Here is a 144,179-nt window from a genome sequence, read left to right as displayed (position 1 = left end):
GTAATGGAATGGAAGGGGGGAGGGAGAAGAGAAGGGAGAGAAAAAGAGAGGAGGGAGAGAGAGAGGGAAAAAACAGAAGGGGAAGGGGAGAAGTGGGGAGAATGGAGCAAGGCAGAAGCTGCCTCTTTCAGGGGGAGAGATGGAAAAGGAAGTATGACATCTTTTTTAATTGTCTCAGGCTTCACACGCTTAAAAACAAAATCCAGAAGAGTTCGCTAGTCTGATGATATCACCAAGACCTCTTTTCGCTTTCTTTTCTTTTCTTTTTTTTTTATTATTTCTATTCTTGAAACAAGGTCTCACTGTGTAGTTCAGGCTATCCTCAAACTGATGGTCCTTCCTCCCAGACGCCGGAATTATAGGCAGATACCAACTCTCCCTCTTTTTATCTACAGACTCAGACTTCGGAGTTACTTCTCTGAATGAGCTGACTCTCCTGCAGGTCTCTGAACGCCAGTCTGAGCTCTTTCCTGTGCTCCAGCCCCTAGTCTAGACTGCTCTTCCTCGTTCCCTGAATGCCCACCTCTATCCTGCCCCTTCCAAATCCGACCCAGAACAACCACCCCCACGAGATTTCCCGACCTTCCTTTCAGCTCCTGGGTCAGCGGCAGCTGGGGCCGCCCATCATCTGCTGACACTTACAGCGTTGTGACTTTCTCTTTTTCATTTCCTCCACCATCTCCTGGGAGGCCAGGGGCATCTCCAGTAGCAAATACAATGACAGCACAGAGCAACTGACCAATAAATGTCTCATTAGTCTAGGATTGAGATTTCATTATGGCGTCTGGCCTCTGGAAATGCCAGTCTCCCACAGGAATCCTAAAGAATACTCAGAACTCACGCTCCCTGGCACTAACTTTGCAGCTCGCCAGAACTCTCTTGGTTCCTCATGCTGGGCCCTTCTATTCTTGTCAGTTGGTTTGATTTTTAAGTGGTCTTGAAATCTTGTCATATTTGGAGGGGTTCTTCACCAGAGAGTGACTCCCAGCATCCACATCTGGCCATTCACAGCCACCTGTAACTCCAGCTCCATGGGGTGCAGGGACCTCTTCTGGACTCCTAAGGTCTCTGCATTCATGTGTACAGAGATATGCACATATACACATGGTTGAATTGAGAGTAAAAATCTTAAAGACAAAACCAAAGCTTTCAGAGCCTCATGCCCCACTCCCTGAGAGTCACTATCCAGGCAGTTCATTCAGTTCATCTTTTCTCTCTGCCAGGTGCTACCAAGAGCTCCTTTTCCATCCCTGGCTTCTAGATGTATGTCTGGCCTAGCTGTTCGTCTTTCTGTTTGTTTTACTGTGATGAAGGTAGAAAGAAGAGAAGAGTCTCTCTGGGAGTAAGGCGACCAGCTCATCTGTCACAGACTTCCTAAAGAGGTTCTCACCTACAGGTAAAGAAAAGCACTGACTGCTATTTCTGACCTTGCCTCGTAGTGATTGCAATATTTAGGCAGGAGAGTGTCAATTAAGAAAATACCCTTCTTCCCTTCTTAATCTAAGAGCTACTGAGAAAGACAGCTCGGGAGACAAACAGAGATTAAAAATGTCAACTCTATGATTATAGGCAATAAGGCTGATTGGAGAATTTGGCTGGAGAATCAAGCACAACCCCATCTTTTCAATAGTCTTTCCCCATTAGGCAGATTGACCCAACAACCTCAGGCATTGGTAGGATAATGCGAGACCCTCTCACCAGGCAATGGCGCTTCTGTGAGTCTCCAGCATGCCAGTATCCTGATGAGAGAGAAATCTAGAGAGAAGAGTTCTGAGTTAGTCTAGTTCTTTCTCCAATCAGAGAAGACCAAGATTGTGAAGAACACCACACCAAAGGAAGCCCACCATGGGTCTCTCCCCACAGAAGCTCAACCAATTCTTCCAAAGGTTTCACCAAGTGTCCTACCATGTCTGAGAGTCTGATAAGCTCAGGACTTGCTCTGCAATTCCAAGCTTACGCTTCCTTGATATGACAGAACAGTAATATCTGCAGGACAGAACTGTCTAACCTCATCTGGGGGCCAAGGCAGGATTCTCACTGACCACTCAACCTAAGCCGGAGAAGGGTTAGATTGTAAAGTAGGTACCCTGGTTACTCAGATTCCTGGTCCTCTTCCAGCCAGACTGAGCCGAGTCTCAGTAAAACACTCAGTGCCGCCGTGAACACGTTGTATGCTATTCCATCTTTGGGGGACCCATTTCATTGTCTTTCAAATTAGCTTTTACATTTGGCACTGGACGTGTGAAGACAGACAATACAAAGAACTGGACTAACTGGGCCCTAATGATGAGACACACGAGGGCTGACCAGGAAGCTCTCTGATGAGCTCAGACGAAGAGCACTTGTAAAGATGACTGAACTACATTAAAAGTGATGGCAAGAGCAGTGATAGTGGGCAGTATGGCTACGGTGAAGACCATGCGTGTGCCACATACTAAGGCCTTTATGTATAACGAACCATTTATGCTCTCAAGTCATAGAACATAAATATTTGCCCCTGCCTTACAGGTAAAGAACTCAGGTTCAGAGATGCTGATGAATTTGTCTATGGTCTTGCTGATACAGGAAGCGGGACAGCCAACATTGATCCAGCAAGACTTCAGAGCCCTCCCTTAAGACGTACTGTGGGTTGAATTGAACATACATGATAGGAGAGCTACTTTCCCCCAATAAACTGATGTGAAATGAGCTTGATTGTTCATCTCAGGGCTCAGAAACATATAAATACCCATTATCAGCTACAATCAAAGTAAAAAGATGAGACAAAAATACACAAGCTCATTGCTTGGGGCAGATGATAAAACATTAGCAAACAAGCAAGAGAAAGTCATGTATCTCCGCTGCTATTGTATTTCCATCTTCTTTATCAAGGAGAGAAATCTTTGGACTCGGGAGGGTTGAAGAAATGTAGTTTAGAAGAAATTGAAGCATAAGATAGGTAAGGCGATAACATGAGACCATCTTGCTGTTTCAAATGAGTTCGAGTCTCTAGGCCTAAACAAATTATATCCCAGAGTGCCGGAGACTTCATAGATGCAATCTAGGAGCCGCTGTCAGTAATCTTTGAGGAATCACAGCGCACAGAAAAAGGGCTGAGGAAACAAATCTAGAAAAATAGCATTCTGATTTTTAGACGTGGAAAAAAAATAAGTGCATCTATGATCTACTCCCTACAAGACTGATTTCGAAACGTGATAACATTCTAAAATGAAGATTTCAAATACGTGAGTATCTAGAAAAGGAGGTCACAGTCATTAGGAGTCAGAGTTGATCCACAGTAAAGGCAGGTGGAAACATATCAAAGCTCCTGTGTATATTTCTGTGTATATCAGGGCTGGTGAGAGTGAGGCTGTCAGGTATACAGTGAGGGACACAAGAGAAACCTTGTTGAATCTCTGTTATGTAATAATGCTGGATAATGGGGCCCCTTTTTTGATATACGCTCCACGATGTTAAGAACTTCCTCTGGGCCAGGTGAGGGTGGCACACACCTTTAATCCCAGCACTCGGGAGGCAGAGGCGGGCAGATCTCTATGAGTTCTTCTCTCCTTAAGCTGTGTCTGTTGCGTATTTTATCATGGAAATAAGAGCAAGTGATACAGAAGATTGTACTAGGGAGGAATGTTGCTATGAAAGCTTGATCATGTGCTCATATACTGTGGGAGAAATAACGAGGAATTTAGCACTGTGGACTATGGGTGCCCTAGCATACCATAATGAGAGTTAAACAGGGTCTTTTTGTTGGGAGTCTGGAAAGCCAGCATGCTGATTAAAAGTTTGTGAGGCTTCAGAGAGTAAAAAAACACTACTAAAGCTTAAATCACACATTAAACCCTACACACTAATAGTACACTACACATTCTTACCACTGGACAGGTCTGTCAGACAGAATGTTAACAAAAAAATAAGGGAACTAACAGAGACTATGACTCAAATAGACTTAACTGACATCTATAGTACATTCCATCCAAACATAAAAGAATTATACGTTCTTCTCAGCACCTCATGGATCCTTCTCAAAAACTGACCACATACTAGGTAACAAAGCAAACCTCAACAGATACAAAAAAAATGGAATAACCCCATGCATTTTATCAGATCACCATGAATTAAAACTAGAATTCAACGGCAACACTAATTCCAGAAAGCCCACAAACACATGGAAATTAAACAATGATCACCAGATTTATCAATGGGTCAAGGAAGAAATAAAGGAAAAAAATTAAAGACTTCCTAAAATTCAATGAAAATGACCACACAACATACCCAAATTTATGGGGCACAATGAAAGCAGTGAAAGTTCATATAGTACTAAATGCCTATATGAAGAAGCTGGGAAAATCCCACACTAGTGAGTTAACAGAACACCTGAAAACTCTAGAACAAAAAGAAGCAAACTCACCCAGGAGGACTAGATGGCAGGGAATAATCAAATTGAGAACTGAAATCAACAAAATAGAAACAAAGAAAACAATACAAAGAATCGATGAGACAAAGAGTTGGTTCTTCAAGAAAATCAACAAAATAGACAAACTTTTATCCAAACTAACCAGAAGACAGAGAGCATATTCAAATTAACAAAATCAGATGTGAAAAGGGGGCATAACAACAGACACGGAGGAAGACTAGAGAACCATCAAGTCATGTTTCAAAAACCTGTATTCCACAAAATTTGGAAAACTTAAAGGAAATGGACAACATTCTGGATAAATATCACTTACCAAAATTAAATCAAGATCAGATAAGAAAATTAAACAGGCCTATAACTGCTAAAGAAATAGAAATAGTCATCAAAAGTCTCCCAACCCAAAAAAGTCAAGGACCAGATGGTTTCAGCACAGAATTCAACAAGATTTTCTGTTGTCTGAGTTTTCTGTCCTGCCCAGTTCCTGCAATCATTGAGTGCCAAAGAAATCACACAGAGGTCTACATTAATTATAAACTGATTGGCCCATTAGCTCAGGCTTCTTATTAACTCTTATAACTTATATAGCCAATTATTAGCCCATTATTCTTATCTGTGTTAGCCATGTGACTAAGTACCTTATTCAGTGAGGCAGTCACATCTTGCTTCTTCTGTGGTCGGGTGAGAACTGCTGAAAGAGCTTCTCTTTCCCCAGAATTCTCCTGTTCCCATTGACCTGCCTCTACTTCCTGTCTGGTTGTCCCACCTATACTTCCTGCCTGGCTACTGACCAATCAGCATTTATTTAAAATATAATTGACAGAATACAGACCATTCTCCCATATCAACTTTCAAATAAGAGCTAATACCAATACTCCTCAAATTGTTCCACCCAATAGAAACAGAAGGAACATTGTCAAACTCTTTCTATGTGGCTACAATTACCCTAATACCCAAACCATTCAAAGACATTACTAAAAAAGAGAATTACAGACCAATCTCACTCATGAACATTGATGCAAAAATACTTAATAAAATACTGGCAAACAGAATTCATGAACACATCAGAAAAATCATCCACCATGATGAATTTAGCTTCATCCCAGAGTTGCAGGGATGGTTCAATATACAAAAATCTGTCACTGTAATCCACCATATAAACAGACTGAAAAATAAAAACCACATGATCATTTCATTAGATGCTGAAAAAGCCTTTAACAAAATGCAACATCCCCTCATGATAAAGGTCTTGGAGAGAGCAGGAATACAAGGAACATACCTAAACATAATAAAGGCAATATACAGCAAGCCAACAGTCAACATCAAACTAAGTAGAGAGAAACTCAATGCGATCCCACTGAAATCAGGAACAAGACAAGATTGCCCACTCTCATATCTACCCAACATAGTACTTGAGGTTCTAGCTAGAGCAATAAGACAACAAAAGGAGATTAGGGGGATACAAATCTGAAAAGAAGAAGTAAAACTCACACTGTTTGCAGATGATATGATAGTTTACATAAGTGACCCCAAAAATTCTACCAAGAAACTTCTACAACTCATAAACACCTTTAGTAATGCAGCGGAATGTAAGATTAACTAAAAAAAAAAAATCATTAGCCCTCCTTTACACAGATAATGAATGGGCTGAGAAAGAAATCAGAGAAACATCATCCTTCACAATAGCCACAAATAACATAAAATATCTCGAAGTAACTCTAACCAAACAAGTGGAAGACCTGTATGACAAGAACTTTACATCTTTGAAGAAAGATATTGAAAAAGACAACAGAAAATGTAAGGATTTCCCATGCTCCTAGGTAGGTAGAATTAACAGAGTAAAAATGACAATCTTACCAAAAGCAATCTACAGATTCAATGCAATGCCCATCAAAATCCCAGCAAAATTCTTCACAGACCTTAAAAAAACAATACTCAACTTCATATGGAAAAGCAAAAAACCCAGGATAGCCAAGACAATCCTGTACAACGAAAGAACTTCTGGAGGCAACACCATCTCTGATTTCAAACTCTACTATAGAGTTACAGTACTGAAAACAGTCTGGTATTGGCATAAAAACAGACAGAAGGACCAATGGAATCAAATCAAAGACCTGGATATCAATCCACACACCTAGGAAGACCTGATTTTTGACAAAGAAGCAAAAACTATCAAAAGGAAAAAAGAAAGCATATTTAACAAATGGTGATGGCATAACTAGATATCACATGTAGAGGTATGAAAATAGATCCATATCTATCACAATGCACAAAACTCAAGTCCAAACTGATTAAAGACCTCAACATAAAACCAACCACACTGAACTTCACAGAAGAGAAAGTGGGAAGTACACTTGAACACATTGGCACAGGAGACCACTTCCAAAATATAACCTCAGTAGTACAGACATTGAGAGAAACAATTAATAAATGGGACCTCCTGAAACTGAAAAGCTTTTGTAAAGCAAAGAAAACAGTCAAGACAAAACAGCAGTCTATAGAATGGGAAAAGATCTTCACCAACCACAAATCAGACAGAGGGCTGATCTCCAACATATACAAAGAACTCAGGAAACTAGTCATCAAAAGAACAAATAATACAGTAAAAAATGTGGTACAGACCTAAACAGAGAACTCTCAACAGAGGAATCTAAAATGGCTGGAAGACACTTAAGAAAATGTTCAACATCCTTAGCCATCAGAGAAATGCAAATCGAAACAACTCTGAGATTCTATCTTACACCTGTAAGAATGGCCAAGATTAAAAACACTGATAACAAGTTATGCTGGAGAGGTTGTGGGGGTAAAGGGAACACTCCTCCATTGCTGGTGGGAGTACAAACTGGTACAGCCCCTTTGGATATCAGTATGGCGATTTCTTAGAAAATTAGGAAACAATCTACGTCAAGACCCAGTAATACCACTTTTGGATATATACCTAAAGGATGTTCAATCATACCACAAGAACATGTGCTCAACTAAGTTCATAGCAGCATTATTTGTCATAGCCAGAACCTGGAAACAACCTAAATGTCCCTTGATAGAAGAATGGATAAGGAAAATGTGGTACATTTACACAATGGAGGACTACATAGCAGAAAAAAAATAATGACATCTTAAAAATTTGTGGGCAAATGGATGGAGCTAGAAAACGTCATATTGAGTGAGGTAACCCAGACCCAGAAAGACAAATATCATATGTACTCACTCGTAAGTGGCATTTAGACATAAAACAAAGAAAAACCAGCATTCACAATCCCAGAGAACCTGGCCAGCAATAAGGACCCTAAGAGAGACATACATGGATCTAATCTAAATGGTAAGTAGAAAAAGACAAGATCTCCTGAGTAAATTGCAGCATGGGGACCTTGGAAGAGGGCAGAAAGAGAGGGGAGAGAAAGGGATGGGAGTGGAGAAAATATTTAGCTCAATAAAAACAGCTTTAAAAAATTCTCAGAGCATAAAATTGTGTCTTAGTTATGGTTTATATCGCTGTGATGAAAGTCCATGATCAGAAGTGAGTCGGGGAGGAAAAGGCTTATTTGGCTTTCAGTTCCACATCATAGTCCATCACTGAAGGATGTGAAGACAGCGACTCAAAAGGACAGGAATCCGGAGGCAGGAGCTGATACAGAGGTCATAGAGGAGTGCTGCTTTCTGGCTTGCTCCCCATGGCTTGCTTAAACTCCTATCTTATAGAGCCCAGGAACACCATCCAAGGGAGGGATGGACCATCCACAATGGGCTGGGTCCTCCCCCATCAATCACTAATTAAGAAAATGCCCCACAGCTGGATCCTATACAGGCATTTTCTCGTTGAGAGTCCCTCTTTTCAGATAGCTACAGCTTGTGTCAAGTTGACATAAACTAGCCAGCGCAAATAGTATATTAAGGAAAGTAGAGTATTTGCCCCCACTGTACTCTTTTGCATATCTCTTGCTACTCTCTGATCTATATTTTATCTCTTATCACTATCTGAAGTTGTATGGTATTCAAAAGTTACACATTGTCATATGTGTGTCTACATAGCTATTACACACACACACACACACACACACACACACACACACACACACACAGGCTGCTGCCCTCTTCCTACAGATGTGACTGATGTTTTGTGGCCTCTTTGCCTTTTAGAATGTCAGTGCCATGAGGAAAAAGAACTTCCTTTATTTCTTACCACGTCTTCTTGGTCAATGAATTAGTATGGAACACAGGCTCCCTGCATATTAGTTACTCTGTAATATGTATCTAATTTAATGGCCGTCAGCCTGTAGGATGTTAAATAATGGTAATGGCTACATGCTTCTATCATTGACCCTACATAAAGTATTAACTCGGACCCAGGTAATAAGAAAGAAAATGAGAAAACTGAGTTCTTGCTCAAGAAAAGTAGCATCGCAATTATTTTTGCTATTCCCTAGCATGTGAGAGGCACTGTAGCAGGCTCTTCTATTACTGGGAATCCTTACAACAAACCTAAGGGGTAGAGATTATCATCATTTTCATTTTCAGATGAGCAAACTAAGCTCGGGGAATTGAAATAGCCTGTCCAGTATCAGACAGACAGCAGGCACAAAATGAGGCCGGGATTAAAACCCAAGATCTGTCTCACTGCAGAGTACATTCTTTTCTTCACAATACCATGATAACACCAAAACACAGGAGTCCTGCTTAATTCGCAACTGACAAGAAACCCGGAACACAGATGAAAAGTCAAGATTTTGTGAGCCTCTGACAGATTTGAATGGCAGGCCAGAATTTTTTTAAAAAAAAAATACATATGCTAGCTATAAAGGTAAGATCCAGTATAGCAATTTTAAAAAGCAAATACATGGGTACACAGAGGATAGGGAATAGTCATTTATTTTAAATAGACTAAGAGGCCTCAACTGGCCACATGCTCGCAATGAACTAACAATGAAAAAGGGCTGTCAAATGAACTGAAACAGTTTTATCTGTGTTGTCAAAGACTACAAAAAAAGAATTTCCAGCTGAGTTCTATAGTAGCTAGGCCAGGAAAACCAAAGTCAAAGGAGAATATCAGGCTATTGAATGGTAATTCATTGTGTGTGTGTGTGTGTGTGTGTGTGCGTGTGTGTGTGTGTGTGTGTGTGTATGTGTGTGTGTCATATACATATATATGACTGAAGAGTTTGTTGAACTTTGGTCTAAGCGAGAAGACTAAGAGGTAAGAGACCCACCTTCACTCAGAAGTGCTGTAGAAACAAAACAAGAAAATTAAAAGGCTGTAGGAAACAGGGGCTCAAAATACAAAGCCCATAGATAACAGTGCCTTCCAAGGCATAAGCCATGGATTTATCTAAGAGACATCTATTCAGAGGCTACATGACGACCTGGCCCTGATGTGTCCATTCTAAGCACACTGGGCAGTTAGGTTGACTCAGCAGAATGTTTCATTCCAACCTCCTGTTATATATGAAGAACCTATCTCCTGAACTTCAAGTCAACATCTGTGAACCTTTGCATGGTTTCTGGGTTTAAAAGACAGTCTAGTTAATAAAGCCACAAAAACTTTGGTTTCCAGGAGACATCAATTATTGAGTTCTTGGGGGGAAATAAATGAAATTGGGAAGATGTTAAAGCACCTAGGTCCCTCTCCTTTTCCCAACCCCCCACTGAAGACTCGCTTTTCAACCAAACGAATTGCAGAAGATTTCATCCATTTTTTCTTAGCTAGTAAGTTTCCTTAAAATTTTCTTCAATATAGAATTACTAACTGCAGTTTATTTGGATTTAGAAGCCAACCAGGTGGTGGTGGCATACGCCTTTAATTACAGCACTCAGGAGGCAAAGGCAGGCAGATCTCTGAGTTTGAGGCCAGTCTGATCTACAGAGTTCCAGGATAGCCAGGACTACACAGAAAAACAAACAAAAAAAACAAAAAAGGGAAAGAAGGAAGAAAGGAAGGAAGGAAGGAAGGAAGGAAGGAAGGAAGGAAGGAAGGAAGGAAGGAAGGATCAAGAAGCCCCTGAATAAAAACTTCTGGGGCATAATGAAGAGACCAGATCCTCCCTCAGGACCTGTGCCAACTCTCCCTTCTGGCATCCCTTTCACCTCTGGGCATATTGGAGAATGCGTACCAAGATCCCCAAAGTAGTCCTACTTCTCCCACCTGGGCTAGAGTGTTTCCCTACCACCTTCCCATCCCTGGGTTCCTCAACAGAGGTAGGTGGGGCCAAGAGTGCCTTGTGGCCAGATCTGTCCTGCGCTCTGTTTCCACGGGAAGCAATCAGAGTGATTAAGATGCTGTAATTCCTGATACCGTGCATCGAGCTGGTATCAGCTGTTCCCTATTAGACACAATGTTCTGTTCAATAGACTACTTTGTCTCACACTGACAGTCATTTTTCACCCGGCATGGCAGAATTTCAAAGCCAAGAATCATGTAATACACAGTAAACAAACAAAATTAGACTCAAAATTGCCTTCTTTGATTTTGATATATTAATCAACTCTTTGGGAGCGCTTCTAAACATTTTCAATTACATCAAAAAACAGGCTGGCAACATTTCTCAACTTCAAAAAAAATCAGGCTTAGTTAAAGGTTTGTTTTCTATTCCACAGATATTCCCCATTACATATTTGCGACTGTTTCTCTTTTAGGACAGATTGATTGATAGCATCAGTTCTAAAAATCTCAGCATGTCCACAGGGGGCTGGAAAGAGTATTTCCATCTGGGGTATTCATTAGCCAAGGCAGAACTATCTGTGTCTGTGTCTGCTTCTCCCTTTGGCTGCAGCTCTGGGTCTGTGCACATTCCCCAGAGTAAAGGCTCCCTGGCTGCCATTCAGGGTTCTCAAGAGCGGGTATCAGCTCTAGAGACAGAGGCCAAAGAATGGATCCAATGAGTCAGGGAAAGAGGAAGACAGAGACAGAGAGATACACAGAAAGAGGGGAAGAGAGAGAAAAAGAGAGAGAGACGGACAGACAGACAGAGACAGAGAGCTTGGTACCTCAAAGACCTAATTCTCCTCCTCGGGTTCATGACTTCCTGGAATGAGCTGAAAATCTCATAAACTGATAACAGAAACAGGATGGAGAACAAAACAGGAGGTAGCATGTGATCCAAAGATGTGTAGAAAGGAGAGTGTCCATGGACAATTTAATAGACAAAGTGGCTGTGTGTGACAGTTTGGCAGACTAGGTGATGGGAATAGCTGTGGTGCTTAAAGTATATCTGTGGTTTTTATCAAGGGGAAATCATAGGCGGGATTTGGGCAAGCCAACATCCTCCCCTAACCAAGCTTCCTTGGAGCTTAAGACCACTCCGATGTTCACTGTTCCTTTTTAAGAACTGTTTTATATACTAGTCAAAGCTGGATAGTTATGGCGTCGTATAGAACCCTTGCAGTCTGCAGTGAGTGTCTAAAGAATTGGAATACAGGGGGAGACTGTCTCCAGGTAACACCTCTTCCTGAGAAGCAACTGGCAGCTTAGGTAGGTGACAGTGTGACCACCGGTAGGTTTTTCCATGCTCCAGTGGATGTCCCAAAGACTCATACAACTATGGGCGGCACTAATTGAACTTAGTGGTTTACCAATGTTGGCATATGCCTTTAATCTCAGCGCTCAGGATGCAGAGTGGGGGTGGGGGTGAGTCTCTGCGAATTCAAGGCCAGCCTGGTCGACGTAGTGAATTTCAGGCCATGCAGGGCCACAGAGTGAAACCTTGTGTCAAGAAGGAAAAGAGCAGAAGTTAGGAGGGGAAGGTGCTGAGAGGGATGTGGGGGAAGCTGGCAGGAAGAATGGGGGTTGATTGTGATGCATGTTTCCCTGCATCCACATATGAAATTCTCAAAGAGCAAAAAGAGAGTAGAGTCTAGATGTGTTTGCTGAGCAGAGCCTTCATGTAACAACAGCAGAACATGTAACGTGTGCTCTAATGTCATCCATTACATATTAGATGGGGGTAACATGTCAGGTGAAATATGGAATTTCACCTTCCTCGTTGAAACAGAAAACATAAAACTGGAAGACCTTCACCACTTGAAGGATCTTCTTTGGAAAGACAAAAGGCGCTAAGGCTTGAAAATGGCTCAGCCATGTGCTCAGGATGAAGTCTGAGTGGGTAGTTCTTGGGAGTTTGATCCTCGCTGTCATGAGGCTCACTGGGAGAAGCTTGGCTGTTTAAGAGGTAGTTCCCAGTGGAAGGTCGTTAGGTCACCCGGAAGCTGTCCTCCAAAGGACTCTGGGTCAGGTCACTCACAGGAAATACTGCTCCTGAGCTGTGAGTTCCTGGTTGGCGATGTAATTAGTTCCTTCTTTTGTTGCCACCATCGACCATGAGGTCCTCGCCAAAGTAGATCTGATGTTGGTACCAGGCCCTTATTCAACAGAACTGTGAGCTGAACAATCCTCTTTCCATTGCACACTTAGCCTGGGAAGGGCTCCAGCAGGCCTGAGAAGGCAAACTCGTCACTGGAAGGTTTTTCCTTTTACCCTTCTCCTCCATTCCCTCTGCCTTGCTGAACCATTAGATTACGATCAAAGCATTGAAGTCCAGCAATCAAAACCTCCCTTTTGGCTACCCTAATTAACATTACCCAATCAAAGCTAATCAACCTGTCCTTACACAGGCTTTTCTCCCTTTATAGTCTGTCATGGGCCTATGGGCCATGTCTCACCTCTCTATCCAGAGGCAGTCCTCTGTCCTCCCCTCCAGGACAAATACCCCTGCCCCCTCTCCCTTGTTCCTTTCCCCTTCTCCCTCATCCTCTTTCTCCTGTCTTTGTCTCTTATTTTCTGTCCTTTGCCCCTATGGGGCAAATAAATCCCATTGTGCTAAGAACTTAGTTTTGGGTATCTTGTGCTGACTTCAAGGTCCTTTAAGCCTGTGTCTAGTATTTTATTATAGCAATTAAGTACACAGAAACACACATACACACATTTTTAGAGGTATTTCTAGTTTGTTTTTTTGTTTTTTTTCAAGACAGGATTTCTCTGTAGCTTTGGAGCCTGTCCTGGAACTAGCTCTTGTAGACTAGACTGGCCTCAAACTCACAGAGATCTGCCTGCCTCTGCCTCCCAAGTGCTGGGATTAAAGGCATATGCCACCACCGCCCGGCCCAGAGGCATTTCTTAACACATACAAATAAACACACAAGGCTTCCTTACTGAATCCTGGAAGAAAAAAAAGCAGCTAAAAGAGACCAAAATAACCACTAATAATCACTATACAAACTTCTTGCCTTTCCAGATATTCATGTTCTTATCCACCAAAGTCGTTAATGGTTCAAGCCTGACAGGGTATGGGCATCAGGAATGTAGGTAAAGACAGAGTGTTAAGGCCTGTTCTAGAATTCTCAGAAATATCTCTGTTCTCCAGCATTAACTATATCATGCTGAAGAAATTCCTGGATGTCAAAAGATATGGAGATTTACCAAAGAATTCATATGCAAATCCCCTAGCGAATGCAATGCCAAACACCATCTCCACATCACTCAGACTGTCTCCCGTGCCTTGCCTAAGGTGGGACTCTTAATGATCCAAGGCTGGTATTGCTCATGGCAGAGTGAAGCAGCATGGAGTGGAGCTTCACCCTCCAGGTGGGTTTCTATGGAGACCGTGCTGCAAGAGGGCTTCCCAGGAAACAGACCAAAACTCCTGAGGAAGGCTGTGCCTTTCTGTGGGTAGAACTGAAAACCCATGCTGACAGGCAGCCACCCCCTTTGTCCCGCCTTATGGACAGGAAAGAATGAGCTGCGCCCCAGTCCTTCCTCACAGACACACGGGGAAGAAGAGCCAGCAGGCCAGAGGCGCTCAGAGTGAGTAGGCTTTATGAAGACCTGGCTTAAGTTTTATGTAGCCATTTTCTGTTTCCTTCCTCAGTATTGGCATGCAACACTATGTCTACCAGAAGGGCAGAGACATTTTGTTCTTGGATTAAAAATTATCATCACAATCTAATTAGTGTGTCTGTTACATGGAAAAAAGAAATCTTTGGGGGCCAATGCCAAGGATTGAGGCCCCTCCTGGGGACCCCACTCTGCTCATCTCACCTCCAGTCTGCTTTACCTAGATGACCGATAGAAATCCAGGGGTGCACACTATTGCTCTTCAGTGGGATCTCAGCCCCTACCATCGTGGTTTGGTCTCATTAATTAATGTCTTTATAAAACCCCCAATATTCAAACAAATACAAAGTAAAGGAGGGCAGTGTTGTTGGGTCTAAGCTCTGTTGCCAGAAGAGGGGAGACTCTTGGAGAGCCAGGAGTTTGAAGAAATGTCAAGGAGTTGTAAAGACATAAGACATATTTTATTCACTCTGGAGGACGTCCACTACACAGACTGACAGGCAGACGTATGCCAGCAGGCACCCAGTCGCACGCTGGCATACAAAGGCCACACGGAGGTAGGCACAAACCCCTACAGACAAGACACACACATGTAGACTGGTGAAGGCAGTCTCAGGCCTCTGACCTCAAGGCCATATTTATACAAAACCTACACAAAAGCTGAATTCTGTGAAAAGTAGTACTGTGTGTGTGTGTGTGTGTGTGTGTGTGTGTGTGTGTGTGTGTGGTTTATAAACAGGATGCATCATTGTTTACTTTTGGGTTCCAGGACATCCGTGCCAGCCATGTCATGCCCACATTACCCATCTTGCCCATTGCCCATGTGGGCTATCCATATCGACACCATGTTGTCTAAATACAAGCTAGCCTGCGGAGAGCCTTCTGTCTCCAGCAGCTGCTCTCAGGAACTGTTCCAGTGTGGACCTTCAGAGCGGTGGCAGCCACAGAACAGTGGCTGACTCAGGAGAGAAGTAACTGGGGAAAATGTTCTAAAGACACTGAAACCTCCCTCTAGACTCGCTAATCAACCAATTGCATTTCCTTTAAAAGGCTCTTCTAAGCCATAACCCCGGTGATTCGCATGAATCCGCTAACATCTATGTCTCGTAATTATCCAGCAGAAAATTGAATATATGTTAAATATATGGCAAATTAATTTGGGTTCCATTTAACACAACAGTGATCTCAATTCACATATGCTCAGTCTTCTTAATCTACAGCTGCTGCTGCATGATCTGGGCCCAAGACTGTAAAGAAGTAGAAAGTTAATTTTCAGACGTCTAAATTAAGTGTGTCTGTAGGAAGACATCAACTCTAAGGAGATGGCTATGCTGATATTAATAAAAGATCTGTGCCATCCCTTCCAGTGACTGAAGTAATCCTCCATTCAGAGTGAGGCCCTTCAGTGTACTGGGCCTCGAAATGATGATGCCCAAAGTGCTTAGGAAGGAAGAGATGCTGCAGCAGAAAGAGATCCTGTGTGATTAATAGTCCTTTTATAATTTCTGTTCACAAGCTTGAATATAAAACACTAACTCAAGAGGAGAAAAATTACAGTTGGGCATAATGGTACCTGCCTTTAATCAGCTCCTGAGGCAGAAGGATCACGAGTTTGAGGGCTGTCTGGGATACAGCGAAGGACCTTGTCTTAAAAGAAAGGAAATGAGAAGAAAAGATAGAGGAGCCGAGGAGAGGAGAGGAGGGGAGGAGAGCAGAAAAGGGGATGAGAGAGGAAGGCAGGGGAGAGGGGAGGGGAGAGGAAGGCAGGGGAGAGGGGAGGGGAGAAGACGAGAGAGGAGAGGAGGAGAGGAGAGGGGAGAAGAGGAGAGGGGAGGAGAGGAGGGGAGGGGAGGAAACAGAGAAGAGAGGGAGGGAGGGAGAGAGGGAGGAGGGGGGGAGGAAAGAAAGGAAGGAGGGAGAGGGAGAAATGACAGTTACAAACACTGAGATAGTGGCCCTTGGTACCTGGAACCAGGAGAAAACAGGCTCTGCCTGGTCCTGCCGATTCAGCTAATTTGGGAACGAGGATCAATAAATCCAGGGAGAAACTGTGATCAAATGATTTCATGTCATTTCAGTTAGCCTGTTTTGTTACCACAAGGCCATCCAGGCTGGCTCACATGATTCTTACTATGTCACAAAGCAGCAAGACCCACAGCTCTCACTTGGTAATTTACCAGCATCAACAAGTACCCAGGTTCTGCCATCTGTCCACTCAGCCAACATAGCCTCCCTCTTAGGCTGGCTCCCCCCAACCAAGACTCAGCCAACATAGCCTCCCTCTTAGGCTGGCTTCTCCCCACCAAGACTCAGCCAACATAGCCTCCCTCTAAGGCTAACTCCCCCCCACCAAGACACAGCCCTCACAATTCTGCACATCACATGAAGAGGATCCAAGTGTCAAAAGTGTCCCTTTCAAAGTGCACATTTTACATGGAAGCATTACTTTTACTTCCAACCCCCGCCAAGAACCCTCCCTCTCATCTCCTTAGCCAAAACCCTGTCGCTGGCACTTGTCTAGATCGATACCTGAAAAGGAAGCCATAGGAATCAGAGTGTCTGGCTTAGATCATTCAAGGTTCACCATCTCTTGAAGCTGAAGAAAACCCCAGCTTCCCCCTGAGCATATAACCACAACGCTTGAGAGAAATCAGAGTTCCAATAAGAACCCAACTGGGGAGAAGGGCAGCAGAGTAGACCGCTTAGAGCATCTGTCACACAAACGATAAGACAGGAGAGCGAGCTTGACTCACCATGCCCTGTCTCAGTCCACGGAGCGGATGCTGTTGAACCGTGGGCTGTACCGTGTGCCTAGTATCAGCCATCGTGGGTACAACTGTGTCTTTAGAGAGACAGGGAAAGCTGTGAGTCCCTCTTTGCCAGGCAGTAAGTGATTATAATTGAAGCACAAATCATTGTTAAATCCTATCATCTACATGATCTCAGAATAGGCTTTTCCTTTTCGATTGAAAAATTAAGGATTTCCTTTACTGGAAATGTGGATTCCATTGAATTTCCAGTAACAGTTTCACATTCCAGATGTGAATTCTTAATAAGTTTATATTGGTTAATTGGACCAAATTTGTCTAACGAGCTACTAAAACGGTCCACTGTTTATGCAAATTAGTAACTGAATCATAGCTGTATTAAAAGGGACATATTATCTGACATCAGCTGAATATAGCCAGACATACATTGTCTCAGTTTTTCATTTGATTCTCAATTCCTCATTTATTACATTTCCTTCATTAAAAAAATGGCTAAAATAATACATTGTAAAGTGTGTTCTAAACTATTTAATCAATTCTAATGAGAAATGGAAGTAATATGATCATTCACTACGTCAAGAAAGACAAAAGTCGTACAACTGTACAGTGATCAGGGAAGAGACATGAACTCCAAAGCCACAGACTGGGAATTCAATAACGTAGTATGTAATGGAGATGGTATGTTCAGTAATGTAGTGTGTAATGAAGATGGTATGTCCAGTACCTCAGTGTGTGCTGGAGATTGTGTATTCAGTAACACAGTGTGTCCTAGAGATGGCGTGTTCGATAATGCCGTGTGTTCTGGAGATTGTGTATTCAGTAACGCAGTGTGTGCTGGAGATGGTATGTTCAGTAACACAGTGTGTCCTAGAGATGGCGTGTTCGATAATGCCATGTGTGCTGGAGATGGTATGTTCAGTAACACAGTGTGTCCTGGAGATTGTGTATTCAGTAACGCAGTGTGTGCTGGAGATGGTATGTTCAGTAACACGGTGTGTCCTGGAGATTGTGTTGTTTCGCCCCTTTCACTTCTTGTCCCTGTAATAAGCCTTAATCTGTGCTGTATGATGATTTTTTTTTTTTTTTAGGCATGGAAGCCGAAGTACAGAGAGGTTCTGCAACTCGCTTTAGGTCCCAGTTGATAGTGGTGGGGACAAGTTTCAAGCCAGGTACATTCAGACCGAAACCAGTATGCAGTACCTGTTGAGCCCGGGAGCTGCCACTGGTCCCTTAAACTTCCTGGACCTTCCGTTTCCTGATGAGTTCAAGTAGGAATAGAAGAGGCATTTAAGAATATTTCTAACCTTAATTCTTAAAATTTCATAAAAGTTGTGACCCTCATAGAAATTCTTTTCAGTCCAATGGCTTATATTACAATCATGACACAACTAAAAGCTACATCTAAACTTTCTAGAAATTTCTTCAAGGTGAATCAGAAGATAAAACAGCAACAACCACCAGAGTAGCATCTAAGTCACAGGAAAAATACATCCTTAGAGGAATAAGGTCATCATTGATCAGACCTAAATCCACCAGGCCCCAGACAGTGGAGGTCTATTTTGGAGGCGGGCTGCAGAACTGGGTTCCCCACCTGGCTCCTGGCCTAGGAGCTTCCTGAGAATGCTGCAGTGCTACCCAACATTAGGCTGTGGGAAACGTCCCTCTCGAGTAAATCTCTTCTCTCTCCGGCCTCCTAAAGGAGTCAGAATTGCTTTTATTTATTTAAAAAAAAAAAAAAAACAAGTTCAATGAGCATAGTTACAAGAGTTCTCAAAATACCCTCCTCGCAGTATCCAAGCACAGAGACACAAAGAAGGCAGACCCATGCATTTGCAGGAGAACTAATATTAAACACTTTCTCCGAACATTGTGAACTGCCCACCCACTGGCATAGCCTGCCACAGCACCCGGCTGAGGGCAGGAATTTGAAGTCTGAAAGATGGAAGTCTCCAATCCTACTTGAAGACTCCCGGCATCACTTGGCAGTAGGCTCTCCCTGGGATCTGAGGGGCCCTTCCTCCTTGCTGTGTCTGTTCACTGTGTGTATTGAGGGACATCATGGGGTCTAAGCTCTGGCAATGCCACGCTGACGGGCATGTTCTCCAGTCAGCTGCCAATCACCAGCAAAATAGCTGGGGCAATGGATTGTAAAGAGCAGAAGCATCTTCAGCCATGACTAGGATGCTTGCTGTAAATCCCTGACGAAGATCCATTTGCTCCAGGCGATGGACAGTTGATTTGGGGGCGCATCTCATTATTGCAGTCATCTCCACGAGATAAGAAAAATCAGTGATGCAAATGCAAAAAAAAAAAACCTTGTGGGCTATGGTGAGTGCATGTGAGTATGCTGCTTTATAGATTAATTTGATTTCCTAATCTCATTCTTCTTGTATTAGATAATAGCTAATTTGTTATTCCTGAAGGAAAAAAAAAACAAAAACAAAAAAACGTGACCCTAAAAGGCCAAAGCAATATGGAGGTAGAGTTGAACTGTTAAAAAGAAATGAGTCACACTTGCAAAGGCTAATCCACTTTTTAAAGATAGAGCTACTTGTTTGCGTATTTGATTAGGAAAGTAGGACAAACAAAAGTGCTGGGTCCTTCTAGTCACAGTTTCTTTGTGCTGTATTCCATGAATAGATGAATTAAGAAGAGTGCTATCGTATGTTCTATGAAGCAAAGGTTAGGCAGCTGGAGAACAATGCAGAAAAGCCACCAACGACACACACCATCTGCCTGGCGTCTAACTGTTTCCTAAATCAGAAAAGATGTGACGTTGTCCCCGTTTGCGGCTCTGTCCCTGTGACTGAACACTCCAGCCAAAAAACAGGCAGGAGAGGAGAGAATTAATACGTAATTTCCATACGACAGCCCGACATGCTGGAAGGCAGGGCAGGAGCTCAGGCAGAAACCTGGAGATAAGAACCAACGCCGAGGCCACGTAGGAACACTGCTCACTACGTGGCTCGCTCAACTAGGCTCTTATACAGCCTAGACTTATCTGCCTAAGGATATCACCGCCCACAGTGGGCTGGGCCCTTCTACGTCAATCAGTAATCAAGAAATAGCCCCCACAGACATGCTCACAGACCCATCTAAAGGAGGCAGTTTCTCAGCTGGGGTTCCCTCTTCCCAGGTCACTTTAGTTTTGTCGGGTTAACAAGGACTATACAGCACCAAGTTCCCTTAACGTTGTTTCCCTCTTTATGCCCTCAGGCAACTCTGGTTTCTAGGGGCAGGAAACAAAACAGGGGCTGCCACTCTGTCTTGCCGGAGCTCCAGAGTTCATAGTAAAACCCAACAGTTGACGCTAACATGGAAAGCCAGCAAAGAAGAGAAGCACAGCCACGATCTTAAGAACTTACTCCTGCACCAGCCGGATCTTCAGAGCCGGAAGTAGAATGATGAGCGTGGTGCTGAGAGCTCGGAGTGAGGTTCCCTCCAGCTCAGGACCAAGCCAGACTCAGCCTCTCCCAAACCCCTAGTTCCTTTGGATCTTTTCTCAGTCGGGAAACTATGAACACTACCTGCCCGCAAAGGGTTACAGTGAGCGATGAATCATGGGAGAAAAAGCACTTTTCAAAGCCCCTGGCACCCAGCAGCTCCGTGTTACCTGCTGCCCTGACTACCCCAGGAAGGGAACCAGCCAATGGGCGGGCAGCAATTGGTCACGATAGTCTGATCTGAAAAGTTTCCCATTTCACATTCTAATAGCTGACTTGAGTTCTTCCTTTTCTGAATCTCTTTGAAAATTTAATTCCAACCATGTGTTTTAAGATTTAAAAAAAAAAACTTTAATGGGTTAAATGTGAGAGGCCTATCCTCACCTTGGATATCAAAGGTATTCATTCTTCTAAAAAAAAAAAAAACGTGTGGGTTCAAGTATGTGTGTGTACGTCCGTGCGTGCATGCGTGCATGCGTGCTTGGTGCGCACGCACCCATACCGTAACGTGTGGGTGAGCTGGGCGATGGTGGCGCACGCCTTTAATCCCAGCACTCAGGAGGCAGAGGCAGGTGGATTTCTGTGATTTCGAGGCCAGTCTGGTCTACAAAAACTAGTTGCAGGACAGGCTCCAAAGCTACACAGAGAGATGCTGTCTCGAAAAACCACCACCACCACCACCACCAACAAAATGTGTGGAGGTCAGAGGTCAACTGAAACTCAGGTGTCCAGGCTTGCACAGTAGCACTTTGACCTGCTTAGCCGTCTCTCCTGCCCTCACGCTTTTAAACCAGTTGCTGTTCTCCCCTGGAAGTACACGCCTCCACCCTCTTCCCATTTAAACACAGGTGCAGCTTTTTTTTTTTTTTTTTTTTTTTTGGTAGGGGTGGCAGAGATGGGAGAGAGAAAGTCTGACTATTCCCAGCTGGCCTTGAACTCACTACGTTGCTTAGGCTGGCCTCAAATTTGAAACTTAAACTTACGGTTATCCTCCTGCCTCAGCCTTACAAGTAAGTACTTGGATTATAAACATGGCCACCACCACACCCGGCTTTAGTAATCTTTGAAGTGGAAAGTAACCCATTTTCGAAGCAAGCATTACTCTATGCATTGCTCTCCCTCATCAATGCGCTCCGGTAGGATAAAGGAGCAGAGCATGCATAAATTAAGGCTGCTGCCGGGAATGTTGCACTAAACTTAAATAAGCAGATTTAAGGAAATTAAATTTAATTTATTTAAGCAAACTGATGAAAATATTAATGCTCATCATTGTTTAACTTCTAAGTGTGGTAATAGCATTATCATTACGCTTTCGGTTCTAATCTTTGAAAGAGATGCCCTGACATGTTTACACACAAATTCGAAATTCTCTTTGGAAAACTAAGTTCCAACAATAATGCTTTTTAAAGCTAAGTGTAGGTTTAAGTTGAAGAGGGGTGGAGAAAAGGGAGTGGGGTACAAATAAGATTTCCTAAGTTGATAGTTAATATGACTGTTCTCTCCTCTGTAGTTGTGGCTGCTATTAAAATTGTAAGCTGAGATGGCTCAGTGATTAAGAACACTGACTGCTTTTCCAAAGGACCCAGGTTCAAATCCCAGCACCCACATGGCAGCTCACAACTGTCTGTAACTCCAACATCTGACACCCTCACACAGACATACATGCAGGCAAAACACCAAGGCACACAAAATAAATAAATTTTAAAAAAAAATTGTAAGCTGAGGCTGGCGGCACACACTCAAAATCCCAGCACTCTGGAGACTGGGGCAGAAGGACTATGAGTTTGAGGCCAGCTTAGACTAGGTAGTCAGACACTGTCTCAAAAATGGAAAGAAATAAAGACGATAGAGAAAGGGAGGGAGGAAGGGGAAGATGGGGGGAAGGAGAAGAGAGAGAGGGGTTTTTCTACGATAAAAAAAATTAAACATTCTCTCTCATAATTTATCTGCTAAATGCCACGCCACCGTACCTTTAAATCACAGCTGTTAATTCCTGACTGATTCGATGATAATTTAATCAAGACTAATCATTCCTAACACCCAGCCCCTAAAGCAACACAAACAAATGAGAGGCAAGGCGGCGTCCCTGGTTTAAGCGATGCTATAAAAATCCCAGCACAATAACTGGCCCAGAGAAGCAGTGCTCAGTAATGTAATGGGAGCTCTTTATTGACGTGTGTAAATAATACACTATGATAATTATTGCTCACAGAGCTATCAAAGAAGCATCTCCCTTTTTCTCTTCTATTAGAATGTCATTAGAGGAGAACGGGAAAAAGGTTCCTTAGTCTGTCTACAACCAGGACTTCAGAAAGATAATGGTGAGTATTCTCTTTACCCGGGTGGGCACATATAACTGGTAGTGTGCTCACCAAAATTCTGCCATGCTAAAGCAGAGCGTGTGTGAAGCCAGTGGAACCAGTATTTAATTTGTGTGTTGCTCTCCAGGAAGGTGACAAGGCTTTTAATAGTTTACTGCTGGCGCTAGGAACGAAGCTGTGCTGGCTGGCTTTTGTCAACTTGACACAAATTGGACACCTCAGAGGAAGGACCCTCAGCGGAGGAAATTTCCCCTCCAGGAACATCCTGCAAATGCCTGTTGGGCTATTTTCTATGGCAAGTGATGAGTGAGGTCCCAATCAACTCTGGGTGTGATACACTCGGTCCTGGGTAAGACAGGAGAGTAAGCTGAGCAAGCCATGGGGAGCAAGCTAGTAAACAGAATTCCTCCATGGTTTCTGCTGCAGTTCCTGTTTGGCTGCCTGGATGTTGGACTGTAAGCAATAAGCAGAAATAAACTCTTTTCTCCCCAAGTCTGAGTTTTGATTGGTGTTTGTATTTTTGATTCTAATTTAATGACAATGTTTCTCCCTTCCATTTCTGCCCTTCATACCCTCCCATATGCCCTTCTCCCACCACCTGGGGGGACTCTCTTTTCACTGTCATTGCATGCATGTATGTATATGTGTGTGTGCGCATGCATGTGTGTATGTGCACACATGCACATGTGTTCCTAATAACCTGTTGGGTTCATATAGTGTTACTGGCATGTATATTCTCAGAGATGATTATTCAGCACTGAAAAACCAATTGTACGTTTCCCTGGAGAACACCCCGTCTCCTGCTCCCAGTTTCACTCCGTTCTTTGTGTTAATGGAATATACAACCAATAATTTACTAAACCAGCATAGTCCCTAAAACAGTTTATAATCTTTGTCATTGTACCCAGAGAAAGGTGTGGTCTTCCCTCCACATCGAGGAAACTTCTCTTTGCAATGGACAGAGACCACCACGGGATACTACAATCCATCACATCTACAAAACACTCCCACACCTAAGACTCAGGGAACATTGCAGAAGGTGGGACAGGAAGACGGCAGGAGCCAGAAGATCAGGGAGTTTGCTGTAAGATTGTATCTCCGACTAACATCAGAAGCTATGCCTGGAAAGTCTCACCAGTGTAACTGCACAAATGTTAGGTGAACAAGGGTGATACTAATGAATAGGCCACACTGGACGGGGAAAGTCCTAGTCTGTTTGGCTCAGGGTGCTCATCACAGCAATAGAAACCTAACAAGGGCAGAGCCTATGTGGCAAAGAGGGAAAACTGCCAAACGTTTATAGCTCTGGTGTTCTTGTTTGGTTTTGTTGTTGTTATTGTTGTTCTAAACCTATACTCGTTGAAGAAGACGGTGTTCACAGCCCAGAGACGATGGGAGAGACTACTGCTTCCTAGACAGCAAGAGGGAATAGGATCCCTATAGTGCGGAGAGGTCAGTGTTCAGAAAGTCCAAGGAGGCACGATCTGGCAAAACCAGGGGGGGTTTGGAAATGGTACTCAAGAGACACTGAATGTTAGTGCTTTCCTGAATCCAAACATAGACTAGAAGCAGAATCCAAATAGGCAAGATGGACAGATAATGGTGTCCCTGTGATCGGTGATCACCTGCACTTCATCCACACCTCTGTAGATTTTCGCTTCCGGACCATGATGGGGACAGCAGAGTACTAACGAATGTTTACACTTAATTCCTGCCAGCCCACAGCATAAGAAGATCTCAGATTTGGGACTGAGTGGATTTAAGGAGAACGAAGATGTGCCAGGTTTTCCAACGCGGCATCTGGGGTAGTTAGTTCATGCAGATTCCATTTAAAATCAACGTGACAATGAAAATGGCCATAAAGCAACCCCCTTCCCGTGTTGTAATAATCACACTCCACATCTGCACAGTTGTGTGATTCAGGGATGTTTTTTCATGGACGCTGTTGCTTCATTGGATCTTCACAGAGGGACGAGAGTTCAGTGGCTCTCAGGATGTTGAGTAGATGGGCAAGGAGTGAGATGGCTTAATAGAAATGAGAATTTTCTCCCAGACAGCTGGTCACTAGGCAGCCCCCCAAACACACACACACACACACACACACACACACACACACACACCTTAAAACGTCTATTCAAAGCTATAATTTTTAAGATAGATTTTGCCGAGCCCATTGTTAAGGACGAATTCACTTCTTAAATGATTCCACTTAGGTTGCCACCCGATGGTCATACTCTGTCATAACCAAACTTTACCACACACAAAAGCAACGACGTTTTTACAAGCACATGTGCGGAAACAAGGTCACAGCACTTTCCAGAACCTTACAAGACACAGGTATTTTTCTGAAATCGACGCATTAGAAAATATGCATTTTTAGAGAATTCTTTGAATACAAACTTTGAAAATCAAGGGACTTAATGAAAGCTGCCTCAGGAATAGGAGTTAAGGCAGTGAAGGGGGCAAGGCTCCCACGGTTGTGCTTTGTTCTGTCCGACATTTCTATTCCTTTTGTACAGATCACAGGAATACAGAACTTTCGTAACGTTACAATTTAGAAAACTTACCTTTTCTTAATCAGAGGAAGCTAATACCTAATTAGTTCTTTTTCTCCTTGTCAAAAACACCACTACTAGCAAACAAAATCGTTAACTGCCTTTTAACGCTTCAAAGGGTTTCAAAGAGAGAAATACTATTTTTTTTTCTTCACTCACTTTTGTTAGAAAGCCTAAGCTCGCCCATGCCATGTCAGCCAGGAACTTCTACCTACCATACGAACTTCAGCGAGAGAAAACAGCTGGAGGGAGATTCAGAACCAGCAGCAGAATTAAGCATTCACTCCCCATCAACCTCCGCCATCTGGTGAGCAGGAGGTGCTGGCTGCACCGATAATCGAGTCCTCAGGCGGAATACCCTCAACAGACAGGTAGCAATCTAGGAAAGTGTGGTGGGCCATTTTCTTCTTCTTCTTCCGTTTTAAAGTTGTAATAGGAATTTTAAAAAAAAATCCATAAATTGCAAGAGTATCTTAAATAAAACTTACTATATATAACGGAATTCATAAGAGCGTTACAGACACACATATACCTGTACAAAAATATGAACTGTGAGTTCTTACAGGGGTGGTGTTTGTATTCTTTGAATGGCAAGATGACACAGTGAGCCGAAGGCCATTGCTCGTGGCAGGGCTTCTTCACTGAAGCCTCCTTTTTTGATCACCAGCCTGATTTCTTAACATGCCCCCCACCTCTCTCTCTAGCTTAAGGACTTGAAGGTAAACAGTGGTCTCTCTGGAACTCCGATTTGAGACCTTTCATTTGTTCTTTGTTAGCAAACACCCAAATTGCCCTCTGGGGCTAAAAACATCCAGCTCAGCTATAACCAAACCTTGTTCCCAGGGCTGAGGTTCGAGCCCAGCAGCTAAGTATTTGCTGTGTCAACCCTTGGACCTAAGCCTGATTGATCTTCAGCACCCACCTAAAACTGTGGGTGTGTAAGCACAAACCTGTAATCCCGGTGCTAGGGAGGCAGACACTGGAGCCCTGGGGCTCGCTCTCCAGCCAGCCTAGTGTAACCATGAGTGCTAAGTCCTAATGAGAGAGCCCATCTCAAAAGAACAAGGTGAACAACAGCTGGGAAATAATATCCAAGACTGACTTCTGTCACTATACACACACACACACACACACACACACACACACACAGTCACACACAGTCACATATAACCACACAACATAAAAACATGTTCCCCCAACAGTTCATCCACACAACATAAAAACATGTTCCGCCAACAGTTCCTCATTCGTTTTCTTTCTGAGGCAACCTCCTCCATGTTCTGCAAATGTCTTGTGGGTTTAGGCCTGTGGCTTCATTTGCATAAGTTGATGATTTTTTTTTAAAGTAAAAAAGATTCTTTTCATAATCCCTAAAGCAACTGGCTTCTTTAGAAACCCCCTCAGCAACTCCAAAGGTGCCATTTTAACTGAGGCGAGCATTCTAATAGAATTAGTAAAGGGGGAAATCTGGCTTTGTTTCACCCTCCGTCTTTCTTTTTCTTTCTTTTTGTAAAATGAAAGAAAAACCTGCAAGTTCAGTTGGACAGAATTTGCTACTCATCTTGGAAGTTAGCAGAGGATGCATATTACTCCAAAAGATGCTGCCTTGCCCATTTTCAAGAGCAGTTTTGGCCGTACTCCTTCGGCATTTATTAAGTAGATTACGAGGAGCGCGGCAAGCTCTGAAAGACACAGCTAAGCATGGAACTTAGAAACTGCCTTCCTGCGCTTGCTATCAGCGCAGACAAAAATAAAGAACCCTGTGCAATTAGACACTGAAACCAAAGCTGCTCAATCCCTTTCCTTTGATGCAAGAGAAAGATGAAACACGGCCCGACACTCAAGAGGTGGGCAGGGTCTGGAGGGTGAGGACAGAAAATACGACTCCGGGCATCCACCCAGCCGAAGGCAGCCTGAGTACCCATCTCCATGGGATGTAAATCTGGAGCATCTGGAGGGCTAGCAGGTGGGGCAGCTTGGCTACAGCAGACAAAATTGAGATCCAGAACACAGGGCTAAGAAGATGGAAGCTGAGGCCAGAAGCCAAGTCTAGAAAGCCTTGACTGTCAAATCCCAACCTGCGTTTGAATTTATCTCACAGGGAACCGGGCTAAAGGCAATGGCAGAGACTAATGCAAAACCGTGAACACATCCCTGCCTTCAGTCTCGCTTTCCCGTCCTCCCGTCGCTACTCTACTCTCAATCAGCACGGTCTTAAACATGGCACGGTTTTGTGTCACTTCAAAATGGAGTCGTTCTCTTGCTTCTAATAGTTCAACACTTCACAGTGACCTTGAGGTAAGAATCCTGCCAACCTGACCCACAGCCTTTAGGTTCTCTGGGCATAGCTTGCTCTACAGCCTCGTCACTCACACAACAGCGTCGTTCAGACCCTTTCTGCCAGACTCAAAGAGTCTGCCCTGCCCATACCTCTTGTTGGGTAGTCTCATAACTCCTCCTAAGGTCTCCTTTAGATGTCGTTTCTCCAAACAAGTCTTAAAGCCCCTCAAATCCAAATCGAGTTTTTCCCAGCACAACTCCGAACGAACGATTCTAAATCCACAGCATAGCCAAAATGTATTAGATACCAAAAAGCATTTGTCAAAGTAAAAAGATGGCAGAAAAATATGAAGATATGGAAGCCAGTCATAAAATAGTATCATGTAGGCCGGACTTTAAGATCAGGCAAAAACAATGACAGAGAACACAGTAAAAAGGATAAATAGAATGTGAATAAATCTAGCTCTGTGACCAAATTAATCCAATTTGGTAAGTCAGTGTCATGGTTTGGATAAGACTATCCCCATAGCTTCGTGTGTTTGAACCCTTGGTTCCCATCGACAGCAGTCTGAGGTTTGGGAGGAATGGCCTTGCTGAAGGATGTATATCAACTCGGGGGTGGGCTCCGGCAGTGTATGGCCTTTCTCCTCATGCCTCCCCATCATGGTGATGAAGGACTCTGGAACAGTAAGCCCAGATAAAGCACCCCTTCTATAAGCTTTCTTAGTACCAGCAACAGAGATCTGACTAATTCAATATAATTATGTATATACACTAAGTATACAATATAAGTGTATTTTATGTAAACATAAAATTTAGAAGTTCCATCTAGAGTAGTAGTTTCCAAATCTTAACTGGCCCTTGGGATCACCCGAGCAAGGGCCAGTGAAATCAGCCGTACAGTGCCTTCCCTGCACTAGGTCCCGCGCTCAGGCGCAAGGGCTGGTGATGGCGCAGCGGTGAATGCTTGCTGTACAAGCATGAGGAGTGGGTTCAGACTGGCAGTGGGATCAGACTGGCAGTACCAAAGGAAGAGACAGGCGTTTGCGGCACCAGTGCTGTGAGGAGGCAGGAACAGGAAGCTCTCTGGGGCTTTCTGGTCACAAGCTCAACCCCAGATCTGGTCCCACACCCTGTTTCAAAGGAGTAAGGTGAAAGAGATGGAACACCAGATGTAATCCTCCAGCCTCTAAGTAAGCACACAGACACACAAGCACACACACACACTACACAAACCACACACACATACATCATACACATATACCACACACAACCACACAAACAACATACCCAAACTCACACCACACAAATCACACACACACCGCACACACAACCACACAAACAACAGACCCAAACTCACACACCATACAAACCACACACACACCATACAAACCACACACACACACCACACAAACCACATACCCAAACTCACACACACACACACCACACAAACCACATATTCACATACCATACATACCCAAACTCTCTCTCACACACACACACCACAAACCACACACACAAACACACACTCACACTACCCATGTACAGCAGCCCGTTCCTAGAGACAAGAGGAACACCGGCTAGCTGCTCAGCTAGTCTGTCTGAAATGATGAACTCCAGGTTTATTGAGAAATTATCTTTAAAATTAAGGTGAAGAGTGATGGACACCTGACATCGACCTCTAGCCTCCACACGTTAGAACACCCAAGTACACACAAAAGAACTGTCCTAGTCTGGTTTCTGTGCTGTGATTTTTAAAAGAAAGAAAAAGGGGAAGGAAAGAAGGAAGGGAGGGAAGAAAGGAAAGGAAGGAATAAGGAAAGGAGGGAGGAAAGGAGGGCGGGAGGAAGGAAGCATGCTGATCAAAACCAACGTGAGGATGAAAGGGTTTATTCGCTCCCAAGTTTACAGTCTACCATTGGGAGAAACCAAGGCAAGAACCAAAGCAGAGCCCATGGGAGAATGTTGCTTACTGGCTTGCTTTCTGCGTCAGCTCAGCTAGCTTCCTTACTTACACAATCCAAGACCACCAGCCCAGGGGTGACACTGCCTACATCCAATCAGTTAACAATCAAGACAAGCCCCATAGGCATTTCCATAGGCCAATCTGATGATAATTCCTCAACTGAGGCTCTCTTCCCAGGTGTGCCAACAAGAATAGTTAGCACAAGAATCATACAGCAAAACATATTTTTTTTTCTTTTTAACACATTTCAATTTTCTTTGAATAATCTGGTCACTCAATTTCCATGGTCAAAACATGTTTAGAAATTACTCATCCATAGAACCTGCAAGGCCATGTCTAGATATCTATGCACAAGCAATTGATAGAATTTAACAAGGAACCTAACACGAGAGCACAAGGGATGCATCTCACCACTTAGGTTTTGAGGCTGGTTGTCCTGGATTCACAATTTGCACGTAACTGGCAGCCAGCCAGTAAGTACTTGTTTAATGAATGGATCAGGGAAACAGGCAGAGGGAGCACATTTTGTGAGAAAAGACAGATTTGATGCCTGATATATGCGTTTCCCAATCAGCAATTAAATTCGTTGTCTTCTGGGACCCTCAGCCGCACTCTCCCCTTTCCTGCCTTAAGTGGGTGTCTGCTCTTGCCACTGCCATTTGGGCCAATATAATGACTCTCTCTTCTTGGAGGAACAGCAAGCATCATTACTCTCCCCACTCTGGGGTCTCACTGGGATTATAAATCAGGTCCTACCCTAAACCAAGACAAAAGGAGAGTCTCCTTGACCTTGAAATCGTGAGCAGTGTGCCCTAAGATCAGAGAAAGCCCCCGGTGTTCATCCGTTCTTACAGTGGCAGTTTACAATCATTCATTCCTGCTTCCAAGACCCCTTGGTGGTTCTGGCGTGTGCCTCCTTACCTTCCTCCTCAACCCTCCTTATCAATTCTATGAACTGCTGAGTATCCTAATAGATCTGTTTTGCATGAGCCACTTCAATACCAGGTACTTGCAAGCAAGTGAACAGCAATATGAAGTGGTACTTAATACGCCAGCTGCCTTGAGTCACTGCGGCAGTGCATCCTCTGCTGGCCACGGATTCATCCACTCTGGTTCCTGCACTGGCGAAGGGGTGAGCTGCTGCAGGCAGCTCTGACATCAGTGCTGCAGAAACGAAGGGGAGGAAGGATGGGGGGGGGGAGGGAGCAGGCCCTTTTCTTGATGGAGCTCAGTACTGTGTGGAGACTCAAAACAATTCTGATCACAAAACAATGTTTTCTTAGTTGTGCATAATCACAGTGGGTTATTGTGTATGGCATCTCTATCTGTGCTCTATAATTCAATGCCACTAAAAAGATTAAGGAGTTACCTCCCCTGTGGGGAGTCATGCAAAGCCACAATGAGACTGTTGGTCTTAAATCACTTCTCATATGTTACATTTTGAGAGGTAGGACCTTTGGGTATTCATATTAAGTACGTGCATTGTCAAAAATACAGAATATTTTTGAGTGGACCGGTTGAAAACTTTGGCCTTCATCCTCAAACAAGTGCTGAAGAACTGACACAACAATGTCGGTGTTTCAAGAAAATCAAAATCAAAATCCAGTGTTCAGGGAGACTAGACATAACAGCAATCCAAAGGAAAGTTTTAACTGCCTTTGCTGGTTGGACACATGCTATTATATCTACCAAGGTTTCCTCTTCTTAACCCAAATCTACTCATCCTTCAAGAGTTAATTCAGATGCCCTATAGTTTCCCGGAGGTAAATGAGAGACGAAGACACTCCTTCACCTCTGTTGTCCAGCACTTCTTTCAAGATCGCCCCCCACCCCCACAAAGGAGTCAAATTCGGAGTAAGATGGTGTGGGAGAATTATCTGTATTCTGTCAATCATATTTTAATAAAACACTGATTGGCCAGGCAGGCAGTATAGGCAGGAAAGCCAAACAGGAAGTAGGGGTGGAGCAAAGAGCCTGGGAGTATTCTGGAAAGCAGGAAGCTCCCTCAGCCAGTTCTGCCCAGACCACCAGAGAGGAATGATGTAAGCTGCCCAGCTGAGAAAGGTACTGAGCCGTGTGGCTAATGTAGATAAGGATAATGGGGTAACATAAGTTATAAGAGCTAATAAGTAGCCTGACCTAATGGGCCAATCAGCTTTATAATCTTGTGGAGTCCTGTGTGTGATTTTCTTTGGGCTTGCCGGTTGTGGGGTACTGGGCGGGACGGAAACCCCAACAAGCCGGCCCCCTCATGTTACAGTAAGAAAGTAGAATAGCATGTGCAATGGCTTCTTGTTTTCTTGGTACAGAGTTTTCAGTTTTACAAGATGAGGAATGGGTGGCAGTCAGCCATGGTAGCACAGCCGTGGGGAGGACTGGGAGTCCTTTCCTTGGGCTAATTCCACTCTTTTCTTGTCTGTTTCAATGTCCCTCCACTTGGGACACATTTTGCCTTCTCCAGGCCAGAGGGGCTCAGATACCCTTGTTGTGTCATCTCTGCTCAGCAGGCTATCGGTAGCAACTGTAATTTACAGTTGGGCTGTGGCCATCATAACAAAACACTACAAATTTGGCTGGAGGGCTACCTTTATTTCTTACAGTTATGAGCAAAGTGGTAGTAGCTTTGGTTTCTCCTGCGGGTTCTTTCCTTGGCATAGAGATGCTCATTCTTTTAGCATACACACCTCTGGTGTGCTCAGTTTTTATCTTATAAGACAAGGCTGGAGATGTAGCTGAGTCCTAGGGCACTTGCCTGGGCTATGGCTCTGGTTTTCATCTCTAGCCCTCAAGAAAAGCAAAAACAAAAACAAAAGCAAAAACATACCAGGCATACTGGATTTGGGCTCACCCAAAAGGACTCCGTTTAACTTAATTGCCTCTTTCTCTCCAAACACAATCCCATTCTAATGCAATGGGGTTAGGACTTCAATCTACCAATGGAAGGGGGCCTAAGCTGGTCACAGGGGGTTTGGCCAGTAACAAGGTAACAGGCAGTAAACGCGGGGACAAGAGCTTGGTTCTCATTTGGGGAGCTGCTATGCTCTCCTCTTTGCATACGTCACCTCCAAGTCTTCACACAACATCATGTTCTTGACTTTCAAGTCTTCCCACTTTCATCTGAAGAGGACCAACGTCGACTAAATTTAAAGTGACCCTAAAAGTCACTCCGCACAGTAGCTTTCTTTCTCCCGTGGTACTTAACCACTTTTTAACGTACAGAAAGCCAGCTCTGGGGTGGTAATGTGTTTTTAGCCACTTGATACTCTGCAATGTCTCGCTCACAGTTACGAGTCAATGTGTTTCTGTAACCACTTAACACATTATGTCTTTATTTACTCCACTGAGAAAAACCTTCAGGGCTTTTAATATCCGGAATGCTTTATGAAGCTCAGCTTTACCACCTTCTCCGGCAGGTTGCTTAATACACAGCAATGATGTGTTTCCTTGGTGTTCCTACAGGGTTCAGGAGCCAGCTCAAAAAAATACTATCCACTGCATGCAAACAGCTGACCGATTATTAAGTGCATAAGTGCATTCCAAAGTATGGTCCCTGAGCACGATCTGAAAAAAAAAATGTCTTCAGGAGGTACAGTGAGCATTAAATAGGAAGGTTCTAAAGCTAATGCATCTATAATTGTTTGCCTTAATATAGGTCTCAAGGTTCTTTGTTTTTAGTAATTTACATTTATTTGTTTTCAGGTGTGGGCATGTGTGAAGTCAGGGCAACTTCTGTCCTTCTATCATGCGGATCCCACGGGTCCAACTCAAGTCCTCAGGCTTGCCAGCGCTAAACCAATCATCCCTGGCCTCTTCACAAATTCTTTGTCGCCTTTCCCATTTGCTAGTTCCTGTTATTCTTCCTGTTTAAGAGGGAAATCCTTCCAGCTCAAAGATGCACGGCAAACAGGTGTATGTACAATTACTAATCTTCCGTGGTTTCCTGTGCAGCGGTGCAATGGCACAGCAGCCTCACTCTCAACACTGGCTTCGGGGCCACCTCCTTCACTCTGTGACTGGGCTAGAACAGCGACACCAGCGACTCAAGGGCTACCGGGAGTTCTAGAAAACGAGCTACTGAGTGAGCAAACCAGTCGTGTTTCCAAAACTTTTAAACTCTGGCAGCAACTTCGGCGGCTGATCAGCCAGGACCCTTAGGGAGGCCCCTGGAGTCGCAGCAGCCTCCGGGAGGCCCTGCCCACAGCTCCAGCGGCATCCTACTTCGTTTGCCTTCCTGGGGTAAACACTGGGACCCTGCACCGCAGTCGCCCCCCCGCGGCAGCCTGAGCTCTTACCACAGCTCCTAGGAGAAAGAGGAGCTCCCGGAGGAGCAGAGAAGCTAGAACTAGGCACGTGGGCGGGGCGAAAGCGGATGGAGGGGCGGGACAACACAGCAGGGTGTGTCTAATATGGGCGGGGCAGATATGTGGGCGGGGCTAGAGGGCGGCGGCGAGGGGAGGCGACGTGGCGAGAGGCGGGGCACGTTCAGTCCGACGTCACGCTCTGTGCTTGGCAATGCGCAAGCGCGGTGGCGCGGCTAGCGTCTGGAAGTGTCGCCAACATGGCGTCTGAACGCAAGACTAAGTTATCCAAGAACCTGCTGCGTATGAAGGTGCGGGGCTTGGGGGTTGCCGGGGTGTCGGACGGGGCGGCTGAACTCCGAGATGTCCCGTAGTGACTCGGGCCGAGGCGACGGACAAACTGGACCCCTGATGGGCCCTGGATGGCCGCGGCGCGCGCTCCCATTCATTCGCTCATCCTGCCGGGGCACTGGGAACCAGGGTGAGGGTGAGATTCTGCTTAGGCAGACTCTCCTGGAGCCCGAAATCCGTGGTAGGGACGGAGCTTGCACAAACTTAAGAACCAGAAATGTCCGGGCTGACTGCCGAAGTGTCAGGGCCGCCTGGGAACTTAGGCATCTCGCGAGAAGTGGTCCTTAAGAAGGAACAACGTGAGAGGATGTCAGGTAGTGTCCCAAACTAGGGAAAGTTAAGTTCAGAAGTCGGAGAGGGAGAATAGAAAACCACGAACATTTATTTCCAAGAACAAAAAGTAGCTCGGACGTCTGGAAGAATTAGTGATCACGACATCCAAGGAATTTTGTGAGCCAGACCGAAGTTTTTGTTCCCCATTCTCATAAGCGGTAGCAAACTGTTAAACCAGGGAACAGTCTCATGCGTTGTTAGCTTTCAAGGCTACTTTTGACTGTACTGTGGATAATAGTTAAAGATAATAGTTAAACACATAAACTTACAGTCAGGAAGACCAGCTAAAAGGTCCTGTGTTCTGGATGAAGGTCGCCGTTGTGCTGGGGATGGAGAAGAGTACAGGAGGGGTGAAATGAGTTGTCTGTCAACTTCTAAACAAAATCAGTGTTTTAGGTTTATGCTTATTCTTTTTGTATGCCTGTATGTCTGTAATCTACACTGTGTGTGTTCAGGTGTCCGTGCAGGGTCAGAAGGAAGTGCTGGAGGCCCTGAAACTGGAGTTGTAAGCTGCCGGGTGTGGGCACTGGAGCCTCGGCAGGAGCCAGAAGGGCTCTTAGCCACCGAGCCAACGTTCCAGGCTCATGATTTTTAAATTTGAAATTGAACCAGTTTGAACCAGTAGTGACTTGGGGGTCACATTTGTAGTCCCAGGACTGTCAGCTGCTTAACAAGTTTGTGGCCAGCTTGGACTAGACCTGAGACCCTTTCACGAAATGTCAAAAAGACAACAATAACAGAAACCTGAATCTATCTAACTACAGTCTGAAAAGGAGAGTGAGGTGAAAGGCAAATGAAATGAACATGAGTTAAGACGGGAAAGCTAAATCCTGAAACCTAAGTAATACTACTAGGACTTATTACAGTCCTTCCTATCTTCTGACTCTGTTCTTGTTTCATATATAATAGACTTCTTAATTCACATGGTCACTTTGAAGTAGCCCCAGCCTTGATCTCTGATGACACCTGAAGTGTCTGCAGGAGAAGTAGCAGCTAAAAAGACCTGTCATCCGGCTCCAGAGCCTACATTTGTAATGATTAGTCTCTGCCACCTGTCACTGAACACACAGGTGGCACTGAGACATCTCTCTCAACAGTATTATAAAAAACGTATTTAACAGAGCTGCCCTGTGAAATGGTATAGTTTAGCCACACCATACAGTACACTGTCGAGCTTCTCTTGCCTACCCCTAGGATGGTGTGGCTTTCTGGGAGTGGTGGCCCGTTACCCCCATCATAGTAGAGTCTCCTGTTCCATATGGCCAATGCAGGAAAAGATCAGAACCCAGAGGACTGTTTCTGATGGGTGCTATCAAAGTCCCACCATCTTAAAGATGGGCCATTCCGCTAACCTTTTAAAGGTGTGGCCCGACTGCTTATGGTGAGCTGGAGGCTCAAACTTAGAGAACAGTGGGGTTCCCAAGGCCAGGAAACAAGGCGTGGATGAGTACTGTGGTGAGGGTCGAGGAGGAAGCGTTCCCTGCTAGCTTTGGATATCATGGAGTTGGAGCGCAGCTGGAGGTGAGCCGGATAAGGAAAGAGGGTGGGCAAGTGGCCCCTGTTGTCGTCTGGGAAGTACTTCTTCCTGTATGTGAGCAAAATGTGAGTCTACCAGTTTTAGCAGTTTGTCATCACACTGATTGCAGAGAATTGGAGTGGACCTGGGAAGCACCGAGTAGCCTCAGCTCTTGGAAAAAGACAAGGGAGACTTTGCTAAGCAGCCAGGGTGAACACTGCAGATCTGCCTCTTGACTTGAAAATAATTAAAGCAGTTATGTTCCCTCACCCAAGGGAACGAGAGCCAACTGGACGTGACAGGTGTGTGGGAGAGCGTTGCCCATGTTCTGTTTGCCTTAGCTCTATTGACAGAGGTCTTTGTGCTGGGACAGGAGTATTATGCTCAGCCAGAGCAGTGCATACTAGAAGGATTGGAGCAGAGGTGCCTAGGGAATCCCAGCCAGGCTGCCTGTCAGGGAGAGCTCATAGGGCAAGTGTGGGAGCATCAGACATTTAGTCCTGACTTACTTCAGTATTTTTTAATTAAAAATTTTTAATTATTTTATGTATAAGGGTGTTTTGCCAGTGTGTATGCCTGATGCCCAAGAATGCCAGAATAGGATGTGAGGTCCCCTTGAAATGGAGTTACAGAGGGTTGTGAGCCCCATTATAGGTGCTAGGAGTCCCCTCGAAGAGCAGCCAGTACTCTTATCCACTGAACCATCTCTCAGGTCCTTTTTTCTTTTTTTTTTTAATTTATTAGATTTATTTTGTGTGTACGTGTGCCATGGCACATTGTAGACAACTAACCAGTGTCATATCTCCTTCCAAGTGGGCCTGAGGATCAAACTCAGGTTGTCGGCCTCGGCAACAAGCACCTTTACCCATTGATCCATCTTGCCAGGCCCGTCAGTATTCTTGAATTCCTCTATCTAGGGCAGCTATTTAGGATGAAGGTAGTTCTGGTGGGAGAGAAGGATTGGGTAGAAGGTTTGCCAGGGTGGCGGTTTGGGTGCATATGGTATTTGTTAGTGGTATGGTTCTTTTCTGGACCTTAGGACATAGGCTTGGTGCGCTCTGTAAAGGTCAAGATAGTAAATATTCTAGGCTTGTAGGCCAGTGAGGACTCGTGCACTACTGAGCTCTGCCATTACTGCCCAGAACTAAATCAGCATGCTATGTTCCAGGAAACCATAGACAGTAGAGATCCACCCTGAGGGCTGGACTTTGCCGGATCTGCTCTGGGCCCTCAGTTTGGCGTGCAGAGAGTGAAATTGCTAGTTTTAGAGTGTGTCCTGAGATGTAGCGCCAACACTGAACTTCTTCCTAAGCCTAGCTGTACTGTATTCACAGCCGTAGAGTGCTCCATCCTCTCTATCCCGTGTAGACATGTGTGGCTGTCTGTGTGCCTTAAAGCGTCTGCTGAGGAGAAATGGAAGATACAGGGCAGGAAGGAATACACCAAGAACATAAGGGGCAGCGACGGGACCCCTGTACTTTGAACCACAAGGAAGTCTAGAAAGCTAAAACAAGTCCAGGTTCATTGATACTCAGAGCTCCTTATCTGCCCTGGGCACCCATGATACGGAGGAGCAAGGGCTCTGACACTGCTTGGTTTTCTTCTGACAGTTCATGCAAAGGGGCCTGGACTCGGAAACCAAGAAACAGCTAGAAGAGGAGGAAAAGAAGATGATCAGCGACGAGCACTGGTACCTGGATTTGCCAGAGTTCAAGGAGAAAGAGTAGGTTTGCCGGGGTTTGTAGCCGTGGTTTGGGAAGGCCTGTGGAGTGCAATGCTTCCTGTTCTGAAGACTCTTAGCCTGTGTGTGCCGCGTGGATGCAAACAAAGGCCTGAAGGTGGGCTATACGGCTAGGCCTCACCAGCTTCGTTTCTGTAACAATCCTTTGGCAGGTTGGGATGTTTGTTTGTTTGTTTGTTTGTTTGTTTTAACCAGTACTACACTGAATGCCGTTTGTGTCATAAACATTGTTCCATTGGTAGTCTGTCCTAGGCTAAGCATTTCATTTCCCTTAGTTCGTAAATACTTCCAGAAACCCAAGAGTACCTATCGCTGTGTCCCTTTTGCTGTTGAAGAGCTGGAGCTTCAGAGGCTTGTTAGCCCAGAGCCACCTGCCTGGAGGGGCGGAAGCTGGTAATACCCGGGGCAGGTTTTCTTCCTCTTCCAAACCTGGCTGGTACTTAAAAGAGGCTTGAGTTAGAGAGTGGTAGAGTCACCTCATCTGTTCTCCAGATCCTGGAAGTTATGTGGCATTTTTGTGTAGGCAGAGTTTTCCTGTCCCAGGGACCTCTTCCTGATTACCACACAGAGGCTTATATTATTTATAAATGCACAGCCAATAGCCCAGGCTTGTTACTAGCTAGCTCTTACATTTAATTAACCCATATTTCTATTATTTACCACATGACTCATTGTTTGATACCTCATTTTCTACACATTCTACTTGCTTGGGCTGACTGGTGTCTCCTCTGACTCTGCCCTCCTTCTTCCCATCATTCTCAGTTTGTCTTTCCCACCAGCTCCTGGCCTGTCAGCTTTTTATTAACCCATGAGAGCAATACATATTCACAGTATACAGAAGGATTATTCTACACCATTTTTCCATGTTTATTTTCTTACTTCAGCATGGTTTATTACTTATACTTTTGTTGAATGGCTGAATGTTTTACTATAGTTTTTAGGTACATATATGTCTTTCCCTTTTCCCCCTGCTAATTTTTTGTTTGGTTAGCCATGTTCTTTTTTATTTTTCTGACTTTCTCTAGTCCTTTGGGATAGTGATGTATTCTCCTTTGAAGAGAAAGTCCAGATTCCCCAGAGCAATGAGAAGTGACTTTTTTACTCTGTGTGCTTCTTATAGGCCCAAAGTATTGATCAAGATGAAGATTTTTCGAAAGATGGTATACATAGGAGTGTGCAGGGGCTAGCACAGATGAGGAGCCCAGGGACAGTGTGAACAGGAGAGTACAGGGGGCCCAGAGCTCCAGCTTCCTTTCCTTGCATTGTTTGATAGGTGAGCACCACCCACACTGAATAGACGTGACAAGAGCAGCTGTCTCAGGAAAGCACTGACTTGTGCCTTCCAGGCATGGCCTGGTATGTGTTTTGGTAGATACCCATCCTCAGCTGGGTAGTTTCTTTTTCCCTTCTGGCTAAGGGAAAGTTATATTTTCGTTTTTCAATAAGAAAATTGTATGATTATTGTTTTCTGTTAAAATGTCAAGAATTACATTAATTTCTGAATATGAAAACCATCTTTCTTTGTGTGTGTGTCAGGAGACCAAGAGGTCTTGAACTCTCAGTCCTCCTGCCTGAGCCTCTTGAGTGCTGGGATTATAGACATGTGCCAGTGTGCCTGGCTCAGACATATGACCCATTTAGTTGTATTTTTTTCTAGTTCAGTTTCATAATTTTTATTAATAAGTTGTGGCTATATTCATTAAAATGTAGCCTGTACATCATCTATAATATCTTTGATTTGGGTCATAGGTCAGCTACTAAGTGCTCATACCTCGTCTCTTTTCCAGTTTGTGTAACACTGATAGTATTTCCTTGTTTCTCCTGGAGTGCTGGTCATATTTCACCAGTGCAGTGATCCGGGCTCTGAAGTATTCTTATCCAGAAGACTTTCAGTAAGGAATTCAGATCCATTTTCTCTAATAGATCCAGGCCTGCAACTCTGCCTTTGTTGCAGGGTTTTCCTTTGCAGCCCGTGCTGTTCTCAAACTCAGCCCTCCTGCTTCAGCCTCCAAGTACTGGGGCCGTGGTATTCCCATCATGCCCGTGGCAGGTTTTCCATGATGGTGGGATTCCTGTCTGGTACTTCTTACAGTCTCCACTTAAAATTTGGGTGGTTTTTTTATTTCTCTCTCTCTCTCTCTCTCTCTCTCTCTCTCTCTCTCTCTCTCAGCTTTGGAGCCTGTTCTGGAACTAGCTCTTGTATATCAGGCTGGCCTTGAACTCACAGATACCCACCTGCCTCTACTGGGACTAAAGGCGTGCACCACCACCGCCTGGCAGCCTTCATATTTTGATTGAAATTCTCAGGCATGTTTATAAAACGCTTAAACTTCTTGAACTGTTTTTTTAACTAATTTCATCATCTCTTGATTTCCTGTGAGTGAGGACTGTGTTTTCCTGCTCTTTGCTTGTCTAGTGGTTTGTGTGTGAGGGTGACATTGCTGGTTCTCTGAGCGTAGTTGTTTCCATTAAGCAAGTGTAGGATTTTGTTCCAGTAGACAACTGACTGACATGCCTGTCAGCTCACTGTGACGGTGAATTTTCTCATCTTTGCCCTGACTAAATTAGCCATCCTCCTAGTTTGGGCCAGTTGTCTATGTATCCCAGGGATACTGGACAGAACTGTCTCTACTGGACAGAACTCAAGCATCCCCCTGTTTTGTGCATGTTGTCGTGTTTGTTCAATGTATATGACAGGATACACTTTACTTCCCAGATATAATAGGCTAGAAATGCCCCAAATAATGTATACCCAGGACTATATCTCAAGCAAGTAACCTGTGGCAAAAAAAAAAAAAAAAAAAAAAAAAAAGCTTTGCTGCTGTGATTAAGTTAAGGATCTTGAAGTACGAGACAATCCTGGATTATTTGGGTAAATTCTAAATAAAAATTGTGTTCTCTGACATGCTAGTCTGGTTTTTATTGCTGTAATGAAGTGCCTGAGGCTTGGTGGCCTAAGGAGGAGAGAGATGTATCTAGCTCACGATTCTGGAACATCAAGGGCATGATGCTGGTATCCGCTAGGCTGTAAAGAGCCTGGTGTGGAAGGACTTTGTGAAATCAGAGGTGGTGGCTTGAGGCAAGGAAGTCAGGGACACAGGTCAGACTCTGGCTATAGAAGCCAGACACGAGAGCTGACTCCAGAAACCACCTACTTTTTGGTTTTGGTTTTTGGGTTTTTTTTTCTGAACGTGGCGCCCCTAGTGACTTCCCACTAGGCCCCACATCTTAAAGGCTCCGTCATTCTCACATGGCCTCGCTGGAGACCAAGCCTCTGTCACATGGACCTCGGAGGACCAACCATAACACCTTGTAAGAGAAAGAAGGCTTTGACCACAGAGGCGAAGATTGTAGTGGTGTGGCCCCCCACCCCCAGAAAGGCAAGAGATAACTGTCTCTGGGGACTACAGCCCTGCTCCAGCCTTGCCTTTGCCCTCGTCTCCAGAATGATCTGGAGTCTGTCACGGGATTGATGCTGTGCGAGCCTAAGTTTACAGCAGTTTAAGCTGCCGACTTTGAGGTAATCGTTACAAGTGGCCGCAGAAAGCTGCTGCGTCAGAGCGCTGTCCTCCCAGGAGCGCCTTGTCATTAGCTGTGGGCTCACCTTGAGAGTCCCAGAGACCTCACAGCAGGTCCCAGATTCCGTTTGTCTTTCTGCCATCCTGACCCACGTGTTCCAGCCACCTCCCTCTGTGGTCCTGAACTTGGGTTTGCCACTCAAGCAAAGGCAAGGCTGGCTTCTGTTCTGCTCCCAATGGGGACATTCCTTCACTTGGCATTTCTTCACAGTTATCAGAGTTCGATGATTTCATTGTGGAAATAGTTGTGTTCAGTTTTGTCTATTGGCTGTGGTAGTGCTAATTGAGTGTGGTTCCTCCCTCTGGGGCCTGGATTGGGATGACCTGTGCTTTTGAAGGTTTTCTTTCCTGGCACCATATCTGTACCAGCACGCCCACGAAAGCAGAGGCTCTTTCCGTCCTAGCTACTCCCCAGCCCCTGCACACCTGTGCGTGTTTGTGAGTGTTGGGGGAGTGGGTAGTTACTGATGAGAAGTAGAGCAGGATCCCATGAAGGAGTCCGAGGCCAGGCCTGTGCTGGAGAATGTGCTTGCCTTGTTCTTGGGGTTTGAACCTGTGACTAAAGAATCTCTCTTAGGACAGACATCCTGGGGTCTGTTCCGCAGAGCGGTTGTGCCCATGCTGTGTGTGCTTTCCCTTGCCAAGCCCTCTCCATGGCTGCAGTTAGTTCTGGAGCATCATTTCCAGTCCTGCTGGTCCAGCTTTCCAGCTTTCTCCAGCGCCTCCTCTGCTGAAGCTAAGCCATCAAGGCCAGTTAGCCAAGAGCTCCACCTAGTCACACCTTCCGTGAGAGCTGCTCAGACCTGCTGTTTCCTCCCGCCCTGTGTTTTAATTGTCCTCCTCTCCAGAATATTTAACGAGCACTTGGGGTTGTACATGAGTCAGGTCTCTGCTTCTGCTCCGGAAAGCTCAAGTTTATCAGAAATCCCTGAGGTCTTTGTGTGATGTAATTTCTTACAGAGATCGGAGGAAGCCATGCCTCATCTATCTCCCTGTGCCTTTGCTGACTGCTGGATCAGCTCTTACTTCTCACCCTGGTTAAAGATCTCACTGTGCTCTTACATGCTCCTTCTGATACTCAGAAGCTGGATTTCCATTCAGGCTTGATCTCTGCTTCTGCGCTTGGTTGTTAATATGAGTTTCTTCTCCTGCTCAGGAGTTTCATCATAGAAGAGCAGAGCTTCTCACTATGTGAAGATCTTCTCTATGGAAGGATGTCATTCAGAGGATTTAATCCCGAAGTTGAGGTATTAAATATAATTGCTTCAAATTTAAAAATTTTTTACAATTGAATTTTTTCCCTGCCAATAATTGAGCTTCGGGCTCTCCCCACCAGGTACCATTTCTTCTCATTATGTGAAAAATAACAAGTCTTGAAATATTGCCATAGCTACTTAAAGAAATTGCAGCGTGGCAGTCTGGTTTTATGGAAGAATTGAGTGGGTAATTTAATATAGCGGTGTGCCGTCCCTGATGCTGCCACCGCGTTAGTTTCCACTCAGTCTTTCGCAGGAGCGGCAAGACTATTCATTCGCTGCCGTTATGAGGAGTTATTTTCCGGCTTCTGTAAATGTCTCATTCTTAATGGAAAAATGCTGCTTAAAAATGGTGTCATTTCACTTAGTAATGGACGGGTTTTAATCCAAGCTGTTAAATAGATTGTTTTGGTTTTTTTCTTCTTTTTTTTTTTTTTAAATGTGAATCCTTTGGAAAGTCTGTTTGAAAAAATGGATGTTCACCTTGTGGCTGTTGGTTTAATCTCCTGACTCAGTGTCACAGACAAGCAGGAGTTTACTTTGTCACAGTTGGAAGAACTCTGGTGCCTGTGTCGGGAACCCTCCTGGGAACTGACCCACGCAGACCTGTGGTGTGAAACCTTTAGCCATGGCTCCTCAGTCTAGGCGGTGATACAGCAGCTAGGTTACATGGTGCCTGTCCTGGATGTTAAAGGGTGACCTAAGCTACCCCCCAAACCTGACCTCCACCCTCTAAATGCCAGTAGCACACAGACTTCCTCCAACTCAGCTGGGATTAAAAGTGTCTCTGAGCATGGTCATCTGGCCCCCGATGGGTAGAACGTCCCCAATGAGAATCACTTTTCTGGATGCCTCTGAAAAACCACAGTCACCTAAGCCCACACCGCAGTTTATTTAAAGGTGGAGTGTTGATGGGGGGAGTATTTTTTATGGAGGAGATATACGTGGAATGTACTTATAATCCAATTTTTTTATTTATACAGAGTCCACACTAATGTTTGGGTTTGGTATTCATTTTTTTCTGTCCCAACCTCCTTTAAGTTTTAAATGGGCAGGAGACTGTGGGGCAAAAAGAAACATTGGGGGTTCATGAATCTGCGTTTAGAGAGAGTGGGGTTTAGGTGGGCAAGCCCCACAGAGTATCTCCTCAATGTCACCGTTCAGGTGTAACACCTCAGAATTTGGTGTGAGAGATGCTCAGCCACTGGACTCTGCCCTAGAGTCTGTTCTCTCAGCAGTGGTTTGTCGGCCATGAGGTGTTTGTGAAGGCCTTCTCATTGGCCTGCGCTCCTAGGCCTCCTTGGTTGGAAAGACGTCACTGTAAAAGTCGGTCAGAAATCACGTTATGAGTAGGGCGGTGAGAGAAGGGGGTGGGCAAGCGCTCAGGGACAGTGTCTGAGACACACTGTCCACCCAGAAGTGTGGGAGCCTTCGGCTTTCTTACTTCTTTCCCTTCACTGTCAGCCGTGTGCCCCCTTTAATATGAGTGACAGGTAGGCTGTGTGATCCAAGTAACAGCTCACCTGACACTGAGCCAGCACTCTGAGGTTTCCCCGCTGGTGCCGTTGGCGGTTGTGGCATGAAGTTTTGCACAGACCCCCTTGAGTTTCGTCTAATCTCACAAGCAGTTCTGTGCGTAAGTGTCTCTGTTAGAAGACAGCTTTGACACCAGGCCTCCCTGACGCCAGCACGGTGTCTTTTTCAGAAGTTAATGCTTCAGATGAATTCCAGGAACAAAGCAGCAGCAGCAGAAGATGATGATGAGACTGTGGAGGTCGATGTGTCAGATGAGGAAATGGCCAGAAGGTAACTGTCCTCTGGGAGTCGCCCCATTCCCCAGCGCTCTGACTGCACAGTGTACAGTGGGGAGATGTGCACGCTGCCCGTTCCTAATGACCCAGTGGCTTCACGCTGGAGTGTGCTGGCCGTGAGGGCTCAGGGCCACTGGTAGCTCCAGTGACTGTAAACATACTTCTCAGTTTGTATGGGGGATGCAGAAACAAAACCAGCAGAGAATTTAATCATCCTTACTCGGTTGCATGGATTTTTAACTCAGGCAATTTCTTTTTATCATAAATTTTGTTTTCTTGTTTTATTTGGCTTGATGTTTTTGGCAAGCCTTGATTCCTACTTTTTTATTTGAAATTAAATTTGTGCTGTGTATCATCCTAACAGATATGAGACTTTGGTGGGAACAATTGGAAAAAAGTTTGCCAAGAAGAGGGACCGAGCCAATTACGAAGAAGATGAAAATGGAAATATAAAACCCATTAAAACAAAGAAGATGTTCTTAAAGCCCCAGGATTAAAATGGATGCCTCCGATACAGCAGGTGCCTGTGAGCACAGTGTGGTTTGCAGTCACCCTGTGGCGTCTGTAGTGGTTAATACTCCAATGTTTACCTGTAAAGAAGTGCATAATTTTGGAAATGTGCTGTTCTTGAGACAGATGTGTACTGGATGTTATACATCCTTTGAGTGGCATTCTTCAGGGTCTTCAGATGTATGGGCACATGCCACTCCCTAGGTTTTGACCTGATTTTGATTGTGTGTATGTACACACAGACAGGACACATATGAACAGCTCTCTAGCTATTGTCCTGGATTGACTATTATAAACTAATACCGCCATTGCTCCAACTGCCCTTATATTTATAGTTTACGTTTTGAATCATGTCAAGCCAATTCATACATTCACTTTGGACTCAGATATTTGGGAACTTTCCAGAAGTGATTCACCAGGAACAGATATGCCTCTCCAGCTGAAATGTCTGATGCTGCCGGGTTTTCTCATCTATAGTGGTATGGGTTTTGTTTATTTAAAGCAGTCACTTGGGTCATTTTTCTAATATTCTGTAATAAACATGTTTTCTTATACTTTTCTGGGTTTTTTTACACTTTGAAACAATTTTAGTCCTACTTAGTAATGCAGCCTTATACAAATAACTTATAAAGTCTAGCCATTAATTGAGAATGTACTGATATAAGATTAAACCCAAAAGGCTTCCTTGCATCAGTCAAGAGCAATTACCAGTTTCTCAGGGGACAACTTGATAGAATTTAGCACTCACTAGACCCTGTTCTAAGTACATCAGCACATGGAATTGTCTGCCTGTCTGCGTGGAGATGCATGCTGAGGACTTGCATTTCTCTGGATCTCTGTTGTGTGACCTCGGCTCTGTGAGTTAGTCAAGAATACTCAGGTAGGCCTGTGACCAAAGAGACAGAGTGAGCCTCCTAGAGAATGATGCTGTATCAGCTGGGACTTTGCTCACTTTTGAAGATACTTTTTGTAGCACAGACATTTGCAGTTTATTAAGGAGAAATAAAGATGAATTTCTCATGGTAGTGGTTGAGTTATATTTAGAAGCTTTGTTTGTGTATCAGCTGTGTGATCCAGCGGTGAACTCCAGCAGATACTGAGCTATGCCTTCTCAAATTTGAATTTGCCCTCTGTATATGGTGGTTCTTAGGAATGAGGGAAGGCTCTGTTTTTAGAAATTCTGGAGAACACCACATCTGAGAATTCATAAGCACCTAATCAGTGGTAAAGTGTGCATACCACCCCCAGATTAGAAACCATGCTGAATCTAATACAGATGTAGAATCATCTTTCTGCTGTGTTGTTTGGGGCATAATGAGAAAGTCTACATTCAACACAGGCACAACTTTTCAAGCCTGAATTGTTTGTTTTGAGACCCGGCCTACTATGTAGACTTGGCTGGCCTGGAATGTGCTGTGGAACCCAGGCTGGCTTCAAACTCACATAGATCTGCCTGTCTCTTCCTCCCCAGTGCTGGGATTTAAAGTGGGGCCACCACACTCATCTTCCGTGAATGTTTTTTTACCTCTGTTGGGTCACAGTTCCTGATCCCATGGTTCCCAGGGTTCGGTCATACCTGCCTTTGGCATTTGCTTGGGGCTGAACAAACATCATTTCTCCGACGCCAACCAGCTTCTTTCTGAAATACATCAGTAGAGACGAAAGGGAAGGCTGGAGGAGATCAGACAGGCCTTTCACGGGCTTCCTCCTTGTCCCTATTCCTTTGTCCTCGTGGTTGTTCACACCAGTCCAGAGCAGCCCGTGATCCCTTCCCAGTGCACCAGCTAAAGAGAAGAAAGGGTAAAAAGCAGAAAAGGATTGATTCGGTGTGTCCACATTGAGAAGGGAGCAGGTAAAGGAATCTGATCCAGTGACTCCCAATGCAAAGGCAGTACCTCCAAAGGGGGTACTGATAGGAACTGAGCTTAAACAGCAGGAATCAGGACAGGGCAAGAGGTCAGCATAGTTAAGCACTCTGAGTCAAGGTGTTCTCTTGGATCCAGTTCTCCAAGGTGGTCCAGAGTTCTTGCTGCTCTCATGTAAGGGAGTTGCAGTCTGGTTCTTACAACGTGATCACTTCTGCTCCAGGTCACCATCATGGAAGATTGAACTCACTTTGGGTGGGAACCAGACTGACTGTCTTTGTCCTTCTAAGGAAATCTAAGATGACTTGCCAGTTTAAGATAATGGCCTACCTTTATGTCCCAGCCTTAACAGGAATGAGACAGATTTAGGTAGACAGACACTGAATGCCTCTGCAGAGTCAAGCAGGAGCCTGAGCCTCAAAGAGACAGGCAGACACAAAGGCAAAGATGCCATCTTTGTCTTGCTTTTAGACCCCTTGGGGCTCAAGTAATTTTTAGCAGCAGTTTCAAGTGCTTGTTACAGCACCAGCATCCAGTGCCCACTCTGATGTCTGCCTGGTACATGGCCCATAGCCCCTATTCAACACCAAGGCTCTGGTGTGACTGAACAGCAGCATCACATCCGATGTTCAGCTGCTAAGCGTCCAGGCTTCTGCCTTCCTCCTGGGGATGATAGGACACCTTCCTCTTCCTCTTTTTTTATTTTTTTTTAATAGTACCTCAGTGTCCAATTCTTTGTTTTGAATTCCCTGTAAATAGAAAGGTGGTGGAGGAACTAGAACAAAATACGCTATATTGGTCGATTATTTCAAGCTGAAATTGGTTAAGGACCTGCAACTTCTTGAAAGGATGTTTGGCCTGTCTTCCCCCCAAACAAGCCATAATGTTTGGGCAAGAATATCGTTCACCTGCCAATGGAAATTAATCACCAGAGAATGGGAATTGGAGCTGCAGTGTCCCTTGTAGGGTAAAAGGGTTAGCCAAAGAAACCCACCCTGCCCTGAAACCAGAGCTAGTGAAACACACACACACACACACACACACACACACACCCTGGCCCTAAAACCAGAGCTAGTGAAAGAAACACACCCTGGATCTGAAACCTGGGCCAGTGAAAGAAACACTTTAGCCCTAAACCTAAGAAACACTCCCTGACTCTGAAACCTGAGCCAAACACAGTTTGACCCTAGAACCAGAGCCATTGAAAGAAATATGCCTTAGCCTTGAAAATAGAGTCAAAAGGCTAAAAAGGGCCAGTGAAAGAAACACAGTTTGATATCCTGAAACCAGAGCCAACTCTGCCCCTGACCAACTAAACCAACCAATCCCTGAGCAGGAAAACTAACCAATCCCTGAGCAGAAAAAATATCCCTGGGAAAAGTCTGCCCTTAAGAAGCCCAATATAAGCCTGTCTGCCTGTTCAGTCGTGGGATGTCCTTTCCCACCCTAGGAGAGGCAGTCACTCTCCTGGACTCCCTCCCAAATAAATCTCTTCCTTAAAAGAGTTGTGGGTGAGGGTCATCTTTCACTAGCGGAGTAGAAGAACCTTTACTAACATGTTTCCTTTGTGGGGCTGAGCAGAGAAACCAGAAGAAACAGTTACATCTGCTGGGAAACTCCCTTAGGGGTGTAGCAGAAAACGTCACTTTTTGTCTGAACTGGAGGAGATTACTACATTTCTGCAGGGACTTCCCTTTTAGCAGAGAGAAGCAGAAGAAGTAACATCTTGGGCAGGAGCTGAGCAGAGGAGAAATGGATAGCTAGGCTAGGACGTTCCCTTAGGGGAGCTGAGCAGAGCTCAGCTGTAAAGACTCTAGGAGAGGAACAGGATTGCTGATCTTCTAGGGAGACTATCCCCACCACACCCCAGCTTCAGGTATAGCCTGGCTCCCCTCCAGGACTGTCCTACTGCAGCTCCAGCCTCCAGAGCTGTCCCTTTGCAGCTCCAGCCTCCAGAGCTGTCCCTTCTTTGCAGCTCCAGGCGTAGCCTAACTTCCCAACAAGTGGGGATACCTTTCCCTCCGGAGCTGTAACACTCGCATCCCTGATGTGAAACTTGGTCATCCCAGATCTTGGTGAGGAACACCGACTACCACGAACTCATGAACAGATACAAAATTCAGTTGGAAGCATAGCTCATTTCAATTGTGCATACACTCAGTGGCATCCCACGGGCTTCTACCCTTTAGGACATCGCTGGAATTTATACTGCCCAGCCCTAGATCTTCACTGTCCTGTCTGTCATCCTTTCCCAAGTTCTTAGTCCAAATGGTATATAAACACCATGCATTGGGCATTTCTTCGAACTCTTCTTTTGTGCAGGTTCCCAGGACAGGCCAACTTGAAGCCATTAAGCAGGGCGATGCATGTCTTGTAATGTCAGCCCTCAGGAAACAGAAACAGAATCATGAATTCAGTACCAGCCTTGGTCAAATATAAGTACCAGATCAACCTGGGCTACACAGGGAGGCTCTGTTTAAAAGGGGAAGAAGAAGATTGACTGGAAAAAAACATGGACCGGGGTAGACACTATGAAGATGGACAGTATGGCTTGGCCATCCAGCCGAAGGGCATTAATATGTTCGGCCAGTATTTGCTGCTGTTACCTAGCAATCCTGCCTTGGCCTCCTAGGTGCTGGGATTACAAGCGTGTGCCACCACACCTGCCATAAATACTTAGTAATGAAGAAATCAATGAACAGCAGTCGGGATGATTTGGAAGCCTAACAACCTACAAAACCTATGTATGCCACAGTGCAGTGCAAAAATAAAGACCAACCAATGAAGCAAAAGCTTCTAAGCCCGAACTTTTATCATCCCCAACCACCTGCATTCTTGGCAGCGCCTCACAGGCCAAGGAATGCAAATCTATTAGCATGTAAAGGAAGACGAGGTACAGGTGTGCCCTATTTTCACACCGCTTGGCTTGAAGAAGCGGGGCTCAATTAAAGCAGCAGTTACAAGAGGACACCCGGTGTGAAGGATTCGAAGCGCATGTTTGACTTTGGGGGCAAGGACAAAGATTAGAGAACCTACCAAGTTCTGCCTGGCCCGAGCAACTTACGACTTACGGTTGCAGCATTAGCGCTTAGCTGGTTCTCATGAAAGTTCTGTTTTTACTTTATGAGCAGCTTCCACATGGATGTCGGTGATAGCTACACCAGTTTACACCCCCACTGGCAGTGAGTAAAGGGGTCTCTTCTCCCCGTGCCCTCGGTAGTACTTGTTGTCATTTATTTTCTAGCTCGTAGGTAGGTAGCCATTACAACTGCTGTGAGATAGACTCTCAAGGTTTTAATTTGCATTTTTCTGATGGCTGAGTGTCTTAGTGTGGGTTTTTATTGCTTTGAAGAGACCATGACCAGGCAACTCTTACAAAGAAAACACTTAATAATTACTTCATTACTAAATCAGTTTCACTGCTCACTTACAGGTCAGAGGTTCAGTCCGTCACGGCAGGGAGCATGGCGGCCTGCAGGCACATGTGGTGCTGGAGCTGAGCGGGCTGCGTTTTGCAGGCAATAGGAAGTCAACGGACACACTGGGTGGCACACTAAGTATGTGAAAACTCAAAGCCCGCCCCCCACAGTGACGCACTTCCTCCAACAAGGCCGTACCCACTCCAACAAAGTCACACTTCCTAATAGTGCCACTCCCTATAAGGTCATGGGACTCTGAGGGCCAATTCCATTCAGACTACCACACTAAGGAAGTGGAACACTTTTTCAAGTATTGGCCATGTGTGTGGATGTGACGATCAGAAGATTTATTCTTGGGGGAAGTGTGTTTATATTTATAGCTGCGTCTTCACAATAGCTGAGAAATGGAATCGGCCTAGGTGTTCATCAGTTGAGAAATGAGGAAAGAGAATGTGGCACACAGACAGGGTGGGGCCTTACTCAGCAGTAAGGAAATGAAGGCATTGTAGCATTTGCAGGAAAATGCATGGAAGTGCGAGTCATCATGTGAAAACAAGATTGAGAAAGACATCACCACATGTTTTCTCTCATGTAGATTACAGTTCGTTTAGGTGTGTAGGTCATGAAGCAGAAAGGGGTAAAAGATTGTGGGGTGGAGGAGTAACAAGAACAGATGTGTCCCTGAAACAGTCAGATTGTGGGGGAGACCAATAGGGTTAGTCGGAATAGGAAGGGGCCAGAGCATAGGAAGAGGTCAGAACATAGGAAGGGGTCAGAACATAGGAAGGGGTCAGAACATAGGAAGGGGTCAGGGCATAGGAAGGGGTCAGAACACAGGAAGGGGTCAGAACATAGGAAGGGGTCAGGGCATAGGAAGAGGTCAGAACATAGGAAGGGGTCAGAACATAGGAAGGGGTCAGGGCATAGGAAGGGGTCAGAAAACAGGAAGGGGTCAGAACATAGGAAGGGGTCAGAACATAGGAAGGGGTCAGAACATAGGAAGGGGTCAGAACATAGGAAGAGGTCAGAACATAGGAAGGGGTCAGAACATAGGAAGGGGTCAGGGCATAGGAAGGGGTCAGAACATAGGAAGGGGTCAGGGCATAGGAAGGGGTCAGGGCATAGGAAGGGGTCAGAACATAGGAAGGGGTCAGGGCATAGGAAGGGGTCAGGGCATAGGAAGGGGTCAGAACATAGGAAGGGGTCAGAACATAGGAAGGGGTCAGAACATAGGAAGGGGTCAGAACATAGGAAGAGGTCAGAACATAGGAAGGGGTCAGAACATAGGAAGGGGTCAGGGCATAGGAAGGGGTCAGAACATAGGAAGGGGTCAGGGCATAGGAAGGGGTCAGGGCATAGGAAGGGGTCAGAACATAGGAAGGGGTCAGAACATAGGAAGAGGTCAGAACATAGGAAGGGGTCAGGGCATAGGAAGGGGTCAGAACATAGGAAGGGGCCAGGGCATAGGAAGGGGTCAGGGCATAGGAAGGGGTCAGAACATAGGAAGGGGTCAGAACATAGGAAGAGGTCAGAACATAGGAAGGGGTCAGAACATAGGAAGGGGTCAGAACATAGGAAGGGGTCAGAACATAGGAAGAGGTCAGAACATAGGAAGGGGTCAGAACATAGGAAGGGGTCAGAACATAGGAAGGGGTCAGGGCATAGGAAGGGGTCAGAACATAGGAAGGGGTCAGGGCATAGGAAGAGGTCAGAACATAGGAAGGGGTCAGGGCATAGGAAGGGGTCAGAACATAGGAAGGGGTCAGAACATAGGAAGGGGTCAGAACATAGGAAGGGGCCAGGGCATAGGAAGGGGTCAGGGCATAGGAAGGGGTCAGAACATAGGAAGGGGTCAGAACATAGGAAGGGGTCAGAACATAGGAAGGGGTCAGAACATAGGAAGGGGTCAGAACATAGGAAGGGGTCAGAACATAGGAAGGGGTCAGGGCATAGGAAGGGGTCAGAACATAGGAAGGGGTCAGAACATAGGAAGAGGTCAGAACATAGGAAGGGGTCAGGGCATAGGAAGGGGTCAGAACATAGGAAGGGGTCAGAACATAGGAAGGGGTCAGAACATAGGAAGGGGTCAGAACATAGGAAGGGGCCAGGGCATAGGAAGGGGTCAGGGCATAGGAAGGGGTCAGAACATAGGAAGGGGTCAGAACATAGGAAGGGGTCAGAACATAGGAAGAGGTCAGAACATAGGAAGGGGTCAGGGCATAGGAAGGGGTCAGAACATAGGAAGGGGTCAGGGCATAGGAAGGGGTCAGAGCATAGGAAAAAATCAGAGTGGGGAAGTTTGTATAGAACCAAGTATGTATGCAGGTATAATGAAACATATTTGGTAATTTGTTTGTTTGTTTTGTTTTTGGTTTCTCTGTAGCTTTGGAGCCTATCCTGGAACTTGCTTTGTAGACCAAGCTGGCCTCAAACTCACAGAGATCCGCCTCCTCTGCCTCCTGGGTGCCGTAATTAAAGGCATGCGCCACCACTGCCCAGTTCCTAATGGGTTATTTTTAAAACTAATTTTTAAAAAATTGATTATTGTTTCCTTCCACGGTTGTCAGTGGAGATAGCAGAGTGGCCCCCTGAAGCATGGACTGTATAACTAAACGGCCGCCTCATTTGCTTATTGTAAAATAGGTGGTGGTTTCTCGGGCAGGTAGCTGCTTGAATCAAAGGCTTGTGTTTGGTTTGTGGTTTTGTTTTGACAAGGTCAAAACTCACTACGTAGTCCATGCTGGCCTTGAGTTCTTCAGTCTTCTCAGCCTAAGCACTGGGATTTCAGGTATGTGTCGACACTCGTAGCTTTATAATGTAATCAGGACTTTGCTCTCAGATTCCTCTCTCTCTAGTGCGCACACTAATCTCTAATTAAAATACAGCCATTTGGTCATGCCTAAGTGAAGGATTCGGGAGAGGGGAGGCCAGGGGATGATGTCAGTGTCTTTCTCAATCACATCCAACCTCATTGACTAAGCAGCTACAGGGTTGCTGCTTCCCAGTGTGTAGACCATCACTGTCGAACTGCCCAGCCCCGAATCATGTAAGGTAATCTAATAAACCCTCTTTTCATATATACTCATCCAATGATTCTGATCCTCTAGCGAAGCCTGGCTCAAACAGGATATATTCTAACCATGGTCCAGATTCTGAAAACATAGAGAGAGAACTCCCCAACTTTTATGAAGGAATGGTATGTAAAGTCACACGTGGCTACTGCCTTAGGGTTTCTCTCACTGTGACAAGACACCGTGACCAAAAAGAAGTTACGGCGGAAGGGGTTCAATTGACTATCAGTTCAGCATTGCTGTTCATCACGGAAGGAAGTCAGGACGGGAACCCAAACAGGGTAGGATCCCAGAGGCAGGAGCTGATGCAGGGAGGGATGCTGCTTACTAGTTTGCTTCCCATGACTTGTTCAGCCTATCTTCTTACAGAACCCAGGACCAGCAGCCTGGGGAAGGCATCACCCATCCACCACTAAATGAGAAAATGCCTTACAGCTGAATCTCAAAGAGGCATTTTCTCAACTGAGGCCCCTTCATTTCTGATGATTCTATAGTTTGTGTCAAGTTGACACACACCACCACCCAGTACAGACACCCAAGCACCTTCACATATAACCACAAGGAAGCAGATGATACCCAGGCCTGGATGCTACCTGGAGGGAAATACATCAGGAGGGGAGAAGTTGCCATTGGTGAGTGTTCCTCAAGACCAAGAGCTTAACAAACAGCACCAGGTCTGAAGCTGAGCCAGGCACTAACTGGAAAATGGGATGGGGAACAAGGTATCTCCCTTTGGCCCAGGAGGAAGCAGAGGCACAGACGCAGGGTTCACCTAGTCCCACACAACCTTTGAAGCAGAGTGTTAGGATTCGAACTCTGACAAGAAAGCCATGTTCTAATCATGCCGACACTTCTGGAGAAGAGAAAGAATATTTTGAGGAAACAGGTCAAAAACAGCCTAGTCTTACAAGACCCTAATTTTTGTAAACATAATGCATTTCTATAGCTGGTAATTTAAAACAGTTCTTATTTATTTATTTTCTTTTTTTTCAAAGATGTATTTTATGTATATGTGCCTGAATGTATCTGTGTACCACATGCATGTACATACTCACAAGGGCCAGAAGAGGGCATCAGATCCCCTGGAACTGGGGCTATAGGTTATTTTGAGCTACCGTGTGGGTGATGGGAACCAACCAGGTCGCCCACACATGTTCTTAGCTATTGAGCCATCTCTCCAGCCCCCATTATTTCCTTTTTAGAAATTGACTTCCTGCACAGGACATGGCTTCTAGTCACATGAACAACCAGTTTTAGACACATATGTTTATTTTGACGAATACGATCTCGATACCAACGATTCCATAAACACTGCATGTGTATCTATAGAACACATTCTTTTCCCGAACTGAATTGGGAAAGCAATTATTTAATGAGCGCTCACTTGACATGTAACCGTTTATCATCACATGTTTTCGTAGGCCATCTTATGTGAAAGATGACCCTGTTGCAAAGCAGGAGCTCTACGCCACTCTTTATTCAGTTCAAGCCCCGAGTTCTTCAAACAGTCCTTGCGAAAAGTGGGTATTTAGCAGAGAATAGTGAACAGAATGAGAACTGCCTTCCGTTACTCAAGCGATTGTAAGTGGTTTTCCTGACTCTCTTCTGTGAACTCATTTAGTAAGTACTGGGTGCCACAAAGCTTCTGCATCCTTCACTGTTTCTATGGCAATTCTTGCTGTGTCTGACAGTGTCTGTTCACAAACGCAAAATCTTCACTCATTCAAGGTTCAAGAATAAAGGGGAATCAGCAGCATTTCCTTTAGGAAATCAGGACATCATTATTTGGGGACATACAATTTCCTTCTATCTAATTTTTCGTGTGTGTGTGTGTGTGTGTGTGTGTGTGTGTGTGTGTGTGTGTGTGAGTGTTTGCACATGTGTTCATGTTGGGGGATGCTGCACATGTACATGGGGGTAGCGAGCGAAGGCTTCATTCCTCATGCACCTTCCATCTTTTGTTTGAAACAGAATCTCTCACTAGCCTGCAACTTGACCGAGAGGGCTAGACTAGCTGACCTTGAAATTTCCAGGGAGCTGCCTAGATCTGCCTCCCATCTCCCCACGAAGGGAATTACAAGTGCACCCCATCCAACCCAGCTTTTTACATGAGTTCTGGGAGCAAGCTCAGGTCCTCATACACAAATGAATCCCTCTTTTTGGTGCCTGAGCCATCTCTTCAGCCTTATTTTTGCTGTCTGGTTGAATGCCCATACTGGATTCAACTCTTAGGCAGAGCAAGGGTGCAAGGCGTGTGAGCCTGATTCCCCAAATTCCCAAAAAGCGAACCCAGAGCTCCCTCTGTCTGGTGAGACTGGAACAGAGGAATTCCAAGACAAAAGATTAGAAATGACAGATAGCTTCTTCCCGTTGCTTGAGGGGGAGCTGTCTAACTTCAGAAGGAACTGTTTAATTTTTTAAAAGAAGGATTTAAATAAAGCCCCAGGCCCCCGGGGTGTAGAAAATGCAAACTTGGAGCATCAATATTAATGCTGGTTCTTAGGGTAAATGTTGACATGCATCGTCAAGGCCAGCATGCAGCTGGAGGACCTCTTAAACTCAAGTCGGAGAAACAGAAGAGCATGGCCCAAGACCTGCCTCATTGTGCAAGATGGCTTCTAAGCATTTTTAAGGAATCGTTATTAAGTGTTGGGGAAGAATTCGAACAGGCGGAAATGATGGAACATTAACTTTAAAAGGTTTCCAACCGGGTGTAGGGGTGCATGACTGTAACCCCAGCACTTAAGAGGAGGAGCCCTGGGAAGGATGAGCTTGAGGGCAGCCTGGGCTACACAGCACAGCGAGAGCCTCTCCGATGAGCAGCCGCTTTCGCCATCTTCTCCGCCATCTTGTTGTTTCCGTTGCATTTCTCTGACTTCCTGGGGCTCCTTATGTGTCGCTGTGAATGTCACTCCCTGTGAGTTGGAAGAAAGAAAGGGCTCCTAGGGAAGGATGGGGTGGCCTGTGCAGATGTAACTACTGAGGATTTCAAGGGAAGAAAAGGCTGCCGTGTCAAGTCAGCACCCGGCCAATTCCTCCACCTACACTCCACCTACAGAGCGGTAGGCCTGCAGGTAAGTTTAGCATTGGTCAGCAAATAATGGCCTCTATCCCTGGATTCTGGGAAAACTGGCATCTGCATGTTCAGAAATTCCCCCTTCCAAATGACCAAGTGGACACCACAAAGGTGACCCTCGTCATCTCTAGCAAAAGTAACGGAAGTGACTGAGGCTGCCCAGCAAGAACCAAAGGAGCAACTGGATCAAAAGTTTCTAAGGAAATTAGCTGTAATCCCAGCAATGGGAGGCAGAAACAGGATTCCTGAGGCTCTGTGGCAGCTAGGCTACCCTCATCAGCCAGTTCCAGGTTCAGGTGGAGACTGTCTCAAGAAGTAAGGGGGCGGGGAAGCAATTAAGGAAAACACCAACTTTCTCCTCTGGCCTCCCCATGTCTGTCTATGTCTGTCTGTCTATCTGTCTGTCTGTCTGTCTGTCTGTCTCTGTCTCTTTCTCTCTCTTTGTGTGTGTATCTTGCTGTCTGTGTGTGTGAGAGAGAGAGGCTGTGTGTGTCTCTCTCTGTGTGTGTCAGAGACAGATTTTCTGTGTATGTATGTGTGTGTGTGTGTGTGTGTGTGTGTGAGAGAGAGAGAGAGAGAGAGAGAGAGAGAGAGAGAGAGAGAGAGAGAGAGAGAGAGAGAGAGAGAGACCCTGTCTCAAACATGAACCAAAATGAAAAACTCAGTGGAAAAGAAAGTGAGGCTGGTTGTCCGGCCTCATCCTGAGTCGGAGACACCTGAGGGTTGAAACTCAGTGAATGGGACCTGGAAACATCCCAAAGCACCTGCAGATTATTTCGAAGCCAGAAACTGATAATTGCGATGTTTGTGCCTAAGAGAAGTAGAGAAGTACCTGGTCTCCCTGACCTTTCCTCATCAATAAAGATGGTGCATAAACCCAAAAAGCTACTAAATAGATTCAAGTGATCAGAAGGAGTAATTATGAGACTAGAAAAAGTTCACTCTGAAGTATGAATTATGCATGTTGGAAAATTATTGGTTTTAATATGTAACGTGTTGGAATCGGTACTATCTTATTCCAAAAATTCTAATTCATATTAAGTCAACTCAGTATAAAATTTGAATATAAGTTAATTCACACTTCATTTCTTTGATGAGAATAAATACTTTTTGTAGCACAGACTAGCCTTGTACTCGGGAGCAAAGATGGCCTTGAAATCCTTATCTTCTGTCTCAGTCTTTCAAGTTCAGGACTTTCAGTCTTTGAAAGAAGAGAGAAAGCTCCAGGCCATTCTGGACTATAGAGAATCTGTGTCACAAAAATAGAGAGAAAGAGAAAAAAGAGGAAGGCAGAGGAAGAGGAGAAATGGGAAGGTTTTTCTTCACTGAGCTCTGAGAAAACAGGCCAAGGAAGAGACTGACTTCAGGTTGAGGGTTTTAGCAAAGTCAAGACCTTTGGAAAATGCCTGGGCCAAATCTTCACCACGCAGGGTCTCTATTATCTTGCAGGTCTGTCAACTGACCAAAGAGAGTAATTGCTCTAGCTACTCAACGCTGGGGTATAATTTGCATGCAATGTAGACATAAACTTTTAGAGACTGCTGTGCCTTATTTAAATATCTGATCAACTGCATTATAAGAACTAGCTTTTCCCAAAGTCGTGGAGAAACATTTGGCCTAAACACAGCACACTGGAAGTGCCAGGAACAGCTTCCCAGAGCAGCACTCAGGCACTGACCATAAGCTGGTATCCGAACAGTCATGACCACCATGTTGGGTTAGTTTTAAAGGGTGTATGCTTAACATGTTTTCTTTTATTAAACTGCAGCTGCCTTTGGTACTGTCCTGCTAACCGAGGCCACTCCTCGACTGCTTTTTCTTCCTGCTCCCCCCGCCCTGTGTCTTTCCATCAACCTCAGATAAGCTACTAATATTTGAATCCTCGTCTCCACACCTTCTTTGGGAGTCAGGCAAACTAGCACAGCAAATCTGGACCAAATATTGTAATGGCTTTTATTGTTAATTTATGGAGAGATAAGGCAGTCTAGATGAATAATTAGGAAAAAGCATACATGGATGGGTAGGTGGAATGGAGAATGGATGATAATCAAATGGATTGGTTGCATGGATGATTAGGCAGATGATTAGTTGACGAGACAGATGGGTTATTGGATGAATAATGGATGGATGGTCGGTTTATGAAGAACAGATGGGTGGATGGGTGGTGGGTGTATACATGGATGCGTAGTATCTGCTGGACAGATAAAGACTGGCTGGCTAGTTGACTGGATGCATGAAGATCAAATGGATGAGTGAACAGAGGAGTAGGTGGAGAGATGTGGATGAACAGACAAGAGTAGATGGATGGAGGTCATTTGGGCGAATGCTCAGGTGAACAAAGGGTGTAGCAGAAGATAGCGCCTACATGAAATCAAGAGAAGAGTAATGATATGCATGAAAATGTCAAAATGAAACTCACTACTTCAATGCTAATGTTAAAAATTAATTTTTAAAGTAAGATAAAAGAATCCTTGGAAAGAAGCAGCATTCTATGTATTTTTATCTGAATGTTCATATTGATTAAATACATATCTTCTTTAAAGGTGCCTCAAATTTCCCCCAAGGATTTGATGGTGGTTCATCTCAACTCTCTGAAGAACAGATGCCCTCATATAAGTGTTCACGTCCCCGATTTCTAGTTCAGAAATTATCCACTCACCACCATCTCGTTACCTCAGTTACCTGCTCCTCTCTCCCACTTGTATCGTTTTTGATCAAGCCACAAATGTCATACATGTATTTTAGTGTCTCTGCCTGAAAGACGAGAGCTCTTAAAACAGTATTTACGGTAATCACACCTAAAGTCATTACTAATTTCCTCATCTCTTACAATATCCAATCAGTGTCGGATTATCTACTAAATGCCATCATTTCACAGTTTAAGGGTACTTCAGATCTGAAGATCAGGGCTCGGCATTGTGACGGGCTGAGCTGGTGTTCTGCTTAAGGCTGTTCAACTAGGGGTCCCTACTCTTGTCTCTTTTTCTTGCAAATGTGTGCCTTGAATAATCAGTGTGTTTTAACTTAACAAAAGCTGGCAAAAACCTAATGCACATTCTGTTTTTGTTTGCCATAAGTCCTGTAATTTATACCACAGGGTGAAAGCCTCTGCTCTAGTGTGCTTTCTTATCGTCTGCAGGCTAATAATGGAAGCTTGTATTTATATTGTGGAAAGCACTTTCTAAATGTCAACGGTTGGAGGTTTCAGGAACAGGCGTACGGTATATGAAAGTAAAATAAGGAATTCTTGGAGGCTGGAGAAGCAAAGAGAATAAGGAAGAGCCAGCAGCAAATGCCAAATCACTTTGTAAGTCTGGAAATCTGCCGTGCCGTTTCTTTGCTGAAGATCTTCCTATGGATTTTCATGATGTTGATCGTGAACTCCAGTTTCCCTGACCCTGCCCTTGCAATCACATCTGCGAGCACCTACACACTGCAGTCCTGTGAGCGTCTCTCCGGAGCTCTCAATGCGGTAGGGCCTAGTACTCGCTGGGTGTTGTACCTGAATGGGGCTGCTCCTCACTCTGGCCTTGCCTGCTCACAGCGGAGAGCTGAGCACATGCACAGTTATCCCCAAGGTTAAATATGAGCAAATTGGAAAGCAACAGACAAAATGTGCCTATGGCCAGCAAGAAGACTTGGCTACAGTTGAAAGCAAAAATCAAAGGTGCCTCTGATGAGGTCCAGACATGATAGGTCGCTTAGCAACTGAAGCTTGAGGTAGCATTTGGAGAGGGAATTGGTGTTTCTGTCGGCTGGTTGTTTTGTTGATTGGTTGGTTTGTTGCTGTTGTGTTTGTTTCTGGGTGGTGGTGGTGGAGTAGTGTTTAGACAGATTCTCACTGTGTCGACCAAGCTGGCCTCAAGATCATCAGCCCCCTGCCTCTGCCTCCTAGGATTGCAAGCACCGGCCAGCAAGTCCATCTTAGAAGTGGAGTCACTAGTGAGGACAGGTGCCTCAGATGTAGTGTGAGAGCCAAAGTTAAATTTTAGGTTTCAATTACTATACCTTAGAGATCCACGACCCAAAAAATGCTTCTGATCCGCCAGCCCCTTGCCCAGGGACAGACAGTTCCTGAAAAGCTGGAGGCTGTTGTTTATGGGGGATAACAAGCGACAGGTTTTCACTCCGCTAAACAAGTTTGTTTGACACATCTGCACAGGATACAGGATACGCTGGATCGCATGTGGGCGGGAGGTTCACAGGCAGGAAATACGTCAGGATGTGTATGCTTGTCTCTGATTGGATGTAGCCTGGAGTACATTGGAATGTATGCTTGCCCCCGATTGGATCTGATCAGAAATACACTTAAGCTGCTGCAAAACTTGATTGGGGTAATTCTCAGGGTCTTGGGTAGGAACCTGAGCAGAGCTCATCCACCTGGCCAGTATTTAATTAAGGCTTGCTTCAAAATTGTCTTTAAATGGTGGTAGAGGTCTTATTCTTGGTCAGGGAATTCACAGCAGAACTCTGGGCTGAAATTTGTTTCCAGATCAGAAAGCAGAGCCGCACAGGCCCTCTCTGTAAGAAACTTGGAAAGTGAGCTCCGAAAAACAAAGAAGAGCTGTACCACACGGGAAGCGCCAGTGAGCAGAGAATTAGCCAACAGCGGTTGGAAAGCTAAATACACATTGATTGGAAACTGGAAAAACCTAAAAATGCGTTCATTATAAATAGTGTATTGGCTTTAATTTTAAGAAATAATTTGAGTGGAAAAAAAAATCACATGGAAGGGGCATTGTAGGGTAGGTGAGTTGTTCTGAAGTTTCGTCTTATTCCAGAGACTTGTTTTTATGATGGTTACTGTTGTTTTGATCAAGGTCTCCCTGTGTGGCCCAGGCTGGTCTTGAAATTATATTTTTCACGCTTCTGCCTTCAAAAGCAGAGATTAGACATGTGCACCACCATTCCTGGCTACAAAGAAATACCACACTTAATGTGATTGTTTTTCTTATTTTGCTATCTTGGGTGACTTGTTATTTTTGTTATCATTTGAGACATGGTCTCATGTAGACAAGGCTGGCCTCAAACTCACTATGTAGTCCAGAATGATCCAGAACCTCTGATCTTCCTTCCTTCAGGTCCCAAGTGCTCAGATTAAAATCTGAATATATACATTTCATGTTAAAATTTTAAAAACTAATGTAATGGAAGTACATTCCTATAATCCCAGCACTTGGAAGGAAGAGAGCCAGAAGGATCAGACGTTCAAGGACATTCTTAGCTACGCAGTGAGCTTGAGACTAGTCCAGGGTAGGTGAAAGGCTTAAGAAATAGTAAAAAGTAAAAAGAAAACAAAATAAAAAAAACATTTGGTCTGTATACTTAAGATGTATATAGCTAATGTGTATAAAGCAGTGTACCACTAAAGTCTCTGTGAGAAATGGTTTCATTTGATTCCTTTTCAACATCTCTTTCGGCACAAATGTCTTTTCTTCACAGGCCCCTGGACCCTCTGATAGGTGACAGCGCTGGCCTTTAGCCTCCCTGCATCCACACCCTTGTCCTGGGAGGAGAATGCGCTCTCATCTCTAGATGTGGGCTCAGCCGTGTGGCAGGGGTCGCTGACCAACAGTGACGTAATTTGCTAGTTCTTGTCTCTCAGAAGTCTTTAGGAAGCATTATTTTCATTCTCTTCCTACTGTAGGCTCTTGCTACAAGCACAGCTTCCTTCCTCTGGGTAGCCACGATGCCTTAAGCTTGGCCTCCTGAAATGAACCAGGACTGGTCCATTCTAGAGTTTGAAACAAAGGTCCTAAGCTAGACCAACCTCCAACAGCCAGTCTCCAGATGTCCCAAGAAAGACCTCAGCCTAGTCACGCAGAGTGTAGTCACCCGGCAGAACCAGAATCCCCAGCAACCACGGCCTTACAAACCCATAGAAGCCTAGATCTAAAGGAAGCTGAAAATGGGCAGCATGTGTGTCTTCCTTGGAGAATGTTGTTTCTAGGTAAATCAAACAGGGACAGTAGAGAAAATGTTAGACAGCCTGAATGTCTAAAGTGTTAGAATGAGTCAAGATCAGAGACAAGACCAAAGGCTCTTACTAGGGTGAGATACTTGGAGCCCCTGGATGGGACCCCTGGTAGCACCTTTGGGTATCATTCTCTTGACTCTACCATTGGCCTTAAATAAATCTTCTAACTCTCTTAATCAGCAGCTGACAATCCCACTGAGTGAGAATGAGACCCTTACCACAATGTCTGAGCCAAGTTTGAAGCAATCTTTATTAAATACTGTCCGGGATGGTGGACACTGGCCAGATTCATACCTAGGATCCCCAGAGTATGGCACTAAATTACCTTAGTCAGAGGTTTATAAAGGCAGAGCCACCAAAGCGCCATACTTCCTGCCTTCGTCTAATCAGGGGCAAGCATCCATCCTGACATACTTCCTGCTGTGCCTCCCACTTACCTGTGATCTAGTACATCCTGTGCAGTTAGGGCAACCAACCTTGTTTATTGAAGCGAAAACAGGTGGCTTGGTATCTTTCACAAACAACAAGCCCCAGCCTTCCTGGAAGTTATCTGTCCTCGGGCAAGTGGGGCTTACACATTAGAGGCTTTTTTGTTTGTAGATCTCTTAAGCTCAGTAATTTAAGCTTAACCCTGACCATCACAAAACAGGATAGAAGCGGTTAGACTCCAGGTCCTCCACCAGCATCAGTGAATTCCATGTAGCAGGGTCTTAAGAAATCAGGACAAAGAAGAGGAGAGGACATGGTAGATAGGCCCCAAACATGTTGAGCAGTGGGAGTTTCTCAGTCCAGAGACAGTTCCATAGCAACTGCACCCCGCTTGCAGGATCTCCAGAAACTGGAGGCACTGCGGAGCTGAGGTTTCTGAATTTTAACCCTGCCTAGCCACTTCCTGCCACTTGCACACTTCTGTGCCTGTTCTTGCTTGCCTCTGCTCCCCAACATAGTGAGAGGCCACTGCCATTAGGGAGCCATCCTGTGTGCATCCAGCAGGCATAAGAAACTTTTCTCTCCCCACTTACGGCTTGGTGACTCGGTCTCTCAAAAATTCCCACAACAGTTTAAACTGTTAATCTAGGGATGGTGTTTACACAGTATTTTGTGAATGTTAGCTAATAAGACTTTGTTTTCCTTGGAAGTCCTGGGACCAAACCCTCATGGGTAGAGAGGGGTGATTCTACACCCACAGCTGAAGCTGAGGCTTCTTCTGTTTCCTTCTGTGGGGTCTCTGGGATCTGCCTCCTCCAGTACTTTTCACAGTTCAGACCCTGAGGACTGGTCTGAGGACTCAGCTGACACAGCTCAGTAGTAGAGCACAGGCACGCCGTATGCAAAGCCCGAGGTTCGAGCCTCAAGAAAAGCAACTATCTCGGGTTTTCTATCTCCCGATTGACTTCCAAGCCTTCCCCCCATTTCAGCCTTGCCTATCTCATGCAAGACTCTGCTCCCTACTTTGTCTTCCACAGCCCACTCTGCAATTTCAGCCCCACGATGCTCCACCAAGTTAAGTAGTCTGAGGCTTTGCATAAGTGGTTCCCCCTCTCTTTCCCTTCTCACCTCTGGTTGGTCTTCACACAGCCGCTGCCTACCCATGCACCACACCTCCCTCTAGAGCTTTCATCAGTGGGGATCTGGCTCCTTTCCTTCAAAGCTGCCTCTGTGGAACGCGTGTGTGTTCTGCACTGTAAGACTGCCGATGATTTCTCTGTTTTGCTGTAGAGTATTCCACCACGTGTATACGTCTCTGTTAACTTTGTCAGGCGTTTGAGGGGTCAGAGTGGAGTCACGTCAATGTCCCTGAAACCATCATAGACTATCTTAGGCACCCATAGGTGTGCATTCTTCTCGAGCATACACCTAAAAGTGGAACAAGTGTTTATAAGGCATGGTTCTGTGTTTAGCTTTAGTAAACACTTTCTTATGGTTTCTTAAGGTGGTGGCTCTGGGCTTATTTGTGCTCCCTATGTGGAATCCCAGCCAGCAGCGCCTCAGAATGTGACAGTTTTGATGGCAATGTCTTCGGAGAGGCCATTCAGGTTAATAGAGTGGGCACCGATCCAGCGTGAATGGTGTGACTTTAAAAGAGAGCATTTGAGCACAGAGGAAAAGCCGTGTGAGAACAGAAAATGGCCACGTAAAAGCCTCAGCTACCAGTGAGATGGGCTGGGGAGGTGGCCCAGTGACAGAGCATCTGTCTATGCACGCAAAGACCTGGGCTCAGTTTCCAGAAATGAGAAAAACAAACAGGCGGGCCAGCGGGATGGCTCAGTGGGTAAAAGTGCTTGCTGCCAAGCCTGACCACCTGGGTTTGGTCCCTGGGACCTACACGCTGGAAAGAGAGAGCAGACACCTGAAAGCTGTCCTCTGACCTCTGCACATGCTCCACGGCGCACATGCTCCTGCTCGTACACACGCAGTAAGTGCAGGTAAGGAGGCCTTTTTTTTTCATCATTCTTTTTTTTTATCAAAGTTTATTAAAATACAAAAGTCTCCATTTCCGCCCCTCCTCCCAACACCCTCCCACTCCCCCCACTCCCTTCCCTCCTCTCTCTCCATCCCCAATGGCAGTCAGGGTCTCCCACCCTGTGGGTAGTTCAAGCAAGGAGGCCTTTTGAAGTGAAGGAGAAAGGTCAAAGGAGAAACCAATCCTGCTGACTCCTTCACCTTGGTCTTCCAGTCCCTGAACCCAAGCAAATATATTTCTACTTACTCTTTCATCTAATCAGTGTGCTCTGCAAACACTTGGACATGGTAGCAAGCCATCTTCACGGTCAGGTCATCCAGGGTTGCCCTGTGCCCTCAATAACACTTGGATCATCCGCCTCATTTATTTTACCCACACTGAGCATGGGGAATGACGGTGCCTGGAGATTTGCATGTGCATTGCCCTGAAACAGCTAACGGGCTACAGCTGTTCCTTTTAGCATTCTGTACTATTCGCCCTTCACCTTTGAAGGACACCATGCAGATGGGCCCAAGACGCGACTCAGCAGTTGGGTGCTTGCTCCTACTGCCCAAGACCAGAGTTCAGTTCCCAGCACCCTCGCAGAGTGACTCACGTGACTCACAGCTGTCTGTACCTGCAGCTCCAGGGGATCCAACACCCTCTTCTGGTGCACTCATGTGACTCGCGCGCGCACGCACACACATACACACACATGCGCGCGCGCACACACACACACACAGGTTCACTGTTAGGCAGCCAAGTCCCCTTACCTCCCCTGCCCTATAACCCAGCACCACCCCCACAGTCAATCTCTTTGCTAGACAGAGAAGAGCCTGAAGTCCAGTCTAAACTCTTTTTACCAAGCTAGGCATCCATAGAACTGTGCCCCCCAAGTGGACCCCCTTTTATTTATTTCTAATAGGAGTTATAGAGGTCTGGAGACACACTGAAACTTGATCTGGAGAGGACAAGAAGGAACTCCGATTTTGACTGGATGTAGAAGCCCTGAGACAGACGGAACCCTGTCTGTCTCATTGTTTCAATGGCAAGAGCAGAGTCACCCCATTGTAGAGGTGTCTCTTTGTAGGAAAGAAAGGATGAACCGGTGTTCAAGGGTGCCCATTATGTGATACTCAGTGAAATGATGTGAAATCACCCACAGCCTCTGCTCCATAATTTCCAACCGTCCCTCAGCCTTGGCCAGGCTCACCCTCACTTTCTCTCTGGGGGTCTCCATGAAACCTGTGCTCTGGTGTTTCAAAACCAATTGCCTTGTCAACTTGATCCTGCTGCCTGTCACCTCAGCCAAGAACAAGGCTCTTCCTTGTGATCAAGAGCTTGCAGCTTGGTAATAAACTCCTAGCCCGGGTCTGACCTTACAGCCAGGGCCGAGTGGAGAAGCGCTTCCTCCACGCACGTCAGGCTGGGGCTGGCCGTCACTTCTGAAATGTCTAGGCACAAGGACGTCTGAGTCAGAGCCTCACAGGCAGCCTGAAAGGGCACAGTTATTTAGGAAGACCTGTTAGCTCACTTGCACCCTCTGGCCAGTGCAAAGGGATTTTAGAAGCAACAGTGCTGGCAGAATTGGTGGGTGGAGTAGATATCAGAAGGCTGGTCCCCACCCGCTTCTTCTTGCTGGTTTGAAATAGCTAAGATGATTAACACTGGTTATTGGGCTCTTAGAGTTCCTATTCTCAGTTCACACAAAGTAAAAGCTCAAGAAGAACTTGCTGGGAAATGAAGCGCTAGCTCAACTGTGAAGAGCAGACGCTGCTCTTGCAGTTCAAGGTCCAACTCAAGGTCCAAGGGATACGCTGCCCTCTTCTGGCCAATGTGGGTATCTGCACTCACATACCTATATGTATACCTACACAATTTAAAATAAAACAACTCGTAGGAAGGCAGAACAAAAGAAAGGAAGAGGCAGGCAGGCAGGCAAGCACGCAACAGAAATTTATTGACCTGGATTTGCTGGCTGTAATTCCAGCACTCAGGAGAGGCAGGAGAATAAGTTCAAGGCTAGCCATGGATACAAAGCAAGACTCTGTCTCAAAGCAAACACTTGTACCAGGTGACGGTGGCACAAGCCTTTCATCCGAGCACTCAGGAGGCAGGCACAGGTGAGTCTCTGAGTTCGAGGCCAATTTGGTCTGGTCTAGCGAGCACGTTCCAAGACATCCAGGGCTATACAGGAGGAATCATGTCTCACGGGGGGGGGGGGGGGGGGGGGGGGGAGAGAAAGAAAGCACACTCGTGTGGCAGAAGGAATGGGAGTGTAGTGAGTGAGAGATAAATGAAAACAGCTTCAGGGAGCTGAAAATTGGTTCCTTCCTGTTTCAGGGCCAAATGGGGAAAGGAGACAGCCTGGTCCTGGCTTGGCATCTGCGACTTGGTCGGATTGAAATGGAACGGCAGCCAGGAGCTGCAGAGCAGACACGTTTCCATTCTGATCAGGTTGCATAGGATAGAAAATATATGAGCTGGATAAAGAGGTTATGAAATGTCTCCAGTCTCAGAGCTCACTCTGTCTGCCTGGTGTTAGCAGAGCTACACCAACTAGGTTAGCCATCTTTTCCAAGACTATGACAAATACCTGAGACAATCAACTTGTAAAAAGGAAAATTGTTTGGGTTTATGGTTTGGGGCTTCTGATCAATAATCAGTTGACCTTATTGCTTTGGACCTGTGATAAGCAACACATGGTGGGGGTGCCTGTCAGGGTAAAACCACCAACCTCATGACTAAGAAGAGAAAGGGTTGGGATTGTGCCTCCTACAGTTTACACACACACACACACACACACACACACACACACACACATCATATTCCTGTGGACCTGAGGCCTACCACTAGAGCAAACTTCTTTTCTTAACATAATATTTGTTATAATTCTCTAAGAAGTTCATACCTACATGCAATGCATTTTGTTCGTATTTACCCACCACTCCTCCCACTAACTCCTCCCAGAACTCCCTCCCAATTTTCATGTCTTTTTATTTTTATAACCCACTGGGTCCAATTTGTGCTGCCCATACATGCGGGAGTGTGAGGCCACTCACTGGAGCATAGACACACACTTAAAGGAAACAGGCTGTAAGCTCTCTCTGCAGCCGTGAGCTGTCAATAACTCTTTGGCTGGGGGTGAGAGCTCATGAGCCCCTCACCCATCTGTGCTGCAATGCTGACTGGCTTGACCTTGTGCGGGTCTTGTGCAGTCAACCACAGCGGCAAATGCAGCGTCCACAAATGCAGTGGTCCCGTCACGTCCAGGGGACATTGTTTCTCTCAGGTCCTCCCTGTCCTCCGACTCTTACAATCCCGCCACCTCCCCTTCTATGATGTTCCCTGAGCCTTGGAGGTGTGATTTGTATTTATGAGAGCACATTTCACAGACTTTCCCCCAACTCTCAGTAGCACCAAGCTCACAAGCCTTTAGCCCATGAGCTTTTTTTTTTTGAGAAAGTAATTTTATTAAATTATAAAAGTTTCCATTTCCGCCCCTCCTCCCAACACCCTCCCACTCCCCCCACTCCCTCTCCTCCTCCCTCTCCATCCCTAAGAGCAGTCGGAGTTTCCTGCCCTGTGGGAAGTTCAAGTTCCTCCCCCCTCCCTCCAGGTCCAGGAAGGTGAGTATCCGAACAGACTGGATCCCCAAAATCCAGTATATGCAGAGGAAACAAGTCCCAGTGTCATTGTCAATGGCTTTTCAGAAAGACTCCGGGCCAGCCACGTTCAGAGAATCCGGCCACATTCAGAGAATCTGGTAGGATCGCGTCCTCGTTCAGTCCCAGTCCAACTGGTCTTGGTGAACTCTCATTAGATCAGTCCCCTTGTATCAGTGGGTGATCGCATCCCTTGCAGTCCTGATTTACTTTTTCATTTTCTTCCTCCTTCTGCTCCTCATTTGGACCTTGGGGGTCTCAGTCCGGTGCTCCAATGTGGGTCTCCGTCTGTATCGCCATCCATCATCAGATGAAGGTTCCCTCTGGTCTTGCCTTCTTTGCTCACGTTCTCTTTCCTTCTGCTTCTCGTTTGGACCTAGGGAGTTAAGTCCAGTGTTCCAACGTGGGTCCCCGTCTCTATCTCCATCCATCACCAGATGAAGGATCTATGGTGATAAGCAAAATATTCATCAGTATGGTTATGGGCCAAGGCCAGTTCAGGCACCCTCTCCTCTGTCCAGAGAACAATCTGGGGATCTCTCCTTGGACCTGGGAGCCCATGAGCTTTTGAGGGATAGCAAAATCCAAACCATACATCAGCTTCCTCTTGATTACGGTTTATACAGTATATCTTTTTTTTTTTTTTAAAGAAAGAAAATCCCTTTACCATCCATCTTGGGCTGTTTCTCCTACTAATTATTCTCCAGTTTCCACTGTCTTGGTGGTTATTCGTTCTTCAGAGCCTACAGCTGCCCCCTTCACCTATGGAGCATGGCCACGTCACTAGGGGACCCTGTTTCCCATAGATAACAACAATTGTCAATCACCTCATTCAGAAGAGCAATTTTTTTCATGTTACCTGTGCAACTTCCTGTTGCCTCTGGATGAGTTAGAATGCCCCTGTGGTCGGCGCGCTATGGAGACAGAGATATGGAGACAGAGCTATGGAGACAGAAGTTAAGCTCTGCCATTAGGCAGTAGTGATGAGGAAAAGGGTTTGCATGTTCAATGAAGAAGAAAAAGATTCTGGATACGTTCAGTCACAGGTAGCTGAGCCCACAGATAGAGAGGCCCAACTGTATTTTTCTGCGTCCTGCGTACTTAGCTCTTGAGCATCAGGCTACCTCTTTTGGTTTTGGTCCCCTCCCCACCCCCACAGCTTCTAACTCAGTGCTCTTGCTTTATGATATGGCGATGTGAGGTTGTCTCTCGCCTCTGAAGGATATTAGAACCTCGGTTATGAAAAAGGGAACGCTGGCTGCCAAGAGACAGGGATGGGTCAAGACGCCCCCCACTCCTTTCCCTGAACACATCCCAACGCTGTGCATTAGCGGCCCCCACTCCCAGCCTCTGTCGCCTCACAATCTCCTTCAACTTTGTATTCACAGCTGCCCCGAGAAGGGGAATGTTATGTCCCTTTTCATCATTTCACCGAGGACAAGAATGAAAGGCCCATGATGGCACAGAATTACCGTTCTTTTTAGATTATTTGAAGCACTAATGAGCCATCTTTCCCCCAATTTTCCAAAGAAATATAAGTGTCGAGTGTAATTTCCAAACAAGAGATTTTGACAACTTGAACACTGCGTAACTAGGGAGAAAGAACGTCTCAAGGAAAGGACATGGACACTGACGCCGTTCATCCCTTCCTGCAGATGGCCTTGCTTTCTTGGGAAGGGGCAGCCTGGGGGGAGGTGTCACATGGAGTGCCAGGGCAGCCTGGGGGAAGGTGTCACATGGAGTGCCAGGAGGTCTTCTTCCTGACAGCTGCCCGCACACTGTAATAAAACCCCCGCACATGATGTGTGTCAGGCTGAGGATGAAGGAAGAGATGCTCTCTTCTCCTGGTTTCTAGTTTTCCCATTATAATTACCTCTTGATTGTGTGACAAACCACATGGCCTCTACAAGTCACTAACAGCTAATGTAGCTAAGGATGTGTCCCCATCCCCTCCCTAGCTCCTCACCCACTTAACAGGGAACTGTCTATACCTGCTGACCTTAACAGCCCATCCCTGTGCAGTGAAGAGCTTCTAGCCTGTGTAGCTTGTCCTCTGGAACCCAAACTTAGGAGAACAAGTGGCGTCCATCCAGGATGGAAAGGTGGCCCCTTCCTTTGACCTGTCACTTCCTTCATTGGAAGATCGTGGCTCCGCTAGAGGGAGCCTTGAATGAGACGCTGGAACTGCATCACCAGCCTCCAGTCATGGGAGAAGCTGCCTAGAGCTCCTAACTGGTCCACTGCTGTTGTGTAGGGGGATACTGCTTATTCGTTTCCCGACTGCCCAGACCCAAATAATGACACAAAAAAAAACATATTAATTACAAAACTGCTTGGCCAATGACTTAGGCATATTTCTAGCTAACTCTTACATCTTTAATTAATCTATTCCTATTATTTTGTATTTTACCATGAGATTCATGGTTTACCAGTAAAGTTCCAGGGCATCTGTCCCCTTCGTCAGCTACATGGTGTCTCCCTGACTCCGCCTACTTTCTCTCTATATCTCTGTTTGGATTTCCCACCTGGCTTTACTCTACTAAGCCACTGGTTGAAACAGCTTCTTTAATAACCAATGGTAATAAAACATATTTATAGCATACAGAGGGGAATCCCACATCACTGCATTTAAATATTAGCCATCTCCATAAAAAAAAATTAACAGTAACAACACACACAAACACACACATAAAAAAAAACCCCAAACAAACAAAAAGCCATTCCCAGGCCAAAATGCAGCATGTTTCAACTTAGAGCCTTCTCTGTATGGAAGTCACTCGCCTAAGGTCACCAGGGAGGAGAGTACAGGGTGGTGCCGAAAAGAGAGGTAAGCTACACTCAGCAAGGACACAACCTGTCACCAAAAGAAGAGGGTGAGCGAAGACTGTAGCTAGAGAAGAATGTCTCTGAAATCTCCCAGGAAAATTTCCCATAGCTGGAGCACCCCACCACACAGACGAACCCTGGAAAGAGCAGGTCACTTAACACAAAAGCCATGAGCTACTTGCTGGTCTTCCAGAGACGGTAGCTCCGACCTCTACCCTTCGCAATATAGTAACAAAGCTGCCTGATGATCCAGGGCAGAATTTTTTAAGCACGTTAGATAGAATGCAATTTATACTGTTATTCTGCTCACTCTGATCCCAAAATCTAGACCCTGAGTGACTGGATGAAATTAGGGGTCTACTGTGGGAATCAGCATATTTTTTTTTACCTGTTTCAGGGGAAACAAAGGATTTCTTTCACAATGTTTCTGCTTACTGGCCTGTGCCTGGTCGCCATAGAGGCCCATACCATTATGCAAAGAGATTAAATTGTGTTAATACCAATACACTAGTCAGCCTGTAGTCCCTGTATGGAGGAGTGTTTTTGAAGTTGGAGTCATCGTTTAATAAAAACAATTTAGGGAGAAGGGCACCCTGGTGGCTGTGCATAGCCCCAGCTACTCAGGAGCCTAAGGCAAGGGCATCTCCTGAGCCTCAGAGTTAGAAACCAGCCTGGATAATACAACGAAACTGTCTCAAAATAAGACTCCATTTCACGAGGCTACAGCTTCTATCAATGGTGGCTCTCTGGAGCTTTCCACCACCCTGATCTTCAGCCATCAGTGTTACAGCAAGACTAGCCTGTACCAGAAAGGTTATATATATTTGCGAAGGACTCAGGTAGTTGTTAGCACCTTTGAGGAAGAAGTAGTGATCTGTTTGGGTAGGTCCCATTGATTTGTTGAGAAATAACACCAGTGCGCACTTACTAGCATTCAGTACGGTATAAACACACGTCTTAATGTGCCGGGAAAGGGATACTCGCTGTGGGTTTTGGTTTATTGATATAGTCACTGCCCTGAAGTGGGCTAGAACTGAAGGTCCGGCATCTGGGAGGAAAACGTGCTCTGGTTGGTGTATGGTTGCAGGAGGTCTCAGCAGCACCCTGCACGGTGCTCCCTGGTGCTCTCTAGCCCCTCCTGCCACTACAGCAAAAGGAACCAACAGGTTTCAAACTACGAATTTGAGGTAGAAAATGAGTTTAATAAGGGGTTTCCCTCTCATCCTAAGAACATGACATTTCCTACCCCCCTGGGGCCTTGTTCTTCTAACTCGATGTCCTTAGAGCTCTTGGCTTGTATCTTGAACTAAAACATTTGTGTAGCACATAGTCCAATACGCTGGTTGGGAAGTAGGAGCTAAGGCAGATCCATTGGTAAGTCAGTTTCCCTGGGGTATAAAACGAAGAGGGGTTCTTGGCAGAAATGGCGTGCTGGATGTCCCAGAGCACAGGGGTGAGGTCTGGGCAGGACCTGGTTTTCATGATCTGGAGAAAACTCTTCTTTGTATGGATATAGTCCTGGCCATAGTCATCCTGTGTCTCTTGTGAAATGTCATCCAGAATTTCCTTCTCCATCTTATCCCAAGTGTCAGGTGAGCCTGCAACGTCTGGAACACAAGAAGCAAAGGAGGCTCAGATTCTGGGTTGACTCAGATTCAGAATAAACTGGGGAGGCCAGGATGGATTGTGGAGGCAAGTCAAGGGATTATGGACTAGCTCTTCTGGGAAAGATCGGTGCTTGTTAATGCCTTCTAAAAAAAAAAGTCAATTTTCTTTTGTTTTTTGAGATTATAATCACATCCTTTCTCTCTTCCCTGTCCTCCCATACGCTCCTACTTTCTCTACGTCCTCCCATATAACCCTGCTTTCTCTGTCTCAAACTAATGCTATTCATATGTATGTTTTCAGGACTGGCCATTTAAACATGATGTGGGAGAATTGTCAGTATTCTGTCAATCATATTTTAATAAAACACTGATTGGCCAGGCAGGCAGTATAGGCGGGAAAACCAGACAGGAAGTAGAGGTGATGCAATGAGAACAGGAGAATTCTGGGAAGCAAGGAGGTTCCTCTGCCATTCCTGTGCAGACCACTGAGGAGGCAGCATGTAATCTGCCCTGCTGAGAAAGATACGGAGCCATGTGCTAACATAGATAAGGATCATGGGGTAACATAAGTTATAAGAGCTAATAAGTAGACTGACCTAATGGGTCAATCAGTTTATAATCTTATGGAGTCCCGTCTGTGATTTTCTTTGGGGTTTGCCTGTTGTGGAATACCGGGCGGGACAGAAACCCCAACAAGCCGGCCCTCATGTTACATAAACATGCCAGAGTGGATGGGGAAACCCACTTGTAGTGATATTTCATCTGTATTTTAATTACTGCCTGAAGATCAGATGGTAAAACAGCCGCACTGGTCAGCCATACAGACCATGCAGTGGTGCTTTTAATCCCAGTAGCCACACTAGTTAGCTATAGATGTTGGGCAGTGGTGGTACATGCCTTTAATCCCAGTGCTGGAGAGGAATATAAGACAGGAGGAGACAGGTCTCAGCTCAGTCTCAATCTGAGGATTCATAGAGGCAGGATCGCCATTTCGGTCTGAGGTAGAGGCAAGAGCCAGTGGCTGGCTACTTTGCTTTTCTGATCTTCAGGTTGAACCCCAATATCTTTCTCTGGGTCTTTTATTATTCATGCTACACCCACTCTTCCTCAGATCTACACAAAGAACTACAGGCAACTAATGGATGCTGAGAGTGGTAGAACTAAGGGATGCTGAGTGTGGTAGAACTAAAGGATGCTGGGAGCAGTAGAACTAAGGGATGCTGAAGGTGGTAGAACTAAGGGATGCTGGGAGCAGTAGAACTAAAGGATGCTGGGAGCGATAGAACTAAGGGATGTTGAAAGTGGTAGAATTAAGGGATGTTGGGAGTGATAGAATTAAGGGATGCTGAGGGCGGTAGAACTAAGGGATGCTGAGGGTGGTAGAACTAAGGGATGCTGGGAGTGGTAGAATTAAGGGATGCTGGGAACGGTAGAACTAAGGGATGCTGGGAGCGATAGAACTAAGGGATGTTGAAAGTGGTAGAATTAAGGGATGTTGGGAGTGGTAGAACTAAGGGATGCTGGGAGCAGTAGAACTAAGGGATGCTGGGAACAGTAGAACTGAGGGATGCTGGGAGTGGTAGAACTAAGGGATGCTGAGGGCGGTAGAACTGAGGGATGCTGGGAGTGGTAGAAGTAAGGGATGCTGGGAGTAGTAGCATTAAGGGAGGCTGGAAGTGATAGAGAGTTCTCCAAGAAGAGCACACAATGAACCACTTGGAACCAAATGTGAGCTCTATACATTCTTTATACAATGTGTGCTTCATAACACAGAATGTGTGCTGATTCTTATTTTTAAATCTACTAATGAGGCTGGAGAAATGACATAGTGGTTAAGAGTACTTGATGCTTTTGTAGATGACCCTGGTTTCCCAGCACCCACACCAGGTGACTCATAACTGCCTGTAACTCTGTCTTCAGGGCATCTGACACCGTCTTCTGACCTACACAGGCACCTACACACTTGGGGAGCACATACAAACACACACACGTACACATAAAATAAAATAAATCCTTTAAAATTAAATATGGGTGAGGAGGGATGGTTGGAATTTTCACAAACTGAATAACCCAAGTAATGAACTAGCAGACCAAATACAGAACAGAACTTGCCCGGAGGTCCCCTCTTAGCCCCTTCTTCTCAAACTATCACTGTCCTTACTAACAAGGTGGACTCACTCTACCTGTTTTGAACATTTACTCTTTGGTGCCAGCCTTTTACTCAGCATTGTGTGTGTGTGTGTGTGCGTGTGTGTGTGTGTGTGTGTGCCACAGAGAAAGAGATGCATCCACATGTGATATGCCCATTCTCTTTATTGCATAGATTTCCAGTGCATAAATATTGCCAAAATTTGTGGATCTGATATATTGCAATGAAACTTTGTGTTGTTTTTTTGTTTGCAGCTCTTACAGATATGGCTGATACGATCATTTTAGCACATGTCTTTTGATGGCAATTATATGTGTAAAACAAAATGTCTTCAATGTATCATCTAATATACGATCCATTCTGTGTGCATAAGTATGTAAATACATCCTATATACAGCATACACATATAACTTATTAAATATACAAAGAGTACCTACTTCTGTGTTGAAAATTTAGTATGCAGCTTAAAATGCCTTCTGTATGTAATTTTAAGTATTAAATATGTTTTAATACAATTTCAATATACATTTGAATTTTATTATGCAAATGACATGCTTAAATAGAAAAGTATTTTAACATATAATGTCTGCTTAGTATATGAAATTAAATAAAACATATTGACTTTAAAACATAGCAACAATGTCTGCTTATTTTATAAGTGAGTATCAAGAGACGTGAGCATCTTTAAAGCCAATCTCCTTTGATGAAACTAACAGTTGTGTGCTCTCTACACGTCCTCCTTATTCCTATGCTTGTGCACGCAGAAGCCTGCATTTCCTTTTATCAGGGAGGAACAATAAAGGGTACATTCTGCACTTTCCTAGTCAAAAGCTATAGATTTGAGCTGTGATTTGAAGCAGAGCAATAGACTTGCGTTAGACCACTTTCAATCAGCCCCTTTCCCATCATAGCGTTGCCATTCAGCCTTGGCTAGGGTTTGCCGCTGCAACACTGCCGTCCACAGACTCACAGCATATACCTGCTATATGTGGACTTTGTTTTCTGCAGGCTAGGGTTCCCCAAAGTGCAGACAGTTGGTTAAAAAAAAAAAGCTTGCGTATTTTTAAAATTTTAATAGCTAACACCATATCACCCTTCAAACATGCCACGGCCTCCACACTCTATCCCACAGGTATGCAGTGACTGGTTGGATGGCTGTGGGATGCACCCTCGTCTGCTACTGTATGGATGGCTATATGAAGTGCTGGATCCCCAAAGTCCAGTGATGCTGAGGAATATAAGCAAACATCAAGTGGTCCATTTCTCTTCATGAAGACAGTACTGCAGGTAGAGAAATAATTATCCAACAACTGATTTGGAGGTTTAGCCTTGCAAAACATTTTTTGCTTACTTGTTGCGTCCCTCCTGCCACCTCTCTCTAACCCCTGCTCTCAAAAGCTATAGAGAATTTCTCTGTCGCTTTTCACTTCATTAACTTATAAAAGTTATATTCATTGGTGTGTGTGTGCGTGTGTATGTGTGCCTGCCTATGTGAATGCTGAATGTTGTAATGTTGTGTTGGGAATGGGATGGCCCATGTCCCCAAATGCTCGTGTGAAAGCCAGAGGACACCTTTCAGAATCAGATCTCTTTTCACACTATGTTGGTTCTGGGATTTGAACTCAGGTCGTCATGCTTGGCATCAAATGACTTTTCTCACAGATTCATCTCTCCCACCTATTCATGAACTAACTGCATTTGAGAATACACGGTTAGAGTCCCCAATGCTCCCCCTACCCAGTGACAAAGCCACCAGCCTTTTGTCAACCACCATCTATTATTTTAGGCACACACAACCCACCCATCCCCTGGCACTTTGGAGCAGCATATAACCTGTCAATCTAACCTGAACCCAAATCCCACCTCTGCTTTGTATCATCTTTGTGAAGAGGGAATTCCTTAACTTGAACACTGAATTTTTTCACTACGAGAAAAATATGGAAATGTTCTGTTGCCTCCTTCCTCCATAGATGAAAACTGAGTGGAAAAATGCAGGAAAGTAGCAAGTTTAATGTGTGCACCTCGGCCATTTTTATTGTAGGGCACTGGGGAAAATCTGATCTGCGTCTTTTTTTCTGTTTTTAGACTCTTGGTGCCTATTGTTTGTAAGTTCCTTTCTTGCTTCCACCTTCAGTTAGGCGAAAACACAGGGGATGGCTCTCTAGCCCACCCTCTGCTCTCTGGCTCCCTGCCTTTGGGGACTCATCAAGCATGAACTGCAAACAGAGATAGCCTGGTAGGAAAGACAAACCCAGATAGAGGCTCTGGTTATCTGTCCTCCAACTCCTCCCCATCACATTGTGCCAGGAGTCTGCACTGGGGCATATCACCCACTTCATCTTGGGGTGCCCTCACCTGGAGAATGTCAATTAAGTCTTCCCTGTATATAATAAAAAATAGAAGAGATTCCCAAAAAAGATTACATTTTAAAGGTTTTTTTTGTTTTTATTTTTTTGTTTTGTTTTATTTTGTTTTTTTTTTTTTTGTGGTTGTTGTTTTGTTTTTAAGCCAGTGTTTCTCTGTATAACAGTCCCAGCTGTCCTGGAACTCACTCTATAGACCAGGTTGGCTGCGAACTCAAGAGATCCACATGCTTTTACCTCCCAAGTGCTGGGATTAAAGGCATGTGCCACCACCATCCATTGTAAGGTGAGGAGGTAGGTACCCTTTGGAATGGAGGGGATTGGAGGGAAATGGTTTTAAAGGGGCTTCTGGGTGCTGGTTTTATTGTTGGCCTTAGTACATGAATGCTTGTGTTAAGTTGTTAAATGGTGACTGTCACACCTTTGCCTATGTCTATGATATAGTCCTTCATGGAAACAGTAAGGTCAGCTTCCCCAGCATGTGTGAGAGAAGGTGTTGTGCCTGCTAAGAGCAGGTCCCCAGAAATGTCAGCAGCAAGACTTCTCTGAATCCCTTAAGGTACAACTTAATACCAGCTTGCTCCTTTTTACAAAGGGAACCTTATGTGGATATGCTGGAATTTTCCTTTGGCCCCTGGGCCTAACCTAACCCTCAGTCCTACCGCCAGGTGTCAAAGTTCAGTTCAGGGACAGCAAGATGGCTCAGTAGGTAATGACACTTGGCACCACGTCTGACAGCCTGAGTCGGATCTCCGGGAATCACACAATGGGAGAAAAAGGACCAATCCCCAAACCTTGTCCTCTGATCTCCAAGCACACACCATAACATGTGGGTGTCTGTACATACATACATACATACATATATGCACAAAATAATAAATGTAAAAAATATAAGCGCAATGGAACATTTCCTTGGTCTACCAGCTCCCTGTTGGCATTCCCCTCTCTAGAACATTCTTCTTTCTCTTCCACTCTGGTCTAGCTTTGCTCCACTCTTCCTCTCTATTGACTTCCCCCAATTCACCTCCCTGCTGGAGACGTTGGACTAGAAACCCTTCCATAGACACCATCCTCTCTCCGTTTCAAAAATGGCTAATATTCCTTTTTATGTTCTTATTGGTTCCTGAGCTTCCTCTACATCCCAGTGAGGTTTCCATCTGTCAGGTGCTTCCGGCCCAATGTTCAGGTTTTCTTCATAGATTTTTATCTTGTGCCCTTGGCCTGACATGGACACCTTCAGGGTTTATTCTTCAGTGGTTAACAACCCCTTCGGTGTGTGATCTTGATTTGACCATCTTCCCTCACCTTCACTGACATGACCAATTAAATGTTTTATGGTCCAGGAAAAAAAAAAAAACAGGGATGAACCTTCTGTCTTGGCCCAGAGTTCAGAAATTAAAGAGGGAAGGGGCAAGGGCAGCATCTCCCAGGATGGAAGGGGATAGTTCTGTTCTCTGAAGGAGTTAGGAAGGAAACGCTGTTTTCAAAACACAGTGAAGGAAGCCATCTTGTAGGGAGAAGGGGGGTTCTGATGTTACCCAGCGCATCTGCTCAGTTTGTTTAGCAAGTCTCCAAGTCTAGATGAACGAGCCCAGCAAGAAGCTGATGGACACCACGTTGGAAGTGGCGTGAAGGTGGTTCAGGAAAATCAGTGAGAGTCCATTGGGGTCATTTCTGAGCTGTGCACTCACAGAGAAAAATAAACCTTGGGCACAGAAGAAGGGGACACGGGGAAGTTCGAGAGTGGGCGTTCGAGGAGCTAGGTTTGTACTCAATGTGGCTTCTAGTTTGTTTACAGCTTCTGAGCCCTCTCGTTCACTTCCAGGAAAGAAGCCCAGAAAAGAATCATCCAGAGAAGGCTCTTGCTTCTTAAAGGTTAGATGAAGCTCACCTTCCCACTGAGCGTGGGCTAACTCTCTCCAAACTCCTATACTAAGAGACTGACCGTTCTTTAGCCCAGCATTAGCAGTATCGAGCCCTAATTTAGAAAGACGTAAGCCCTCCCAAACACCTTCTTGAAAAGGCTCACTGCCTGAGAACTTACTACGTTCCTAGCAAACACCCCTGATAGCAGCCCTCGGCTGCTCTTAATTGGAGCATCTACTCGAAAGGTTGCTCAGTTGTATGTTAATGTGTGCCCTGCAACTCAAGGCCCTGAGAGCTTGCTCCTTTGGGGAAGCCTCTGGAATGATCAGGCCTGTCTCCCAGCTTCTGTGGAGGGGCAAAGTCCTAACATGACAACATCTTCCTCCACACCGACCAAGCCTTTGTACTTTTATATTTGCATGGCTTGACTGAGCCTTGCTCTCCCCACTCCCTCAGCTCCATTTAAATAGCCAAGTCATGGCTGGAGAGATGGCTGAGCAGTTAAGATGGTTTGCTGCTATTGCCAGCGGTCAGAGTTCAGTTCCCAACATTCACCTGGGAATTGAACTTTAGTTCCAGGGGATCCAACATCCTCTTCAGACCTGCCCAGTGGACACATGTGTATGTCCACACAAACAGACAGACATGCACACACATAAATAAAAATAAAATATTTAAAACACCCAAATGCCATCTACACAGTCAGTTAAGTTAGAACTTAGTTCCTATCGAATGAAATAAGTTTTCATGCCTAATGCCTGGCTGTGTTCATCTCTGACAACCCTGTAGGGGTCAATGCGTGTCATAACTGACCAAGAGGAATGTCAGGGTCCCCCTTAGGGTGAACATCACAGAGCTCTTGGTCTCATGCACCTACTTGTTTGGAAACCTCCTGGTTGGATGATAGCAACTTTGATTCCCCACTTGGAAAGCTCCAGTCTGGAGATTGACGAGAACATGGTCAAAGCTGCCTTTGTGGAGCAGTACGCGGCCATCATTTTTATCGGAATCTCCGCTGTGGGAAGAATGGGAGAAAAAAAAAATTAGGTTTGATATTTTCACTCATTCATCCAATAAATATTTAAACTACCTAAGTGTATGTCAACTGATGTCAACAGTGAGCAAGTCAGGCAAAGGTAAACAAGGTCCTGCTGAATCCAGCTGAGCTCATATCCTTGGTCGCTCCCGTTGTATGGATGTGTTTGTTTCTAAACGGAACACGGCAGATGTGGGATCAGCAGTATCGACTACCTAGCTCATGGCCTCCGGCTTTACCAGTACCATTTTGGGGGAGTTGGATGGGACCCACCCTTCAGCCCACCTCGTCAATATCCAATAAGTTAGACTTAATACTAGTTGCAACGAGGAGCCGTACATGCCATAGTGAACGATGGGGCACGTCTGTAAAGAACATGAGAAGTATCTTAGTCTGTGGTGGAACACATGTTCACTGCCCTGCCTAGATCCCAGTTAGCGTAGTACCTGAGCCTGAAGCTGGGTTAGGTCTTAGACCAGGAGGGGACTTTAGAAGGGGCACTAAGAGGAAACAAGAAAGTGGAAGTACTCTGTTTGGAATAACGGGCTCTGCAGGTGTGGTTAAGGTGTGATGACTACGTAGGCGTGTCCCGGACTAGCAGGATGCGCCTTCAGTAGCTGGAGAGATAGCTCAGTTGGCACAGTGTTTGCCATGCAAACATAGGAACCTGAATTCAGATCCCCAGCACACAGGTAAAATGCAAGTGGGGTGGTGCATGTCTGTCACCACAGCACTGGAGAAGCGAAGGCAGGCAGGTCCCTAGAGCTCACTGTCCATCCAGCCTAGGGGCTACAGCGAGGTCTCGCGTAATTCCAGGGAGTGGAAAGCTGAACAAAATTGAGTGTGTGTTCTTGGTTATGACTGCAATTATGTAAAATTCTAAAACACTCAAACTAATCTATAGTGAGAGAACATGTCCATGGTCACAAGATGGAAGAGCTACAGACTGAGTTGTGTTCTCTAAAGTTTAGATATTGAACCTTGGCCTGGAGAGATAGCTCGGCAGTGAAGAACACATAGTGCTCTCAGAGGGAATCTGAGTTCATTTCCCAGCGCCTCTGCCACCTGTAACTACAGCTCCAGGGAATCCCATGTCCTCTTCTGGCCTCTGTGGGCGTGGTCCTCACATGCTCACAGACTTACACATCGGCACACGCATGCTCACAATTAAAAACAAAAGTAAAATCTTCAACTGAAACTTAATAGGATTATATTTGGAGACAGGGACTTTGGAACATGATTAAGTCATAAGGATGGAGCCCTCATGGTGTGATCAGCGGCCCTTTAAAAGGAGACACTAATAGCTTCTTCATTTATATTCTCTGTCCCTGTTTCTCTCTGTCTGTCTCATGTGTGTGTGTGTGTGTGTCCATAATACAAGAATACAGTGACAAGGTAGTGTCTGCAATTTGGAAGACAGTTCTCACCAGCCCCTGACCCTACCAGCGTCTTGACTTCAGACGTCAACCCGCAGAACTGAAAGAAAAAAAACTTTTGCTGTTTGAGCCACCCAGTCTGCAGATGAACTCAGGAGATGAGGAGAAGCAAGAGAAAGAGAATCTTCTAAGCAGGTTGGTGGTAGTGCCAGTGCCCTGGGGATGTAAGCATGTCTAAAGTTACCTGATTGCGCACGTTAAATGTAAGCTGTCTAATGTACATCCATCTCAACTCTTAAAAACAGTTCTCATACAGGGGAAACCACAGCACTACGACAGCCTGTGGATGCTTCAGCAAAATCCAGGAAAGGCTTAATGTCTATTTTCTTCTTCCCAAAGCTTCAGGGCATGCCCACAACTTTCCACGAGGGACTGGGACTCCTGTGTCCCCTGGCTTAGCTTCCCGTGTCCTGGTTTATCTCCTGTGTCCCCTGGCTTATCTTCCTATGTCCTGGTTTATCTCCTGTGTCCCCTGGTTTATCTTACCGTGTACCCTGGTTCTAACGATTTTCCAGCTTCTGCAACCTCCACCAAGCAAACATGACTTTTGCAAGCATCTGCTGATATTTTGCAAGCGACTCCTTTTCCTGGCCAAAGTCTCTCTTCTCCTTCTAGACAGACATACTTCACCGTGGGAAGACAGCATTTTAGCTCTGAGCCCCTTTATGAGAATCCTACCTCTCCTCATACTTGAAGCTTTTAGTAAAAGTACTTGAGACCACAATGCATGCCTGAACCTAAGTATATCACAAGACCACTCATTTTTTAGATATATACAATGTTTACTACCACTTCTATGAAGTATTACAAGAGAAAATTCAGTTAGTTGGCTTTTAAAAAATGCCTTGATTTTATCGTTTTATGTTTCCTTCTTTAATTTTTTTTAATTTAAATTTTTTGCATTTTACATTCTAACCCCAGTTCCCCCTCCCTCATCTTCTTCTACCTCCCCCCATCCCACTCCCATCCACTTCTCAGAGGAGGTAAGGCTTCCCTTGGGGAGTGAGATACCAAGTTGAGGCAGGACCAAGCCCCTCTCCCACTGAATCAGGCTGGGCAAGGTATCCCATCGTAGGAAATGGGGGGGGAGGCCAAATCATGCACCAGGACAAGTCCTGATCCCACTCAACCCCCCTCCCAGGCAAACAGATCAAGCCACATAACTGTCACCCACGTTCAGAGGGTCTAGTTCAGTCTTGTGCAGGCTCTCCAGGTGTCAGTCTGGAGTCTATGAGCTCCCACCAGCTAGGGTCAGCTATCCCTGTGGTTTTCCCCCATCATGATCTCGACCTCCCCTTGTTCATCTGATCTCTCCTCCCTCTCTTCAACTAAGCTCCAGGAGCTCAACCCAGTGCTTAGCTGTGGATCTCTGCATCTTCTTCCATCAGTTACAGGATGTAGATTCTATAATGGCAGTTATAATCTGATTACACTAATCTGATTACAAGGGAAGGCCAATTCAGGCATCATCTTCACTAATGCTAGGGCCTTAGCTAGGGTCAACTTTGTGAATGCCTATGTTCATAGCAACGTTATTTGTAATAGCCAGAACCTGAAAACAACCTAGATGCCCCTCAACCAAAGAATGGATAAAGAAAATGTGGTACATTTACACAATGGAGTACTACTCAGTGGTAAAACAAACAAACAACAACAACAACAACTAACAATGGCATCTTGAAACTTCCATGCAAAAGGATGGCACTAGGATAAACCATCCCTGAGGTAACCCAGACCCAGAGTAGGCGGGGCCAGAGAGACACCAAGTAGCTGCCGAAGGAGAAAGAGGCTGGAACGCCGCCCAGAAAGACAAACACAGCATGTACTCACTCATAAGTGGATATTAGACATAAAGCTAAGGATAATAACCAGGCTACAGTCCACAGCCCCCAAAAAGCTAGGTAAAAAGGAGGACCCTAAGAGGGACATTCATGGAGGACCCCAGGAAGGGGAAATAGTTCAGATCTCCTGGGTAAACTAGAAGGGGGTAGAAGGGAGTGGGTGGAAGATGGGAACATGTGTGGACCAGATGGCCAAGTTGTGGGAGGGACAGAGAAAAGGAGCAATGAAAGAGATATCATGATAGAGGGAGCCATTATGGGGTTAGGGAGAAGGCTGGTGCTGAGACCGCTCATTTTTAAGGGAGTCTTAAGTCACTGCCTCATCACTACCTCGTGGTCGCCGTGGTAGGATAGACCCTTGTTGCTAGTGGGCTTTCATCACCCTCTTCCCGGACCTCTACACAAACTGACTTCACCTACGCAAGGAGACAATGTGGATTATAAGTAAGGACTAAGGCACATTGCGTGGGACTGGCTTCTTATTTTTTCAGTCTTAAGTAGAGCTAGGATTTGAACACAGGAAGTATTCATTCCAGACTCCATATTGTAGCCTCTATCTGTTAACTTGCCTCCTGGCTGGCCAACCTCCATCACCCATGGAAATCACGAAAAGAAGAACATGTAGCTTAACACCCATGATCTGCAGCTGACACACAGCTAAGTGTGACTCTTTTTGGTGGGGAAGGGAGATTTTCAAGACAGAGTTTCTCTATTTAGCCCTTGACTGTCCTGGAACTTGCTCTGTAGACCAGGCTGGCCTCAAACTCACAGAGATCCACCTGCCTCTGCCTCCCAGGTGCTGGGGTTAAAGGTGTGCGCCACCACTGCCTGGCAAGAGTGTGACTCTTGTGCAAGTTTCTGTTCTTGGGACTTTTGCACCAACCAAAGGAAGTAGCCAGATGACAGATAAAATAATCATGTAAAAATAAAAAAAAATCACTTAGAGATCATTTGGTCATGTGTGTGGAGAAGGAAGTCAATTGCGTCAGAGGCTGTTGGAGGGCAGGTGACATTTCCTCTGTTAAACCTCGGAGCTCTTCCTTTCAAGTGATGTGTCACTCTGTCTGTCTGTCAGCCCGTCTGTTCTTAAGAAATAAGTAATTTATGTTTATATGCCTCTGTCTTTTAACCCAAAAACTAAGAATCGTGGGGCTGGGGAGACGAATCAATTAGTAAAGTCCTTGTCTGAATTCAATCTCCAGTACCAATGTGGGGGTGGGGAGGGTGACAAGAACAGTGGAACATACTTGTCATCCCAGTGCCAGGGAAGTCAGAGATAGGATGCTACCCTGGAACTTACTGGTTAGTCAACTCAGCTTACTTAGTGGGTTCCAGACCAATGAGAGACTTTGTCTTTAAAAAGTAAACCTGGACAATGCCTGAGGAACAATAACTAAGCTTGCCCTTCTAGCCTCATATACACTTGTGTACACAAACACCTCTCTTCTTTTCTCTTTCTCCCTCCCTCCCTCTCTCTTCCTCCCTCCCTCTGTCTCTCCCTCCCTCTCTCTCTCTCATTCTCCCTCCCCCTCTCCCTCCCTCTCTCTCTCCCTCCTTCCTTCTTTCCCTCCCTCTCTCTCTCTCTTACACACACACACACACACACACAAGGAAACCATTGACAGGACATGCACCTGTAGGGCAGATGAGAATTTAAATGGCTAACACAGCGTCAACACAAAGTTAGGACCCTGCAAAGGCTTCCCGTTCCCCAGCTAGTCATACTCAACTTTTTCACATAATAGCTTCATAGCCTGCATGGCTCTATAGTGCAACGCTTCTTAGATGAAAGTGTGCTTCACAACCCTGGTAGTACTTGCTCACCTCTGGGCCTGATAGGATTCCACTGAACCTAAGGCATCAGAATCTGCAGGCTGACCCTTTAAGTGCACCCCAACTGATTCCTTTGTGTTTGAATCTTGAGGGGCTGCCTTAGGGTTTGGGGCACATGTTCCTGAAGAGGACCTTTCAAACTGAGGTCCTTAAGGGTGGTGTGGGTGACGGCTTTGAGTGAGGCCTATGTTGAAAATTTGATCCTCAGAAGAACAGTGTTGGGAAGTGGAGCCTCGTGAGTGGTGATCAGGCCTGATGATGTAAGACGAAGTATACACAGGATCGCAAAATGGTGAGTCTTGATAGTCAACTTGATTGGATTGAGACCTGCCTAGTTTAATAAACGGATCAAAGTCATTATCTCAGGAATGAGTGCATTGCCAAAGAAGGTGTCCAGTTTCTCTCTTCTCTCTCTCCTCTCTCTCTCTCTCTCTCTCTCTCTCTCTCTCTCTCTCTCATCCTTGTATCCTTTACCTTTCCTTTCCCCTCTCCCCAACCCCTCCCATCATGAGATGACGCAACAGGAAGGCCCTTGCCAAATTCCTCTCAATCTTCATAACTGTAAACCAATAAATTCCAGTTGGTTATAAATTACTGTGGTGTTCTGTTACAGCATCAGCACAGAAAGAACTGAGACACAGGAAATATGATGAGAGATTACACTTCACATTATCAACCTAAAACAAACAAAAAATTGCCTTGGATCAAACATTTAAGATGTATTTGTCACCAGGCATGTCATCCCAGCTTCCTGAGAGGCTGAGACAAGAAGATCAAAAGTCTGAAAACTACCTGTCCTATAAAAGGGGTGTAACATAAGCCTAAGCAACATAGTGAGATTCCATTTCTAAGTAAAAGAGAGAGAGAGAGAGCCCACTGGGGATATGGCTCTCAGCCGCAGAAAGTTTGCCTAGCATACGGGAAACTTTTGGTTAAATATCTTATCCCTAAAAAGCAACATTAACAAAAGCTAGCCATATGTGTCCATTTTATTATGCAAAATTACTATTAGGCCACAAAAGTGGCCTTGTCGTAGGGGTCAGCATCATTGATCCAACCCTATATGGATATTCATGCTACCAGTTAAGGTCTCTGATGAGATCAATGCCGGTGTCTGAGAAAGCTGGCTTGACTGAGAACGTGCTGGAACTTGAGGAGTGTCTGTGTTAGCAACGCTCATGTCTGTGAGGGCAAGTGCACAAGTAGGTTTTTCAGAAACGATTTGCTCATGATGACTCCAACCTAAAGAATGATTTCGTTCATTGGATTCAAACCTTGAAAGGACATTGGAAGCTGGTGTAACTGTGGACCGTGGGGATTGATGGGAGGAAGTAGGTCACTGGAGGAAGTAGGTCGAAGAGTCTATCTTGGGGCTGCGTCTTGCCTTTTGATACTGCTCTCTTCTTGCTGGCTACCATGAAGTGAACAGCCTCTTCCTCCATGGGTCCCTACCACCAGAGTGTTCTGCCTCCACACTGGTCTGGAACAGAGCCAGGGCCTATGGGCTGAAGTCTCTGAAACCATGAGCTAAAATAAATCTTTCTTCCTGACAAATTGGTAGATGTCTTGTCACAGTGACCGGAAGCAGATTAACTCAGGATCCGTGGTCAAGAGTCACAGTGTCGCGAAGCTTTTTTCCTGTCTGAACTTACGTGCCCCTTTCTTACCTAGGCTGTTAGAAGCTCTAATTTGTAAGTTTTAATTTAAATTTTATTGTGGTAAGGACACTGTTCTAGCTTTGTTTCTGTTGATGTAATAAAAAGCACACCAACCAAAAACGAGGTAGGGAAGAAAGTGGATTATTTGCTTTACACTTCCAGATGACAGACAGTCCAGCATTGAACGAAGCCAGGGAAGAAATTCAAGCAGAGATTTGATCTAGAAACCATGAAGGAAAGTCTGCTTGCTGGTTCATCCTTAGCTAGTTTTCTTGTACAACCACAACCATTTGCCTCGAGAATGGTGCTGCCCAGAGTGGGCTGGGCCCTTCCAGGTCAATAAAAAAAATCAGGATGATCCCCTGCAGGCCAACCTGACCTAGGCAATGGCTCTCTCTCTCTCTCTCTCTCTCTCTCTCTCTCTCTCTCTCTCTCTCTCTGTCTCTGTCTCTGTTTCTCTCTCTCTCTCAGAACTCTAGGCTGTGTCAAGTTGATAGGCAAATGCTAAGAGATCTCCTCTCTGTGTGACTTCTGAAATACAGTGTTGGCAAGAGTATTAATGCTGTACAACAGATTTATAGAACTTGTTCACCATGCATTACTAGGACACTAAAAGACCTGTTATTGGGGGACTAAACAAAACATCCCTTATGCTGAGCTGAATCTCTCTCTCTCTCTCTCTCTCTCTCTCTCTCTCTCTCTCTCTCCCTCTGTGTGTGTGTGTGTGTGTGTGTGTGTGTGTGTGTGTGTGTGTGTATGTGTGTGTGTGATGTATAGAGATATTAACCGTCTCCAATCTAGGACTATAGTTCTCACCAGTCACATGTTACGTCAATGTGGGACTTCCAGCCTCCAGAGCTATAACTACATTTCTGTTCTTTAGCTTCTTGGCCTATGGTATTTCATGATAACAGCTTAGGCTGACCAACACATCCGATCAGCAGTATGACCTATTTCAGCCAAGAACATACAGAACCACAGACTCTTTCCACCTCTTCTAGGCCACAATAACAAACTTATCTAGTGGACATACCATAAGTATATTTCCCCCCAACGACCTCCCACATGTGTGTGTGTTGTGTGTTTATTGTATGTGTGTGTGTGTTTGTGCATTGTGCATGAAGGTATTTTTGCATTTGAATGCATGTGTGTCTGGAGGCTTCCTCTATTGCTCTTCACATTGTTTTTTGAAGCAGGGTCTCTCACTGAACCCAGAGATCACTGATTGACCAAACTGGCTATCCAACAAGTTCCAGTAATGACCCAGTGCCAGAGTCACTGCAGACCATTAACTTGGCTTTTTCGTGGGTGTCAGGGATCCAAACTCGGGTACTCATGCTTGCAACTGAGCAGATTCCTAAGCTCCACCACTTCCACCTCTGTGGCCCACTAGTGACTGTGTCTCCTGCCCTGGGTCCCCTGCCTGGCAATGGAATAAACTGAGAATGCAAACTTATCCTTCCCTAAGAATACGCTGGAAGCTTCTCTTGCCTGCTAACCTGGGTAAGTAGGTAATGTGTCCTAAGATCCTACTGGTCAGTTTTGTTGTTCTTTGAGAATATATAAAGCCTTGGACACACCACCATCATCAATACCTATATAAAGAGACTGCTTGTCTTTTTACTATTTTTAATTACGTATGTGAGTCTGTGTGCAAGCATGTGCACATACATGAGTAGGTAAGCCCATGGAGGCCAGAGGATCACTGACGCTGGGGTTACATGCAGTTGTGAGCTGCCTGATGTGGGTACTGGGAACCTAACTTGGGTCCTCTGCATGAGTAAAAGGAGCTTTTAACTACTGAGCCTTCTCCCCAGACCCAGGAGCCCCCTTTTTATGGCTTGAAGCTAAGGTGTGATTATGTGGGAATTGAAGAAATTAAACTTTTCAAATAAATTCCCCAGCAAGACAGCAGGGGGCAGAATACAGCAGCCTTTCTTTCCTAGAGGCTCCAAGGGAAAGGTTCCAAGGTCACAAAAGCTAGTGCCTCTCCTAGCCAGGGTTACACAGACCTAATTTCAGGAGGACACCACAAGGCCTCTCGCCCAGCTTCTGATGCTTCCAAGATGGACTGAAGCTGACACTGATAACAAGGTCCTCTCCTCTGGTCTGCTTTCTCAAGCTGAACTACAAACCTACCCATGAGCTCAGGAGAGACAGGCTTGCTCATTCCTCTGAGGAAGCTCACAGAAACTTCAAACAGCATTTGATGGTCTCCTTGTCATTTGGAGGTCTCTGGGACTGTGACAAGCCTCTGGGTAGCCAACCAAAATCAAGGTCCGGAACCTTGTTCCGAAAAGAATGAGTAGCAAGCGAGAAGCAGCATTGGGAACACGCAGAGCCGCCAATTCTCAGCTCCCGCTCTAGAATTAGTAAGTCAGAAATAGGAAAGTGAGGACCACCCCCCCCAAAATATCTGTTATTGGGGCAAAACATAAACTAACGTTGCATCACACAAAATTGTCTAGAGTGGTTATTTTAAGGTATATGATTCTGTAGCCTTATACTCTACTTCTTAGTTGAGTGACACCCCTGGCATCCCCAAAGCCAGGTCTAATTTTCTCCTATAGAGCACATTTGTCTTTTTTCTGAAGGGAAAGTGTCTGCATTCACACATACTGCTGTGCTTGCTTTGGGTGATGTTTCAACCAAGAGGCTTTCCCAATTCCTGGCTCAGAAGCAATGCAGCACGCAAATCCTCCCCACCCTACAGAGAGAAGACAATACGAAAAAAAGCAGTTTTCCCCCTGAGCCAAGTGGCCGCCACATGGATAAGCGGCAGAACCTGAGGATTTGATCTGTCACCAAGAGGAGGCGGTGCTGCTGGCTTCTAGGGAGTTAAGGACGTGGGTGTTTCCAGTCTCTCCGCAATGTACAGGACAGCCTCCTGCTCCAAATGTCAAGGAGTCAGAGGTAACGAATAGCTTCCCCACACGTCCTAATGTCCTTGAGGCTGTCCAGGTTCTTCATCACCTCCGTGTGACAGCTGACACTAGAGGCGGACAAATGAGTGTCCTGCCTCGTGTCACCAGCTGATTATAGAAGATCAAGATTCAGATTCTGCTCGACTCGAAACCCTTGTGGGCCAAGTCAAGTTCCAGAAGAGCTGGCGTCCAGCTGTTCTCACTCAGGGACACTGTGAGGTTGCAGACAAATATTTACTTTGATTTCTTAAGAAGAAAACTGTCCAGGAACAGCTTTTAGATCACTCTTTCCCAACTCTTTAAATACCTGGTTAAATATTTATCCAACTGCCTTGCTGGGATTGGAGTTGGAGGACTGAACTTGTGCTATGCTACTGCAGGGAAGCGTTCCCAGAATGGGTATGAGCTCGGTCCTCCCACTCCCTTTATTCTATAAGGGAGAAAATTAGGCCTGGCTTTGGGGATTCCAGGAGTGTCACTCAACTAAGAAGTAGAGTGTACCCCCCAACTTTCTAACCTCCAGCTTTTGACAGATTGGAAATAATTGATGATTTGCTAGAGAGCCATCCATGGATCAAGGTCCCAGGGCAGAAGGTGGAACCCAAGGAGAGGGAGGAGTTAGAGAAGGAAATGATGAAGAACAGGGTGAGTGAAGAAAGGAAAGACAGGAAGTTAGAGAAGCTGACTGCTTCTTCCATCTGTAAGAGCTCCAAACAGGAAATCAATGCCACCGATAATATGTATCGTTAATTCTTCCTCTTCCGCCTCTGCTTACTCGTGACTCAAGAAAGACAGACTCTACCAAGGTTCTCAGATCACTGAACATCTAAAAATCAGAGGATGTGAAAGGAACGTGCTGGACAGGAGAGCATGGGAAGCAGAGAAGGGAAGAGTCACGACTGGGAAGGCAGAGAAGACAGAAGGAAGTGGACCAGAGGTGAAGGGACAGCAACCGAGGATGCTTGAAAAATAGTGGGGTATCGGAAGGGGATTTGCATTAAGGGGTGTTTGTATGAGAGTTACCCTCTCCTCCATCTTCCCACTAACAGTTCAGTAAAATATGTTTTCTGGAGTTGACTTAGACTTTGTGGGGTGATTAAAGAGCTAGTCATTCATTCAGGAATGGGAAAAGATTGAGTAGTGGGGCTGGTAAGATATCGTCACTTGCCCCTAAGCCTGGGGACCTTAGTTCAATCCCTGGGACCCACATGGTAGAAGGACAGAACTGACTTCCAAAGTGGTCCATTGACTGAAAGTTTACCATTACACATGTTACACACACACACACCACACACACACAAAATAAATGTAATTTAAAATAAAAATAAGATTCAATAAGGTTTAAAGAATGAGCAGATATTTTCATGCATACCCAGGTTACATAAAAGTAGGGGGACTGAACTTCAGATGTGAAGGGAAGGAAAATATTTGGTATGGACAGGGCATTAATATAAATCACAGATAATAAAGATTTCCCCACAAAGAAAGGGCTAAATCAAGACCGCAAAACCCATATTTGTTACTGCAGAAAGAGTGTCTTGTTAGCCATCCAGCTGAGAGGTAAAATTAACAGAAGATGTCATCCAAGACACCTGCTCAGACAGCTTGAGGAACAGGGGGCTTTGACTAGCGACCTGCATTGAGTATTGGAAAGCGAAGTCAGCCCAGCATTTTGGTAGGAAATGTAGAAGTTCCTTTCTTGTAATAAAACTGTGACCGACCTAGAGGCATTTGATCTGCTATCTACGTCAAACCAGGCATATTAGCTTCCTGTTGCTGCTGTAACGAATTACCTCAATGTCTGTGGGTGAGTCTCGCACTGTTTGTCAGACCAGCCGCTCCCTGCAGCAGCTCTGGTGTTGCTGGGGTTATTAGCCCTGCAGCCACAAACGATTTGAGAAGACTTTTACATTTCAGCTCAACTCTTTCTGGCTTGTAGAGATTTCAGACTCCAGTCTGATAGGTCCAGATAGCCAGGATTCCTGTCCAGACAGACACTATTAAGTAGTTCCCTGTTTCTACCTGCTTCTAAACAAGAAGCCAGTAGCAACGACACCTTCCAAGAGCTTCATCGTCAAGAAGTTGACCACACTAAATGGTGACTCTTGTGTATGTGTAGATTATGGGTTATCTTTTTATATATCTTTTATTTATTTGCACATGTATTTGTGCCTGGGCGAATTTCTCTGCACCCTGTGCACACAGAAGCCTGCAAAGGTAGGAAGAGGGTGTCAGATCCCCTGGAGCTGGAGTCACAGAGGGCTGTGACTCACTGTGTGGGATCTGGGAAACAAACTCTGGTCCTGCACAAGAGCAGTAAGTGTTCTAACCACTGAACCATCTCCCTAGCCCCATGGATTGTTCCTTTATACCTTCCATAGGTTCTTTAGCTTCTCTGGTTCTTGTGCAAACCTAATTGTTCTCTCTCTCTCTCTCTCTCTCTCTCTCTCTCTCTCTCTCTCTCTCTGTGTGTGTGTGTGTGTGTGTGTGTGTGTGTGTGTGTGTGTGTTGTGTATGTATGTACTATGTGGTAATTAAACACATGAGTGGAAACATGGACACACTACACACAAGTGTGTGTGCACACGTAGAAGCCAGAGGTCAACACTGGGGATGTCCCTCAGATTATCTCCACCTTATTTTTTGAGATGAGGCCTTCTTGAATCTGGAGCTCACCCATTCATCTAGTCTGGCCAGCAGAGGAGTTTCAGGCATCTCTCTGCCTGGTGATAGGATTATAGGAAGTTGCAGCCACAGCTGGCTTCTCACACTGGTTCCAGGGATCCAAACACATCCCTAAACTTACACAGCACAGACTCTACAGACAAGGCTATTTCCCTTGCCCTAATCTAGCTCCTTTTTTTTTACCCCTCAAAATAATTCTTATTGCGTCACAAAATTCTCCATGATGTCCCAAGACATTCATCTTTGGGGCTTCTGCCAAATTCCATCAATGCGTTACAGATGGCATTTTGAGCCCTTTTCCAGAAAACTCCATGGGTTGAACCCCTCGCTCTCAGTCTCATGGGCATTTGCAGGGACCCCTAGGTTGAAATAGGTCCCTAACTCCTATGGCATCCTCATAGGGGGAGACCCTGGGAATGCAGGCACTCAGATAGGACAAACACAATGAACACATGACAGAAGGTCCTTGAAGGCCCTCACGACAGACTCAATGAGAAAGCAACATTACGGACCTCTTGATCTTGCCTTCCAGTCTCCAGTATGGTAAGAAGAAAAGAACCTGATGTCTAAGCTACCACCCTTCAGCCTTCAGCTATGCTTTGTTCCGCAGCCTTAGCAAATTAATACAGAGGGAGAAGGGTAATGCCACCGCACCTGGCTTTTTGATATAGGCTCTGGGGCTCTAACTCAGGACTTCATAACTATGAGACAAACATTTTCCCGACTGAGCCCACCTCCTGAAGCCCTTATTTTGATTTTGAACCGTCATGGGACCAAAAGCTGATTACAGAGGTAAGTTCAATGTGAATTCACCATCCTCCTGCCTCTGCCTCCCTGGTACTGGGGTTACAGGCAGGCACCACAAGGCCCAACTGCATTGGTTCACCTATTTATTGATGCCATTTTTTGCCAGATACTAGGTATGCAGCCCATACTCTTTGTTAGGGACCACTGAAGTAAACCGCCACCAATGAAGGGATGGCCCAAAGTAAGAACAAAGACAACAAAGAGAAAGGCAGCCTGGTCAAGGAGCCAGGAAAAGGCAGCGATCAATCACTTCAGTAAACATTTGCAGAACGGATGAGTCGGGGACCATGAGAGGCCCTGCCAAAGGCACCAGAGGCTACCCTGTCAGTGGGAGAGGGGAGGTTTCCAAAGAGTGTGAAGGTATAAAGGCCAAGTTCAGAACAAAGACAAAGGTAGAGTGGTGTGTGTTGGCTGGGGCCTGGGAAAATGGCTTAGCTGATAAAATGCTTACTGTGCAGGCATGAGGACCCAGGTTCAAACCCAGTCCCTTCCATTAAAAAAAAAAAGGAGGGTTGAAATTGACGTCAAATCCCTCAGTACTAGGAAGGTAGAGACTAAAAGATCCTTAAAGTTTGCTGACTGGCCAGTCCAGCTAAGTCCGTTAGCTCCAGGTCCAGTGAAAGATACTATCAAAAACTATGGTAGAAACCACCTCCAGCCCCCATCGACTGTGCACACACATGTGCAAGTATACACACATAGGCATGAATGCACGCACACACACACGCACACCCCTACAAAGATGCTACAAGTGGGATTCCTTTAGATTCATTAGTGTGTGAGAAGTAGCAAACTTCTGGAAATAAATCCGGTTTTCTCACAGAAGGTAAACAATAATTGCTCCTAATCATGAATCAGGTTGTTTTTCTTCCCCCATAATCCTTTCAGCCCTCTCTCTTTCACTTGCTTATACCTCGAGCCAATCAAAGACTCCAATCAAAGGCACACAGCAGTTAATTTTAAGGAAGTGACTGAATTAAAGCCAGGAAAGAAATGTGCTAAACAGCAACAAGGGTCTCGGAAATAAAAATAAATAAATATCTTTCCCCCACCAAAAAGAAATTCTAGAACTGTTGTTCACATTGCAACACACACACACACACACACACACACACCAATACCAGAAACCTAGTTGGACCGTTCATTTTTACAAACTTTACCTAGAACCAACTAATCTAACAGGGAGATTAGAAGGCAGGAGCTGAGCGTCTAGAGACCAGACCTGTTTGACTTCCCTCTCCCACCCATGCAGAAACCTGAAAAAGACTCCAGACGGTCTCCCATAGCTGAGGAAGGCCTGGGGAACTCCCGTGTGCAAATGTCTATGGGTGAAGGCGAAGAGTGGCAACCCAGGCAGAGGCCGTTGTTGAGGGAATAGGAGACCCCCCAGGTTGTTGACACACCCTGCACCCAACCCACAAAGGTGAGGACAGTATCACGGCTAACCCCAGGGCATGGACCCAGGGCACCCAAGGTGCACACAAAGCAGAGCTCCTCACTCTTTCAGCTTACAGGAAATAGCAGTGAGCTGTGTTCAGAGAAGGCCGAAGACAAGCTTACCGAAGCAGCAGAGTCACCTGCACCCCCTGAGCCGTGTTGTCCGCAATGCTTACGTGTCAGCGATCACAGTATGAAGACACCTAAGAGTCTCCAAATACCCAGCCATGAACACGGTAATTAGCAGAAAGGAGAAAAGTGCTTTCGCATGAGAGAATTCAAAAGGAAAGAAAGGTCAACCGTGAAGATACAGACTGACTCATTGTGATCCAGCCGGCTTTTGTGAGCCTTACTCTCTTGTGTAGCCTACAAAGAGTGAAAAGCTCCACATCGTGTGACAGGCACCACGTGACCACATGCCACCAGGCTGACTCACCTCCCAGGCTGCACACATTCACTAGCCTCCCCTTGGATCTCCTGAGGAGAGGCAGGAACACCTTGGTGACCTCCACAGCTCCGAAGAAGTTCACGGCCATGCATTTTCTATATTGGGCCATGGGGATGAGTTCCGCGTCTATTGGATACTGGAAGATCCCAGCGTTGTTGACAACAGCCCACAGCCCTGGGAACAAAAGCAAACAGCGATGAGAACAGGAGAGGCTGGAGCACGTGGGGAGTTCCACACACCAAGTTCTGGAACCACCAGACCCCTTTGAAATGGAAGCTCCAGTCAGATGACAAACTTCCTAACCTCGGTCTCCTCCCATATTCCCAAACCTCCCCGTGATGGGGCACTGTGGGGAGGGGGGGGGAGATGTGTACACTATTAAACAATGCTTTTGGAGATCCTCTCCTCTTAAAATTTCTTGGGGGTGGTTCCACGCACGCCAGGATGCGAATGTAGAGGTCAGAAGACAATCGTAGGGGTTTGATGGAGGAAGGTCACCTGTCTATGTGTTACTTTCATTGGTTAATAAAGAAACTGCCTCGGCCTTTGATAGGACAGCAGCTTAGATAGGCAGAGTAGACAGAACAGGAGGCTGGGAGAAAGAAACAGAGTCAGGCAGTTGCCATGACTCTCCTCTCCAAGACAGACACAGGTTAGGATCTTTCCCGGTAAGCCACCTCCTCGTGGTGCTACACAGATAATTAGAAATGGGTTAGATTAATATGTAAGAGTTAGCCAATAAGAGGCTAGATACAATGGGCCAAGCAGTGTTTAAAAGAATACAGTTTCCATGTAATTATTTCGGGTGAAGCTATCCGTGAGCTGGACGACGGGAAATGGCTTGCAGCGGATCAGGAAGCGGCCCACTGCTCCTTTGACAGGGGGTGGTTCTCTCCTGTTACCACGTGGATCATAAGGACTGAACTCAGATCTTCAGGCTGGGCTGCAGGCACCTTTACTCACCGGGATGTCCTGCCAGCCCAGTTCCTCTTTTGCCTGGTAGTCCTTTCCTACAGCCAGGAAGTTGGATAGTCACCATTTATGGAAGCAACTGGCACAACAAGAGGTGAATTCCCAGTATTGAAGTGTGCCTGGTCTTAAAGCAATGGTTCTCAACCTGTGGATTGCAACCTCAGATATCTCTCAGATAGCCTGTATGTCAGCTATTTACATTATTCATAACAGGATTTGTAACAGAGTCATAACAGTAGCAAAGTTACAGTTATAAAGTAGCAACGAGGGCTGGAGAGGTGGCTCAGAGGTTAAGAGCACTGACTATTCTTCTAGAGGTCCTGAGTTCAATTCCCAGCAACCACATGGTGGCTCACAACCATTTATAATGAGTTCTGGAGCCCTCTTCTGGTCTGTAGGCACACATACAGACAGAACACTTATACATAATAAATAAATAAATCTTAAAAATAAAAAAATAAAGTAGTAACAAAATACTTTTATGGCTGGGCTTGCCACAGCATGAGGAACTGTATCAAAGAGTCACAGTATCGGGAAGGTTAAGAACCCCTGGCCTAAAGTTTCGAAGCCTGCTTTCTCCTCGCAGGAGTATGGAAAGACTCTATTAACACATTGCAGAATGAGATGCTTGGCGGTCCTCCCCCTCTCTGAACTAAAAACCTAGGAACAAGAAGGAAAGTTACAACAGTAGGGGTGACTGTGATGTCCCTAACACCATGCGCCCTACTTCCTGGTCCAGATAATGTGCCTCCTTGAGAAGCTTCAGAATCACAGCACAGCCGGTTCAGACATTCTCCTGGTCCCACCACCAGAAACTCTGAGTGCACATAAGATAGGTTCCAAGCATCTCTTTCTGCTCAGTCCTGCGGGATGCTGATGCTGGAGTTCTGGACCATCCTTGGAAAATCTCTGCCTCCAGCAGTGCTGTCGAACCCTCCTGGTATATTAGGATACTGTCTCTTCACACAGCCCCAAGGCTCAAGCTACGCTCCCTCACCCCTAGTCTATTAGATCAACCTGTGGGGATGGGAAAGAGACTGGGGGTGAGTGGCATTTAAACCTTGCCCAGGTTCTCGAGAACCACCCCCTAGAGAGGGCGGAAGAATGATTACAGTAACTGTAAGTCAAGTAAGGCTGGAGATAGCTTAGCTGGGAGTTTTCCAATAGTTTTGGATTGCTCAGGCCTCCCCTTTTGTAACAATGCACTTGGAGGCCGCGTTTCTTCATCTGCACCTATTACACACACACACACACACACACACACACACACACACCTGCAAACTATGCATCTAGCAACTTCAGAAGCCCTCTGCCTGCCTCGTGCTACACATACTCCCATCCCCCAACAGCAGTACCAGTACCAGTTCCCCCACCCCTGGTAGCAATCGTATTCAGACGGTTTCTATTCAAGCATATTCCCCACCTATCCAGGTACAGAGACCAGGAAGGGCTGATTCAGCCTGAACTGGTACTGGGTATGTGTGCAGCCCTTCCTTCCCTTAGGTCTCTGAAACAGAGATGCCACTCTTTAGCCTGGGACCTGTGAGTACTGTCACTCATGTGGCCCGCTGTCAGTCTTGACAATGTGTCCCTCTGTCACCTGGCTCCCAATAAAATTACTTTGATTCTCTGAAAATTGGTTTGAGCTTTGGTTTTCAATTCTTCAAATGAGAGGCCGAGAGCCTTAAAACCCCCAGTTCACACCAACACCCAGTTACAGTCCCACAGGGATTTCTTTCTGTTTCGAAGAGTGAGGTTCTGCCGCACAAGCGGGAGACCTGAGAGGAACAGGGGTGATAGGATCCAGGGGTGATGGGCTAGACAGACTTGAACAGATCCTCTAGGTACCTGGAGCCTCAGCACAGTGCGCAGCAGTCGATCTCCAAGTGTGGTCCACCACCCACCCCAGCAGTAACTTGTTAGAGATGTACATTTGAGGCTAGGGATGTGGCTCAATGGGTAGAGTGCTCACGTAGTGTGCACAGAACCCAGTGGCCAAGCCTCAGTACCACAGGAGCCAGACATGGAGGCACACACCAATAACTCCAGTACTTGGGAGGTGGAGGTAAGAAGATAAGGAATTCAGCTCCATCCTTGGCAACACAGAGAGTTTGGGACCAGTCTGGGATATATAAGACCCTACCACAAAAAAGAAAAAACTCATTTGTGTGTGTGTGTGTGTGTGTGTGTGTGTGTGTGTGTTGTGCACTCTGTGAATGATACAGAGGCCAGAAGTGGGTGTCAGACTCCCTAGAGTTGGAGTTACACGTGGCTTTGAGCCAGGGTGTGGTGCTGGAAACTGAATCCAGGTTGTCTGAAAGAGCAGAAGGCCTCTCCACCACTGACCCATTTCTGCAGACCAAGACTTTAATTTTCAATGGGGCTTGCAGTTTGAACAAAAAACATCTTCATACTGGGCTGAAAGGTTGAAACTGTCAATCAGAAAGTCTCAAGGTGCTGCATCTGCTATGGTATACCATCCACAATCCAGAGGCATAGTCAAAGTCAGCACTGTGGTACGGGTGGTGCAGCTCCATTAGCTTCTGTCTGGTGGCAGAGGCAAAGGGGAAGCCGCCAAGCTATACATGAGGACCTAATCCAGCCCTGTGCGCTTTAGCAAGGACCGACATGAAACACTGACCACCAAGACCATCAGATGCTCTGTCTCCAGCAATTTCAATACTGCTCCCCAGAGAAACGAGAGCAGGCTCAAAATCCCGGCATCTCTTTACCTCATCGCTGAAAGATGGTCCTAAGCCCAAACCAAGTTGTATCGCAGAAAGTAAAACTACATTTCTTGGGAGCCAGAGTTTGTGATCTGAATTCACAGGCACTGGGTGAGCATTTAACCGGGAAGAGGCTTACCACCCAGAGAGGGCAGCAGCTACTAAGTGGGGGATGAGTGCAGAGAAGGTCTCTTTCCTAACCACTTTGCCTCATGTGAACCTTAGACTAGTCAACATAGAGCCCGAAAATGTTCTAGAACAGGTATCATCCACCCTCTTCTGTAAAAAGTTCTATGGTTTAGATATGGACGGCCCTCTACCCCCAATGGACTCGGGGTTCCCCGGTACAGAGTCTGGATCATGAGAAGGGTCTGACTTAATCAGCTAAAATCAACCAATGGGTTCATAGCTGTATGGACTACTTGGGACACGGTAGAAACTGTGGAAGGTCGGGCTTTGTTGGAAGAAGTGAATACTCACTCTCTCTCTCTCTCTCTCTCTCTCTCTCTCTCTCTCTCTCTCCCTGCCTACCATAATGTGAGCAGCTTTGGCCCACTTCATGCTCCCACTGGGATGCCCAGCTTCACCGTGGCCCAGCAGCAATGAAACCATGAACCCTGAAAATCTTTCTTCCTTTAAACTGATCCTCTCTGGTGTTTGCCGCAGCGACAACATGCCGAGTACAAAGGCCAAACACTTACTCCTGCAGGCCGGCTAACTTCACCTCTTCCACTGTGGCACAAAGGAATACAGAGGTGCATGCAAACGGGGGAGGCTGTGCTCATGTAAACTCCTATTTATGAACCTTGGCATTTGAATGACATGTAAGTTTCATGTAAAAAATTGCTCTGATTTGAGCATTCTCAGTTCGTGGGCCGATGGGCCAACCAGAACACGTAGCAGAGGATGATGACAGCCTTTGTAACCTCTTTGTGGCTGGAGGATCTGTCTTCTAGATCTTCACAAAATGTATAATAAATGACTGTGGACTATGTGTACTATTGTGCCATCGACAAAACTTACTGCTAACACCTAGCAATATTCTGGTACTTGTTAACTACCATAGATTTCTAAACTGGCCAATAAACCCATCACGCGTGTGAGACCCAGTAACCGCTTGGTAATAATTAACATCCACTAGCAATGATCGATAGGCTAACACTAAATCAACAGTATGCTCTGCAGGAGTATGATGTAATCATGAGTCCTCTGGGAGACCTGCTACTTTAGCCACAGATTCTAAGTGGTTCTTTCTTGGTGATCCTGTGGCTCCAGTTTCTCTTTAAGAAGACTGAAGTTAGAGAGACCTGGAGTGAGCAGGCTGGTGGGCCACCCATTCTGGCCCAGGGGACAGCTGCCTTTCTCAATGCTAACTGCAGAATGACAGGAGTTCATGACATAAAAATCGAGTCCCCACATCCCTTCATGCCTGGGTACCACCATGGTGTTTCTGTGTCTAGGACTCATCACTCCTTCACTACATACAGTCAGTGCTGCCCTGCTGAACCTCATGAAAGGATTCCGCATCCAGAAATTCTTTGAGTGATGAGTACAGTCCTATTGGATGGTCAAAGATAAGGCTAGGAAAACTCTCTAGAAAAGGCTAACTTGGGGACTGGAGGGATGATACAAGGGTTAAGAGAGCTTACTCTTGCAGAGGACTAGAACTGGGTTCTGAGAACCCAGATCAGGTGCCGTGGTTGCTCTCTCTGTCTCTGTCTCTCTGTTTCTTTCTCTGTCTCTCTCTATCTCTCTCTTTCTGTCTGTCTCTCTCTGTCTCTCTCTCTCTCACACACAGTCTTTTTTTTTTTGATTTATTTGTTTATTAGATGTACAGCATTCCTTCCATATGTGCCCACATGCCAGAAGGGGGCGCCAGGTCTCATTACAGATGGCTGTGAGCCACCATGTGGTTGCTGGGAATTGAACTCAGGGTCTCTGGAAGAGCAGTCAGTGCTCTTAACCACTGAGCCATCTCTCCAGCCCCCCCGCACAGTCTTTATAAAAAATAAAAGAAAATGATGGTGCCATGCTAATCTTGCTGAGAAATAATTCCCAATAACTAGCAATCTTTCTCTCTTCATATCCCATTCATGAGCAAGTACTTAATGTTCTAAACGTTGAGCTGGGAGACACGGGGGCCTTTACTGAGCATGGTTTGCCTGTTCCAGACTCTTCTATTTTCTTTTCTATAATTGTCCTTCGGCTACAAAACAAGACAGGTCCTTTGTACTGTGAAAGTCAGCTGTGAGCAAGATGAAACCTGGAGTACCCAAGACTGCCACATACATTCTCCAACTGGTGAAGGCTAACCCTGGTGAAAGCAGAACTTGAAAGCAGAAACCAAACCCCGGTGGCATTACGGAGTGCCTGGATCCAGTTATGTCTGGAACCACTAGGCCTATAAGCAAGCAGGTTCTTTCTCCGTGGTCAGCACATTTGCACTAGGTTGAGTCACTTCCTCTGAGTGAGTCTGATATGCTCATGGGTCTTATTCTCACAGAAACTGATAAGAAGTGGGAAAGGAGCAGGCCTTAAAGTAGTGAGTGAGGCATCGTGGTGAGCCTGGGAAAGGAAGCAGCACAGCTCAGCTCCCCAGGCAGTTAGGAAGGGATGGCATGGGTGAGCCATCCCCGCGGGAGTTGGGAGCGTCTGTCACAGAGACTTTGAGCAGAGAGACTTCACTGGCAGAGAGATAAGTCATAGGAAAGGGGGTAGAGATAGAAAAACCAAGGAGGTAGAAGCTGAACTGCAGCAGTAGAGAACGCCACTCTGTTCTCTAGAACGTCCCAGAGGGTACCAAGTGGACCATCCCGCAAAGAAATGGTTTGAAAGGCCATTATCCCATGAGACTTCTATCTTTGTTAGGGTGTTTGGATTGTGCGTGGGCAGAAGGAGAAGCACGGGGCCAAACAATGAGCTGCGCACAAAGCAAATCACAACCGGAGTTCCTTGCCCCAGAGAGTCCACATTCCAGAGGCTCTGGAGAATGGGTGGCACTGGAGAGATGTGCGTTATGAAGATTATGCTTCGTCGGAGAGTGATGGAGAAGTACAGGTGGGAGAAGACCACTGGGGTACCCAAGCAAGGAGGCCATTAGGTACCTGAACAAGCGGCAGGGAGGCCACTGGGGTACCTAGAGAGGGTCACTAGGGTACCCACACAGGAAGTAGGGAGATCATTGGGCTACCCACACAGGAGGCAGAAAAGTCAGTGGGGTACCCACACAGGAAGTAGGGAGACCACTGGGCTACCCACACAAGAGGCATCAAAGTCATTTGGGTACCCACACAGGAATTAGGGAGGCCATTGGGGTACCCACACAGGAAGTAGGGAGGCCATTGGGGTACTCCCACAGGAAACAGCAAAACCATTGGGGTACCCACACCAAAGCTGGTGAAGGCCTACAATGAACCACTACTTTTTGGAGATGTTGAGAAGAGGCTGGGTGACAAATATCTAGAGGGCAGAACTGACAGAACTCCAGGTCAATAGGGCAGAGAGATCAGAGTTAGAGGTTCAGTGACCACCCGCCAGGCCACTGACTCCAATGATTGGATATGCAGGAAAGCAAGCCAATTTTCAGGCTAGCTTTAGGGAAAAGATAACAAGGTCAACGCTGAAGACAGTGAGGTTGTAGGAAGGCTTGGGAGATCATTTAGTGTGTTTCAGTATAGATGTGAAGAGGCACAGCCAGGTGGGCTATGTAGCTTTGAAAGGTATTAGTGTAAATTAGTTTTCCAACGCTGACCAAACATTAGCATCACCTAGAGAGCTTTCAAAAGTAAAAACTGCTGATGGGGCTGGGAGATGGCGTATTGGGTAAGATGCACAGTGCAGAAGCAAACAGACCTTCAGCCCCCACACAAAGCTGTGCTGTAACACCAGCACCAGGGAGTGTGGTAGGGAGACAGATGGATCCCAGGGTCTTGCCAAAATAGCAAACTCTGTGTCAAAAACACAAGATGGAGAGAAGACAGCTGACATTGACCTCTAGCGTGTGCATGCTCGTACAAACATGAACAATCTCAATCTCTCTCTCTCTCTCTCTCTCTCTCTCTCTCTCTCTCTCTCTCTCTTTCATTGTTGGTGTCTGAGTCTCTCCTTGAGTAAGCTGCAGCAATTGAACTTTGGGCTGGAGGCACTCAGACACCCCCGAGCCGTTTAACGCCCCAACGCCACCATCTTACATTTCTGATCAGTTCCTCAATGAGGAGGCTCTCACGTTCACCTCACATTGGGTTCCACAGGGTATGTACCCCACTCTGGGGACAAATATGGGCATTTTTTAGCCCTCCTTCAATGTGCAAAGGACAGAGAGCCCTTGGCATAAAGATAGAGTGGTTGGATCCAGGAGTGGGGAGTGAAGAGCCACAGGTGGATCCAGATGGGAAGATTCGTATTTAATGGAGGGATAGAGGAAGAGATCTATCCAGGAAGCAGAGAGAACAACCAGCAAACAACAGGGGAATAAAGGGCAGGCTGGAAACTCCAAATCTGAGCAGAGAATGTCCTCTTAGAACAGTTCAGAGAAGATAAAGTCTTTGGTCTTCAAGAAGATAGTGGTAGCTCTGGCTAGAGCAGGAAAGGAGATATAGTGAGAACCACCATTCATGTGACCAGGCATAAAGCCATGAAACCAAATGGAGAATTGGACACAAATGAAAGAGAGACAAGACAGAGCCTCCAGGAGGCACATGGTCCTGCGGCTGTTTGTCAAGCTGGGGAAGATCAATGCACGCTGATTTTGCTGGAAGAAGGCAAAGAGCTGGAGGTAGGAGAGCAACCAGAGGGATCAAGAAGACATGGGAGGGAGATGATAGTGTACGCTGAAGGAGGGGGTGGGGCATAGCTCAGCTGGTAAAGTGCTTGCTTAGCCAGCAAGAGGGCAGAAGTTAAATGCCCCAAAATTCACATCTTAAAAGAACCTGTCACAGTGACCGGCACTTGTAATCCCAGCAGTGGGGAGGCAGAGACAGGTGGATCCTTCGGGTGGGTTCACGGGTGAGCCAGCCAACTTTGTCTACCTGCTGAGTTCTAGACTACTGAGAAACTCTGTCTCTAAAGACAACATGGGTGGTACATCTGAAACAATAGCCAAGGTTGTCTTCTGCCCCTGCCATGCACACACGCATGCCTGCATACACATGCGCACATACACACTCCCACACATGAATTCTGTACATTCTATGAAGAGAGAATCTGTATCGGAGTCACTCCTGACATCTTTGTGTCTAACAGGCTCTGGCACATGGCACGGATCCAGGATCCAGGTCCTGGTGTGATCAGCAGCCACGGTCATCAGAGGCGGTGACAAGAGATGGGCTTTGGTGAGTGGGGTGAGGAGGAATGGAGGAAGTCAGTACCTTTGTCTTTGGTCTTCTCTGTGACTTTGCTGTGAGCATCTTTTATCTGTTCGAGCTTGGTGACATCCATCTGGAGCACCAAGAGGTGCTCGGAGCAGGTTTTTCTCAATTCCTCCGCTCCTGAGCCTTTCGCGTCCAGCACTCCGGCAAACACTCTGAAGCCCAGCTTGTCCAGGTGCTTGGCCAAGGCATGACCGAAACCAGAATCAGCACCTGCAAGAGTCAAGACAACACAAGCTGAGCTCAAAGCAACTCTATAGGAGAACATCACGAATTGGAGTTCATTCACGAATTGAACATCACATCCCATGATGTTTGTGATGGTCTCTGCTCCCTGGAGAGAGAGAGAGAGAGAGAGAGAGAGAGAGAGAGAGAGAGAGAGAGAGAGAGAGAGAGCGAGCTGGGGAAATGTCTTTGGTGGCTAAGTTAGAAAACAGCTGGGGAAGTCGAGACAGACAACTTACTCTATGTAAAGAAAGGGATGCTGGCAAGCTTTCAGTGAGCATGCGTGGCAAGGGAAGGTTGGAGTTCAGGGATTATTGACAAAAAAAGAATGTAACAGGACAAAAAATACCAGCATGGGATAAGTCTCTGTATGTGTGTGTGTGTGTGTCTGTCTGTCTGTCTCTGTGTATTTGTCTGTCTCTGTCTCTTTGTATCTCTGTCTCCCTCTTTGTCTCTCTCTGTGTGTCTCTCTGTGTGTCTCTGTCTCTGTCTCTGTCTCTGTCTGTCTGTCTCTCTCTCTCATTGTTTCATACAAAGTATCAACATGTAGCTCAAGCTGACCTTGAATTCCTTCTGGAGCCCAGACTGGCCTTGAGCTCATGGCAATCCTCCTGCCTCAGCCCCCCAAATGCTGAGGTTAAGGGAATGAATCACCACACCTGTCTTGTACAGTTTTCCATCTTTGTGAAATTTCTTTATCTAACGGCCTTGCAGGTTTCATGGAGATCAGCTGGTTTGAGAGTAGGAGGAAGGATGCGAAGAGAAAGGGCAGCGTGCCCAGTGTCTGCAAACACTGCCCAGAGACAACAGGAAACCACGCAGGAATCTGAGCACATTCTCTGCGGTTCTCATGTCAAGGCGTCAAATGTCACTTCTCTCAGGATTTCACGCTCCGTTTCGGAGAATGTTAATGGACTCTCGGAAAAATGGCCTTGTACCCACAAGTGTGAGACAAAAATGTCTAGAATTTTAAAGCTGAAGACCACACGATCATAACATCAGCCTCGGGGCCACGGTCATGGGACATGTCAAGCAGTTGACGAGTTTATCCGTTGAGGACGTAAGACTCATTTGCCTCTAGCCGTGTCATGTGACTTTCCTGCAAGCCTTGAGGGTGCCTCTTGGCAGTGGCTAAGGGCTCTCTCGTCAGGCAGCCACCCAGACAGAGTCCACATTTGTGCCCCACAAAGAAGGATATGAATTACCCTGAGAATAACTACGTTAGAAGCTGGTTGCAGGGAAAGCCAAGTGTTTGACAGGGCAGCCGGGTGGGGGAGTACATCATCTCATTTTATGCTATTGCTGCCGTTAGCACAGAGGGATATTTGGGGGCTTCGGAACTTAAAGGCCTTGATTTCTCTCAAAGGCTTGCATTGATATTGGGCCACCAGCTTGCTCCCCCTTCCGAAACCTTACCATTCTGCTCTCAGAGCTGCAGGCATGGCTGGTTGGGAGTGGTGCCAGCCCTCACCAAGCCAAGGTGCCTGGTGCTCCCTGGACCACAGAGTCAAGTGAAAAAGACATGTATTGATCCTTTTTTAATCTTTAATTTACTTTTTTAGACAGAGTCGGTCTCACACTGTAGCTCAGGTGAGTCAGGATGACTGGTCTCAAATTCATGACAATCCTCCTGCCTCAACCTCCTAAGTGCTGAGATCTCAGGTATGGTGGACAATTTCACTCCCAGATATGGACCCTAGAAAAATGAACACATAGAGTACACATGGACATCCATGGCTGTATTGTTCACAGGAGCCAAGAAAAGGAAATGGACCAAATGCCCACCACCTAAGGAATGGGTAAACAGAGGTGACCTATATATACAAAGGAATATTGTCCATCAGTAAAAAATGGAATGTAGTAACGATACAAGTTCACAACATGGCTGAACTTTGACCACAGTTGCTGGGTGACAGAAGCCAGGCAAAGGTGCGTGTGAACAAGGAGTGTGAGGTGCTGACTTTGACCACACTTTCTCAGGGTAGAGAATGTCCTTGAAGGCATCTTCATAGGCAGGACTTTGGAAGATAAACTTAGGATCTACCTAGCCCAGAAAAGGTCCCAGGGAGAGCCTGGCACTGAGTAGGAGTGAGTTACAAAATGAGAAGAGGCCACGATGAACTCAGCTTAAGGGCTGGGACTCTGGAAACTAGCCAGGGTGAAGAAATCCCCCTGCCCCCTTCTGTTCTGGGAAGCGGCTCACTACGGTGATCCCCCTTCTAACCAGCATAGTGGCACAGACCTGTTATTCTTGTTTCTTGGAAGGTTGAGACAAGAGGATTGCAAATTCAAGGTCTGCCTGGGTAACTCAGTGAGCCCCTACCTCAAAACAAAATATCGAAAATCAGGCTGGGGAGACGGCTTAAAGGAGAGTGTCTGTCTGGAAAGTGGAGGCCAGGAAGAGTGAATCTCAACTTGGAAATGGCCTCCATCAGACTGGCCCATGGGCATATCTGTGGGAGGGTCCAGGCCACTATAGGTAGCGTCACTCTTGTGCAGCTGATCCTGGGTTGGATAAGAAAACGGGCTGAGCAAGGGGTCCGGAGAGAGTCAACGGTCAGCACCCTCCTTGGCCTCTGCATCAGCTCCCGCCTCCAGGCTTGTGCCTTGGGTTCTTGCCCTGACTTCCCTTCGTGGTGGCTGTGACCTGGAAGGATAAGCCAATTAAACCCTTTCCTCTCCATGTTGTTCTTGTCAGTGTTTCATCAAGGTGACAAAAAGCAAGCAATGACACCCCAGTAGCCCCCTCCAAACGTAAGGAACCCCCTTCCTCATAGGAATCAAAGGAGACTCATAAATACCTCCTTTGCTGGACTAGGATAAAATCTGACCCAGGGTCTCCAGATCCCTTTCTCTGTTGAAGGATTGATTAGCCAACCTGCTTGTACACTGTGGGAAAAAATGTACCCAATTTTGATAAAGGTTCTCTCCTTTTCCCGGGTCCTGATGCACCCTCTATCTGAGCCACCAGGTCACCTCTTCTTCACAACCCCTTCTCAGGCTGGACTGGCCTCTGGGGTCCCATCAGCCTGATCCAGATGCTCTTGGTCTTCCCACACCCAAATACCCAGGTCTTTCTGGCCTTCTTGGTTTCTCCCTAGAGAAGCAGAATCCTCATGGCCCATCCTTGGGACACATGCAGGCCATTAGAACAGAGCATAGTCCCTTCTCCTGTTGCCCCGGACTAATCTGGGAATCCATGCAATAATCCTGCAGAACGGTCTCCCCCAGTTAAAAAGGTTCCTTTGGACTGATGGTTGACTGAATTTTTTTATTGTTTTATTATTTCTGTGTATGTGTGTTTGCATATGTGTGTGGTCTTGTGTGCCATGGCACATGCACATGACATGTGCAGGTCAGGGAAACACTTTGTAGAGTCAGTTCTCCCTTCTCCCTTTACACCGGTTGTTGGGATTGAACTCAGGTTACCAGGCTTGCACAAAAAGCCATCCTGCTGGCCCAATTGGCCAGGAAATTATAAAGCCACAGTATGTAAGAGAGAACATCCACTATGTACATTTGTGACAGAGCGTAGCATTGAGACCAGGTACTAACCTGTCCTTCCCTCCTGCCTGTGTGCGCTTGTGTGTGTATGGGGGTAGAGGGTGGCTTCTCAATGGAAACTTCCAGATTCACAGAATGGGCTTAAGAAAGGGGTCGAATAGGCTAATGTCTGTGAAGTGTTTTCACTGTGTTGAATCTAGGCAACAGCTCTGGAAGTCTGTTTTAGAAACCAGTTGAACATGGTGGCATAAGCTATGACCCAAGCTGAGGCAGGAGGACTGCTAGGAGTTCCAGGCCAGTCTTTGGCCACGTAATGAGTTCCAGACTGGCTTGAGCTTCAAAGAAAAACACTGCTTCGAAAACAAAATCCAACTATTACAAAGAACTATAGACAGCTAAGGGACGCTAAGAGCAGGAGAAACATCCTTTCCTGGGGAGGAGCATAGGAAGTGGTGACCCAGTACCAAATGCTTAGCCCCGAGAACAGATACATACACATGACATTCACAGACTGAGAAGGTTGCTTGTATGTATTTAAGAATATACATACATATGCTCAATGGCAAAAAAAAAGCAAACTAGGCCATAAACTTAAAAGAGAGCAAAAGGGGACATGAAGGGGGTTGGAGGGAGGAAAAAAAGGGGGAATGTTGTAATTACATTAAAATCTCAGAAAAGTAGGAAAAGATTTTAAAACACAATGTTGTGAACCATCTGAAGAACAAATAAATATGCAAAAGGCAATTTTTAATCCAAAAATGAAATAAAAGTGACATCATGCTCTCTTTTGGATTTTCAAGTCTTTGCGGGGAGTTTTAGCCAGTGGAAACTTCATCACTAGTGCCAAGCCGCTGTCAGGGAAAGCACGCGGAACCATTTGGAGCCTCCACTTCCTCATGAGAAAAGTAAGGTTCTAGTCAGCCCATCTCCTAGGCTGACCTGAGCAGTCAAAGTTGAGTGCTGCTCAGAAAACCTAACACGTCATAAATGACTGCAGTCAGCAGGTTCTGGCCCTCATGTTGGAGATCTGGCTGTCTATGCTGGCCCTCAACAAGGATGGAGACCTGATTGTCTATGCTGGCCCTCACAAGGATGGAGACCTGATTGTCTATGCTGGCCCTCACAGTGGAGGAGACGTGCTGCTTGTCATTTGTGTGATGGCCCAGAGGTCATGCAGAGGTCAGTGGACCTGAGGAGAACCGGAGGCCAGGGAGCTGAGATAAGATAATCTCTGAGTGCTCCTGAAGCCTGGAGCCCAGAGCCAAGCCAGCCCAGGATGAGTAAAGGTTTCCTCAGAGTTCTTCCCTGAGGCAGCTGCTCAGAACACTCTTCCCTAAGGTAGATTACAGCATGATGACCCAGTGCCAGTGGGCATCACTGACAACCACTCTGGACATGGAGCACAGGCAGCCTTATTATTACCAGGTGATAGAGGAGGAAACAGGAATGGCAGGTTCACTCTGTCAGCTAGGGCTGGCAGAGACAGTCTAGATGCAAACAGGGCTTGGGACATAAGCCCTGCAGAATGACATTCTCGTACCCTTCACTGCAGAGACCTGAGCACAGTATTGAGTATTGCATGGGCATTTAGGAGGCTTTGGAATACGAATGACTGAAGAGTAAAGAAGGGGCCTTTTTATTTTAATTTTTTGTTTGTTACACCAAATTACATAGGGCCATTTTCGTGTAAGTATATGAGGGTCTTTGAGCGGAACCCTCCCATTCTCCATTCCCTGCTCTCCTCTTCCCTTCTAGGGTCTCATTGGTCCCCTTGATTCCCTGGATAATTTCACTTTCGGGTCATCTGTATATACATTATCTTTCAAAACCTAGGATGCACAAATGAGAGAAAGCATGTGATCTCTCTCTCTCCGTGAGCATGTGTGTGCATATGTACACAGAGGTCTGAGTCCGTTGTCTGGTGTCTTTCTCAATCACTCCCCTCTTTGTTCATCTTCTGAGACAGTCTCTTACTGCACCTAGAGCTCACCAAGTTGAGCAGACCAGCTGGACAGCAAGTCCCAGGATCCTCCTGTCTTCATCTCCCCAGTGCTGACAGCTTTTGTCCATGAGTGCCGGGGATCGAACTTGGGTCCTCACACTTGTGCAATAAGCACTTTACGGACTCCGTCACCACTGCAGTCCTAATATTTGTCTTTCTGAGTCTGACTTAATTTATTCCATACGAGCATCTCTAGTCAGATCCATTTCCCAGCTAATGAAATCATGTCATTGTTCTTTGAGGCTGAAAAGGCGTCCATTGTTTGTATACACCGCATCTTCCTTGTCCACTCCTCTGCTGTTGGACACCTAGATCGTTTCCGTAACTTGGCTCCTGTAATAGTGGAATCTTTGTTGTCAGCGTTGAGCATGCCTGACTTATCATGACTAATGACTGACAGACCATGCGGAATCAGGACCTCAGCAGGGGACCAAGAGACACTGAGGTCTGGTGACAGGCTTTGCGAGCCTTCTGTCACTAGTGACTTAGGCATCCATCACCTGGAAACAAGCACTAAGTGCTAGAGTCCCATCTGGGCAAGAGTTGAGTGAATTCTATACAGCACTTAAATGTAAAACTTATCATAAAAAAAATATCTAGGTGTGGTACACGGCTATAATCCTAGCACTCAGAAGGCAAGTTACAGGCTCACCAGTGTGATTTCTTTCTTAAGAAAGAAAGGAAGGAGGAGAGAGAGAGAATGAACAGAAAGAAAGAACAAACAGAAAGAAAGAAAGAAAGAAAGAAAGAAAGAAAGAAAGGAAGAAAGAAAGAAAGAAAGAAAGAAAGAGAAAGGAAGGAAGAAAGAGAGAGAGAAGGAAGGAAGGAAGGAAGGAAGGAAGGAAGGAAGGAAGGAAAGGAAAGGAAGGAAGGAAAGGAACGGAAGGAAAGAAAGACAGACAGAAAGAAAGAAAGAAAGAAAGAAAGAAAGAAAGAAAGAGAAAGGAAGGAAGAAAGAGAGAAAGAGAGAGAGAAAGAGAGAGAGAAGGAAGGAAGGAAGGAAGGAAGGAAGGAAAGGAAAGGAAAGGAAGGAAAGAAGAAAGAAAGAAAGAAAGAAAGAAAGAAAGAAGGAAGGAAGGAAGGAAGGAAGGAAGGAAGGAAGGAAGAAAGGAAGTTTTACAAGCATAAAGTGTTAATTAAACCTAAGATGAATGGGTCCCAAACGTGACTTCTCAAATCTTTGGGTGTTTTCCTTTTTAGACTTTTCAGTTCTCTGCTGTTTTCACCATAACTTCTTCATTTAAATTTTATACATAACCAAGATATACTCTCTGCATGTATGACATCACCAATGAACTAATGAAAATACTATAGTAATAAAGTTATCCTACAGTCTAGTTTCATTAGTGCCATTGGAATAAAATTGCAGTATGTAAGTGTTTCTTGTTTATGACATCAAAGGACCTCCTTTATGTTAACTATAAACTAAGCTGTAGTGGGTACAAAATAAACACCTCAGAAAGCCACTATGTGCTGTTCCTTCAACACCACTACTCTCCAAAGAGCTTGTAAGAATCAGAAGCACACATGCACACGCACACACACAGTGTATAATCTATACCTTTCATTTTAATATGACTGTCCTGTGTTCCTTATTTGTCATACAGTCTCTCCACGTGCCTTAACATGGAGCCGTTTGTAGTCAAAATGGTGAAAAAAGCTGGAGCCCAGTTTTGTTCTGCAACTTACATACTTAGCTCATTCACGCAACCCAAGGCTTCCTTTATATGGTTTGCAAATTAAAGAACGTCACCAAGTAACATTTTTATTAGGTCTTGGAAAATTTTCTATGATTTGGATCATCTTCATTCCCACCCACTCCTCCCAGATCCACTCTCCCTTCCCTTCCCTACCCATCCCACGTCATCTCCTCTTTTTCCAAAGCATCATGTCCTATTTGTACCATCCATGCATTCCTGGGTGTGGGGCCACCCGCCACAGCGTAGTTGACCTATTCTGGGCCACACCCTTATAGAAATCTGACTCTCCCTCTCTTCGAGTCTATAATTGGTAATAACTCCTCATCCAGGTGTGGAACTTCATCTCCACCCGCCCCCTGCACGCTGGAATTTTGCCCTTTCTAACGTATACATTTATCCTACCGGTTAAATTGTAACTTGTAAAGTGACAAAATGGCCAAACAGTTCAATCCCACAGCTTCCTACTGCTTGCTCAGGGTCACATTGTTCTTCATCTCTCAGCTGTCTGGGGTACCCTAATTTTTCTCCTAAAATGTTACATAAGAGGAAACTCTGTATGAGCCCCGTTCTGTGTCAGGATGCACAGTCCTCTAACACACCCCTTTGTCTGTGAATTTTCTTTCAGTATCTGACTCACTACATTCTCCCCTGATTGTGCCCCCTTGAACCTTATTTGTGGTTTTTGAATTTAATTTATAACAAGTTACATATATATATATATATATATATATATATATATATAAAACAATAATAATTGAAGAAGAGGTCATGAGTTTGAGAGAGGGAGTGGCAGGGACACAGGAGGAGTTGGGCAGGGCTGGATATTACGTGAATATAGCATGAACCTAGGTATTCTCAAGTAGTATTTTTTAAGACCAAAAAATATATATCTTATTTCAAAGTGCGTTCACACTACTGACACAAGGGAGTGCTGTAGCACACATAAACGCCAGCCTGAGTTGAACTAAGTAGTCAAGGGGTAAGTGGTCCTGGTTTGGGAGTTCTTGGGGCCAGCCAGGTTGCCTGAATGAAATTCACATACCTTATGGATATGGGGCTGTGGGTAAGATGTATGCTTATAGGGTCCCTTGGGAATCCATTCCAAAGTGAAGAATGTGGAAGCTTCTAAATGGCCTCTCATCATGAAAACACATAGATAATAACACCTCCTGAGTTACAGTGAGAGCAATGAGAAGCATTAGCACCTTGCTGATCCAGCATAATTTGTCCCTCTCCTGGCTCGCCCTTGCCTGTGTGTCCTTGTATAACAGTGTGAATGGGCAACTACTTTCCGTATTACCATCCTATAAAGCAGCTCTACATAGTCCCATGCCATCCTCAGGACCATGATTGCTAGACAAAATTCTCACAGTTAACATGTGGCTGCAGGGCTGGGCGTGGAGTTCCGTGGTAGAGCACTTTGCCTAGCATGTGTGAAATCCAGAGTTCCATCCCCAGTGCTAGAGTGGGAGAAACTATGCAAAATGGTAAAAGTCTGGTTTCTGGAACCAGAATGCTTAGATTTGAATCCCAACTATGCCACATACCTGCTGTGTTACCTATACAAGCCAACTAACCTCTCTGTGTCTTTGTTTCTTCATCTATAAAACAGAGCAATACTAGGACTTACATAAGAGGATAGTAAAAAAAATGGTTTGATATATTAAATCTACTAGAATGGGACCCAACATAGAACAATTGCTGACTATATTGTGTGGAGAATTATTAAATAAATAGGGATATTTTTTTCTGAGGATGAGCTTTCATTGGCTATTTCTAGCTTCTGGAACAGCATTGATTTATGTTTTGATTGTCAAATTGTCACAGTGAGCTGGGGAGATAATTCAGTTGGTAAATGGGTGCTGTGCATGTAAGAAGACCTGAGTTCAATCCCCAGAACCCACAGAAAAGTGCTTAGATATACAGCCAAGCATGGTGACTCCCATCTGTGCTTGGAAAGTCTGTGGTCAATTTGGACTAAATAGTGACTTCTAGGCCAGCCTTCAATTCAGGGTGAGATCCTCCCTCAACAAACAAACAAACAAACAAACAAACAGGTGTGGTTGTGCACACTTACAACCTTAGCAGTAGGAAGGACGAGCTAGGCTGGTGCCTGGGGCTTGATGGCCAGTTGGCCTAGCCTAGCTCAGGCCAGTGAGAAACCCTAACAAAACAACATAACAATAAACAAAGCAAGACAGATAGATGGCTCCTCTGGTCTTTAGACACACACACACACACACACACACACATGCACACACATGCACAAGATTGTTAGAAAAGTTCTAACCATAGTGATGAAGTATCCAGGGACATGGCTCTGTCCCTAAAGTCTCTCTGACCCTTTATGTTACCAATGTCATCCGCACCCAGCAACAATGTAAAGCAAAGTCTATGGGCAGCAGCTTCAGGGGCACCAAGACCCTTTCTGTTATGGATCTCAGTCTACAGGAGCCACGGAAGCATAGAAACTGAAGATCTCCTGTGTATCCACAAGAGGCTATGCTCTGAATACAGTTCATTTGATTCACAAGGTAGTTTGTAAAAGTTTCAAAGACTCTGAACCAGAAAATATCATACACACAGACACACACACACAATGCATATCAAAGATTTGCCTCAATTCATCACAGAAGGGTGAGTCTTTAGCTGACCCGGAAAGTCCCTGTGTCTGTCCCTCGGCTGGGCACAGAGCTCATTACTCAGAAGTGAGCGCTCGTGTTTCTAAACACCAGCATTTCTCTGTAGTGTGACCTGCCCTACGCATGAACACTTTTGAATTGAGTCTCCTTTACTAAGGACATCTATTGGGAGTTGTTTATCTGGTTGCAAGTCTGTGGGAAATGGATGGAGAAAGAACTTTCCCCTCCCTTTAGCTTAAGACTTAGGCAACCGGCGTGATTGCCACTCTCGTGTTGACACTGCCTGTTTCCCATAATGTAGGTTAAGCGAGTCTAAGATGATAGATAAAATAAGACTAAGACACTAGGGAGACTTCCCTGAGGCCAGGCTGGACTCAGCTCTTGGTATAGGAGGAGCAGATTCCAACCACCCACCTCCCTTGTTTGTAACAGTGTGGAAAGATGCGAACTGCTGGGTTGACCAGATGGCTCCATGGATAAAGACTTGTGCCTTTCTCACCAAGCCTGATAACCTGAATTCCATCCCTGGAACCCACAAGTTGGAAGGAGAGAACCAACCCCTACCAGTTGTCCTCCAGTCTCCACATAGCACAGTGACACAACCACCCCCTGCCCACCACAAACACACCACCAACTGCAGCTCAGGGAGCACCCCTTGGAAGCAGCTACGGCTTCAGGTCGACTTGGTAATGACAATAGATGATCCTTTGCCTGTGGCACAATCTTTCAGAATAACTCTCCCATAACCTTTTTGTTCCTACATTCACATGAGCAACTGAGACGCTGAGAGAAGGTGTAGTGATTCACTGTGCACACGGTGGGGATGGGCTAGAGTCAACGCTCAAGCCCGACTGCCTCTTTCTGAGTATCCGGGCGGGGCAGGAGGAACATGTGCACAAAGCGGCACCAACAATGCCAGCTCCCTTCACAAGGGGCTGACTCTGGATTGTGTGCCCTGACACTGGGCACGTCTGCAATGTAATATTGAACCAACTCCCTTGCCTGCTTTTCAGAAGGAATGCAGTGGCTTTGTGCCCATTTGTGTGTGAAGAAGCAGCTTCCAGCCCTGCCACGAAACAAGTAGCAGAAAGGAGCCAGCAAAATCTTGGTTTTTAGGCAAGGTCTCCTATAGCCCAAGCAAGTCTCAAACTATCTATGTAGTTGAGGATGACCTTGAACTTCTGATCTTTCTGTCTCCATCTGTTAGGACTGCAGGCAGACACCGATAGACTTTGTTTTGTGCAGTGTTAGAGATGGAACCTAGCTAGGTAAACCCTCTACCGACTGAACCACATCCCTTGCCTGGCTGGATTTGAATAAAAGGAATGGTGCTGTGGTTTGTATCTGGAATGTTCCACAATGGCTGTATTAAAGACTTAGCACTCTACCCACATAGCATTCTCATTCAGAGGTAGATGAACCTAGAGGAAGGTCTTCAAGTCATCAGGGTCATGTCCTAGAAGAGATGCATATGACACCATCCCCTTCCTTTCTCCCTTACATGCATGCCATGAGGCTGAAAATTTGTTCTACCGTGCACTTCCTTCTCAATGTGATAGCCCACACTCAAAGCAGTGGGACCAATCTGCTATGATCGAAACTTCCAAACCTGGGAGCCCTTCCCTCTCTATCAGTTGAGTGTCTCCGGTATTTTATTATAGTAACTGAAAGTTGGTAAAGACAAATAGATACCAAGAATACAGTCCTGTCTTGGCTCCTCTCAGGAAGTGTGAAATCCTCCTGCCCTCCCCCCGTTAAATGAGCTCATCGCCGGTTACCTCCCAGTTACACTCATCACTCTCTGGGCAGTGTCCATCAACCACCAGGCTCTTCTCTAGGTCCTTACAGCCACTCAGCACCCCTCCCATTCCAATCCAGAGATTTGCATGCTTGCCTCCGTATTCTCCTTTCTGTACATGACAGTGGGGGAGGCCGGCTCAGCTCCACTCCACTGGCCTCCAGATTGCCACTCACCAGAGGTAAACCTTCTCAGATGCAACAGACCCTGGCATCAGAACACAGCCATATTGTTCCATATAGCACAGGCATACACAGGCTACCACAACACACAGGCTACACAATACTGCACGTGGCTCCTGTTGCGGATGTCCCTCAAACTGATGGAGGTTGGAGTGCGGCCTCTGATCAGCTGAGACATGCAGAATTCTAGACACGCCCAGCTGAGGTAAGAGGCTTTAGAAAGGGACTAACTGGCAAAAAACAGAAGAAGAAGGAGAAGAAGAAGGAGGAGGAGGAGGAGGAGGAGGAGGAGGAGGAGGAGGAGAAGAAGAAGAAGAAGAAGAAGAAGAAGAAGAAGAAGAAGAAGAAGAAGAAGAAGAAGAAGAAGAAGAAAAGAAAAAAATAGCCTACAGAACTCCCATTGTCAGCAGGTGGAAGGCAGTCATGACTTCAGTCCTGTGTCCCTGGGGTGTCATCAGAGTAATCTAAGGAGTCAGGGAGTGACTCCTCTGTTCATCCAATCTAGAATCCCTCACAGATACGCCAGGTATTAGGTTCCGTGGTGATTCTAAATGCTGTCGACAAGATGGCAGTCAAGATAGACCATCACAATGAGACGATCATGTCATCACAAGGAGGCCGGTCTCTTACTGGTTGGGAGCTGGCCAAGTAGGATAGGTCACATGGCCTGTGAACCCCATGGATCTGGCTATCTCTCCCGCCTTGGTGCTGGGATTACAAGCATGTGCCATCATGCCTAGCAGATTCAATGCTTACTAGACATTGATATTTTCCCAGACCCAGACCCCTTCTTTTTAATAGCAGTATTCACTTTTTTCACATTTGCCTAGTAACCATTTTCACAACAACAGTTTAGAGTAGAGCTGTTTTAGTGTAAGGAGCAAATCATTACAGTCCGTTTTCAGTCTGGGGTGTCTTAGAACTTATCCATGAACCACAGACAAGCAAGAGGTACGGGGCCCCCGTCTTCCCTTAGTATCACATGGTGCTTTTAGCCTGGGACTCTTTGTCTTAGGGTTGACAAGTTACGGACGGTCTTCTATGTGACTAATTAGGTTCAAGTAAATGGAAAGAGGGGTGCTCTGAACCCCAGGAGGATGAAGGATTTGGGGTATGTGTTAGGCAAGCTGGAAAGATGGTACCTTCCTGAACAACTCAGCCAATGAAGAATTCAAGGGGCGGGGACACGACTGGAATATAGAAAACAATGTTTTGTAGTAAGTGGATGCTCCAGTCATTTTTGGCTTTTCTCTGAGCTGATTTCTGACTTTGCAAGGCTGTAAAAACAAACCACTTATCTCCTTGCACTTAAACTCCCGTGGGTCTCCAGAATACTTATCACGGGGTAAGGATCACTATTTCTAGGTGTTCACAAACAAGGAGCACCAGGTTGCTTATGGACCTGGAAGTCCCAGAGTGTCTGTGTCTGTCACAAACAACCTTGTACTCACATACATCCCAGGCACAACCCCCTTGTATTCTAACTCATCTCTTTATTTATAGCCTCCAGGGAATGCAAACGCTTTGTAAATGGTTGCTCCACCATATTGTCCGGAGGAAAAGCCCGGAGGAGACGCACCCAATTTCTTTCCAACGTTTTCCATCTGAAGCCAGTCCATGATAGAGGTAACCAGCTGCCCTGAGTCAGCTCGGTACCTGGTCACTGTGAAATTCTGGGGTGTCCCTAGGGCACCTGTGAAGCAACACACAGCTAACGAGTGTGGGAATGGTCAAGTGGCCAGGAACTGAGGCTACTCAGTCGGCCACCGCCAACAAGCCAAACGAGCTATTTCACACCCGAGATGTCAGGGTAAGACAGGTCTTTGTTTCAAAACACGGATTTCTGGGCAGGAGAGATGGCTCAGCAAATAAAGATGCTTGCAGCCAAACCTGACTACCTGAATTCTCTCCCTGGGACTCACATGGTAGAAGGAGAAAACTGACTCTCCCAAGTTGTCCTCTGAGACCTCCACATGCATTCCAGGGCAGGCATGTGCATTATAACACACACACACACACACACACACACACACACACTATTTAAAACTTTTAAAAATAGATTTCATTACTTAGAAGAATTTTAGGTTTAGAGAAAGATTGGGAAGGCCATGCAGCGCCCCATAAATGTCACATACAATTTCCCATCACTAACATCTTGCTGAAAATGAGCACAAAGCAATTCATCTCAGTCATGACAAAAATTTTAAAAACAAGACTATGCATGAATGCTCTGGACACAAATTTGGTTGGAAAGGAAAAGGCTTTCTGGAAACTAGTGGCGGGATTGAGGCCGCTGTGGGGGGTCCCACAAAAGAACAGGGGATAAACACCAGGGAACTCAGATGTGTTGTTCATTGAAAGCTTGCTGTGATCTTTCTCCACCGCCCCTCCCCCAACCTCGCCTGTGTTCTCTTAGCAGTTTTGAGGGCCATTCTCACGGCAAGGCTGTATGTTTCTGGATGATGGGGTTACCAGAGGGATGCAACAACCCCTGGATGAACCGGTTTTGCAAGGCCAGGATGTGGACACCAAAGGAAAAGATACTTTGAAGCTGTTTTGTCATTGAGTCTGCTAGAACCTTCCATTGGAACTCAAACTGCCCTATTCAAGTTTGCATAACCTGGCTCCTCTGATCCAAGCCCATTGAGAGTAAGGCCCTTACTGTAGAATCCAGCTTTTCAGGACCCTGCTGGATATACCCCGGGAACCCTGAGCCAATCCCCACTTCAGACAGGAGAACTCGGTCTTGCTTCTAAAGCCCAGGAGTGAGCAAGCCCTTGTTTGATGGCTCATCCCCAGGAAGTTCTCAATGGATAAGATCATGAGGCTCTGTCAGAGTGATCATTGCCACTCCTACACCCGAGCGCCTCTTGACCTCTGCCCATAGATATTTATTCACCCATGTCTGCTGAGCCCTGCAAGCCAGATATCATGCTAGATACCGGGATTGTACAAGTCAGGAAGGTGTAACCTCTACAAGTTTTCATTGTCTCCACCTGCAATAAAAACAATACCACTCATCGGGTGGCTTGAACAACAGAAACCCATTCTTGCACAGTTCCAGAGAACAGAAGTCTGTGTCGAGGGTGCCAATAGGGTTAAGTTTTGGTGTGAAATGTCTTCCTAGCCTGGAGATGACAGTCTCAAATGGACGGAGGAAACAGAGAGAGAGAGAGAGAGAGAGAGAGAGAGAGAGAGAGAGAGAGAGAGAGAGAGAATGAGAGAGAATGCCTGTCTTCTTAAACGGGGCACTAATATGCCTTCCTTTTGAGAGTGGCAGCAAGCAAAGATAGATCGCCATGAAGGCCTCGGGCACACTTCGTGAGTAAAAGGTGGGGGGGGGGCACTTCTTGCCTTCCCCAAAGTGCCAAATGCCACCCATGTACCAAATGTGCGTCTTTGCACCCAACCATGTGGTGGCCAAGTCCCGCTTCCTGTGTTTGGTGTCACAGCTGAAGAACATGAAGATATCATCAGGGGAGATAGTGCCCCATGGACAGGTGTTTGAGAAGCCACATCTGGGTGAAGAACTTAGGCGTCTGACTGCACCCTGACTTCCACAGTGACACACACATGTACCGAGAGGATCGAGGCCTGACCACCTCTGGTGCCATCACGGTGCTACTGAGACATGGGTGCCTAGCATCATGCCCATGCACACTCCTGCAGATCATGAGGGTGGAAAAGATTGAGAGGGTAAGTGCTGCTGTCAAACAGCTCCAAGACTCCAAGATCAAGTTCCCGTTGTGAAGCACCAGCTTCGCCACCAAGAGACCCACTGAATAAAACTCCAGAGGGTCAGAAAAGGAGGGGGCACTAATACCATCATGGGGCCTCACCACAATCTCATCTAAAGTTAATCCCCTCCCAGAACTCTGTCTTGAGCAGGGAATTTCCGAGCGCTGAGATCACAGGGGTGTCCCCCCCACTCCTGCTATGGTGGCTTGGACACGAAGTGTCTCCCATTTGCTGATGGGGCTGCACACTTGGTTACCAACTAGTGGCACTGTTTGAGGATGCAGAGACTTGGTGGGGAGAAGGACTCAGCAGGGGTGGTTTCTGAGATGTTAGAGTCTGGCTCTGCTTCCTGTCTTCCTAATGAGGGATACAGGGTGACCAGCTGACTCTAGCATCTCCTGCTGTACCGTCATCTCTTGCTGATCCATTCTTCTTCATTGTCAATCTCTGTTCATCTTCACTCAGGACGATGAAAAATGATTAACATCTCCTGTCATTAATATCTCCTGTCATAAATATCATCTGTCATTATTATCTTCTGCAAATTACACAAGAGGTGGTTAGCTTTCACCTGCTTGGATCCCAGCATCCTCCAGGTCTTCCCAGCCTTGAGTATTTAAGGCTCTGGCTCTTTCCCATGAAGTACAAGTCCCTCTAATCTTGACCTCCTTATGGCCCAGACTTTGTAAATTCCCTGCGTTGATTTCAGTGCCTTCCACACAGCCAAAGCCTGTGTGCCTAAGAAAAGAATTTCTTAGAAAGCAGGTTAGATTAATGAGTGAAACCTGGTTCGGCACAGTGAGAATTGGAAGCCGAGGCCGCAGTCCACTGCCCTGGCAACAGCGAGACACTTCTGTATTCAAGGAATACCAAGAGAACCAACCTTCCCTGGAAGTATACCGGGTGATGGTTGTTTTGGCTGCTCCACTGATTAGAGTCTTTGTAGTAAAAAGAATCAAGTTGGATGAATTGAGGGAAGTGTAATGAAGAACACAGGAGGAGAAGGAAGAGATGGAAGAGAAGAGAGGAGAGGAGGAAGAGGGAGGAAGAAGAGGAGGAGAAGGAGGGGCAGTAAGACGCAGGAGGAGTCAGGGTGTGGCACCCTTGGCAGAGTGCTTGCCTCCCATGAGATGAAGCCCTAAGTTTGACCTCCAGCATGGTGTAATCCAGATGTGTTAATACACAGTTATAATCCAAACGCTTGAGAAGCTGAGGTTAAGAAATCAGCAGTTTATCTTCAACTACATAGCAAGTTTGAGGCCAGTCTGGGCTGCATGAGGCCTGCCTCGGTAGCAACAGCAAAGGCAGGAGAGGTCAAGGGACAGCAGACCCTTTCGGGGAAGTACGTACCATCAGGCAGGTTCTCTTCTAAACCCTGGAGCTGCCACGGGAGGAATCCAGAAAAGTTACAGTATGACCCTGGGGAAGAGACCTTTTAAGATGATGGAGCGGAGGAGCAAATACTCTGAGTTTCTTGGTCCTCCTTGTTTATGATCTCTAGCCAAACGTTGGCAGAGACCAACCTCAAATATAAAGAGCAGAAGGAGAGAGACAGCAGGGATGCAGACTGCAGAATGGTTATGCCCATAGCCAACACATCTGCCCAGAATCTGCCCCTCAACCCAGGAACGTGCACACACACACACACACACACACACACACACACACACACACACACACACTTTCTGGTAACAGAACCCTGTTATTTCCTGAAGGGAGGTGCTACAAGCTTAACCACATCTTTCAGTACCTCAAAATATGACCTTACACGGAAAGAGGTCATTGCTGATATGATGAGAGGAGAGGAGGGTTTATTTGGTTTACACTTTTAGATCACAGTTCTTTGCTGAGGGAAATCTTAATGCCAGAGAGTGGGTCCTTAGTCTAATATGCCTGGTGTCTCTATAAGGAAAAAAGAATACGGGGTCTGAAGATGTGTCTCAGCTGGTAGGTCCCTTGGCTGGCAGTCACAAAGCCCTGGGTTTATTCTGAACGCCATATAAGTGCTGTGTTGGCACACTCCTTCAATCCTAACACTCAGAGGGGTAGAGAGGAGGACCGAAAAATTCAAGGTCATTCTTGACCACACAGCACATTCAAGGCCTAGCCCTAGCCTAGTCTGCGTGAAACCTTGACTCCGTAAAAGGAAAAGGAAAATAGAAATCTGGACTTAGAGCTGTGGGGAAGATGGCGGGGTGTAGTAAGAGGAGGGGGCTGAGTCCCGCCGCCTGGCTAGCTTAACCCCTGAAATAACCACAAAAAAGTTGTATTAATTTAGTTACTGCCTGGCCCATTATTTCTAACCTCTTATTGGCTAACATCTTGATTTAACCCATTTCTAATAATCTGTATTTCACCACGCATACCAGGAAAGATTCAGCTGGCTCCATGGTGGCAATCTCAGGTCAAATGCAGGTACTGCCTGCTTGCCCTGCCCAGTCCAACATGATGGAGCCACTTGTGTCTCTGAGCCATGCACATGGATGGCACCGCTAGCATGGCGGAGCTGCTTGTGCCTCTGAGCCGCACGTAATGCTCCCCTTTCAGGCACACAGTGAGTCCAGTTGCCGTCAAGCAAGCCATAGCACTTTACTCACAAACCCCATTGAAAAGCTCTGTCTCCCGCAGGAACCAGACAGAGATCACGATGGTGGCACAGCCCAAAAACTGGTATTTCAAAACCGCCACTTTCTAGTAGACCTGATCCCGCTGCCTACCCAGGCAGGAAGAGCTGAACCACAGGCATGGTCTCAGCTATTTTGTTTCCGACCCCAAGTGGGCACACAAACATCAGAGCCCACAGCGGTGGTTGCGGGGAAGGGGAGCAGAGGTAGAGACAGTGACAGATGTAAGGGAGAGGTCATGAGGGCTGACAGAAACTGGCACAGCCAAGGGAAGACGCTTTCAGCCTGCAACCTTCGGAGGGCATGTGGAAGTTAAGTTACCAGAACTTCTGGTCTCCTGCCTCCGGGACTCTGAGAAGACTTCCTGTTGTCTTAAGCCAGCTCTTTGGGGTACAGGTTGAGCAGTTCCAGTCTCAAAGGAAGAGAATCCAAATTACTCCAACCTCCAAAACGACTTGAACATCAACATAAAGTCACAAGTGGGAAACACCAGAGATGACTTCGTGGGACAGGTGGCAGCCTGGACAGGGGCATACAATGCCTCATTGTATAAAACTGCCTTCAGGCCGTGTGTGTGCCTAGCAGATATGAAAAATAGATGTATTTCTTATTTTGATTTCGGTCCCACCCCAATGATATCTCATTGTGTATATATACAAATATTCTGAAGTCGCCTTTTGGTCAGGGAAACCCACTGCGCACCTTATTACCGAATCAGCCCTAGGGGATGAGTAGACCTTACCCTTCCTACCACATGTAATCCTGGTGGAGTACAAAGTTCATGAAAGCTAAGGGGATGAGGTGATTTTCGAGGCATTATGAACTTGAAGGATAAAAATGAAAGAGAAAATGATGGCCTCAATTCACATCCCAGCTCTGCCACTTACTGGCCAAGAGGGAGTTGGATGAGCCCATCTAGGGGGGAAGCATGTCTGAGGCACGGGGCTCCTTGGCTGGGTTTCTGAATACGTTGAACTCAAAGGAGATGGAGAGTTATACCTTGAGCAAGTTGGAAACCATTGGTTGCTCTTCTTACTTTCACCCTTCATCAGAATTTTAGATTCTTGAAGTTCACTGTGTCCTGTCCCACAGAGGGAGGTTACTCTCCACACGCAACTCCCTGCGTCTAAGAGGTGGGCAGATGGTAAATCCACTAAAGTTACCATCTGCACAAAGCTGATGTAGAAGAAGAAAACAGCCAGCCAGAAAGAGGCTGCCCTGGCTTCCCAGTGTTCTGCAAGACTCCCAAGTGTCCACGAGGGAGAACCTAAATCTGCGTGACCTCTCCAAACCCGGGCTCCTCACAGGAGGATTTGACGCTGGTCTCTTTTCCCAGGACCAGGCCCGTGAGAATTGCCTCACCCGACTGCTGCGTGATGCCATTAAATTACAAATATGACTTGATCCCTGCTTATGTTGCATCAAGGGAACTTCCTGAGCATCTGTTCTAAGCGTGGCACTGTGTGTACACAGCACTGAGGGGACAGTGTGAGCCTGCCCCCGGCACTGGCAAGCCAAGGCGAAGAGCCGAAGGAGGCTCAGCCAAACCACCTGAGGTCTGGGAGCCAGCAGAGAAGACTAACCAGCTAGGCACACTCTCAAGGGCACCATCTCCACACTGCAGATGAATGGAGACGCCACACTGTTATTTAAGTTGGTGCCAGGCCACGCCCCTGGTGTAGGTGACAGAACTATGAAACTGGAAGTCCGTGACTCCAAAGTACTTGCTCTTTGTGCTGTAGCAGGACACCATTATCACCTGGGTAAATGTACATGACCACTCAGATGCCTCTGTGTGTCAGGTCATTCATGTGTGTCCATGTTAACCAGGTGCCCAGTTTCAAGTACCCACTGTGTGTCAGGAAGTGTCTCAATTAGCATTAACAGCCAGCTTGACACAGTCTCGAAGCATTTCCCTGAACAGCCTCTGCTGAGTAATTGTCCTCACCAGGTGGGTCTGTGAGCATGTCTGTTGGGGATTGTCTTGACGGTTAAATGACGTAAGGGTACCCAGTGCACTGTGAGCATCGTCAGTCCCTGAGCAGGTGATTCTGAACTCTATAAGCAAGCTGATGTAGGTGGGTCTTCTATCTATCTGTTGCTTTCATTGGTTAATTAATAAAGAAAACTGCTTGGCCTGATAGGTCAGAATATAGGTAGGCAGGGAAGACAGAACAGAATTGTGGGAGGAAGAAAGCAGGGTCAGGAGAGCCAACGCCATGGAACCAGCTGCCAGGTCAGACATGCTGAATGTTTCCCGGTAAGCCACGGCCTCGTGGTGGCATACAGTTTATTAGAAATGGGTTCAATCAATATGTAAGAGCTAGCCAATAAGAGGTTGGAACTAATGGGTCAGGCAGTGTTTAAAAGAATACGGTTTCCGTGTAATTATTTCGGGTGTAAACTAACTGAGAGCCTGGCGGCGGGAACACAGCCCACCGCTCCTATTTACAACAGAATGGTGCCCAACGTGGTAACTAAATCCACTTAAAAACCTGAGAGGGCTTAAAAAAGGGAGGGGGGAGAGAATTTAACACAGCTTTTTGCTGTTTGCTAGGGCATGCTGTCGAGAGATTTCCTGATTCAGCAACAGCAGCAAAAAAAAAAAAACTGCGCGGGTTTTAAAACGCAGCTTCCTGGGCTGTGCCGCTGGGTGCAAACTCCAACTATAAAGCATTTCAATGGTTTTTATGGGCCTGGATGTTTGTGCGCCCGCTCGGGATTGGGAAGAAAGTACTCTGAGACCATGCCAATGACCCAGCACTCCCCGCCTGCACTTGGGCAGACTGCAGGATCAGGCTTAGGCAGGCAGGAGAGCATGGCTGATTCCTGCCGCCATACACAGAGATGTTTCCAGGCTGCGCAGTGCTCTGCGTCTCAGATTTGGATGTAACTTGGATGAAAAGAGTCTCTGTGCTGCACGCTCAGTCTCAGAGTTAAACTGCTGACTGTGGCTCCTGCCTGGTGGCCCCAGAGCTAACAGAAATGGTACGGTCACCATTTTGAAATTGGAGAAAGGTGTAACCAACATCCAGAGCAGCCGGAGGCTCTGCAGCTCAGAGGCACAAGCGGCTCCACCATATTGGACTGGGCGCGGCAAGCCGGCAGTACCTGGTTTTGACCTAGGAATGTCACCGCTTAGATACTTAAGTGCTTAGCGATTTAAAAGTACAAAGCAAAAAATGTTTCTGGACAGTAAAAAATTACAGATTCACAATAGGACAGATTCAGACATAAAAGACCTCTAAATGGGTCACAGTGTTGGATGACTGTACGTAGGCTTGGGAGAGAAAAGAAAAAGAATATAGAGAATAAAGTTAATGCCTTAAAAAAAGGTAGTCTTTAAAGAGACAGAGTACAGATAGTTATAGATTAAAAGAAATCAATAAAAATAAGCCACGTAAAAATGGAAAATTCACAGAGAGTCTGGATTATGTACATTGTGTTTTCTTTAAAATTTTTGACTGTGAAGGAGCTAAGTAAAGAGAGACATTTCATTATATGGGCTGCCAAGCTAAACCAGAATGGATATCATAAGGGTATAATGACTTCAGAATTTGGGTCTAAGAATATGCTGCTTTGGAAAGGAGGTCCTTCTTTTGTTTTCACAGAGGATGAGACCCTGTGGATTGCTTCTATCCTAATATGGTATGACAGACCATGCCCTCCTGAAAGGTTGCTGTGAACACCCTCAAAAAATTACTTCACAAAGGATACACCATAGAAGACCTGATTAACAACGCCCCTATACAGCAGGAAGAAGTTTGGAGAGAAATAGCTATGTCCATAATCCCAGATATTGTTTATAAATGTTCTTTTACATTTAAAGGGGGATATAATATAGATATGAATAATTTGCATTGGTATGGATTTTAAGATCAATTTTGTTATATGTATATATATTTCTAATCTTGATTAAGGTATTGTAATTGTATAGTCCATTTTAAAAATGTAATGTATAATTAGGAAGTATAGGTTGTTAATGGATAATCATCGATAATAGTCAAGCTTGTACTCATGTTGGTTAGATTTTCTAGATATATAGAGATATATTTCAGTTAGATAGACGTTCTTCATATCTTTCAAAGACTACAGAATATGGCATTTTAAATGTTTTAATAACTTAGGGCTTTTCATGACAATGAGACATGTCTACTCCTGGCAGCACCAGCTACTTCAAGAGGAAAATGGGCATTGAAGAGGCTCCTTATGGAGTTTGATAGCCATTTGGGCAAGAAACTGCTCTTGCCTGGACTGTTGCATAAACTGGACACAGAGAACCCGCAGAGAGAGGACTGCTGAACTTGCCTAAAGGTGAGATGGTCTTTTGGGGTTCCTGATTCATGAAATAGTCTGCAAGACATTATGCAGGACATAGCAGATAGTGACTGAACTGCCTTTGAAATTTCCTGCTTCATGGAAATGTCTGCTGGATACTATGGGCCTGAAGGCTAAAGATGGATGCCCTAATGGTACAAAGGAACTTTGGGTGACTGTCCAGGCAGTGAGATGTCTCTTTCATTTCTAGAGTTTTGGAAGTTGCTTATTTCTTGTTTAATTAGGTAATATTATATCCTTCTGGAGTCTTTGATGGAGTTGAAGAATAAATAGATAGTTATAGTTTTCCTTAGTTATGATAAAAGATAAAGTAGATATAAATATTGTAACTATAATTCTTGCTTGATAACTATTTTGTTATATGTAATTTTACTATGTTAAAGTGAAAGCCTTTCTTTTTTGTTTAAACAGAAAAAGGGGAAATGATGTAGGTGGGTCTTCTATCTACCTGTTGCTTTCATTGGTTAATTAATAAAGAAAACTGCTTGGCCTGATAGGTCAGAACATAGGTAAGCAGGGAAGACAGAACAGAATTGTGGGAGAAAGAAGCCAGAGGCAGAAAGCCGCTGCCATGAAGCTGCCAGGTCAGACATGCTGAATCTTTCCCGGTAAGCCATGAGCTCATGGTGAAATACAGATTATCAGAAATGGGTTCAATCAATATGTAAGAGTTAGCCAATAAGAGGCTACAGATAACGGGCCACGCAGTATTTAAAAGAATACAGTTTCCATGTAATTATTTCGGGTAAAGTTAGCCAGGTGGCTAGGAGCCGGGCCGCAGCCCGCTGCTCCCACTACAGGAAGCCAGCTGAATGGAAGCCTAAGTGAACCAGAAAGTCAACAAGGGATGCTCCTCCATGGTTTCTGCTTCAAGCTGCTGTCTTGAATTCCTGCCTTGACTTTCCTCTGGGACGGATGGTGATGACCTCAGCAACTATGACCTGAAGTTTAATGCAAATAAACCCTTTCCTCCCCCACGTTTCTTTTGTTTTACCATAGCCACAGAAATGTTTTACCACTGCAACCGAAATGAAACTAGAACAGAAGGTGTGTTCAACGTTGTCCTGAGAGAACAGAATGAAGGAGTCAAGGTAGTCACATGGTGTGGGCCACTGGCACTTCCTAGCCACCCATTATGTTATTTCAAAGGTGAGCAAAGTCCTGCAACCATAATCAACAGGGTGTGTGTGGAAAGAGAGAAAGCAAGAGGCTTTACACCTAGAGATCAAAGGCTGCTTGTTCAAGGAGGTGACACTTAAGCCATCAGGTCTCCGCTGGCACTAATTTGAAACCTCTGTGCACTATCTTTGACAGTCTCCACCAGGGAGGAGCGTGCTTCTGTGCCCCCAGAGAACCCAAGGGAAGGATGCTGTGAGCAACCTCCAGAATGGAGCATTTTCCAGTTCAAGATGTCCACACTGCCAAGGTTGAGAAACCCTGATTCTGAAGAAGATAGGCAGGTGGGGAAGTCCGCTCTCAAAGGGATGAGGAAACACTGGAGGTGAAGGGGGCAGCGCACACTGGCTTTAGTGCCAGAGCCTCAAGACAGCGCGGCTGCCCTTGGCAAAGGCAAACCCCAATGGAAGACACAAAGGAAAGGCAAGGCCAGGGGGGCTTCTGATCGTGGACACTTCTTGACAGAAGACACTATTGGTGCTCTACACCCGACCTGTTAAAGAGGCCACCATGGGATTCTAAAGATCAGCAGGGAGCATGGGAGAAGGGCAGACTAAACCAAAAGCAGTCAAGGTAGACAGCAAAAGTGACCCCGGATGCATTCCGGGGGTGATGGTTACAACCCAGGAATGAATCACCACAGGGACTGAGGGTAACTGGGTGGCAAGGCCCACTTTGCAGGGAGCCCTAACCGAAAGCCAGTTGAGGGAAGGTCTTAGTTTCTTCCCCTGTTGCTCTTTGTGTCCATTTGAATTCAAAACGTCCCTCATAGGCTCTGGTCTTTGAATACTTGGTCCCCAGTTGGTAGTGCCATCTGGAAGAGGTTTGGAAAGCTATGGTCTTGCTGGAGGAAGTGTGTCATGGACAGCAATCTGTGCGAGTTCAAAGCCTCCCCCTCCTGCCAGTCTGTGCTCGGCTCCATGCTTGCCATTGAGGTGTGAAAGCTCAGCTTCTTGCTCCAGCCCCCACTCCTGCCACTGGCTGCTATGCCTCCCCACCGGGATGAACTCTAACCTTCTGGAACTGTATGCCCAAATAAACTCTTCTAGAAGTTGCTTTCGGTCAGGACATTTTGTTATAGCAACAGAAAAGCCACCAATATGCCGGGACAAAAGACCTCAGCCAAAGCAAGCTAGAGGAGGCAGGGCTGACCTTGGCTCTAGATTCCAGTGCACGGTCTATGGTGAGGATGTTAAAGCAGCAGGAGTTTGAAGCCTCTGGTCACATTACATCCACAGACAAGAAACAGGAAGTAATGAAGGTGCCCAAGTGCTCAGTTTGACTTCTCCCTTTAATGCAGTGTCCAAGATGACCTGCCAAGATAATCTCCCAGAGGCCCATCTGCCAGGTAATTCTAAATTTATCAAGTTGACAGTTAACCCTAGCCATGAGAGGAAGGACTTCAAATCAAGACCTCAGCCTCACAGATAAATAACTGAACCTATTCAGTAAAATTGGGGGTGTGTGGTGTTATGGAGAGGAGGGGCTTATACAGGACTTTAAGCACCGCTGAGTTCTCAGTGCAAATCTAATGTTCTCTTTAACTCCTACCAGGGTTTTGAAGAAGAAGAAAAAAAAAAAACGAGCAATGTTCAGACACATACCTGAGACCAGGTATGCTGGAGTTCTAAGAGTGTACCCAAGCACAAGAAAACTTAAACACCAACCTCGACGCAGTGAGTCTAACACAGTGATCCTCAACCTTCCTAACGCTTTGACCCTTTAAAACTCAACCGTAAAGTTATTCCGTTGCTACCTCACGACTGTAGTGTGGCTACTGTTATGAGTCATAATGTAAATATCTGATATGCAGGGTATCTATCTGACATGTCACCACACTCAACTTGTGGGCTTGACTTTCAACCTCCCAGTACCCTGCGCCAGAGAGCGCTCAAAGTCGAAGCTGCCCAGAGTCTGTTCTTTGAGGTTAACTGGGTACCACTTTCCTTGTTACATTTGGGTGCCCATCACAGCATTGCTTTATTCTTGGCTCATCGGGATCCCATGATCCGTGTGCGTGCCATGGCCCCTGGGACAAGGCTCATAGTGTGTAGGTCAAAACGTCTCAACCTCAGAGCTGTTGATAACAGTATCAGGTTGTTCTTTGTCACGGGGACCACTCCTTGCTGCTGTCCGAGGTTCCGGCAGTGGTCCAACCTTATCACTAGGTGTGGCATGTCCCCGAGCTTCTCAGTTCTAATCACACATTACCAAATATTCCCTTGGGAGCCAAACGTCCCCCAAGTTTATAACAGGTGCTCAATAGGAAAGATAAGGACAAGCCAGTACTCTGAGAATGTTGAAACAAGTGGAGAGCAAGCAAACCAGAAATGCCCTAACTGCCCTTGGCAGGAAGAACACGGTAAGAGCAAGAAGCTACCTCTCTTAGTCCAGAAAATAGCTGGTGCTTTGGTTCTCTCTGTCTGTTTCTACGACTCTGTTCTCTCTGTGTCTCTCTCTCAGCACTTTACCATCCTTTGCCTAGTCTGGTTTCCTATGACAGCGTCCTCTGAGCATGTGTGGCGGGGCCAGGCACTGCCCCAAGCATGTGGGACGCGCAACTTCACTTCGTTCACCTGATAGCTCATAGCCAGGAATGAGGGAAGACACATTCCGTAAACATACTGCCCTTCTGAGCCATAGCTTTGTATGGCAAGGCGAACAGAACAAAGGCAGAGAACCCCACAGCTCCTGCCTCGTCTTCTTTCACTTCTTCCATGGTCTCAGTACTTTTGCCGTACTCGGGTCCTATCCCTGGGATCCAAATCACCACCTCCAAAATGTCTCCCTTTCCCCAAATGTCTTCTTCTCAGCTTGGTCCCTGGAGGGAAATGGCCATCTTGTTCCTTCCTTCCTCCCCGGGCATTCTCAGTGTGTCACTGTCATCCAGTATGCATTGGCCTTACCATGGGCCTTCTTGTCGTGGGCTTCACTGAAGCAGGCCTCTCTGGTGAGTGTTCTGGATGCAAGGATGGAACCCAGAGGTCTCTCTCAGCTCATTCATTCTCTCCTGCACGTGGGCTGTTGTTTCCAACTCTGCTCATTCGGGAGCTCTCAAATGAACCAGGGCTTAAAAAGAAAACAGCTAGAGGTAGACATAGCACCAAGCCAGGGATCAAAACCCTGGATGTGTAAGAAAAGCATCTTCAAGTAAAAGATCTAAGAGATAAAGAAACAAGAGAGCTACAGAGAGAACTTGCTGTCCAAGGAATGGCCAGGATGCAGGAGAATGAAGGATCAGGGCAGCAGTGAATGGAGCCAACGTAGAAGCAGCATTAATGAGTGTGGCCCAGTCAAGCTCCCATTGCCTCCATCCTCCTTAGTCAAGCGCTCGATTGGGCTGCAGAAAGGGAGTAGGGTGCTATCACTGTATAAATCATCTGATCTGTACTCGTTGGCAGAATGTGTTCATAACAGCTTAATCCGTAGAAAAGAAAGCAACCCTAGTTCCTACACAAGAAAAGGTAACTCAGACAGGTGAAGCCGATTGCTTAAGAGTGAGCAATCTCCGTGAACATGTTGTGGGTCTTACCAGTCGAGATTTAGATGTGTGGGGAGGGAGAGGGGAGCTATGCCTGCCATTGTTCCCCTGGATGTTTACAGTCAAACCTCACTGGGTCATTCTTACACAAGTCCTCTTCCATTAGCTTTCGGAACCTAAAGCAAGGCAGAAACACTCCTTCCCTGCTTGTTATGTGCGCCGCAATGTGGAGAACATATATGGTTATGACGCTCCCGTCTGCCTTCTGGCTCCTCCCTCTCCTGCCTCTGGGAAGGGGACATGGTGAGACGACAGGAAGAACTGGACGGGAGTGACTTGCCTGGTGTAAAATTCTTCTCTCCCTAGCAGAGAACTGGAAAGATAACAATGAAGAAACAACTGGGGCTAAGGAGGAAACTCGAGATCACAGAGGACCATGTTGAAGCCCTCCTCTCTGGCTGATGACCTCCTAGCTGACCAGGCTAAGCCTCACCCTATGAGCAAATCCTGTGACTCTTCCAACCTGCTTTCACTGGGCCTGGAAATGCCACATGCCATAGAGAAGTCCTCCGGTGCTCCTCTCAGGAACAGGGTTCACATCTCGATCCGCCGCCCTGGTTTTAGGCTCACTCAGCAGGAAGAAAGGCTGTGAGTGGATCCCACCAAAACAGAACAGCAGCGTCCTGCGTGTGGAGATTGATGGATGGAAACTACACATTGATCCTGGGTAGTCTCATCTCACTTTGTTCTTCTGGTTCATAACAAGAGGGCAGGCACATACTTAGAATTCTGAACTGACCTCTCAAAGGAATGGGCTGAAGAAAATGGAATAGAACGGAGGAGGTTCCGGAAACCGTAGAGAATTGATATAAAGGAATAGAAAGACTTCCTGCAAGGAAATGTTGCTGTTAGGATGTACGACCTTGGGTTTAGAGGGTGGTCATAGAGGCGTAATTAGGTTATGCGACCTCCAAAGACACAACATCGCCTTCACGGAGCTGTAGCTTAACCAGCATTGAGGACACAGCCTGATGAGACTTCGCTCTGTGGTAGAGAATCCAGGAAAATTAGAGGACAAAGGACAAAGCCATCAAGATTACCTCAGAGGAACTTGGAAGAACCTCAAAGAGTCAAGGGGCACAAAAATGCAGGGTCTGGGTAGGCAGAGGCCACCACTCCTGGAAGGGGAATATGATTGACAGAGCTAGAGAAGAAATGGAACTTGGGTAATGAGGAAAGCCCCATCAACCATGCAGGGCATCTTCAGAGCCTGGTGGGGGACAAAGGAGCTTCTATCCCTGTCACCACCTGGCTAAGAGCGCGTTTATGACCAAGCCCACACAAAGTCTGGTCTGGAACAGACCAGCAAGGAAATCACCACGGAACAATGGCCTCCAAGAGCTAGGCTGTGTCACACTGCCCTTTCTGTGCAGGTGACCCCAGCAGAAAGAGCCAGTGTATAAGTACCTACGCAAGTGGTCAAACTGGGCAATACTTTCACCAAAGGGAGGAGGACGTTTCACCAGTGTGGGGCCATTCATTCACATCCTTCCCTCATTGTCGCTGTGTCGGGTCTAATGGGCTCAACTATAGAAGAGACCTTCATTCTGCCTTCAGGCAGCTTTCAATGAATTAGGCAGGTTTGGCTCTGAGACTACTCACTCCCATTTAAAAAACAAAAGTAGCTATAATGTCTAATAAACTGTAGGCTTAGGGGTGTGGCTCAGGGGTGTGGCTCAGGGGTAGAGTTCTTCTCTAACATGATGCCCTGGTTTCAGTTCCCAGTGCCGCACGCACCAAAGAACTTAGAAAGCTTTGAGCATAGACCTTTATTCTCTCTTTAGTTCGTCTTATACCTTTTAATAGTCTATTTTTTAATTCAAAAAAGCCCAAATTCCAAGATGACAGACACCAAGAGTGTTCAACTTTTAGGACCTCCACTGGACTGTCCAGTAACTCCTAGAAGATGCCACCAAGCTTTGATCCCTTCATTTGGAGCATAAAATAAAGTTATTTACTTAAAATAAATCTACATCTCCTCCTGGATCCATCGTGGGTTGTACCAAGTTTCGAAATTTTCAATTTGAAAATATCTAATACAACGAGCTTTCGGGAGAGCCATCTGTGTACGTGGAGCTACTTAGCCAAGCCGTTTAGAATACTCTAGAAAGTCACTTTGGATTCTTACGGACTCTCCCTTCGCATTTGTCAAGCCTCTCCCAGCTTTCCTCCCCCGCCCCATGGGGGGCTGCAAAACACCATGGGTGTCCTCCCGGTGGTGCCCACTATGCCCGTCTCATAGCCACCGTCTGGTGCAGCCACGTCCATCCACTGCACGTTAAAGCCTCCCGCTTTCACAGATACCGAATCAGCAGGGGACAGTCACGGTGGATAAGAAAGGCATGTCTGGCTGCTGAGAGCCATGAAGGTGAAAATCAAAGTTGCCTGCGCTTCTGCCACCAAGCCCAGAGAATCTGAGCTGACACACCCTCACATGAGGAGTCGTGGGTGGGGGTAGCCCAAGTAGGTCAAAGGTCAAGGATTAGGAGGAAGGCAGGTTGTATGCCTTTCTAAATCTTCTGCCCCATTGCTCCTGAAAAATAGATGCCCACACTGCATTCTCAGTAAATATTTATTGAAGGGCTCAGGAATTAAGAGCACTGGCTGCTCTTCTAGAGGACCCCAGTCTGGTTCCCAGCACCAGGTTAGTATGTTCACAGCGGTTTGTAACTTCCATTCTGGAGCATCTGATGCCCTCTTCTGCCTTCTGTCGGAAACCTGCATATACATGGTGTGCACATAGACACACACACACACACACACACACACTGACTAGATAAAGGACTGCTCCTCTCAGTCCACGTGGCATCCTTTCCTTTTGCTTTGTTGGTTTTTCCTGTTTTTCTTCTTCCCGGCCACCCCTCCAGCCTACTTCTGCCCAGCCTTGTGCTCAGTTCCGTCGCTCCCTCCCCCCCGACTCCCACTAACTACGCCTGGGAGAGTCTGCTGCATGTAGCCAAGGAATATTTCCAGTCTACAGTGGAAGAATGGACATTCAAAAGCTGCTAAAGGAGGCCCAAAGACACATGGGTCAAAACAGGTTTGTGACGGGCATTCCTGCAGCTCTTGGCCATTTGTGTGTGCTCATGGGTTTGTGGTACAACTCCACCCCAATTCTGAGGGCTGCCTCTAAGGTCTTAGAATCACCACTAGTGACCACTGGAGCCGGAAGTGCTCAGAAGCTAAGTGGTAAAGGCCAGTACTATCCTTGTCTAATGACTCACAGCATAGTGACGTCACGTACTACAGCTCCCTGATACCCTGTCTAGGCAGCTCCGCGATGTGACTCACATTTGTCCAGGGTGACCAAGAGGAAGTGGCCCTCAGAGGACTTCATCATTGGACCTGACACCTTCCCTGTCTGCTTTGTTCCTTGGGAACCTTCCTAAATCTTGCCTCAGGGTTGTCCTCTCAGAATCCCATCCTCAAGTGAGGTAGATGCCAAACCCAGCCATAAGCCGGCTTCAAGTGTTTTTCCATCTTCTGGTGCTTGAGATGTTTTTGCAATCATACTGACCTTCTCTTCGTTAATTCTACAGCCATTTAAAAAACTCAAAATGATCCTTATCGTTTCTGGATACCTTCGAGACAAAACACATCCAAACATTCTAGGCACGCTTACTATAACTAGAATGCTTCAGAGGCAAAGTAGCTTTGACCATCGTGATGGAGTGAAGGATTTGAAGAGGGAGAAGATATTCTTTCAGAGTTGCACTTGTACTTGTCTCTCACTTAGAACCATAATTAAGCAGAAGCTGAGCTCTGTTTAGTGTTGCCTCTCCATAAAGATCTCCAGTCTACCCTTTCTTTCCCTGTTTTTAGCACTAGGAATTGAAGCCTGGGCCTTAGTTGCATTCCCAGCTCTTTTTGACTTTTTGAGGTAAGGTTTGTTAAACTTGCAATCCCCCTGCCTCAGCATCCCAAACAGTTGGGATTACACGCCTGCACCATCAGACACAACTTCTTTTAAATTTTTTGTTGATCTGAGACAGCGTCTTATGTAGCTGACCTCATATTTGTTACCTATCCAAGGATGACCTTGAACTCCCTCGCTGAGATTATAGGCAGCTCCCACCGTGTCTTGACTCTCCTTTGAATATTTTTTATGCCTTGAAAAGTCTGACATCATGAAAAGCAACTGTGTGCATTGCTCCATTCCCTTTGCGAAAGCCTTGACAATTGCTCTCCTTCCTTCATGTACAGGACTATTTTATAAAATCCTTTCCCATCAATCCATTACCATAGTTTTCCCGCCAGCTCCAGCCCGACCTGAGAAGTATGCAGCGTGATCTAGACACTCAGCTCACTTCCTGTAGCCTGAGCAGTTTCCCGCATGGTGACAATCCTCTTGGGATTGTGACCTTTCATGGCTGTATACTGTTATACCTGAAGGGGGAACCATAGATTTTGGCTGCTTTGGAAATGTGACTGTCTTAACTCTTATGGTGCCGAGAGCGTGGTTTGGATTTCTGTCTACTCAGTCCAGTCCGCTCAGTTTTTTTGGTTTGCACGGTTAGGGGTTAATCTTAAGGCCTCTAAATGCTAGGCCGGTGCTCAGCCGCTGAGCTGCATCCTCACCTGTCAGGTTATTTCTTTCCAAATTGTATTTTTCTTATTTTTAATTACATGTAAGTGGGTGGGTATGTGTGTGTGTGCCTTCAGGTGACTGCGGAATCCAGAAGAGGATGTCACATGTGCCCTGAAGCTGGAGTTACAGGCAGCTGTGAGGCACTCCACACGGGATCAAGTGCAGGTCCCCTGCAGGGAGTCTTGTTCTAAACCACTGAGCCATCTCTGCAGACACCCCCCACCCCATCACTTCTTAAAGAGCACTTTCGAATAAAGGAATAAAGCCTGTGACTTTCCACATCTTGTCCCTTTCCTTCCTCTAGTCCACCCCTACTAAACTCCAAGGCTGCCTGAAACAGTGATTTTTAACCTAAGGAATCTTCTTGTTGGTTTGTTGGTGTGTTTGTTTGTTTGTATGTTTGAAAGTTGTTTGGAGCCAGTGAGATGGTTCAGCAAGTAAAGGTGCTTGCTTGTCAACAAGCCTAAAAACCTGAGTTCAAGCCCCTGAACCTACATGGTGGAAGGAGATAGCTGACTCGCAAAGCTGCTTGCTGATCTCAACATGTGCACTGTGGTACACACACACACACACACATGCACACACACGTAATTACACATAATTTTAAAAATTAAGGCTGCAGAGATGGTTCAAAAGTTAGAGTACTTGATGCTCTGCCAGAGGACTGGCGATCAGTTCCCACAACCCACCTCAGGTCACAACCACGTACAACTCCAGACTCAGGGGATCTGACAAGCCCTCTGGTGTCCTAGGGCAACTGCACTCAAGCACACATACCCCCAACATGCACATATAGTTTGCTGCCACAAACTCGTTTTAACTTTGGCCATTTTATTTGAAGCTTCTGAGTTTTTTGGGGGGTGGGGTTGTTTTTTGGCTGGTTGGTTGGTTTTTGTTGTTGCTGTAGTTTTGGTTTTTTTTTTTTTTTTTTTTTTTGGTTTTGTACTTGTTCGATTTCATTTGTGGTGCTGGGGATTGAACTCTGACCTTAGCACAAGCAAGGCAAGTTCCTCTACCCTTGAACTCCAACCCCAGGGCCCAAATGTTTCTGTTTAGTAAAGATTTTGAACCTATTCAGAAACAGTACCAAACGTGTGCATCCATTGTGCAGATGACAGAAAATGACATTCTCATGCCTCTCAAATGTCCTTAGTACTGCTCTAACATTCCAAAGAACTTCTTAGGAGTTCGTGATGGGGCTGTGCTGCTCACTTAATTTAGCTGCTGGGAAGACACATGGGAGTAGATTTCTGTTTTCTTGTCCACCTTGGGTTTTGTGGGAGTCATCCCCTCTCCTAGGTCAACCACAGAAGGGTTAAACCCTGAATCTATCTCCTCGCGTGTCTGTACTTTCTGGAGATCCTTTGACTGGCAGGATGCCGTAACTATTTTTGCTGAGGCTGGGGGATAACTCTGTGGGTTTAAGCATGAGAACCTGAGGTCAGATCTCTAGCACCCCTGTAAAAAGCTAGTCATAGTAGGAAATGCTGTCAACCACTCAAGAAGGGAGCCAAAAGCGAGAGGATCTCTGGGGCTTGTTTGCAAGTCAATCTAGCTAACCGGTAAGACAGAGAGAAATTGACAAAGACAACCAAGATCAACCTCTGATCGTCCCAAAGAGACAGAGACAGAAATACCTCCAGTGTACTTAAAGGTTCTTGTATTCCTTCATGCAACTGAGAAATACAATAGTTACGTTTGACCTAGAATGATTCCAGAACCATTGGGTGGTTGCTCCTATACAAACTCAAACCTTGATTCCCTGCACTGCCTTCTTCCCAGCCATCTGAAAATTCAAGTGAGTCCCAGGACCTCAGACCCATGCTTCCAGGTGACGCCAGTTACCCACCAGGTGACTCTCTCACTGATTGACAGCATTGTTTGTTTTTAAACTCTTGGGTGGGAGCACATCTCCTGCAGCCCACATCCGAGCCAGAACCGAACTGTGCTCAAGTGAAGACAGAATTTTGCTACTGGGTTTAAGATAAAAGGTAAAAACAGAAAAGAGATGGAAACATTAGAGCCCGTGTCTCAGTGAATCGGCAAACCTGTGATTTTCTCCGAACCATACCCAGGGGCCACAGCCGGAAGTGATGATCACCTGACGCAGGGGTGACCACCCCCTCACAAGATTTCCTCTTCTTTTCAGGCCTTTCTGGGTTAGGCTAACTTTGGGGAAATCTAGTTACAACCCTTGCCAAGCTCCTACTTCACCACCCAACAAACCCGTTTTACAACTCAAAGGAATCTAATTTGGCCTCCCGCTTACGGTGGAATAACACACCAAACAAGCGAAAAGCTGGCAGCTCCGCTAATGAGCCACTAGATTCGGGCTCGCGCTGCCAACCTGATCTAATTAAGAAGCACCAGCACGCTAACGACACTTGTAGGGGAAAGGTTCCAGCAGGACACGGGGTTCGCGATTCACGAGAGCAGCAGTGCAAAGCGAAGCGCAGTGGTGTCCCCAGAGACATTCAGCACCGTGTCGAAGCCAGACCAGCCACCTTCCTTCTGCACATAGGGAGGTGAGCCGTCCTGGAGCCGGGATGAATGAAAGGTTCCGAGTATTCAGAGCCCAATCCCAGCTAAGCCTGAGGAAGCCTGCCGTGTCCCCGTACAGCGACACACATGAAATGATGCCATTTTTACTTATTAATATTTATTTCTAGGAGACTGACAGACTCATTGTATAGGTAGATTGCCCCTGACCAACTGTCAACTTCTGTTTTACTCCCAGTTTCTTCCAAGACGTTTCTAAATAAAAGGACACCAAAATTAAAAAAAAAAAAGTGCAGTGAAAACCACTTAGGTGTCTGTCATTCACTCTAAGCATTATTTTACATTCTGCCAAATCTAACAACATCCCACCGAGGCAGAGTGTTGGGTCCTGCTCCAAATGACAATCACAGCCACACCGACCACTCACCTGTCACCAGCACGGCCTTTTGATCCACAGGTAACAACTCTTGATCGGATGACCACATACGCAGGAAGAAGCAGGACAGCGACAAGAGGAGCAGGCTGCAGAGGAGGGACAGGTGGAGCAGACAAGCACCTCCCCAGAGGGCAGCAAGGCACAGCACCTGGCTGCGCCGCTGCCCCGGGCTCTTGGATCTGCAGAGAAGCATGCCCCCCAGCACTGCAGTGGCAGCCAAGGAGAGCCATGCTGACTCAGAGGAAAACAGGCTCATTCTCCACTGGCCTTTCGTTTGCTCTGGGCCAGTGAGGAGTGTGTGTGTGTGTGCAAAAGCTAGCTGGAGGCAGCCCGGCTTATATGGAGGGAGAGGCGCGAGGGGAGGGGGGGCAACAGCCCCCGCACCTTTTGCGTGAACGTGTTAAATGTGGTGATAGGGAAAGCTACTCCCAGGAGGTCGTCTAAACTCTCAACTGTGATATAAATACCAGACCCACCCCACCTGCTCATTCCCCTAATGCACTCAACACTCACACAATCGCTCAGAGGCAAACACACACATTTAAGGCTTTTAGGACTTTCCCACCTGAGAGATGATTATTCGGGTAATGATTGACAGAATTGGAATTACAAGCAGATAATCTCCTTTGGGTGCGCCGTCCCTGTGTTTATTGAGTCCTTCTGCTAACTCTGAATGTCTGTCTGTGTGTGTGCTTGTGTGTGTGTGGGGGGGTGTGTATGTGGGTGTGTTTATCCAGGTAATCAATGAACCTTCGAAGGTATAGTCTAATAAGATAGCATGTCTGATTTGGTCCATGTCTAGAGGATTACTGCCAACTGAGACAGGCTAAGGGCTCAATGGACCAAAAGGAAGAGACTCCTAAGTAGGAGATGAAAAGTGCCTATGTCTTGCCAGAGGGAAGTTGTACCAGGGAGACACCCTAACAATGGTAACAGAGCTGGGAACAGTTGCTGTCAGCGCTTCCTGGAGACTCACGCTCAAAACGGATTCATTCCACTGTTTGAGGTTCTGCTCTGGATAGCAGGACTCGGTATCCTATGCTGTTTCTACTCGTGTAACAATAACAAGAGAGGCAATCCAACATAGAAAAGAGAGCTTCGGGAGCGAACAGCAGCCGAGTCCAGCAGGCTGATCCCTGAGCATCACTGTTTGAACCTCAGTCATTGTCTGCTACGGTAAAACAAAGACAAAGCAGACCCTCCTTTTGCTTGGCTTGCCTCTTGCACAATCCTTTGTTAGACTCAGCCAGTAAACAAGAAAATTCAGGCTGGGAGAGGCTGCACGTATTCAGAGCAGGGAATCTGGATCCGTACACCAGTGACTCACCAGCTCAAGAGTCATCCTGGGAAGACTGGGGAACTATCTCAGTCCCTATGTGTATGCATCCACGTATAATAAACCATGTGCACACACACTTGCACACCTGTGGGCTCTCTCTCTCTCTCTCTCTCTCTCTCTCTCTCTCTCTCACACACACACACACACACACACACACACAGACGAACCACCAGTCCCAATACTGATACCCAAAGAGAGCTCCCACTGGGTTTGATGGGCCTGGTGCTTGCTGGCATCTCCTAGGAGGGATGAGGGATCCCGATAGAGGACAGACGTTGGGGAGATTGAGGAAAGAAGAGATCTCACTTTAGGTCCAGATGCTCATAGTTAAAGCCCCTTCCAGGGCCCATGGTTGCTAAGGATGAGGTCATTTTGGCTGGACAACTTCCATTCCCTCCACTCTTTCTCTCCAGATACCAAATAACAGTGTCCCTCTCCTGGAACCTAGACGGGGCCTAGGAAAGGATACAGAATTGCATGATTAAAGATGTAGTAGAACACGGTGCCCTGCTGAATACGGACTTCTCCTAGAATTGGTTCTCGAGCAAAGGGTGCGCAGAAGAGCAGGGTTGATGGGAGGAGCCTAGCAATACGGGTACAGAGGGAGGCAGGATTTGCTTGGGACTGAACTGGGCAGCAAGGCCTGCAAGAAGGCGCATGGGGCCTTAGGTGGGGAGTCAGAGAAACCAGCTTCTGGCTCAGACGCACCTCAGGAGAGTTTCCCTAGGGCCGGTGTAGCTACAAAAGGAGGATGAGGTGGGACACCGGCTAGTTCAAGACCCAAAGGAGGCAGGCTAGGAAGCAGGAACGTGTGAGCTACACTGCGCTGTGGGACCATGGGGGGAGTCAACAGAGCCTATATGAGAGACCCGTGGGGTGTGGTGGGAAGTTATCTCCACCAACCAGCCTCACAGACAGCTGCAGTAGTGAGCTACTGTAGCTGACTGCAGGCCAGGACGTTGAGGGTGGTGAGGCTGTGGAGTTGTTGACTGACCCCAACAACGTTTCATCTCTCCTTCCACAGACTCCATTCCATCCCGGTGCTGACTATGCAGACAGACCTCTAGTGGACTGAGAACCTCTCAAAGGAACAGGAAGTTCCTGTTACCAACCAGTAGATAAACCGTTTCCCATGTGGGCATATAGGATTAGCTTTGGCTCTTTGCTGGGGACCTTGGCACTACCATTTCTGTATTGGGGCTGGACCAAATATGCTTGTGTGGTTCTCCCAACAAACTCTTGCTCGTCTGAGACCAGACAATTCTATGGGCAGCCCACACGCTTTGGGGGAAGCCGCCCCTCTGAAACACAGAAAAACCGCAAGACGGAAAGGCACTGTTCACTGTCCCACCACCATCTGAGACTGTAGGCAAGCTGCCTTTCGCTCTGGACCCTGTTTCCCACTCAGTAAAATCGGGGTTGGGGCTTGCCCTCCTCCATGGGGTTGTTTTGAAAAGTGAAGGACCTGGTTCCTGCACCATGCCAGACGCTGGTGTTCAGTCGTGAAGAGAAGCCTCTCGGCTCACTGTTACAGGTTGGCCCTCGCCTCCTCTCAGCCCCTTCCACCGAGCAGCAGGGGACACCTTGACCAGCTTTTTTTTTCTCAACCCTTTGTTTTCCTAATCAATTTGTCACCTGGCTCTTCCCTTGTCCCCCTTCCCATGGTATGGTGTCAGCTCAGGGCCATCTGTTCACGCTCCACCCAGATCCATTCGCTCTGTCACACTTAGCTCAGTTCACAGTTGCGAATCGGTTTGTGTATTCTCAGAAATGTTTTCCTGCTTCTTCCACTAGAGTATGATTCCTGAGGTCAAGGACAAGTCCTGACTGTCTGCTGGGAACCTTGGTTGCACTGGTATTCTTTCCTTTGCCGTTCACATACCTAACCCTAACGTGGGGGGGGGGGGGGGGGCTAAGAAACTCGGCAACAGGTGCAGTTGTGGTTTCCAGACGAAAACCTACCTCGGGCCATTCTGATCCCGGAATTCCTTCAGTTAGGAACTTTATGGTCTTTGCCTATCTGAGAACCCCTCAGTCTTTCAGCAACGACTTCTGGTCTCAGCTGTAACATTGTATCTTCTAGTTTGAACTAGAACTGGCCTCAAGGCCATCCTTGAGAGGTTAGTAATATCCTGTATCCGGCAGACTCTTGTCGGGATTCCCGAGAAGGGACAGCTGCATCAAGTCATTCTTGTTGATGATGTCCCTGGGTCGGTGTGCTGTGGCCTTCGGCGGTTGGAGAAGCCTTTTAGAAGGATGCTTTCTACAGATGACAGCTTACTGGATTAGCTGCTTTTTTATTGTTCGGCAAAATAACTGACAAGAAACAATTGAATGAAGGAAAAAAATATTTTGGCAGAGAGTCTGAGGGTGCAGTCCACCATGGCGTGGCATGCAGCACGGAGCATACTGGTCTGCGCTCTAGGCGAGGCCGTACAGTTCGTGAACTGGGCAAGGGGCTGGAGATTGAAACACACAAAGACTCACAGAGACACGGTCATCCTTGAAACATGAATGCCCCATTTATTGTGTCCAGGGGCAACTTATATAGGGATCCTTACCTGATAGCCACGCCCCAGCCAAACCCACCAGAAACCACTCTCCTGCCATCAGGAACTCCCGAGGGTCTCGTGCTCAGAGCAGCTGCAGGCTGTCTCAGAGCAGAGGAAAACAAATTGTTTACAAGAAATTCAGGATCTGGGGGTTCACAACTCCGAACATGAGGCAGCTGGTCGCATGGTATCCAGTCAGGAGGCAGAGAGATAAATATCGGTGCTCAGCTGGCCTTCTTTTTATTCAGTTCAGGACCCCAGCCCGGGGATAATACCACTCCCATTCAGGTTGGGCCTTCCCACCTCGATTTAACCTTTCTGAAAACACCTTCAAGACACAACCCCACGTGTGTTCCCACCCGAAGGTGTGTTTCCACGGTTGTCAGGGTTGACACCACATTTACCAAAGGAGAAGATTTCCCAAACTGGGCAACAGTAAAAAGGCTAAGAAGCTGCGAACGTCCACTCGGTTAATATCCTTGACTCTTGAGTGTAGATGGGTGTGTAGAGGCGACTTCCCTTCTAGAGCGGGGATTCCCTCTGAAACATCGCCACCCAGTGGTCGTCTTTGTTACTGCCAGGCCACCTCCAAGAACAAGCGTTTCTTGGCACCTTGGACGGCTCTGGACAAGACAAGAATTCGCTATGGTTCCGGTGCACCGGATCTTAGCACTTGTCTTCCTTTCCCACTGGGAACCACACAAAGGCATCTTCCAGATGCCTGCACACAGTAGCTCCTCCAAGTAGGTGACCCCTTCGTCCTCTCAAATGATCCTGAGACAAGGTGAAATCTGTTTGACCTGGTGTTGAGATCCTCAACAAGCCACATGCCCAAGAGTTCCAACAC

General features: G+C 46.0%; 2 protein-coding genes and 1 long non-coding RNA gene across 5 annotated transcripts; 2 read left to right on the top strand and 1 right to left on the bottom strand.

The window, feature by feature from the left end:
• The first annotated feature begins 34,012 nt into the window (after positions 1-34,012).
• Positions 34,013-45,506, top strand: Mphosph6 (M-phase phosphoprotein 6). Its single transcript, XM_048437367.3, has 5 exons — positions 34,013-34,167; positions 37,667-37,779; positions 42,532-42,622; positions 44,337-44,437; positions 44,807-45,506. Exons 1-5 carry the CDS (start codon positions 34,117-34,119, stop codon positions 44,937-44,939), a joined length of 489 nt encoding a protein of 162 aa, XP_048293324.1. The 5' UTR covers positions 34,013-34,116; the 3' UTR covers positions 44,940-45,506.
• Positions 45,507-72,475: 26,969 nt separating this feature from the next.
• Positions 72,476-139,972, bottom strand: Hsd17b2 (hydroxysteroid 17-beta dehydrogenase 2). Of its 2 annotated transcripts, XM_048437366.3 has the most exons (5): positions 139,433-139,967; positions 104,449-104,661; positions 95,373-95,558; positions 80,157-80,294; positions 72,476-72,901 (listed from the first exon to the last, which is right to left on the bottom strand). In XM_048437366.3, the coding sequence occupies exons 1-5, from the start codon at positions 139,695-139,697 to the stop codon at positions 72,561-72,563; spliced, it is 1,143 nt and encodes a 380-aa protein (XP_048293323.3). In that variant the 5' UTR covers positions 139,698-139,967; the 3' UTR covers positions 72,476-72,560. The 2 variants fall into 2 exon arrangements, with proteins under 2 accessions (XP_048293323.3, XP_085537910.2); XM_085681784.2 differs by lacking the exon at positions 80,157-80,294 and having other exon boundaries at positions 139,433-139,972.
• On the top strand, positions 125,056-136,785 carry LOC125402541 (uncharacterized). 2 transcript variants are annotated; one of them, XR_015736004.1, is made up of 4 exons: positions 125,056-127,177; positions 128,201-128,350; positions 128,516-130,053; positions 132,225-136,785. It is a non-coding gene; the product is annotated as an uncharacterized LOC125402541 (long non-coding RNA). The 2 variants fall into 2 exon arrangements; XR_015736003.1 differs by having other exon boundaries at positions 128,516-136,785.
• Positions 139,973-144,179: the final 4,207 nt, after the last annotated feature.

Source organism: Myodes glareolus, chromosome 22 (assembly GCF_982192425.1).
Source record: "Myodes glareolus chromosome 22, mMyoGla1.1, whole genome shotgun sequence".
NCBI lineage: Eukaryota > Metazoa > Chordata > Mammalia > Rodentia > Cricetidae > Myodes > Myodes glareolus.
This window is presented reverse-complemented; position numbering and strand designations above follow the sequence as displayed.

Coding starts and splice junctions, on each gene's coding strand:
- Mphosph6 (XM_048437367.3), top strand. CDS start 34,117: ATGGCGTCTGAACGCAAGACTAAGTTATCCAAGAACCTGCTGCGTATG. Junction 34,168..37,666: donor AGAACCTGCTGCGTATGAAG/GTGCGGGGCTTG, acceptor TTCTTCTGACAG/TTCATGCAAAGGGGCCTGGA. Junction 44,438..44,806: donor GATGAGGAAATGGCCAGAAG/GTAACTGTCCTC, acceptor TCATCCTAACAG/ATATGAGACTTTGGTGGGAA.
- Hsd17b2 (XM_048437366.3), bottom strand. CDS start 139,697: ATGAGCCTGTTTTCCTCTGAGTCAGCATGGCTCTCCTTGGCTGCCACT. Junction 104,662..139,432: donor AAAGGCCGTGCTGGTGACAG/GTGAGTGGTCGG, acceptor TGACTCTTGCAG/GTGCTGATTCTGGTTTCGGT. Junction 72,902..80,156: donor ACCAGGAGGTTTCCAAACAA/GTAGGTGCATGA, acceptor CTTGTGTTCCAG/ACGTTGCAGGCTCACCTGAC.